General features: G+C 42.2%; 3 protein-coding genes across 7 annotated transcripts; 1 reads left to right on the top strand and 2 right to left on the bottom strand.

Moving 5' to 3' along the window:
* Nucleotides 1-16455: 16455 nt before the first annotated feature.
* SRSF3 (serine and arginine rich splicing factor 3) lies at nt 16456-23597 on the bottom strand. Its single transcript, XM_081139514.1, has 6 exons — nt 23264-23597; nt 21515-21722; nt 19957-20091; nt 17769-17807; nt 17440-17526; nt 16456-17288 (listed from the first exon to the last, which is right to left on the bottom strand). Exons 2-6 carry the CDS (start codon nt 21718-21720, stop codon nt 17261-17263), a joined length of 495 nt encoding a protein of 164 aa, XP_080995640.1. The 5' UTR covers nt 21721-21722; nt 23264-23597; the 3' UTR covers nt 16456-17260.
* A 33040-nt stretch (nt 23598-56637) lies between these two features.
* On the top strand, nt 56638-98148 carry STK38 (serine/threonine kinase 38). 4 transcript variants are annotated; one of them, XM_081139518.1, is made up of 15 exons: nt 56638-56881; nt 61083-61192; nt 61754-61886; nt 71632-71683; nt 72566-72688; nt 74481-74564; nt 78783-78906; nt 81057-81211; nt 85739-85841; nt 86635-86696; nt 92667-92784; nt 93998-94121; nt 94298-94393; nt 95576-95670; nt 96165-98148. In XM_081139518.1, exons 2-15 carry the CDS (start codon nt 61156-61158, stop codon nt 96293-96295), a joined length of 1437 nt encoding a protein of 478 aa, XP_080995644.1. In that variant the 5' UTR covers nt 56638-56881; nt 61083-61155; the 3' UTR covers nt 96296-98148. The 4 variants fall into 4 exon arrangements, with proteins under 4 accessions (XP_080995644.1, XP_080995643.1, XP_080995645.1 ...); XM_081139517.1 differs by having other exon boundaries at nt 56681-56881; nt 61751-61886; XM_081139519.1 differs by lacking the exon at nt 61083-61192 and having other exon boundaries at nt 56796-56881.
* Nucleotides 98149-101438: 3290 nt separating this feature from the next.
* Nucleotides 101439-128331, bottom strand: KCTD20 (potassium channel tetramerization domain containing 20). Of its 2 annotated transcripts, XM_081140114.1 has the most exons (9): nt 128167-128331; nt 117821-117874; nt 115369-115571; nt 112411-112684; nt 109570-109672; nt 109099-109219; nt 107829-108026; nt 106301-106411; nt 101439-104747 (listed from the first exon to the last, which is right to left on the bottom strand). In XM_081140114.1, exons 3-9 carry the CDS (start codon nt 115526-115528, stop codon nt 104455-104457), a joined length of 1260 nt encoding a protein of 419 aa, XP_080996240.1. In that variant the 5' UTR covers nt 115529-115571; nt 117821-117874; nt 128167-128331; the 3' UTR covers nt 101439-104454. The 2 variants fall into 2 exon arrangements, with proteins under 2 accessions (XP_080996240.1, XP_080996241.1); XM_081140115.1 differs by lacking the exon at nt 117821-117874 and having other exon boundaries at nt 128167-128322.
* Nucleotides 128332-144179: the final 15848 nt, after the last annotated feature.

The raw sequence follows: 144179 nt of genomic DNA, 5'->3' as shown, positions 1-144179 counted from the left end.
TACCTGCCCCTGGACCCCAGCCCGCCCCAGAGCGGGTATGTGCATGAAGCTGGAGTTGTGTTTTGGGGCTCAGAGCAGAGCTAGTGGGAGGGAGAGGGTAGGGCTAAAGGGAACAGGGGAGGAGAAGGGCCTGGCCCCTGGTGGTGGGCCAAACAGTGGCTGGGGGTCCAGGCCCTTCTGGAATTCCAGGAGGCAGGGCCCATTTCCTGGGGCAGAACCAGCCAGGAGACGGCTTGGCAAAGCCCTGTGGCCAAGACGGGGTGTGTGCAGGTGTGGGGAAGGGCACTCTGAGAGGCTTTCCTGGCAGCAGCCGGGTGGTGGCAACCCCAAAATAAAGCTGGCTGCTCTTGCCTAAGCCAGAGTGAGAGCCTACGTCCATTCAGGAAACGTGGGTGAAAACTAGAAGGTTAAATCGGGATCTGGCTCCTGCTTCTGGGAGTCTGGAGCAGGCAGGCAGAGACACCACCAGCGGCGCCGGACCCGCAGGCTGGCCACCAACCGGCTGGCGCTGGGATTGCTGGTGCAGGGCTGGGAGGAAGGGTCAGGGGCTGTGGGTCACCTGAACCCCGAGTTTGGAGATTGGCTGACGGAGTTTGGGGAGAAGTACCGAGGCGGAACCTTGTACAAATCATCGCATCTCTGGCAGAGCCTGGCAGAGCCTGGGAAGCCCTTCTAGGTCCTCATTGTAGTCTCAGGGCTCGACACACCAGAAAGGCCCCTCATCCTTCATGACAATAAAAAGAATAGTCCACAGTCCACTCATGGTCAGTCCTCGCTGATGGGAGGAAACACTTTCTGCCCATTAATTTCTGTTCGTTAATTCCAGACATGGCATGGCCTGAGGGCTGCGCCAAGCCCTAGCTACCGACTCTGCCTTCACTTCTCTCTGCCGCCGGTGTGAGGCCAGGGGCTGCACTGGCCCCTGAACCCCCAAGTCCCTCCAGCCACCAGCCCCCCAGTTGACTCCACACATGTCCCCAGATTGATTTTCCAAAAACACTGGATCCAGCATCCCCCTGCCTAGTGTCCCACCCTGCAAAGCAGCCCCCATTACCTGCATCCTGGCCTCTTACCCTTCCTCACTGAGGGGAAGGAAGTGTCAGGGCCAGAGCACAGGCCCTGGGCTTGAATTCTGCCTCCACCCCTCAGTGCCTGTGCTTCTTCATCCATGAACCAGACACAATGACCGTAACCACTTTATGGGGCTGTTTTGAGGATTAAATGAGTAAATACAGTACTTAGCACAGTGCTGGGCATGCAGTAAGTGCTCAGTAAATGTGAGCTATTACTAGTTATCTGGCTGTTATTGGTAGAATGTCCAGGGGACAGATTTTTGTTTTGTTCGCCAACTTCGTCCCGGTGACTTGAACAGTGTCCAGCACATAGTAGATGCTCAATGAACGAGTGCTGAATTTATTTACTGTTGTGCCAAGCTGAAACATACCATATACACCCTTACCTCCACGCCTCCGCCCATGTGGCTCCCGCCTCTCGAAGGGCCTTATCCCACCCCTGGTACTTCCCAACTACTTCAAACTTCCAGTCCAGCCACCCGCCCTGAGAGGCCCTCCTTGGGCTCAGAACCTGCACAAAACAAGCACACGGGAAAGCCTCAGTGGTTTGTGGCTGGGATTTTTTACTCTTTGGCTCCAAAACAAGAGTTTCCTCATTGGCTTGGCACCGAGCGCTCACTGTCTCCTCAGGTAGCCCTTGAGAAGTGGAGCACCCTACCTACTCTGTATGTCCTTTCTCTTGCAGCTCTGACATTCAGAGAGGGCTTCCCAGGTGAAGCCACCTGAATACCTAGACATAACCAAACATGCAGTCTCCAAACCACAGTTTCTGGGCTTCCTCATCAGTGAGTTGAGACTTGGCATCTGTTTGCCCAAGAAACACGAGCCCGGCAACTCCACATCAACAGGCTGCTTTCTGCCCTGGACAGGGCCTCAGCTGCCTCTGACTTGGCTGTTTATGTGCTAAAAAAAGAAATTCCATGGTGACCAGTTGATTCAAGCCAGCTCCCAATGCGAGGCGGTACTTTCAAAGTAATCCCTGATGACACCAAGTGTTCTCCACCCAGCCCTTAATGAAAAGAAAAAAGAACGCCTGAGTCAGGACTCTGCATCTGGAGGGTGTTGGCGGGACAGCGCTCCCTGGGGAGCAGGCTCCCCTCCCCAGAGACAGCCCTGCACTTACTGAGGAGGCCCATTCATTTCTCCATCGGGAAGGGCCTCTCTGGAAGGATACGCGGGCGGAGAGGCTGGTCTGGACCAGACTGTACACGGCCTCCTCAAATAGCATGATTTCGTGCTTCCTCCACAAGCAGCAGGCGTGCATCTCACACACGAGGCCTTCTTCTAAGTGCATCACGTGTGTACACAGCCGTCTTTTAATCCTCGCGCACAGCCAGGAACGCTGGCCCAATTTTCTATTTTACACGTAGAGAAAGAGAGGCCCAGGGAGGTTAGCCGACCCGCCTGCACCACTCGAAAACGGCCAGGCTGGCTGGGACCTGGCTGCGCTGGGCCAGACCCCCCTGAGTCTGGGGCTAAGTGGAACCAGGGCAGGCCCTCGCCTCTAATGCTGCCACGCTTCCTGCCTCCCAGTCCCTACTAATCTGTGTGAACTTTGCCCTCTCCCCAGTTCGCCCAGGAGAAGGGCTCACTGATAAAGAGGACATCGCCCAGGTTTATAGTTTCCTCCTAGCCTCTCTGGCGACACCTGAGCCTGCCGCGTCCCCCCTCCCCCTCACCCCACTCGTAGTCACACTTCACACTCATGTACACAGTCAGCCTCACACACAATGACACATTCACATATGCATCACATACAGAAGCATGCACGTACGTGCGCACGCACACACACAGTCACCCACCTCTGGCGGTTAGCGGGTGAGGACTGACAGGTTTGCAGACTCACTTTCTAGAAAGTCACGCCTGCCTCTTCTTGCTGCCCTTCCCCAGCCACGGGTTAGTTTCGTGTTTAATAAATGAGCGAATCTTGAAAGGCCAGGGTACCCCCTTCCCATGCAGAAAGCGGGCCTAAACCTGCTCTGCTCGGGGCTGTCAGCACTCTTCCCCACACTGCCACCTCGTGACCGAGCCCAGAACTGCAGGCTGTGCCCAGGGATAAGCACTTGCAGGGAGGTTCCAGTGGCCAGGTGGGTGGTTAGGGGAGGTCACGTCCAACTGTCCCCATCCACAGATGGTCCAGCTGAGTACGTGAAGATGCCCTCTTCCTTCCCCCATCCTCACAGGCACACTCTTTTGGCCTGGGACATGGGTGAGTGTGCCACTTGGGCCAACTTGTGGCAGGACCCTCTTGGAAAGCCAGCCTACAATCATCACACAATCCCGGGATTATTGGCCTGTATCCGTGTCTTCTTGACATCCTTAGAATCATTTTATTAGTGGACCTGGCTAAACCTTGGTGAGGAAGGTTCCACAGCAGGTGACTGACCTCCGACACTAACCCAGGAGCTGCTCTTCACTCCTTCTCTCCAGCCTGTGGCCTCCCGCCTGGAGCTTATGTTCACAGAGGCAGGCGTGACTGACACACATGACCTCACTCACCCCACCCAGGGGCAGTCTTCCAGGCCTCTGCCTTTGGTGAGGCAGCCGGGATGTGTCCCCACCTTTCCTCCTTGAGACCACAGCCAATGTGGTTCAGGCAGAGTGATTTCATCCAGGGTCTTGTTTTCACTCAGGTTTATTTTTGGCTCCCAGTGCGGTGGGATGAATTAACCCCACTCCCAGGTGACGCTGTCATCATTGGCCCTTACCTCGTGGGTCACTCTACTCCCCTGCCCCATAGGCGGCCACTCCAGCATATCCTTTTATTTGGGTTCTAAAGTGCAGGTTCTGGCTCCTCAGGAGCGTATTGCCACATTGCATTAACCATTTTTGTAACAACGTCATTTAACGGGTTTGGGGGTCAGGGTAATGGGTACACGTTAGAGAGTGAGAGGTCTTGAATTCGATGACACTCTGCACTAATGATTGTGGAAGTGACAGGACTTTTTCCCAGAGTTGTTTCCTGGAACATATAACCTCAGGACTGGACCACAGATGCCCCAGCTGGCATGGCTGTTCGAAGGCCTGGGTCCTCGCCTCACCTCTGCCAGAACTGCTAAGACCTCCACAGGTCTTTGACCCTCTGACCCCTGAGGTCCTCATCTATTGGACAGCAGGTTACACTAAGGCTTTTCTAAGGTCCCTCCCTACCTTCAATAGTCTGACACTCAGACAGCTGTTGTCTAGGACTCCCCAGCTCTAGAATTCATTCATCCAATGGATTTTTTTTTTAAATGTTTTATTGATTTCAGAGAGAAGGGAGAGGGAGAGAAACATCAGTAATGAGAATCATCAATTGGCTGCCCCTGCATGCCCCCCACCGGGCACAACCTGGGCAGGTGCCCTCCCCTCTGGGGATCGAACCGTGACCTCCAGGTTCATGGGTTGATGCTCAACCACTGAACCACACCAGTCATACTGAACACCTACTCCCAAGCCAGATGGTCTAGGTTCCAGTCCCAGCTTCCCCACTTGATATGTGACATTGGGCAAGTTACTTAACCTTTCTGTGCCTGTTTCCTAAAATGGAGACAGTAATAGCACCTACTCCCCAAGGGCTGCTGTGAAGGTAAAGTTAATATAGGTAAACAGTGCCTAGTACCTAGCAAGTGTTCAGTAAAGGTTTGTTTTTCATTTAAAGCCTATACCAGCCCTATGAAGTAGTATAATTAGTTCCATTTTTCAGGTGACAAGACCAAGGTTCAAGGAACAAAGTACCTTGCCCAGGCTTGCACAGTGGCATTGCCAGGAGCCAAATCCAAGTCTCCGGACTGAATGCGGTGCTCTTCCCAGCAGAGGCAGCCACAGGACCTCGCCCCACAGTGTGCAATCTGGAGATGCTGTGCAAAACCACTGGACTAGTGTGAATCCCAATACCAGACCCGATAAGAAACAACATACCACACAGAGCTGTGCTGGGGGAGCGTGGGCCCGAGGATCAGGTCTTGGGGCCAGTCCTGCCTGTGGCTTTCCTCACTCTGGGTTATTTTCCTTCTTTAAGTTCCCACACCTGCACAATGGGGTAGTAACTCTTAGCAGGGTCGTGCGAGGATTAAACTCTAAGAGCCCATTCCACTCTTATCCAAACACTAACACTTGCCTGACCCCTGAAGAACAAAAAGCCTGTTGGCCTGATGCTGCCTCTGAGGAACCGTCACTGCTGTATGCATTGAAACATTTCCTTCCCTCCAGGAAAATGACTGCCTGGACCTGCCATCCTTACAAAGCAGCAACCTTAGTCTCCTGGAGATGGAAAGGACCTCTGCAGGCCATCTGGTCCCAGTGTGGCAAACTTGTCTCGGCTGGAAGGGCACTGCAGTCCATTTGCTCCAGGGTGCAGGCCACCATGTGAGGTGCATGCCACCTGCAGCCCCACTGCCCCGCTCCTACAGATGGGCAAATGTACTAAGTGAAATGATCCCTCCTCTCCCCTCACCTGATTCTCGGGACTGCTGCGTTGGCACCTGGAGCCGGGCTTGTGCACCACATGGACCAGCACAGGGCATGGCCAACATCACGTGATTACGTACAATCATCGCACAAGTTGGGTTTATGAACTAATGTCTCTCATTTGGCACTCTTTAAAATTATTCTAATAGATTTCAGGAAATAATTTGCCCACAATCCACTTAACCTCCACCTCAATGAATAATTTTAACCATTAAAATAGTGTTTATTTCTTACTTTAGCCATTAAAACAGTACTTTTGTTTCTCTTAGAAAACAATGGAAATATTTGCTGGGGACCCTAAGACAGCAGCTAGAAAACAGGAAAGCAGGGTGAAGAGCACCCTTTAAAGTGAGGGAAAAGCTCAGAGGGCGGCACTTATGTACAACAGCAGCCTAAGGGCAGTGCCAGCTCAGTACCCCAAGGAATGCAAAACCCAGGGCCTAAAAACTCCACCTCATTTGGTTGTTTGTTCACAACCTGCCCACGCCCAGGACTCTAGGGCTGGGTAGGCCACAAAGTAGGAGTTTGTCTTTGGTGGGGAATGGTAAGTACCTAAAGTTGTCACGAAGGAAATATGGCAGGGTGGGCACAGGCTCCGTGCACACACGGGAGTTCAGCGACAGGTGTCTGAGACCCACCCGTGGGCACCTCAATGCAGGGTACCTCTAAGGCCCCTCCTGTCCTGACATGGGTGCTGGGCTTGCACTGAGGTTGTGGGTTTCAAACCTAGCTGAACCTTCCTACTATCTTCCTGACCTTGGGGGAGGCACTTCCTCTTCCTGAAATTCAGTCTCCTCCTTTGCAAAGTGGGGCCACATCACCTCTCAAACACCTGTGACAGCCCAGCCGGGGGTGGCTCAGCAGTTGAGCATTGTCCTAGGATCCAGGAGATCGCGGTTCAATTCCCAGTCAGGGCACAGTCCCAGATTGCAGGCTCGATCCCCAGTTGGGGGAGTGCAGGATGCAGCCTATAAATGACTCTCTCATTGGTATTTCTCTCTCTCCCCCTCTCCTTTCCTCTCTCTGAAATCAATATAGATATATGTAAAAAAGCAAAACAAACACACCTGCTACACACAAATGAAGACACTTCCCACCCCCAGCACAAAGGAGACAGCACAGAAAAAAAAGCTACTTAAGAAGCTGGAAGCTACTGGGTCACCTAATGTAAAGGAAAACACTGAGCCAGGCACACTTGTTGATGCTTTACACGTCCAACAAGCCTGGGAGGGAGGCAGTGTGGCTCCTACTTCTTGGCTGCACACACTGAGTTCCCAGAGAAGTCAGAGGCTTCCCTACCAAGAGGCGGGGGTGCCGTGGCAGGAGGCCTGGGGCTGTACAGACACAGGGCTGTGTTACCGAGGTCAACCCTCCAGCTCTGGGGAAAGCTGAACCTTCTCCCTCCCCTGCAAGGTGACCACAGAGTCCTGAGAAAAACCTTCCCATCACAGTCATACGCCAGGAACCAACTTCTGGGAGTCCTGCTCTGGATCAAGGTCAGATAAATTTATTATTAAATAATAGCCCCGCATCTAGCCAAAGCATTCAGTCTATGAACTTACTTTAAAAACATTTCTGTATAAAAATATTGCATGCAACGGTCATCTTCTCTTCAGTAGCAATATAATGTATCCTCTAAACAAAAATGCTAATTATACTGTGATAAGAAACATCTTCTAGCAATGATTTAATTTTTTTTATTGTCACACTGGCAGGGAGCATAACTGACTTTAGGGATGGAGATACTAGACATCCGTCACACAATGATTTAATATTTCTTCTGAAAAAGGAGAAAAGAGGAAGTTAAATTTCTAAACATGCTGCCATTTGTCAGCAGATTGCTTCTTTCAAAAGGCAAATGCAATAAATGATAGCCCACGTTCTCCCAGCTCCAGAGCTGCCACCACCTGTGGTTGAGTCTTTGCCCCAGTAACACAGCATCCCACCTACGCTGCCCCGCTCCGATACTGAAACCAGGGGGGCAATGCTCTGAGCAGCCCGGAGGAGTGGGGCAGACCAGTCCCACTGCAGCCTGGAAAACACACCTTAAAACAGCCGGCACCATTCTCATGCTCACAGAGTCTGCCTGTTGCTTAAGAGTCTCAATCTGGCCACAGCGAGGGACGTGATAGAAGAGATCAGGGGAGCGCCTTTGGCTGGCACAGGCACAAACACTGGGTGAGTCAGACTTGCACCGACTCCTGGAGCCAGTCCTGTTTGCCCTCGGTCTGGGGCTTTATCTGCCAGGGAGATTGGCAAGCGGCCAGGGCCCTCTCAGGTGAAGGGTTGAGCAGCCAGGCTGCAGCAGGCTGCAACCAGATGTCACAAAGACTGGGTCGGAAGTCAGGAGGCCGGACACAAAGATGGCCCCAGCTGGGCTCCAGGAGTCTGGGTGCCCCGCTTCCCACCCTTCGCCGCAGGCTCTCTAATCTGCAGAGCAAAGGTCTGGGCGGCATAAGGAATTTGCACACCAGGCTGCAGGAGTCTCCCAGGCATTTGTGTCCAGAATATATACGTCGGTCTAGCAATTTTTAAAACATCTTATTAAACATAAAACCTATTCAACCATATGCCTATTTTAACATGCTGAAATAAATTTGTGCTTCTGAATTGTTTGGAGGAAGGCCTATCATGTCACTTCTGGGATTGCAAAGTGAGGTTTTTAAAAATGCTACCATTTGCATTTACTTCTTTGTACAACCAAAATACAGGAGAAATTAGGTTCTGAGGTGATTCTAAGACTGTGGTCATCAAAACATTTTTCCTGGTCTTGGCTGGTATGGCTCAGTTGGCTGGGCATCATCCTGTGCATCAAAAGGTAGCTGGTTCAGTTCCTGGTAAGGGCACATGCCCAGGTTTTGGGCTTGATCCTGGGTAGGGAGCATGCAAGAGACACTTGCACATCGATGGTTCTCTCCCTTCCTCTCTAAAAATCAATTTTAAAAATCTCTTTAAAAAAATTTTTCCTGTCTTTATAAACAATTACCTATTAGAACTTTTTATAGCAGTTATCATTTAAAACTGTTTGATATATTTTATATTTATTATGTGCAAGATTTCATTCCAAAAAAATTAGTTTTCAGGTTTGAAAATCACCATCCTTGAACTCCAAATTCTCCTATAGCTTGGAATGTCTATTCATCTGCGATTCTAAACCCAGAACAAATTCATAGGGTCTTAAACCTGACAGTCCACATAAAGCCTTGAAATTTCTTGCCTTTGCTTTTATGCACATGGCTCATTTCTTTACATAGCCAGCTTTCTATCCAAATCCCATTCTTCAACACTTAGCTCAAGTACAACCTCTTCTACAAAAAACCCTTCACATGGCCCTTGGACCTAAACCTGTTTCTTCATCTGCATGTGCTGAGGTTTAAGTGAGCCGATGGTTTACATATGTAAAATGTTTAGCAAAGTTCTGGCACGAGTTCAAGAAATGCGAATTATTGTCACTCTTGTCTTTACCACTGTCTTGATTGTTGTCAGAATGGGAAAGAATTCAGAATCAGTGGAGACTCAATTCTGAACAGAGGTGTGACTTCAGGCAAAGAATTTGAGAATTTGGCCTGATAGTCTTGATGGGGCAGTACTGCCTCCTAGTGGGTGGCTGGGAAACTGACTTAAGTTTTTATTTTAAATGGTCATCACCCTGGCCAGGGAGCATAACTGACTAGGGTCGGAGGAGCTACTAGAGTCTGTCACACAAGAATGGCCCATGCCCAAAGGACTGAACCTACTCTAGGTATATTTAAAGCACTTGCATAAGGCCATCCCAGACAGAATGATTAAACAGAATAAAGACACTGCCTAGAAACCACCAAACAATCCATCACTGGTTTTTCCTAATCCAGTTATTCCCTCCTATCAAAGGATGTATACTTAATACAGTATTTAAGCTCCAGGAACTGTTTTGAGCACACTTCTTGTATTAATTCAATCAAACATTCACAATCCATGGGAAAGGCACTTCATTTTCTCCCTTTTGACATATTTTTTTTTGTAAGGGAGACATCGATTTGACATCTATTTTTTCACTTATGAACTCATTGGTTGTTTTTTGTGCGTGCCCTGGCCAGAGATTGAACCCGGGATCTTTGTGTATTGGGACAGCACTCTAACAAACTGAACTACCTGGCGAGGGACTTGACACAGTTTGAGGGGTTTTTTAATCCTCAATAGAGAATATTTTTTCCATTGCTTTCCAGAGTAGACAGGAACATAGATGTGAGACACATCAACTGGTTGCCTCCCAGGCAGGGCCAGGATCGAGCCTGCAACTGAGGTACGTGCCCTTGGCTGGGACCCTTCAATCCACAGGCTGACACTAACCATTGAGCCACCTAAGCTGGGGTGGCCTTGACATAGTTTTGAGGCCTAGCTTTCTTGTGAGAATATTGTACTTCATTTCTCCAACTCAGCAGTCTGCTCTTTCTCTTGGTGTTATCTCTCCTTCAATTAAGCTTCTTTCCCCCTCTCTCATCATAGTCAAGTAAGTCTGGTCTATCATTCCAGGCTCTCATTTTTGTGTCTACATGTGCCTTCACTTAATTTTTTTGTAGGGCAAGTATGAAATGGCTTCAAGTGGATTCAAGCATCTGACTTATGTCTTCTAGCAGTCATACCTAGCACATACAGAAATATATACTATTTTAGAAACAGCTTATTTTTATATTATACTGGTTAAGGCTTCATCTTGATTTTGTTTTTAAATGAACACAGAAAAAGGGTTTCACTTCCAAAGTCTAGGATCATTCACTACAAAATTGTTTTACAAAAAGGGGGCCCAATAAATTGACAAACAAGATAGGACCAGAGACGTGGAAGCATGAGACAGATCTGAGGGAAGGTGGGAAGGCGGGAAGGAGAGCAGGGGTTGACCTTATAGGCATATATTCACAACCCATGGACACAGACAATAGATGGGAAGAACTGGGAAGGGGTGGGAGATGGGGAGAGGGGAATAAAGGGGAGAAAATGGAGGACATCTGTAAGACTTTCAACAAATTTTAAGAAAGGGGGGAGGCTGAGTCTGAAAGGGTTGAGGACCACTCTGAGCTTTTTGGAAAAATGGGAGATAACCCCAACACCAGAGTTGATACTTAGAAAAAGTACAATACATGTGCTCAGCATATGGTAATTCAATTTTTTTTTTTATTCTCACCCAAGGGTATGTTTTCCATTGATCCTTAGAGCGAAAGGGACAGGGAGAGACATCCATTGGTTGTCTAGTTTTTGTGTGTCTACATGTGCCTTCACTTAATTTTCCTGTAGGGCAAGTATTAAATGGCTTCAAGTGGGCTCAAGTATCTGACATATCTTCTAGCAGTCATACCTAACACATATAGAAATACATACTATTTTATAAACAGCATATTTTTATATTACATATTTAGGGCTTCATCTTGACTTTTTTTAAAAAATGAGCACCAGGGCTGGGGATCAAACTTGCAAGCCAGGTACCTGCCCTTGACTGGGAATCGAACCCACGACCCTTCAGTGCTCAGGCTGAGCCACAACAGCCAGAGCTGGTAATTCCAATTTTAATTCCTTTCCTATCTGGGTTTTTTCTCCCACACCTTGCTCAAGGGGTATCCCCAACACCAGCATTGTGAATGTGCTGCGTGGAACAAAGGAAAGCAGCATTTTTTGGTGACTACAATCTCACCCAACTGCTATGCACCACCAAGGTAGGTGCCCAAGGAATGCTGAGAGTTTTCAGTCCCACAACCAGGACTGACTCGTCCAGAAAGATTGAGCAAGAACAAGGATGAGCAGAAGATATGGCCTGGCCAGTGGGCAGGGCCACAGATGTTCCTTGTTCCATATACGGGGATGCCTGGGAGACTGGAGCAGGGAAAGAGGGCATAATAAATCAATAGGACCGCTGTGAGACAAAAACAGACCTGAATCCTGAACTGCTCTTTAGAATCACCTGGGGAACTTTGAAAGCATAAGAGACCAAGTTCCCACCTCAAACTAAATCGGAGCCTCTAAGGATGGGGCCCAGGTACTAGGTTTGCAAGTTTCCGGAAAAATTCCAAGGTGTAAAACAATCAGAAACACACTCATCAGCAATGCTCCGTGAGGTATGTTGTTATCCCAACTTGACAAATTATTTGTAGCCCTGGCTGGGAAGCTCAGGTTAGGGCATTGCCCTGATACACCAAGGCTGCGGGTTCTATCTCTCATCAGGGCACATACAGGAAGCAACCAATGAGTGCACAAATAGAACAAATCAATGTTTCTCTAAAATCAATTTTATTTTAACTCTTTTACAAAAAAACTTTGTAAAAATTTTGGCATAGCCAAAAGATGAAAATTCAGATCCAGGCAGGCCTAATTTGAAAACCCACTTTCATCACCGTTTTAACCTTTCATCCCCTTTCCTATCTGCCTATCCCTGGATTTCAGAAGCCCCTTTCTTTAAATCTGCCCCACTCCTTTAACTACAAATGTCCCTCCTGACCTTGGATCCCTCAAATCAATGTCCCCTCAAACTGTAAAATGGACTCAAAAGTATAAGGACCAGGGTGAGGTTCGGAAACACAAGACAGCATAGGGGGCACTCCTGCCTGCCCAGCACCAAAAGGGGTCCATCTTGCCGTTTCCTTGAGCTTCACTGCACACCAGTTCCTGTGCGCCTGCCACAGCTATTTACTGAGCCCCGTGCCATCTACGCTTACCTTCTCTTGGTATTATTAACAGGAGGTAGTTGTTTCCTACTGTTATCCCCATTTCACAGACTAGAAAACTGAAGCCCCAGCCCTGGCGGGTGGCTCAGTTGGTTGGAGCATCTTCCTGTACACCAGGTTTCGGGTTCCATTCCAGTTCAGGGCAAATACCTACACGGAAGATCCAGATTCAATCCCCCAGCGGGGCACGTATGGGAGGCAACTGATTGGGCAAATCCACCTTCTCATCTCGAAACAAAGGACTGCCACCATGGACTCAAGGCCTGTTCCAGTTCATCTCCACCTGGTCCTACAACCCAGGTTACACTGTCCCAGCTCAATGATTCCTGGGCTGCGACCTTGGACAACCTGTCTAGCCTTCCCTATACTTCAAGCAAGCAGGATGATCCCATCACTTTTCTTTTCCTTCCTGTCAACTGCTGTCAAGTTCAAAAAGTTGCCCCTGTTCAGGAACCAATCTTGGATGGTGCACATACACCTTTACCTTAAAAACCTTCTTTCCCTACACCTCTATTAAGAACCAATCAAACTCCTTTGAGAAAAGGCACGGAGCATTCTTCCAAGCCAATAGACTGCAAGCAGTGGTGGACAGCTTTAAGCACAAAGTCCACTGTTAAAACCTAAGTGATAAAATGGGCCCTCCTTAACCTGGACCAGTCCGTTACCCCCAGCAACTAAGACATACTTCACAACAGACCTGGGCAAACTGATTTTGAAGCCAGAGAAGGTGCTATCATCAATCTCTGCAACAGTCTTGTCTAGCCATGGAATTCTTCTGTGGTGTTCCCAAGGAAAAGGAAAATATTAAATGTGTACTTTATAAAGTTAAAAAAGTTAATTTAAAAGCCTCTAACATTTGATGTTCACCAGTCCTAAAGTACCAGTATTGTTCTCACATTCCTAAAAGGAACACTGGGGTCAAGACCAGGAGACTGGAGTAACCACACCTAGTCATAGCTTGAAGCACAAGATTAAAAAGTTAGTATGGACAGACAGAACCAGTGCCAATCCATCTACATTAGCACAGCTTTGTCCTTGACAGTGACATTTAGTCACATTAAACCGAGCATCACTTAGCATCAAGACAAAGCTAGTAAGGCCTTTGCCAAGAAATGTCTTAACTCAGCGGTGCTTAACTGTGGTACCTGCCCAGATGATGGCATATAGCATAGATTTAGAGTATACACAATGCAGATGTGCATGCTTCAGATGCCCAAAAAGCAAAAGGCTAAAGGACACATGGTTAGCATTTCCCAGCTGTAACCAAACACTAATAAAAAGGATGCTAACTCACCCCAAGTGAAATGTGAACAAAATATATAATAAAACAAAGGTGTCTGTTCACAAGTAAAAAGGACTTGAAAGCCTTCTGGAAGGCTTAATTTTGCTCTAAAAATAAAGTGAACTATTCTTTTCTCGGGACTTTTCCAAATGACAAGGAAGCAAAGTATCAATGTTTCCAGATTTTCACTTCAAGACTAAGTACATACATATATATATACTAACTCACAGTAAAGGCATTAAATGGCCAGATTCTAAGACCTTAGAGTAAGACAATCATACACAGTACTTTGATGTTCGTCAGACTGAGGAAAAACTAAAGATAACAAAAATGTTCTACACACATATTTCATGTTAGTCTGGGAAACCTTTTTAGCTATGTGTCCCAGATAATTAAAGAGAAAAAACTGGGATACTAGGTGATGTTTAAATAGTGTATTATGAATTTCTGCAATTAGGGCAAAGTTGCATGAAAAAACTTAAGCAGCTATACTAAATTTATCAAAAGAAATTTTCACTCTTTTCAGAAACTCATGCGTGCTGTAGTTGAATACTTTTGAGGTATCCAATGAATCTTTAATAGGATGGAAAGAATTTGTGAACTACAGAATAGTTATTTAATACTTACTATTAGACTGCTTTGATAAAAATATACTCCAACCCATTTTTTCTTTAGCCACTTTAATTATAAAAATCTTTCATGTGCTCCCAACCCCAAAATGGAAAACCAAAAGGCAACAGTCCAGTACAAATATACGCAACTGGACAATATCACCAACTAGATCTGGCAACTAAATCAGGTTCAAAATTCTGAAAAATAAAAAGCACATTAAGACAAAGCACTAAACCAGCATTATATAACCAGGGATTTTATCACCTGCTAAAACTCTTCCAAACAACACAGTGCTAAACCACTGTGGAAAACTGAGCCACTGAGCCTGTAATCAGGCTGTGTACATTTTGAAAAATTTCTATTATCAATACTACTACTGATTTAAGAAACACAGAAGACATTCTAATATGAACCATGACTCTACAATAAAAAGCAACCAGGACTTCCCAAGCAAATATGGGTGTATCTAACTGCTTTGGTGGAGACACCATCTACTGATCACATGGTCTTTTAAAGGAACTGTAAAAAGTATATAAATAATAGATAAATGCTATAATAAAACTCTTTGTCTTCATTTTTCTGCTTAAGACATGGAGTTCAGAAGTAATCCACAATAAGTTGAGAGCCAGATTGTTACATATTCCTGAAAGCATAAAAATCAACTATACTCCTGAGGTTCCCTTAAATTATCACCATTAGTGACCTCTAGTGAACACCTGTAGTAACTATACCACAGGTCAGTTTTACTGACTGCTTTCATTATCATTTGACTCAAGATGCATAATCAACTGGCTAATGGGACTTGTAATTAAATTACAAGTCAAGGTAACTCCGAGATTGACTTTATCTCAGCTTCTGCAACAGCAACATTATATGCATAATTTATTAACCTTTTTACAGAAACCCTTCTAACTTAAGACTGGAAGTTGTATACTGCCCCAAAAGCCCACATAAATGTCTGTAAGAGCAGTGCAACCACTGACACTGTATTACTTCCATGGCTTTTTAGCTAACTTGTTTTGTTCCTAACAGGAACAGTATTTAGGCTGTGAGGAAATGCCAAAAAGGCCCAAAGCCAGAGCTTCCAGCAGAACAGGTAATCTTTTGTTGTTGTTTTTTAAATTTATCTTTATTGTTGAAAGTATTACAAATGTCCCCTTATCCCCCTCCCCCATTGATTCCCCTCCCGCCAGGCCTTCACCACACTACTGTGTCCATGGGTTATGCATATAAATTCTTAGGTTAATCTCTCCCCACCCCATCCTCCCATCCCTGCCTTCCCCGAGATTTGTCAGTCTCAACAGGTAATTTTTAAGTGTCTTTAGCAAGACTCTTACTGAATCTCATTGATACAAATTCTCCCTGTGACATGCCCAATGACTCTCCTCCCTGCTGACATTAGCATGAAAGGTTATGGACCAAGGGAAATAATCTGTTTAGGACCTACATCTTGTAAGATATCCTTATAGAGCCCTTGCCAGTGTGGCTCATTGGTTGGGCATCGTCCTGCCTGTTTAATTCTGGATTGGGCAAATGTCCGGTTTGTGGGCTCCATCCCTGGTAGGTGGCGTACAGGAGGCAGGCGATCGGTGTTTCTCTCTCTCCCCCTTCCTCTCTCTAAAAATCAATTAAAAGATCTTTAAAAATATATATCCTTATAGATTCAACTCAAAGCAATGACTTCATAGGATAATCCAAAATACCACATTTAAGGAAACTAAGCCACAAGACTGTTACATTATGGTTTAATCTAATTGCACAAAATTTTGAAATTACAGTTCCTCTGGATTTCTAAGAGGAAGGTTATGCATGCCTCCATATTCAAGTCTGCACTATTACATTTGAACCATGTAGTGAATTTTACATTATAATGGATCAATTTAGAATTCCCATGCAACACCTCAAATTATATAAAATGGAAGCAATTTTTAAAGCTTTGTGGAAAGGTCTCATGCTAATGTTAAAAGCCTTTTTATGGGCAACTTTGGGCTTTAATGTACTAGGATGCTAACCTTTAAAATGTTTGTCACTGAGTATCATGGACTTTGAACTGGCTTCTACTCCTAAAAATAAATGTTAAGAACTAACAGTCACTGAGGTGACAACCAAAAATTCCCTTCACTTCAAAAGCCTCAATTTTGTTTCTTGTAAGATTTGTGTAACCAACTGCTTTCCATAGGACAAGAACTATGGTAATAGTGGGTTTGACTATTACAGTTATGCTATTTTATTAATTCAAAAGCACTTTACAAGAAAATATAAGTATGGCTTCCAATAGGAATGTTATACCTGAACTTGATACCAAGCTCACATATTTTAGTTTTGCAAGGAAAAACAGGCTTTCAGGTTAAACAACAATTTGTAACCAAAACTTTAATCCCAAGGATTCTCACAAAACATATTACAAATGACAGCATGAAAAAAATGTTTGCACAGTAACTCAAAAGTTCAGCTCTACAATGTACCCTTAAACTGGCAGGACACTGGTATCTTGAATAGTCTCAAATTTCCAAGTGAAGAATGTTACAAAGAGCTATGTATTCATATACAGCAATCACATAAGAAATTTATGACCTAAAGCAAAGAAAGGTAAACTAACTTTCTTGAAACTTCTTGGATTCTACACTAACTGGACAACCTCTGCCCAGTAATAAAGACTAGTTGAATTTTTTTTTTAAAACCTCAAATCTAGTTTAAGGGTGCAGCTTTAATTTTTACCTGCTGGCTTATGTTCACAGCAGCTTTTGAAAACTGCTTTTTCAACTACAGCTGCATATTCTATTCCAGCTATGGAAAGTCTTTAGTTCAATTTTTGCCAGTTGTTTCCATAATATTCAACATCACACTTTAGCTGGGCAGAAGTTAAGAGGTTTATTATCAGTCTGCAAGACTGAAGTTCAAAGCAAATTCAATTTTGCTTAAGGGAACATTGTAAAGTAACAATTCTTGGTATTACAGGACTCATATGATCCATTTCAAACCATAGAGAATCACATCTTTATGTGTCACTGTTCCAAGACAAATGTGAACAGCTAAAACATCTTAAAAATGCACCAAGCTTATGAAGTCTCAAACAAAACTTGAATTTTCTGTACATACTCCTGTCAAATGAAGTTATTTCCTGTACACCACTCCTCTTGCAACCTGGTCTTCTATTTCCTTTCATTTGACCTAGATCGGCTGAAAAAAGAAGAAAAACAAGTTCCATCTGTAACTTGGTGACAATGACAAAATAACAAGATTTGTATTGTAGAAAGTTATAAAAATCCTATCAAAATGGCTTAAGGAGACTTATTTCTGTTTTTAGTGCATTCATCATTAAAGATCTTACCTACGAGATCTAGAGAAGGATCGGGACGGCTTATGATTTCTCTCCCGAGACAGTGATCTCTCTCTTCTCCTATCTCTAGAAAGGGACCTAAAATCAGAGGGAAAAGAAAAATAGGACCACTCATGATTACACACATATATTCCCAAATAGTCTTTGAAAACTAAGAGCTGGTTCATTCTTACAACTTAATACTGGTTCTATGTAACACTTCATTCATTACTAATGCCAACCAAGGTCTATTAACCATTAACCAAGTCATTTGGAAAACAGCTTTCGAATAGCAACCAACACTGCCATTTTTGAGAAATGTGGCCAGAAGAGTCATTTACCTGCTCCGGCTGCGGGAGAAGCTTCTCCGTCTTGGAGATCTAAAAGCAGAAACAGGAAAGTTAGGCTAACTGTCAATTATTATTTATGGCGTGAGGCATTTCCCAACTTTTCAATCTCACTGTTGGGCCCAGTGAATGTGCCGAAGAACTGGCACCCATCGTCAAAAAAAAAAAAAAAGAAAAGAAAAAAAAGGCACAGAAGGATTAAGGAACCAAAAGCTCAAGTGAAAAGCAGGTATTCCAACCATGGACTCACTTTAACAAAGAATGCTTCACAGCAGATCTGTCCAATGCAAAACTTCATGTCAAACTAACTTCACTACCCAAACACCACACCAAAATGTAGTCCCAACAAGTAGTTCCAAAAACAGTACCATAAACCAGTATTTGGAACCCATGCAAACCTAGAAGTCCATGACAAGACTTAGGTACCAGGTGGATAGTGTAATTTTGTGAAAACGCGCTAGGTGTAAATATTGACGCCATAAGTGCTACATTAGAACTGCAATTGTGATCCGTCACATTTAAGAGTGTGTTTTAGACTTATCAAAATTACCTTAGCTTGGCCCGCTTTCACCCCCAAAATTTTAAAATTTTGAAAACTGTTAGTAAAACCATTTAAAGGTGATAGGAGTCAACAAATTTTTGCTAGAAAGGAAAGCTGAATCTGTTAGTTATTAAAATTTTTAGTTTGGCATCTCACACATGCAAATAAGTTTCACTTGAAGGTCTAGTTACATTATGAGTTCCCTATCACCCTTAAAAGTTTTATTCAAGCAATATATATGTACATTACCATTCAATTATGCACAGCCAGCCTTTGATCCAGAAAAAGAATTACTTTAAGCCGCTTACTCCTTATTTTAACCAGCAGTAAACTGTATAAGCAGGAAAAACTTACTAGTTTTGGGTTTCAACAAGCTAGAAATGGTGAGGTGAGGCTGCCGGACTGACGGCCAGGAAGAATTTGCTGAAAAGGTTTTGCCAGATGTTGCGTTGGATTTAGTTGGTTGGCGAAGGGGGTGTTGTGGATTTTTCCTGCTTTTTTGTTAGCCGAAGGCTGCTGCTGTAGTTGTTGTGAAGACATTTGGTAAATAAACAGCTGAGCTGATTGGCCAGGAATGTGTGGGCGGTCGAGGTGGCTGCTGCCGATTTGGTTAAGGTTGGAGAGAAGGCTGAGAGAAAACAGCATGCTCGGGAACCAAAGGGCGGTGCAACCTGACGACTGGCCATGCCTGGGTCATGTGAAACGACACCAGCCAAGCTGAATGGGGCGCGCTGGTCACATGACGCTGAAAGGGCTAGTTGACTGGCTAATGCAGACTCAGAGGGTGGTGAGAAGAGACATGATGGTGACTCTGTAACGGGGTTCATTTTTATTAATAGATGGACCAAAAAGCACAAAAAAAAAATGAAAAACAAGCCATCAGTACAACCATCTATTAGCTAACAAATACTCTTTATTATGATGGGCAACAGTGTGTTGTTTTTCAAAATAGCAAAAGGGGCAAGATTTTGAACTCCTATCTCCTAGGACTTCACTCACCTGTAAGAGGTAAATTCAGTCCTACAGAAACTATTTTGGAGATTTGAGGAGATGTGGAGTTAGCATCCAGACAACACTGCCTGGTCCAAGAATGATGCCATTTTCAATTATAAAAAAACTGATTTCTCTCCTACTTGGGTTTGAAGAATAGATGACTGGGATTACTTTTTTAGCCCCCTTTATTGGTCAGTGACTTAAGTTAGTTTCAGAAAGATTTCTATTTTACCAGTTTAACATTAAAACAGCTGCCTGATTGATAAATATTACAATCGTGCTACTAGTAGAAAACACATTTTTCTTTGTGAAGAGCTAGAGTTGAATGTAATGTTTGTCATTATGGAGTCAAGAAATGGAAAAAGGCCTAAATTGAAGTATAAGGGAAGACTTGGAAAGATGCAACTAGAAGATGAACTAGAAGATAGATCCAAGATAGAAGTTACTGACTACCAACATGAACCTAAAGACAAAAGCCAACACTCAGCACAACTCACATACCCCAAACTACACCCAGCAAATGTTTCATAAAAACCTCCGATTCTTCACAGTAAGTTTAAAACCCACCAACAAACTTGGAGAGAAATACCTGTTCCTATTAGCTACTCCATTATACCAATACCTCTAAACACGCTATCTCTCAAGTACCTGCGACGAGGTGGAGGACTCCTCCTCCGATAATCATCTCGAGGGCGACGACCCCAAGAGGGAGGTGGGCCACGATTTCTACTTCTCTTTTCACCATTCGAAAGTTCCACTCTTACCCGGCAGCCACATAGTGTTCTAGGAAAGAAAAGTCATTATTAAATTTTAAGCAACCAAAATGACTTTCTAAGAGATGTGTATTAAAGCAAAAAGCACTTGTAGTTAGCTTCTTAGCAAACACATTTAATGCCTGCAGAAATCTTAAAACCAAAAACAAGTTTTAGTTTTTTCCCCCTAAAATATATCTTTATTGATTTCAGAGATAAGGGAGATGGGGGGATATCAATAATGAGAGTCATTGATCGGCTGCCTCCTGCACGCCCCAGACTGGGCTAGAGCCCACAACCCAGGAATGTGCCCTGACAGGGAATCGAACCTCCATCTCCTGGATGCTAGGTCGATGCTCAACTGCTGAGCCACACCCGGCCACGCCCTGTATTTTTTTCTTAAAGGAAACCAACTTCCTTACATTTTATTGCTTTTAGAGTCAGTCTAACAATTGGGATCAATGTTAATTTGTTAACAATTTTAAGTGTGAAAAACCCTAGAATCCTCCTCAAAGAACTAGTTCTTCTGTACATCCTGTTTTGACTTCTTACTTTGTGGTCCCAGCACTTGTTTACTCATCTTACACCATATTTGCTGGTGTCTCCACTCCACCCGTCCATATAAACAACAATAAATAGGACAGAAGACTTTTGGCCATTTTATTTTACATCACCCCTCCCCATCAATTATCACACAATAGTTGACCAAAAAAATTGCAACCACCATTAAGTTTAGATAAGCCACAGTGATTGGGAGGAGGTGGGGCCCGGGGAATGTTTCTGCAACCTGCTTGGATAAAAAAAAGCTTTTTTTTTACAGCCAATCCTCAGACCATTTAATTTTTTCCTTAGTTTCATGAAATTCAATGGTTTCAAATGCCAAATAGAATGGGGGAGGGCAACAACCTGTTCACTAATAATATTAGACTTGAGTATTATCAGCCACCTAATAGGACACTTATTACTAAGGGAAATTGCTATACAATCGATACTTCTTAAAAGAGGCACTTCAAAGACATAAAAGATAATGGTGCAAGAACCCCCCCCCCACAGGTAACCAGCATCCAAGTACAATTATCAATTCACAGCAACTCTTACTTAAAAAAATATGATTCCACAACTGTTTTAGAAACAATTCAAAAGTGACAACACAGTTGACACTGGAGAATTTAGACTAAAATATTTTCACTTTTTTTTGGATAGTTATCCTCCCACTAAGAATTGGCCATTAAGCCTAATTATTTTCTTCAGTGGCCAACCAAGTAAAAAGAAACTTCCCGAATCTCCACTCAAACTGGTCCTTTTTTGATTGCAAAAAAGGTTTATGTAAATTTCCAATAACATCAATTTCAGATAACCAAGAAGCCACTCAGAACCACGTATTCTAGAGATTTTAAGTATTAGAAATTCAAGCAACATTATCTGCTGTTAGTATAAATCAATGATTAAATTACCTCCCATCTAGCTCTCGGACAGCATCGGCTGCATCTCGGGGATCTTCAAACTCAACGAAAGCAAAGCCGGGAGGGTTTCTAGCAACCCACACACTTCGGAGTGGTCCATAATAGCCAAAAGCTCGTTCCAATTCAGTCTTGTTACCGTTGTTTCCAAGATTACCTACATAAACCTTACAGTCCAATGGACAGGAATCACGATGCATTTCTGTTAAAAAAATATATACATTGAAGATTTAACCAAGTAATCTACACAGTGAAAAACAGATCCTTAGGAAAGACTGCCAAAATACTAAAAACCAAACAAGTAAAATCACCATCCCCCAAACACCCATTTCTACCTAATTGTTACTGATAACTGTGAGGAAGGCAGCATAAATTGTGTTAAAAAAACAAACCTCCTTGCAAAATAATAAATACTGAAGGAGCATCCACTACAGCATAGGCACTGAGTTAGGGGCTTTACCTATTATTTCAATTACTCTTGAAAATAAAGCACTTAGACAAGGAAGGTAACCTGGCTCAGAAGCAAAGCCTGAGGCTCAAAAACCAAATGAAACAATGCAGAAGATATAAGGTTAAAGCTAAACACTAGAAAAGTGATAAAAATGTGCCTTTTAAGCCAAAACTTAACCAGCTTCATTTCTCACAAGTGCTACCTTTTTTAAACGTACCTCGTATCAGCACAATTCTTAACACAAAGCTATTAACCCACATGTCTATCAACAGACAAATAAGCTAAATGCATTATCCACACAATGAATTATTATTCAGGAAAAGAAGTATTGATAAATGCTACAAACGTTGATGAAAACATGCTAAGTTACAGAAGGCAGACACATAAGTGCAGGTATTACGATTCCATCTATTATGAAATGTCCAAAACAGGTAAATCCAGAGACAGACTAGTGGTTACATTTGTTATGCAGAAATAAATTGCACTTTAAGGACTTGTATTTAACTCCTTAAAGTCGCCTAGGCAACGATCCCAATCACCTTGCAGGCCAGTTTCAAATGCTTGAAAGAGCGGCCTCTTCAATAACGCAGTTCAAGGGCCATCCACATAACACCACTTTCTTCTCCCTTTCAGCTTATTTAATTAAAAAGTCCCGACACATCCTATTTGCGTGACCCCACCCTGTGCCCAGGAGTTAAGAGCAAACCACTGCTGATTTTTTAAAAACTTCATGTGACCAGTTTCAGGCCTACGGATTAGCGGGACGCAGCTACAGTAACAATACTGCCCACGGATCGGTTAAGGAGAAAAAAGAGAAAAAAAAAAAAGGTTGGTTCAAGGTGTAAAAAGTGAAGTTAAAATGACACGAAAATAAGTGTGAATATAAAAATCACTTAATGTGGATCGGAAAGTCCAGTCTTGACTAGTGACTTGAGAAAAAAAACCTGGAAGCTTCTGAAGAAAACGTGGGGCGGAAAAAAAAAAAAAGGCGCCATAAATTGAAAGGCCGCGCGGCCTGGAGTAAAATACGGTTACCGGCTCCCCCTCTGCCTCAATTCTCGGGTAATCCCACACCCCGGTTCATCCTCTAGCAAAGGTTTATAAACACCTTCACTTCACTGCCAGGACAGGGCCTAGGGTGGGCCTGAGGCCCCCGCCACCGCCCGTGCTGAACGTCACAAAATGGCGGCGGCGTCCCTTTGTCTCAATCTGGCGCCGCCATTGGGCCTGGCCCCACCTCAGCATTTTTAAGTTTCATTTCCCACTTCACTCCCTCGGTCCTGGTCTCTTACCGAGATCTTGAGTTAGAACTGCAGCGGCTTAAGTCCACACACCCTCGGACGGTGCTTCAGCTCCCCTCCGTCCGGCTCCCACAAGTCCTCTCACCTCCCCGGCGTCCACGAAATGGCGGACCACCGCCTTCTCCTTGCCCTTATTTATACGGCATGGCGGAATCACATGATTGGACGAGCTGGTCCAATGAGAGGCCGCGAATGCCGTGACGTGGCAGCTACAAAAGTAGGGAGACCCGCGGTTGCTGGGAGCGCGCTTCGGCCCCGAGGCTGTGCCCACGGGCGGCCGCGCTCTCGTGGCCCCAGCCCCTGCGCTCCCCCGGGTTTTCTCCCCCCGTTTCGTATCGCCGGGTTATTTTCAGTGTCTCCCTCGCTCACCTCCAAATTGGCTGACGCTGTGAACACTCCTGCGGCCACGCCCAAAAGCTGGCAGAGCCGTTGGCTCCTTACAAGATTTAACTAGCAGATGAATTCGTTACTTGATCCCCGCCAGCGGGCTGGCTGGAACTGAGACCATCGCGTTTACAAATGTGCTTCGAAGTCGCTCCCAAGGTCGCTGAGCTGTTTGTGACCCAGCTGCCACCAGATTGTGCCCGCCCAGCCCTACACTTAGGGCAAAGCCCCATCCTGGAAGGTGGGCCGGGGCCTGGCCGGTTTCCCGCCTCTCACCCGAGCCGCAGGGTCTGGCGGCGACGGGCGGCCGCGTCCTCAGCCTGGGCCCTGCCGAAGTTTAAGAGAAACGCCCAAGGCAAAGGAGACCGGGCCGGCCATCTGGAAACCTTACCCTTTAGCGAATAACAATAAAAGGAAGTTCCTGAAGAAGACTGAATTAAATTCTAAGCCCCAAACAAACGCCGGGAAGGGCCCCTCTGCTCTTCCTCCGGGGAAAGGGGGTGGGGGTGGGGCCCGTGGGCCGCTCGCACCTTCCTGTTTGCCACCCACCCCCGAGGAAGAGGGGGCGCCGGGTCGTGAACTGTTGGGAGAGAAATACCCAAGCTCTCCCTCTCCGGGGTTCAGTGAGCTCAGCTAGGCAGTTTGCGGGGTGCCCTCAAACTTTCTCCCCGACCTTCCCGCAGTGGAGTCTGGCCTAGTATTGCTAAGATGCAGTTAAATATGCTCTCGGGAAAAAAAGAAAGAAAAAGAAAAAAATAACCTGGATTTTCTCATTAACTGAAAGATATGCTAATTATTTTCTTGGCTCAGCTCTTCCTGATGTTTTCGTGTGAAGCCTTGTCTTTTCTTGTGGCTGGAAAAGGTTTTTTCACAGTGGGGAGGGGGGACAAGCGGAGATTTCATCAACCGGAGCCGGAGTTTTCTCCCTTGTCAGTGGGAATGGAGAGTTCATCAACCCGAGCCGGAGTTTTCTCCCTTGTCAGTGGGAATGGAGAGTTCATCAACCCGAGCCGGAGTTTTCTCCCTTGTCAGTGGGAATGGAGAGTTCATCAACCCGAGCCGGAGTTTTCTCCCTTGTCTGTGGGAACGGCGCCCTGCGGGGGAGCAGGGGACGGGAACTCAGTGGTTGGCCGCCCTGTGCAGGCCTTGCCCGGAGCGTTTACCAGGTGAGGAGGGGCTCCAGCCAACCCCACTCTCGCTTCTTTTCTTTCATTCTCTCAATGTTTCTCTCTTCTGGCTCACTTGTTTGCCTTCACTTGCTCCTCTCCTCTGGGGAAGCTTTTCTCTTTATAATTTTTTCTTCTGCCAAAGCAAAGTAAGAGGGTCCTGGATTTGGACCACAGCCCCACTGCTTCGTCCTGCTAAAGTGTCTGGAAAAGAACCCCTTAACCCATCTCAGGATTAGTTTCCTCTGGGTAAAATGGGATAATAGCAGCCTGGCCCTGGCCCCTGTGGCTCATTTGGTTAGAGCATCATCCAGGTGCACCAAGAGGCGGTGTTACCAGGGCGATGCCGAGAAGACCTCAGTTCTTGTCTTATTGAGGGAAATATCTCAATCAAGAGACAAAATGTAGAAAAGAAAGCAAGAATTTATTGACTGCAGCCAAAATATACTTAAGACAGTGAAACAAGGAAGGGCATAGGAGAAGCAACAGGAAGCCTAGGCTGGGCTGCTTTGGCTCACGGGGAAAGGGGGCCTTGGAGACAGGTGTCCCGTGTCCTTGTCGTTGTGTGCCCCCCCCTTTGCAAGTCTAGTGGGGTCCCCTCAAAGGGAGAAGGGGCAAGGAGATGGTGCTGGCATGCTGGGGGGGGGGGGGGGGATGTTCATTTTCAGGAGTTTTAAAGGCTGGGCCTTTAGGGGAGGTCCTAGGGACAGATCAATAGAACAGTCATCAGTTTTATGCTAATACACCAAAATGAGGTTTATTCTTAATTTATCTGTCCTTGGGTGTGGTTGGCAAATGGCACTAATTGGATTTCTGTTATCTGTCTCCAAGGATAGAGTAATTTAAGCTAGCTACCTTCTGGCTGGGGAGGAGAAATGCAAACCATTTACTCTCAAGTGTCCTCGGTTTAGGGAAGATAGGATTTACTAGGCGGCTGCAAACTGCTGTTTAACAATCAGTCTTAGTTTCCCAATTCCACTTGTCCTGGAACTTTTGTAGATTTTACTATGCTCTAACAGTGCTGGGTTGATTCCAGGTCAGGGCACATACCCAGGTTGTGATTTGGGTCCCTGGTTGGGTGTGTGTGGGAGGCAACCGATAGATGTTTCTCTCTCACATCATTGTTCCTCTCTCCCTTCCACTTTGAATAAACATAAAATTTTAAAAAATCAATGGAAAAAAGTCGTCCGGTGAGGATTAACAAAACAAAGACACACAAAAAAAAGCTCTTTTTTAAAAATCATTATCTTTATTGTTGAGAAAACACTGACTCCTTTTAAATGTTCCTTTCACGTCTCAGTATGCTCCTCCTTCCCACCGTTTTTCCTGTTTTTGTCTGTGTAATGCTCGTCTAGCGTGCACCTTTCGATGGAGCGCTCTTAATTACTGGATTCGTGAGTACATTTTCAACCTTCTCTGGCTATCCACACACACTTTCCATCTTCTGGTAACTGCAGCCAAATGAATTATCCATTTAAATTCTGGAATATTTTAATGTTCCTTTGATTTTATTTGACCAGCAACCTCTCTTGTGTAGACCCTAGAGCCATATGATGCTTCAAGAGGACCTACCAGAATTTCTTAGTGGGGACAGGGAATGGAGATCATATATTGCAGTGAACATCTCTTGATTTTCTTTCGGGAACTACCAGTTCTTAGCCCCCACTCCCACCACCAGTAAAAAAGATGTGGAATTCTATCAGAACAGTTCCTAGTCCCAGCATTGCTGCTAGGCCAGCCCGAGAGAGGTGTGCTCATTTCCTCTGCCTGGTGGGGTCCTGAGCCAGGGCGGCTGTCCTCTTTCCAGAAGGGAGGAAGCAGCCTGCAATAAACCCAACCTAAAAGCAGGGAGAGCTGAGAGATGGTAATAAGGAGCCCTGAACCCACGTCCACTTTTGGAATCCCAGTTATTTGAACATGCAAGTTCTCTACCTCTTCCCCCAACTTGCCTAGGCCATGCTGAGTTGATTTTTTCTCCCTGTTGCTTGCATGCAGAAAGATTCCAAATATAGAAATTACTCTAACACACTTCTCACTACACATGAGAACCATGGCACTAAGTAATCTTCCAATTCTAAAAAATTCACCCATTACCAATAAACTGTTTTTAATTTAAGGGGGAAAAGTTACTGATGGCCAGGCATAATACCTGTGTATAAGAATTAATACTTTATAAACACTGTGGTTGACTTCAAGGAAAATCTAATAAGAACATAGACCATACCAATAGTTCACTAGCTGCTTGGTTCAATGTCCTGGCAGGAAGCAGATAGCACAGACAATAGTTATTTACAGAGGTATGGGCAAGGTTAAGGAAACCCACAGGGGAAGGCAGGGCTCCCAGAGGCAGCTTAGGCCCAATGGGGCAAGAATGAGCAGGGTACCAGAACCAGGCAAGTGTTGTAGGTATGAAGAGAGGCCACTATGGCCTTGATTAGAGGAACTGCAGCAGCCCAGTTGTGGGGGTTTGGTTTTTTTCTTGGACGGTAGCAGGGTCAGAGGTGGAAGAACTGGACTACATTCTCTTCCCATAATCCCATCTTTTTTTCCCTCCAAATATGTTTTTATTGATTTCAGAGAGAGGAAGGGAGAGGGAGAGAAAAAAATAGAAACATCAAGGCGTGGGGGATCGAGCCCAAAATGGGGGCATGTGCCCTGACTGGGGAATTAAACCAGTGACCTCTTGGTGCATGGGATGATGCTCATCCAACAGAGCCACACCAGCCAGGGCAGGCAGTCCCATCTTTTATTGGTACCTTCTATAGTCCAAAGCCATCTGGCAACCTGAGGGCAAGAGAGCTGGCTGATGCAACCCTTGAAGTCAGCCTCCCAGGCACAGAGCAGAGACGACAGGTGGTGGTGGGGAGGGCTTTTCTAGTGTCATGCTGTTTAATACAGCAGCCATTAGGCACATGTGGCTATTTAAGTCTGAACTGAGATGTGCTGTAAATGTAACATACTGGATTTCAAACAGCATTTAAAAAAAAAAAAAGTAAAATATCTCATTATAAATTTTTATATTGACTGCATGTTGAGATAATATTTTGATGTATTGGGTTAAAACTATATTATTAAAATTAACTTCATCTATTTCTTTTTTTTTTTTTAATCCTCACCCAAGGATATTTTTTCCATTGCTTTTCAGAGAGAGTGGAAGAGAGAGACAGAGAAAAACATTGATGTGAGAGAGACACATCGATTGGTTACCTCCCACATGTGCCCTGACCTGAGCTGGGGATCAAGCCTGCAAATGAGGTATGTGCCCTTGGCTGGAATTGAACCCTGGACTCTTCAGTGTGCCCGCCGACGCTATAACCACTGAGCCAAACCAGCTAGGGCTCATCTATTTCTTTATACTTTTTTAACTGTGGCTATTAGAACACTTAAAATTATATGTATGGCTCACATTATAGTTCTATTGGGCAATGTTGATCTACCAGGACAAAAGGAAAATAAACACACACAATTACAACAAATAATAATTTAAAAACTCACTTTAGCCCTGGCTGGTGTGGCTCCAAAGGGTCTCGGGTTCAATTCCCGGTCAGGGCACATGCCCAGGTTTCAGGTTCAATGCCAGGTCCGGGCGTGTGCAGGAGGCAACCAATCAATCAATGTTTCTTGATATTTCTCTCTCCCTCTTTTTCCCTCCCTACCTCCCTTCCTCTAAGATCAATAAAAAATTTTAAAAAAAAACACTCATTTTAACCCTAGAGTTTTGCTAATATATTGAATCTAAAAAAAAACAAAATAAAAACAGACTCACAGAAACAGGGATGGTTAACAGAAGGGAGGGGTTGTGGGGGGATGGGTGAAAAGGTGAAGGGAAATATAGTCAATAATATTGTGGTAAGTTTGCATGGTGACAGATGATTACTAGAATTTGTGGGGCGATCACATCGTAAGGTATAAAAATGTTGAATCACTATATTGTATACTTGAAACTAATATAACTAATATAATATTGTATACAAGCTATACTTAAATAAACTTTAAAATATCAGCACAACTTTAAAAAATAAATTCTGCAAATCAACAAACGACATGTGCTGGTGAGGGTGTGGAGAAAGGGGAACCCTAGTACACTGCTGGTGGGAATGCAGACTGGTGCAGCCACTATGGAAAACAGTATGGAGGTTCCTAATAAAACTTAAAATGGAGCTGCCTTTTGACCCAGTGATTCCACTCCTAGGACTGTATCCTAAGAATCCTGAAACATTCATCAGAAAGAATATATGCACCCCGATGTTCATAGCAGCACAGTTTACAATAGCTAAGATCTGGAAACAGCCCCAGTGCCCATCAGTAGATGAGTGGATAGAAAAGCTGTGGGACATTTACACCATGGAATACTATGCAGCTATAAAGAAGAAGAATCTCGTACCCTTTGGGACAGTATGGATGGTTCTGGAGAATATTATGCTAAGTGAAATAAGCCAGGCAGCAAAAGAAAAATATCACATGATCTCGCTTATACGTGGAATCTAAAGAACTTAATAAACTGACGAGCAGAATAGATTCAATGACATGGAAGCATAGATGAGACTGACGAATGTCAGAGGGAAGGGGGAGAGGGGGTGGAGGGGGAGAGAGTAACCAAAGAATTTATATGCATATATGCACAGCCCAAGGACACGGACAATGGTGGGGAGGGGGAAGGAATGGGGGGGAAAGGGTCATTGGGGAGAAAAAGGGACATCTTTAATACTTTAAACAAAAATAAAAATAAAAAATAAATAAGTTCTGAGCAGAAAATAAATAAATAAAGGCTCATTTTAGTTTCATATCCTGGAAAATTATGTGAAAATAGTGTTTCTGCAAATTATACAGTTGTAAGCTTTAAAAAAATATTTTTGATACTTTGAGATATCACCCTTCTTTGTATTTTTATATGATTCCCTGAAACAGTGTTTTGGATCATATTACATAGTTAACAAGCATTCATTCATTCAAGAAGTATTTGTAGGTACCTTTGATGTTCCAAACACTGAGATGGACTTGGAGGAAAAAGTAATAAGCCAAAACAGAACCTCAGGCTGCTAGTATGGGCCTAAGTTCCAAAATAGAAGGAAATTAGAGAAAGAATCACACAGGTAGTTGTGAGATTATTTATGTGGAAATGGTCTGGAGAGGGAAAGGGTACCTTTCATAGGAGAGCTTGACCTGATTATATAAACCAAAGAAGGCTTCCCAGAGGAAGTGATGATTGAGCAAAAGCAGGAGATGATGGGCAAAGTTTGTGAGAGGAGTGAGGGAATGTTCCTGGAAGAAGGTACTGAAGGTATAAAGTTCCTGTAGTAAGTTAAATTAGTTAAAAAAAAAAAAAAAGTCAGTGTGGCTGAGCACAAAAGGGAGAGATTTAAAATTTTATTAGTAATATGTAAAATGTTCATTTTATACATGTATTTATTCATATATCAGCAACTACTTATCAAGTGCCTACTAAGTGCTTTCAAAAAAGCAAAGATGAGTCAGTCACAGTCACTTAGTCAATAAACATTTGTTGAGTATTTATTATGTTTCTCTCTGAAAGGCTCAGAGAACTGCTATAATGGTATGATAGGAGTTTGTATACCCAGGAGACATTCTCCCTCCTCCTCTAGGAGATTCCCGGTGACACTTGGACTTTTAACTTTCTGAGGGGGCAGGGGCTCCTTTGTTTGGAAAGGCATAATGATTGATTCTGGTGTTTTGATTACTATTAAATTTATCAAAGTTTCAAATTCTTAAATCCAGTTCCTTTCAATAATTAAGCTAACCCTCCAATCACTGTTATTTTATTTTCTGAAAATCTAATGTTTTTTAATAACATCAATAATTCCCCTTGTCCTTAATAAAGCTTTAATTGAATCAGAAGTTACACAAAATTTCCCTAAATAATTAACCTTATTTACACACTTAACAGATCTAATTCTTTTAAATATACCAAGTAACATTTGTACATTTAACTTTCTGAAACATTTCAAAGGTCTATCATAGCCTACTTAAAATTCTAACAAGCAAGATGTCCCATGTTCATGGATTGGAAGACTTAATATTGTTGAGATGACAGTACTACCCAAAGCAATCTACAGATTCAGTGCAATCCCTATCAAAATTCTTTTTTCTTCTTCCAGAAGTGGAAAAGCCATTACTCAGATTCATATAGATTTGCAAGGGGCCCCAAGTGGCTAAAAATAGTATTGAAAAATAAGAACAAATTTGGAGGACTTACACTTCCCAATTTTAAAACTTACTACAACCCGACCAGCGTGGCTTAGCGGTTAAGCATCGATCTATGATCTAGGAGATTGAGGTTCAATTCTTGGTCAGCACATGCCTGGGTTGTGGGCTCGATCCCCAGTAGGGGGCGTGCAGGAGGCAGCTGATCAATGAATCTCATCATTGATGTTTCTCTCTCTCTCCCTGTCCCTTCCTCTCTCTGAAATCAATAAAGATACATTTAAAAGAAAAAAAAACTTAATACAAAGCTATATAATCAATACATTGTGGTACTAGCATAAGAAGAGACATAATTCAATGGAATGGAATTGAAAGTACAGAAATAAACCCATACATCTATATAACTAAACCCATAGCCAACTGATTTTTGACAAGGGCCAAGACTATTCAATGTGGAAAGTATAATCTCTTCAACAAATAGGGCTGGTACAACTGGATTTCCACATGCAAAAAAATGAAGTTGGACCCTTACCTCATACCATAAACAAAAATTAAATGCAGCCCAGCCCGGCGTGGCTCAGCAGTTGAGCGTCGACCTAGGATCCAGGCGATCGGGGTTCGATTCCCGGTCAGGGCACATGCCCAGGTTGTGGGCTTGATCAATGACTCTCTCATCATTGATGTTTCTATCTCTCTCTCTCCCTCTCCTTTCCTCTCTTTGAAATCAATAAAGATATATTTAAAAAAAAAAAATTAAATGCAAAAGAATCAATGACGTAAGTATTAGATCTAAAACCTTAAACTCTTATGAGAAAACATAGGGGTCAATCTTCGCGCCCTTGGATTTGGTGATGGATTCCTAGATATGACAAGCACAGGCAACAAAAGCACAAGCACCAAAAGAAAAAACAGTTAAAGTGAACTTCAAAATTAAAAATGTTTGTTCATTATTAAGAAACTGAAAAGACAACTATTGTGTAATAATTAGTCTGGTCTTTGTCCCAGGTTCCTGGCATTGAGCTTCTAAAACCCTTGGAATTTCCTGAGCAACCACATGATTAGAAGGTTGGGACTTTGAACCAGCTCTGCCTCTGGGGAGAGGAAGGGGGGTTGGAGATTGAGTTCAATCATGTAGCCAATGATTTTATTAGTCAAGCCTATGTAATGAAACTCCCATTAAAAACTGTGGACTGAAGTTCAGTGGCGCTTCCTGGTTGGTGAACACATGGATGTACTGGAAGGGTGATGCACCTGGTTCTGTGAGGAGAGGGCACAGAAGCTCTGTGTTGGAGACCCTTCCAGCCCTTGCCCTGTGCATTTTTCTCTCTGGCTGTTCCTGATCTGTATTCTTTGTAATAAAAATGCAACAGCAACTATAGTGGTTTCTTGAGTTTTGTGAGTCATTCTCGTGAATTATCAAACCTAAGTGGGAACCCCTATATTTGTAGCCACATGCTCAGAAGTTCAGGTGGCCTACAGACCCCAGAAACTGAGGCTGGTGTCTGAAGTGGAGGCAGTCTTATGGGAACTATGCCCTTAAAACTATAGTGTATGATGCTAACTCTGGGTGGGAATGTCAGAGTTGAATTGCACCAGTTTGTGTTGCAAAAGTTGGAGTTGAAATAGAACAACATCTACAGAATGGGAGAAAATATTAGCAAATCACATATCTGATAAGGGTCTGGTTTTCAGAACTAGTATAAAACACTCTTACAACTCAACAACACAGAGTGCTGACTAAATATTTGATGACATTAAAGAATTATGATTAATTTTTAAATTATAATAAAATTATGTTATGATTTTTTTTAAATCCCTATCCCTTAGAAATACACATGGAAATGCTTATACATGAAATGATATGATGTTCTGAATTTGCTTCCAAATAATACAAGGATGGGGAAATTGGATTACGAATAAAACAAGATTGACTGTGAGCTGAGAATTGTTGAAGCTGGGTAATGGGTACACAGGGTTCATTATGCTCTCCTGTCTATTTTTGTTATATGTTTAAAATTTTTCATAATTAAAAAGTCAAGAAAAGGTGTGTGTGTGGGAGAAGCCACAAGAGAAGAGCAGGAAGAAAAGGAGAAAAAGAATAATTATGTTGCTGATGTCATAATAACAGAGTATTTTATAGATTACTGGACATTTACATTCAGTAATTCAGAAGAGACAGGTTAGCTCCTAGCTTCTTCCCTGACCCCTTTCCTGCCAGCCACAGATCCCCGCCTGCCTGGAGAGGTAGGCTCGGCTGACACTAGAAGACAGTAAATGTTCATTGAAAATGAGCATGAAAGCTCTCATTCCCAGCCCTGCCCACACTTGTCCAGAGGCTCTGTAGCCACCCTTTCCACATTGGTCTTAGAGCAGAGGGAGACTGAGTGTGTGGGGACTGCTGGCCACTGTACCTGCTCTCTTTCCAGTCTACCCGAGCAGGTCTTGATTGCTGTTGAATGCTTGCCACATATTAAAGAATTAAATATGCCCAGGTAAAGCTTACCCTCCAGACAACAACCTATAGCTTGTTTCATGAGTTTTTGTTGTCTGTTTTTGTTTTTAACTTTAAGGGGCAGGGCCAGCAAATGAGCACTGTTCACATGGGTCACAGTTTATGACGCTAGTCAGATTATTTCCTCTCATTCACCATGTTGTGTCCTGGGAAAGGTCAGTCCTCTCAAAGTGTATCACAGAATCGGAAAGGTTGGGAAACACTGAATCAGCAAAGAGGAATTATATACATAAGGAAAACTGGCATGGCTGCTGGCACTTTTGTGGGTTTTAAGAGGATTCACAACTATTCTTAACTCTTCACCGCCCCCCCAAAACCCCACATAGGTAACAGAGAAATGCAGAAATGCTCAGTTCTGCAAATAAGTATTATATGCATTTTATATATGTGTGTATATATATATATATATATATATATATATATATGAGAGTAAGAAAGGCTATATATATCAAAACGATAGCATTTACCTCTAGGTGGTGAGATGGTTGAGGGTTATTTTTAGCTATTTGTTTCTCTGTGTGGTGTAATTTTCTTTAATTATATTTTAATAAAAATTAATAAAAATTCTTTTTACTGAAGAGCCAAAATACCTAAAATATAATTTGGCTTTAAACTTTCATTTAAAATTGTCCCTCAGTTTCCAATAATCCTTAGTTAGTTATCTAATTTCTTTCTAGTTTGGGGTGTCACACTGATACCATTGTAATTAGCTAGTTATTAATAATAGGAAAGGAGCAAAGGGGGAGGCCAGACATTATAGGCATGTAATTTGGGCAGCTTCACCAGGAAGCTGCAACTTGAAGCTGCAACTTTGCACTCTCCAGGGAACCACCAGCCTATTCCCTGCAAAACACTGGGGGAAGGGATTCAACAAAGGGAGAAAGTGCAAAAATTTGGGAATCCATAATCTCCTAAATAAAGCAGCTCCCTCTCTCTGACTCTTGGCTCTCTTGCCATTCACCCATATGGTCCACAGCCATGCAGACCCCACATACAATGAACTGATGAGCTGAGGTGGGGAAACACAAGCTAAGCAAGCCTGATGTTGGACTGGACCCGGCTTCACCATGGGAAGGAAACTCTGGACACTGGCTCTGATTTGAGCTCTACTGAAGCCCCAGCTTCTTCTATGACTGGACTAATAGAAATGGGACTTTGGAAACCCAGGAGTGTAATTCCACGGAAATAAAGCTTTCTACTATATTTTATGCTCCTGTGGAGGCCTCTGGAAATTCTTATTCCAGTGGTACCCCAAGAACCCCACTTCTATGGGCAACCCGGACAAAGCCCTCTCCTATCCTGTAACAACATGGACCTTGAAGTTTGTCAGCTGAGAGCATTTGAGTAATTCTATTTCCCTGACACTACGCCCCACAAATACCTTTCTCCACAGGCATCAATCACCCCCACCCCCAACACACACAATAATTTTCACCCTGTGGTTTCCTCTGGAATGTACCTGATTTATAAAATATAATTGTAGCACTTGAAACAAGTGGAAACTGGGATACAGAGAGGTTAAGTAACTTGCTCAAGGTCACTCTTGTAAGGGGTGGAGATGGAATTCAAACCCCAAGTTGCTCTGAACCCTGGTGATATTGAGGAATGGAAAGCCACAATGCTCGGAAATTGTGGCCATTTGGAAAGACTGTGTCTAGCATCTCTGGGGTGGGTGTTTGTTTTTCCAGCTTCCCACATTCCTCCAGGAACCCCAAGGAACAACATGTTATGTGAACAGATGTCCTTCGCGCCCAGCCCTCTGAGCAGTTCAGGCTCTTGAGCCTCATTTTCTGACTTCAGCTCTACCCACTGCCCCCCTCAGTGGCCCTGAACGTTAAAGCCTTTCTCAGCGGTTTACCTTATTTGGTTCCCAGAGCCACAAAGAGGTCTGGAAAACGATCCAGGCCAGAATAAAAAGATGGTTTGTGCTGTTAGGGGTTGAGAAATCCTTATTCCAGTGACTCAGGCTCACAATCTGAAAATCACAAGCACGGTTGCTTTTGAGGGCAGCAACCTTGGCCTCAGGAGCGACTGCCAGAAGCAAGTGAAGTGGGCAGAGTGGAGGTGTCAGGATGTCACAGTGCTGAGTGTGTGCTTAACTCTGTGTTTTGAAATGATCTGTCTTCATTCAGCTCCCCCCACGGCTGTCTTTTTCCCCTTCTTTCCAGAGTTTCTAGAGGTTACACATCAATCCACAAACTTTCAGGTAGCTGGTGCCAGAGCTCTCAAAATTTGGCAAATGTTTAGATGCAGCTCTTACAATCTTTTAAAGCCAATTCAGAGTCTCTCTTCCCCCTCCTCCCCCTCCCTCTGCTTCTCCCCTCCCCCTCCTCCCCTCCCCCTCCTCCCCTCCCTCTCCCGCTCCTCCCCTCCCCCTCCCTCCCTGCTTCTCCCCCTCCTGCTCCTCCCCTCTCCTCCCCTCCCCCTCCCTGCTTCTCCCCCTCCTGCTTCTCCCCCTCCCCCTCCTCCCCCTCCTCTCCCCTCCCTCTCCCCTTCTCCCCTCCCCCTTCCCTTCCCCTCCCCTCCCCCCTCCCCTCCCCTCTCCCCTCCTCCCCTCCCCTCCCCTCCCCTACCCCCTCTCCCCCTCTGTCCTTTCATCCTGACACTCTCCCAGGTGGATGTCCTTATTATCTCCACTTTATGAAGAAACGGAGCCTCAGAGGTTAAGCGCCTGGCCCGAGGCCCCAGAGCTCAGAGGTGTCAGAGCCAGTTCGGCCGCAGTCAGGACGCTGGCCGTGGGCCGCACTGCTGCGGGGTCCTCGCCACCCGCCCCGTCGCATTTCAGCCCGAGGGGCCCTCCCCCTGGCGTTTCTGTTCCCTCCCCTCGGGCTCCTCCTTCTCAGCGCCCCTCCTCCCGCTCCTCCCGCTCGCCGACGCCCCCCCCCCCCCCCCCCCCCCCCCCCCCCCCCCCGTCCTCCTGGCGCCTCTCTGTCCCCGAGGGGCCTAAGCCTCCGCGTTATCTTCCACGGGTGCTTTTTCCTTCCCGCCTGAGCCGCGCATCCAAATACAGGTGCTTCTCTCTTACGCCCCCAGAGCGCTTCAGGCCCCTGGTCACCACCCTGGGCCCCTCGGCGCCTCTGCTCCCAGGCCGCTCTCCACTGACCGGGGGCTGCTGGCCTTCACACGGGGCCTGCCCGCCTCCCTGTCACTCAGCCTTTCCTTTCCCCAAACAAGCGACATACCTCCACATACCGTCCCCTTTGCCTGAATGCCCTCGCCTGGGTTTTGCAAACTCTTGATCCCAACAGTAAGAAATACATGTGACATCACAAACCAGTGCCCACAAGTCCATGACCCAAGGGTAGGCGGTGTCCAGGCCACCTCAACAGTGGTTGTGGACGCCGCATTCATGTTCAGGTTAGAATACGGACACCCGGTCCCACCAGTTAGAATTCTTTTTTTTTTTCTTTTTTAAACAAAGCTGTCCCTTTCTTTTGAAAAATATATCTTTATTGATTTCAGAGAGAGGAAGGGAGAGGGAGAGAGAGAGAGAAACATCAATGATGAGAGAGTCATTGATCGAGCCCACAACCTGGGCATGTGCCCTGACCCGGAATCGAACCCGGATCGCCTGGATCCTAGGTCGATGCTCAACCGCTGAGCCACTCCCGGTTGGACCCCACCAGTTAGAATTCTAATCCAGTTTGTGTCCACACCCAGAACAGCTATTCAAAATATTTAACCATGGTTCAGCCTGGACCCCAGCTAATCAAAACAGCCGTGGGAGGGTGCGAGAGAAGACACTGGGCGATGGGGGGAAGACGGGCACTGGGTGGGGGTGCGCTTTCTCAGAGCACCGGCTCTTTACCAGCGAACACAGAAGTATTTGCATATTTAACAACCGCTCCCCCTGTTCTAAAGCCTTCCAGCTGAACATCAGCCCTGTCTACCTCTTCGCTTGTGTCCCTTACCCTTACCTACTCCACCATCTAAACTTGCTTGCAGATTTCCTGGCTTTTCTGCCACTTGCTACTTCCTGCCCCATCCTTGTTTGGAAAAGAGCCCTAATTAACTCTAATCCCTTGAAGGAAAAGCAGTGTGCTCGGACGGAAGTCAGAAAAGGGGGCTTTCATGGCAAAGGAGAGCATTCCAGAACTGGGCCACAGCTGTCAGCTCCTGCCTCCTACCAGCGGGTGCTGGGCGGGCAGCCCACATCCTGTGAGACACTGGTCATGACCTTGCTGCAGACCAGGGCGTCACTGGCCGGGAGGTGGAATGCTTCTCAACAGACCCTGACCACGGTACTAGGAAGCAGGTGCCCTGTCCAGGCATATCCGGGCGAGTCTTAAAAGTACCTTGGCAACTGAATGCACTTATTTAGAAGCAAACTCTTATCAGGTTTCCAGATTGTTAGCTGAGATTAAGACCTTGAACAACTTTCTCAAGCCTCGCTGTCACATATTTAGTATTGCAAAATGGGAAAACAAGAATGACCTGCTTGAATCAAAAAGGTGTGTGAGGATTAAAATGACCCCTCCCTTTTTATTGGCGCTAAAGGGAAAGAATTTTTATTTAATTCTCACCCGAGGATGTGTGTGTGTGTGTGTGTGTGTTTAAAATATATCTTTATTGATTTCAGAGAGAGAAAAGGAGGAGGAGAGAGATAAACATCAATGATGAGAGTCATTGATCGGCTGCCTCCTGCACGCCCCCGACTGGGGATCGAGCCCGCAACCCGGGCATGTGCCCTGACCGGGAATCGAACCCCGATCTCCTGGATCCTAGGCTGATGCTCAACCGCTGAGCCACGCCCGGCCGGGCTGTGTGATTTTTAATTATTGATTTTTAGAGAGAGAGCAAGGCGGAAGAGAGAGAAACATCCATTTGTTGTTCCACTTACTTATGCATTCATTGGTTGATTCTTGTATGTGCCCTGACCGGGGATCAGGTCTGCAACCCCGACATATTGGTGCGATGCTCCAACCAACTGAGCTACCCAGCAGAGCCAAGAATTAAACATTTAATCTCCTTTCTAATGGGAACTACATTTAGGGTAACTATATAATCTCCGTTGATAAGAAAGAGAGAAAGCTCTATTTTACTTAAAATGCCAGCTAATCAATGTAAAAGTAATGTTAGAAATATAAAAGCATTTGCAAGCTCCAATGAAATTGATTCAAGCAAGGATTGTCAACTGGTGTTAAAATCATTAGGTAATCCACCTGTTAGAACGGCTGATATGAAAAAGCCCGACCATACCAAATGTTGGTGGAGATATGGAGGAACTAGAACTCTCATACAATGCTGGTGGGAATGTAAAATGTACAAGCACTTTGGAAAACAGTTTGGCAATTTCTTAAAAAGTTAAACCTATACCAACCATATGACTCAGCCATTTCACTTCTAGGTATTTACCCAAGAGAAATGAAAGCATATGTCCATACAAAGACTTATACATGAATGTTCGTTTATAGCAGCTTTCTTTGTCATGGCTCAGAAAGGCTCTCTGAGGAGATCAAGGGTGTGATTCATAGAACCCCTCAACCACCTCAAAAAAATAATAATAACCCTGGCAGGGTAGCTCAGTTAGTTAGAACATCATCCGGGTACGCCAAGGTCAGGGGTTCAGTCCCCGGTCAGGGCACATACAAGAATCAACAAATGAATGTCTAAATAAGTGGAACAACAAATTGATATTTCTCTCTCTCTCAAAATCAATAAATAAAAATTTTAAGAAACAGAGATGAGATTATCTCGAAAAGATATGTGGGGGAGCCTCTTGTCTACTGAAGACCCAAAGGCCCTTGAGAATTTTATAGCAGCAGAAACACTGACAGTGACAAAGAGAAGACAAAACAAAAGTCTGTTGGACCACAGCCCACCCCAAATTCTACAGACTTCAGGAAACAGGCTGATAAAACTCCTCAGCTGTAAACAATACTCCTTTCATGAAAAAGGAAAGATGACTTGGAGGATGGAGCCTTGAACCCAGAGGGCAGAGCTGAGAGCCTTAGAGGATTATTTCCAGCCCTGGGAACCTAATGGAGTTTACCTGACTGAGTTTTGAAATGTTGGGGGGCCAGTGATTCCTTTTTATCTTCTTTTTCCTTTTTTGAATGGGAATGTCTATAACTCTTGTTATCCTATGCCAGATCCACAATTGCCTTTTTGGGAACAGGATCTTACTTTCTGTTTTCACAGGTTCACAGATGGGAATTTTACCCCAGGATGCCTTGTATCCAGATTCTCACCCATTTCTAATTTAGATGATTTTAGTCATGAGAGTTAGATGAGATTTTGGACTTTGAGTTAATGCTCTAATGGATTGAGACTTTTGGGAATCTCAGAACAGGGCAAATATATTTTGTGTATGAGATGGACAAAAATCTTTCCAGATCACAGAATAGATTGTGGTAGACAGAATAGTGGTTCCCCCAAAGATGTCCACATCCTAATTCCTGGAACCCATGAACCTATGTCTGTTACGTGGCAAAATGGAATTAAGGTAGCAGATGGAATTAAGGTTGGTAATCAGATGATCGTAAAATGGAGACATTATCCTCAGTTATATGGGTGGGGCCAATGTAATCACAGGGATCCTTAAAAGTGAAAGAGAGTCATACGACTATGAAGAATGGCCAGAGCCCTGGCCAGGTAGTCCAGTTGGTTTGAGGGTCATCCTGATATGCCAAAGTTGCAGGTTCAATCTCCGGTCAGGGCACATACAGGAATCAACCAATGAATGCATAAATAAGTGTAGCAGCAAATCGATGTCTCCCTCTCTTCCTCTCTCTCTCTCTCTCTCTCTCTCTCTCTCTCTCGCTCTCTCAAACCAATTAAAAAAAAGAAATGGAAAGTGGAACATTCTACAGGACAGCTGGCCTGTTCTCTCTGAAAGTCAGTGTCATGAGAAAAGTATGAGAAGACATTCAGGGCCAAAACAAGCAGCTCATTGAGCAGCCCTGCACCAGCATTAGTTTCAACAAATCTGCTATAAGGCACATTTTTGGGGAAATTTGAATATGGTCTGGATGTTAGATAAAATGAAAGTTTACAAGAATAAAAAGGAAGAGATTGTTGACTAAAAAAGGGTTAGAAAATAATATGAAGGATATGATGTGATTTGAATTAAAAAGTATGTGTATAGAAAAAGACCCAGATTGATATTCACTAAAATATTAAGTGGTAACCTCTGGTAATGGGGCAATGATATTTCCTTTTTGCCTTCTTGGATTTTGTAACTTTCTACTCTGTATATGCATGATTTTATAATAATAAAATATTATTATTTAAAATATATATATATTTTTATTGATTTCAGGGAGAGGGAAAGAGAAACATCAACGATGAGAGTCATTGATCAGCTGCCTCCTGCACGCCCCCTGCTGGGGATCGATCGAGAAACCTGGGCATGTGCTTGACCAGGAGTCAAGCAGTGATCTCCTGGCTCTTAGGTCCATGCTCAACTGCTGAGCCACGCCTGGCCAGGCTAAAGTATTACTTTTAAAAGCACATAAGGAGAGCCCTGGCCCCTGCGGCTCAGCTATTTGGAGGGTCATCCCATGCACTGGAAGCTCTTAAGCTTGATTCCTGGTCAGGGCACATACCTGGATTGCAGGTTTGGTCCCCAGTTGGGGCGCATACGAGAGGCAACCAATCAATGTTCCTCTCTCACATCGATGTTTCTCTCTCTCTCTCCCTCCTTCCTCTCTCTAAAATCAATAAACATCCTTGTGTGCGGATTTTTTTTCAAAAGCATATAAAAATAATGAGACAACAGAGATGCAAATAAAGCATTTGGATGACGTTAAGTATACCTGCGGCTTCTCCACAGGGTCTAGCGCTGAAGTAATCACTAACAAGGGGCCTGGCGCACTTCCAGTTCCTTTGCCTGTATTCCTTCAGTTTTAAAACTTTTGGATAGTGACTCATGGTAAGAAGTACACTTTACAGAGCTATGCAGTACATGCATTCATCTATACTCTCATCCTGTGCACAATGGAAACAAAGCTTTCCAAAACAATGACCTACCTTCACCGTGATACCTTTCGTTAGATCGTGTTTCAATTCTATTTCATTAAAAAAAAATTCTGGTTAACCCATTCAATTGGTTTCATGACTCACTAATGGATATTGTCCTGCAGTTTGAAAAACCCTTTTAACTCATTTAGTACATGCACACACAGACACACACAAACTCCTATGAAGTAGGAACTTTTTTAAAAGATTACTTATTTGAGAGAGAGAGGGGAACATTGATTTGTTGTTCCACTTATTTATGCATTCATTGGTTGCTTCTTGTATGTGCCCTGACCAGGGATGGAACCTGCAACCTTGGCCTATTCAGACAACACTCTAACCACCTGAGCTATTTGACCAGGGCCAGAACTGTTATTGTACTAATTTTTCAGAGGAGGAAATTCTTGCACAGAGAGGTTAAAGAACTTGCCTATTCACACACAGCTAAGGATTCCAGCCAGGGAGACAGCTCCAAAGCCTGGCCTTTGAACCACTCTCCCAGGGCCTCTCTCATTTGCCCAGCCACGTGGTGGTGATAAATGAGTATCTGCTGATATATGTCTCTGAAGGGGTGACTCAAGTAGTATTTCTACAGAGAACCCTGTTAGAGTTACTGGAGTGTTCAAGGTTACAGCAGATTTAGGGGGCAGAAGTCGTATTTTCTGACTCCTGTATTTCATGGTGAACTTTCTGTGTGAAGAGCACAGACTTCAAAGTCAGACCATTCTGAGTTCAAATACTGGCTCCACACCAGGACAGATCTAGGTTTTGTGGGGACTGAAGCTCACGCAATTTTGAAAGCTCCCCCTAAGGAGAGGAATAAAGCTATGGGTGCAGAATTAGGTATAGGGCCTTGGAAGGGGCTCATGTAAGAGAGGGCCTCTGCCTTGGGCTTATTAGCTTCCTGCTTAATTAGCCTTTGTCTGCCCTTCATTAGCACTTTATTTCTGACGCTCAGTTTTCTACTCTCTGAAATAAGGCTAACAATTCCTGTTTCTCATGGATGCCAGAAGCTCAATCAAAAGAACCTAGTTGAAGGGCCTGGTACAATGTTCATTGAGTAGGTAGTCAATGATTGTTAATAATTATTATGATTGCCTGGCTGGTGTGGCTTAGTGATTGAGTGTCCACCCATGAACCTGGAGGTCAGGGTTCGATTCTGGTCAGGGCACCCGCCCAGGTGGCAGACTTGATCACCAGTAGGGGACGTGCAGGAGGCAACTGATCAGTGATTCTTGTCATTGATGTTTCTCTCTCTCTCTCCCTCTCCCTTCCTCTCTAATAAAAACACATTGAAAATAATAATTCTTAGTATTATAATGATTTAAAAACAGAATACTTCAATTAGAAGCCAGTTTTTAAACAGGGTTTTGAAATAAAAACGATATGGAGAAAGATAATTTTGTCAGTTAATTTAAGCCTCAGCTCTACAACTCAGATCTCCCTGTAGTCCAATTATTTTGGTTTTTCCAAGGCTCTCTCTCCAAAGAGAAGTCTAAGTAAGAATAAGAAAGCAGAGCATCCAAAAACAAGGGCAGATGGAGAGAGTATCCTGGGACAGAGTCATCTGCAGGGTCCCCAAAGACCAGATTTCCACTGAGTGAATGTCAACAAGAAGAAAAGATATTTAACCATTTTAAGTCTTTCTCAACCAGCCAAAGGAAGGTGGATCTCAAGGAGCACTCTGGTGTTGAGAGAGAAGGTAACTGGACAACACCAGCCGGGTAGTGTCAGGTTCTTGTCACCTGCAGGCAGACAATTTGTGCTTGATCTGCGGTGTCATGAGGGATTATCAGGAAGCAGGAGGACTCTGGAGTCGGTTTCCTGCCCCCTGAAGAACCAGTAGTGTTTGCAGAAAAGCATGAGGTCACTGCCTACCACTTGTATCTTACATTTTCCTCCCAGGGTTTGAGATTCTAAAAAAGAAAGGTATATGAATGCAGAGTTCCCTGAAAATATAAAGAAATCTTTCTCAAAACTGAGTCTTCTCTTGGTTATCTGTGGGCTTGTTGTTTGGGGTGATGGTGTTGTTTTATTTAGATAACAAACAATAATTGGGGATATGTGGGAAGAGAAAAGTCAAAAGATGGTAGGAGGTAATTGGATTAATTAGGTAACTAAGGGGAGTTGTGTGGGTGATTGTTAACTTGCTTGCTAGCTACATTTAGGCACAAGTACATGCTTTATTTTTCTTAATATTTACAAATGACTGAACAATCACAGGATCTTCACATTTCCCCCTAGAAATTCCTCTGTGTAATGCCAAAGATGAAACAGCCCTTTTTTTCTTTCTCTCTGGCAAATGGTTTTTTTCCTTCTGCTATACCTATTTATCTACCAAGGACATCAGGCGGTCCCGGGTTCATCTACTGCCTCCAAATCCATTCTTCCTAGATTCTCTACCCACAGTACTGTGTCAGGAGACTATGGAATAATAACTGAGGGCTTTTGTCCCCAGGATTTTCTTTTCTCCACGGTCTTTCCTCCGTTTCGTGTACTAAACCTTTGTTGTCTCAACTCCGGGGAGGATGGGCCCAGCTGAGAGAGAAAGGAGTCTCTTCCTGGCTTGGAGCCAGGACACTGTTGGAAACAGAAAGGACTCAGGTGCAAGGCCACTCCACCCCCAGATGAGATCAGGGCCCTGGGCCAAGGAGAAGGACCCTGTGTATTCCAGGCCCTGTGCTGTGCTGGGAGTTAGGACCCGGATGAGAGGGGTGCCCTGATAACTGTTTTGGTGTCTTCGGTGGTTGTTAAGTGAAATTTCATACAAACAGGCTGTGTTTGTGCCCATTACCAGGCCACCCTCAGGGACTGCTGCTTTAATTATTTCCAATAATCACTTTGGACAAAGTCTGGAAAAAAATAAGTAAAAATTCACAATGTGAGGACAATGAAGGGAAGCCTTCAGATCCCCTTAACCTGGCACCCAGGACTGCGAGCTCTCAGCACATTCCAGCTGGGCCAGCCTAACAGACGGTATTCGGGAGCAGAGAGCCACCCTCCCCCGTATCCTGGCAGCACAAAAGTCTCTGGAAATTAGACACAGCTCAGGAGGAGAGCTGGGGTGTAGAATGACCAGAACACATCTAATTACAGTCTGCGATAATTGCCACTCAGACAAAGCACAGGAAGCCTCGCAGACTGGTCCTGGGGGGGCAGGCAAGAGCGCCCTGCGCGAGACCCGAAGTGCAAGTTGGAGATAACTAGGTGTTTGTGAAGGGAGAAAGAAAATACAGTCCCTGGACTGGCAATTCCCCACGAGCCACCCAGAGCCGTTTATGAAATGTTGTCCTGGGGAAAACGGCAAGGGAAGGAGGGGAAGGGCCTGGTTCATAGCGGCGAATACTGCAGAGAGCTCAGCAATGGGACGACCTGGGACCAAAGAGCAGGGAAGACACTGGTGTTGACTTTGTCAAGAAGAGCTCCCCGGGGTGCGGGAAGAAAGCTCACTCGCGGGAGGCCCGGGCGCACCCTGAAGACAGAAGCAGACGACTCGTTCGGGGACCTTGTCTGCGAAGGGAGTGGCAGAGGGCCCAGCAGGACGTGGGGTCCAAGGAAGAGGCTTGGACCTCGGGGAGCCTTTGATTGTGCACGAATGATTGGAAGCAGCAGGTGGAGAGAGCGCTTAGGAAAGGGGGTGGAGAGCAAAGGGTCCCCCAGAAACTAGGAAGTGACACAGGCCAAAGCCCCGACACGCAATTGGCCTAAATAGGAGAAAAGCCTGAGAACGGAGATGCCTTTAGAGGTGGTGGCGGAGGTTAGGGGCTCACGGCCTCTGTGGGGTGGGAGGTGAGAGATCTGCTGACTGGGGTGGGTGGGTGGGTGAGAAGGGTTAGTAAAATCAAAGAACCGAGGACGGTAGAAAAGGTGTGAAATGGCTTGGGTACAAATTCCAGATGTGCAAGAAGACCCTTAGATTTCAGTACTTTCCTTCCTTCCTTTCTTTTTCTTTCTGTCGTCCTTTGTACAAAATCACTTTATCCGAAGGACTGGTACAAATGGAAGAATTAAGTAGACGCTTTGGGACAACAGTACATTGATTCTGATTTTCAGCTCTCACTCCTCTAGGTGGCAGATGCTTCCTCTCGGTAGGTTCAAGAAGAGCTGCCGGGCAGGCAGCTGGATTCCTGCCTCTGGAGCTCCGGGGAGGGGCGCGGGCCGGGCTCATCACTTGGGGCTTCATAAGAATGCAGTTTGTCTCTGGAGTCCCAGAGGCACTGACATGGCTCAGGGGGAGCAATGGGGGCCAAGTACCAGATTTGGGAAAATTCCAACATTTACAGGCCCAGCAGAGGAAGGAGAATCAGGAAATAGAACTGAGAAGGTAGAAAGATAGCAGGAGTTCATGTCCCAGAACTAAGGGAAGTGAGCGTTTTAAGTAAAATCAGAGGTCAACTAGGATTAGGATTGTAATGTATCTATGGGTGTCATGTATTCTTTCTTTGGGTTGGGGCACAAAAACAGTGCAAGGTTATAATCATCATAATGATCATAATACCTGCTATTTATTGAGTACATAGTACCTGATTATATCATTCAGCCAACCTATCAGTCAATCACATATTAACACTAAGTGCCGAACTCTGTGCCAAGGACGGTGTTTCCTCTCACGGTGCTCAGCGGGGCTTCTGGCCTTTCTCACTGTCGCACGTGAAAAACAGGAGTGTTTGTACATCCCCTGGGGTGAATGGGTGACGAGACTCCGCAGGGCTGCTGGAGCCCCCTAGGCTACACCGAGGGCTGGGAGATCAAAATCTATTATCACCTGCCTCTGATCAAAGTTCTTTCTACGCCTACAGTGGTAGGACTGCACCGGAGTTTTATCGTTTTGAAGGCAGAGCTGGGGACCATCCAGGGTAAGAGCTGCTGATGGTCACCAGGGGATTAGAGCCTTGGAGAAGGAGACAGGTTTCAAAAGCTTGGTGCCAAAAAACCAACCAAACAAAAAAACACGCTACATTAGATTGTTCAGTTTTCAGTAATGAGGAGGGGGTGGGGGCTTGGGGGAGGAGAGAAAAAATCAGAGACAGAGAGAGAGAAATGCTTGTTCCAAAAATTAGGAAGATTAAGCTTTGAGGATCTTGGAGCAGCCTGAGGTCCAACCTTAGTATTTAGGAGGTGAAAACACTTGTTCGTTTGGCACACATGGGTCGGTAGGCGCTGCACACAAAGGGCAACACCCTGTGAGAGAATTGTTTCCACCATGGAGCGCAACTGAAAACAGGCCTCCCGGGATTAAATCGATTGCCACGGGATAGTGGAGCTCACTATTAAAAAGAACCCCTTGCCCGGACGGGTGCAGCTCAGCGGTTGAGCATCAACCTAGGATCCAGGGGATCAGGGTTCGATTCCCGGTCAGGGCACATGCCCGGGTTGCAGGCTCGGTCCCCAGTGGGAGGGGTGCAGGAGGCAGCCGATCAATGACTCTCTCATCACTGATGTTTCTCTCTCTCTCTCTTCCTCTCCCTTCGTCTCTCTGAAATCAATAAAGATATATTAAAAAAAGAAAGAAAAAGAACCCCTTTAAGATTAATTCATTTTAGTATATCCATTAACAGGAAAATTATACAACCCTTAAAAGAAGGGATGAGACAGTTCTATTTGTCCTGATAGGGAAGGATTTCCAAGATATCTTTTTCAGTGAAAAAAAAGTACAAGGTGCAGAACTGTTTGGAGTGCTATCTGGGAGTGCCATATGTGCATATGTTTGCATATTCAAAGACTAGGGCAGGATATACTTGAAACTGGTGACAAAGGCCCGAAGGCCCGCTGGAGGAGAGCTCGGTGGCCTGGGATCAAGGTGGAGCCTTTTCATTTTATGTCTTTTGAATGTTGTACCAAGTATGAGTATACAAACAGCCACTCCCTAATTTGCTTTGGAAACGTTGACATTTGTGTACCGGATTTTCTTAAAGCATGAAATACCAGAGTCTACAAACCACACCCTGAGTGCTCTCAATTTGAGATTACTGACTAAACCAGCCATGCAAGTGTGACTTTCCAAAAGGCCAAGCGCCGTCCTGTCAAGAGAGACAAAGTGAGAGGCAGGGGCTTGGTGTAATCGCCGTCTCTGAGGGGGTCAGAGAGAAGGGGCCCAGGAGAGAGTCGGTACAGGCCTCCTTATAAATGAGGACACTGAGGGCCTAAAACGGAAGAGACTGACTCACCTAATAAAGAGATCATGCCGTGTGTGTAAATAAGGGAGAAAAGCCTCTATATCCATATTTGTATAAGAAACTCTGCGAGGGTACACAAAACACTAATATGAATGGCGAACTAGGTGCAGAAGGAAGGTGAGAAATGAGAGACAGGTAGGAAGGATATTTTCACTTTGAACCTTTTATAATCCTTGGTTTATATATTTTTTAATCCTCACTTGAGGATATTTTTTTCCATTGATTTTTAGAGAGTGGAAGGGAGGGAGGGAGAAAGGGAGGGAGAGAAAAAGAGAGAGGGAGAGAGAGAGAGAGAGAGAAACATCAATGTGAGAGAGACACATCGATTGGTCGCCTCCCCCTCGAGCCCGACTGGGTCTGGGAATTGAACCCGTGTGCAGGCCGACGCTTTAACCACTGCTCACTGGCCGGGGCAATCCTTGCTCTATTAATGGAACAATACAAACCTATTTTAAAATTTTAAAAGAGAGGTGGATCATTTCATTGGCATGAATTACAATACAGATTTCAAGGAAGACATCATGAGGCTGTGTACCCAGAGATAACTGAAGAATCCGGTGTTGAAAGTACAGGTTAAATCCTGCTGCTTCAAATGCCAATGACCGAGTTATTTTATCATATTGAAATCTGCTTGAAATAACATGGGCAATCAGCTGGGCTTTTTAAATGATAGGCAGATTTGTCAAAATCATGCAGTAACAGCTCAGCGCTGGTCTGTGGATTCAGGTGTGTGGAGAGGCACCACAGGGCTGGAGAAAGATCGGTGGTCAAGGAGTCAGGGAGACCTGGTGCTAACCACGCTTTGCAATTTAATTCACTTGTGACTTTGGGCAACCTAATTCCTCCCCTTAGGCCACTTTCACACCTGTAAAATGGAAGGATTAGATGAAGTGATCTCTAGGTTCCGTTTTAGGTCTGATATTACTGGATTTTGAAAGTTATTAGCAATTTAGAACTAAAGGGGAATTCATGAGATCATTTTTCTTTTTAACCAAAGAACTTTTACTTGTTAGTTACCAATTTTTCCTTTTATTTTATTCTTTTTCCATCACCATTTATCCCCCCATACCCTCTTCCACCTCCACCTACCCCCCTGTGAGATCATTTTTCAAAGCCAGGAGATGGTAACTGGCTGTTGGATCTCCTTCTGCTTCTTTGACTTGAAGTTACACAAGAACTAGAAAGTGATTTTCTTGGCCCCTTTCTCCTACTACCTAGATTAGTGTTCCTCAGAGCTAGTTTAGGTAAATGTTAATCAATGCTCCTTGAAATACGTCTAATAAGTTTGGGAAATCCTATATAATTTATGTTCCTGATGGAGAGTAACAATGCTATTAAAGGTCCTGCAATAAAAAACTCACATAACTTTACTTAACTCAGCACTTTCCAAAATTATGAATATGGAACACTTTGGTGTGTCCTCTTACCTCTATTTGGAACAAGTGGGATTCACATGACTTCATTTTTAGGGAATTCATGAGGTCAGCTATCAGCTGGGGGTTAGGGACAGTTCTGGGGCCTCTGAAAATATGGGAAGATTTAGCACATTCCTAAGGGAGCCTGAGAGTCTTGTGATTCATACTGCTCCCCACCCCACCAGTTGAAAGAAAACCTTTTAACAGTGGGAGCCTCAGAAATTCTGTTTCACAGGAAGGGTCCCATCTAAGCACAGTGAAGTCAGTGGACATCTTATCCCTTTCACTTCTGGCTTTCGGATTTATTTTTGCTTTAAGAACTGTTTGTCACTTTTTTTAAAAAAATATATCTTTATTGATTTCAGAGAGAGGAAGGGAAAGGAAGAGAGAGAGAAACATCAATGATGAGAGTCATTGATCGGCTGCCTCCTGCACGCCCCCTGCTAGGGATTGAGCCTGCAACCCAGGCATGTGCCCTGACCCGGAATCAAACCGTGATCTCCTGGATCCTAGGCCGACCCTCAACCGCTGAGCTATGCCTGGCCAGGCGCTCTTTTTGTTCAGAAAATTATACTTCTCTTTCTCTCCTCGCTCCATAAGGTTTGTGTAATTTCCTCCCTCCTAACATTCTCATGCATGACTTGGGGTACTGGACCTGCCACGCTTCACATCCTCTATTAGTCTGAGATTTTTTTACCCACAATTCCCAGAGAAACATTGACTCATCTCACACACACACAATATCATTTGGAAAAAAATTATTTTAAAATCTGTATTTCTTAAGATTTCTCAATTATTTTGGCCCCATTATTAAGCATTCAGTTTAAAGAAAATAGAACTCTCTAAGCAGGCAAAATCGTGTGATCAGCCATCGTTGTACTATGTGTTGTCATATCTGTAAGTCTGAAACCGAGAAACAATATGAAAAAGTACTTTTACATTTAGTGCTTTCTTTTCTTTGAGGTTTTCAGGTTTGTAGCCTAATCATTAGGACAAAAATAACCAGATAGCTGTTGCAGGCCCAGCTAATTATATTAATGCTCCCCTGAAGGATGGAGCTGCCAATAAATTCTTCTCCTGGCCAGGCTTGCCGCTGGCAATTACCCCAGAGAATGTGCTGTCTGGGCTCCAAGCTCCCCCTCTTGCTCTCCCAGGACCCCAGGAAAGAAATGGAGGTGAGAAGGCTGCTGGATGGGGGGCAGGAAGTATCCACTGACTCTCCCATCCACTTTGTCAACCCAGTTTTCTGACAGGTTGTCTTAATTCTCCTGGGAAATATTTACTGAAAGCTCTGTTTGATATTTTAAGGGAGGTCCATGAAATTAAGTGGGAGGGGGACACCAAAGTGAAAAAACAAAGCAAAATAGGGGGGCCCTGGCCAGGCAGCTCAGCTGGTTAGTGCGTTGTCTCAAACATCAAGGTTGTGGGCTTAATCTCTGGTAGGGGCACATACAAGCAGCAACCAATGACTGCATGAATGGGGTGCAACAACAGACTGGTGTTTCCCTCTCTCCCTTTCGGTCTCTCTCTCTAAAAATCAGTAAAAAATAAAAATTAAAAGTGAACACGGAGAAGAAGGATTATTTAGGAAGATGAAGGGTGTGATGGTTAATTTTATTTGTCAGCTGGGTGAGGCTACGGTGCCCTGTTTGATCAAACACTAGTCTAGATGAGGCAGTGAAAGTATATTTTAGGTGTGATTAACATTTATAATCACTTGACTTTAAATTAAGCAGATTATCCTTTATTATGTGGGTGGGACTCATACAATCAGTTGAAGGCCTTGAGAGCAAAGGCTGAGCCCTGGCTGGTGTGACTCAGTGGTAGAGCGGAAGGGTAGCAGGTTCGATTCCCAGCCAAGGGCATGTACCTGGGTTGCACGTCCATCCCAGAGCTGGTGAGGGCACTTGCGGGAGGCAACCAATCGATGTGTCTCTTTCACAGCGATGTTTCTCTCTCTCTCTCCTGCCTCCCTCCCTTCCACTCTTTCTAAAAATCAGTGGAAAAAAAATATCCTCCAGTGAGGATTAATTAAAAGAAAATAAAAGAGCAAAGGCTGAGTTTTCCAAGGAAGAAGAAATTCTGTCTCAAGATGACAACACAGAAATCCTCCTTGAGTTCCCAGCCTGCTGGCCTACCCTGCGGATTTTGGACCCCTGACTGCCATGGCAACCTCTTGCCTGAGTTTCCAGCCTCCCAGCCTGCTTTACAGATTTTGGACTTGCCAGCCTCCACAATTGTGTGAGCCAGTTCCTTAAAACAAACCAATTTTGTGGGGGAGGAAAAACATACGCCAATTTCTCTCTCTCCTCTCCATATATATATTTCCTATTGGTTCTATTTCTCTGGAGAACCCTGACTAATACAGAAGGCTCCAGAAGGATGACCCTAGAGAAATAAATGGACCTGGTAGAAGTGAGTTTGACCATAATCTGAGAAAAGTTTTCCAGTTTTGGCAGAGAGCTTGCAGATAAATCAGTGATAGATACTTTAAACCAAAATCATGCAAGGGAAAAAAGTCAAAGGAATTGTTACCTCTGGAGCAAACAAGTAGTATAAGAAGATGATAATCTTTCTGCCCCACTTGGCTCAGTTGTAAACACTGAATATTGATTGAAGGATAATGGTGGTGGGAGAAATTATGTGGAAGTTGTGGTGTGAGTCAAATCCTCATCTCCACTGAGGAAATTAAAAAATATCTGAAACTGAAAATTTAAGAAATAGATAAATTTTTAGAAACAAGGAGGTAAACAGCAGAAGAAACAACTAAAAGCATTGAAAACAGCTGCTTCCGCTGAGTGAATCCGGTGGGATGGGTGGGGCAAGGACTGCTGTTTATCATTATGACTTGTGGATCGTTTGGTCTTTTTCAAGTCCATACATGTATTACTTTGATAACAAACAATAAATTAAAAGTTATGTGGGTCCATGCTCTGGCTGGTGTGGCTCAGTTGGTTGAAGGTTGTCTGGTGCACCCAAATGTTGCTGGTTGGATTCCTAGTCATGGCACATACCCAGGTTTTGGGCTCCATCCCTGGTGGGGTGTGTATGGGAGGCAACCGATTGATTTCTCTCCCTCTCTCTCTTTCCTCTCTCTCTCAAATAAATAAAAATATGTTTTTAAAAAAGTTATGTGGGTCCAATATGGAAAATTTGGAAAGTACAGAAAAGTATAAAGAAAATAATAACCACTTATAATTCTTCCACTCAGAGAAAGCAACTTTGTACATATTAGAGGAACAGGATTAATAAACAAATTTGTTGAGCTTAAATTGTCAGAGCTTAAGGATTGAAAATAGCACAACTTAGATATAAATGAACACATAAGAGTAAAATACTGTATGTCTAATATGGTAGGTATAATTATATATGATATGATCATATACAATATGATTCTATATGTGTTCATGTGTGTATTAGAAAGTAGTATGGAGGGATACCAACCAAAGTGTTACTTGGCAGTGACCAAGGGAGGCACAAGGGTGGGTGATGTCCTGGGATGTACAATGTGAAGTGCTCACTCGCAGGGTCGTGCAAGTGCAGGGGATGCACCACCCAAGCCTGAGTGCCTTGTTCAATGTCGTGCCCTAGACGCCTCAGTTGCCTCAGCAGAGCCTGGCTCTGGTAGGGACCGAGGGCTGCCGGATCAAGGACACTTTTCCCTTCTTGTTTTACACTTAGACATGCGTTCAAGTTCCTTGCTACTCCAAGTGTGGTACATGTGGACCAACAGCATTAGCACCACTTGGGAGCTTGTTTGATGTGCAGAATCTCAGCTCTGCCCAGGCCTTCTGAATCAGAATCTGTATTTTCACTGAATCCCAGGGAATCTGTGTGTACCTTAAAGTCTGAGAAGAACTGGGCTAGCCAGCACCCAGCATAGTTCCTATTTTCTTGTGGAAGAAACATTCAGAGACAACTGATGTCATTGCCCCACTCGGTGGGTACACGCACTGTCTGTCCTTTAGAGGACTGTGGTCTTTGCTGAGAGACTGAGCTTCAGCTGGTGAAGCAGTCGAAGGTCAGCCTGATGGAGAAGAGGTGGTTCCCTTGGGACAAAGAACAATTTGGGGAAATGTTTAAAGGGAAGGGAAAGGCTAGTGGGTCTGAAATTGGGAAAAGAGCAAGACAATGAAGTGCTAATATTCAAACCAAGGAACTCAAGTCCCATGGGGATGAAGAATAACTTGGTATACTATCAAAAAGGTTTTCTCCAAGATGTTTTAGTGAAATCTGTTATAAAACTGAGAAGCTTGGATTAGGTGAATTATATAATTATATGAGGGCAGAGATAAAATAGAAGGTGAAGTGAGCAAGACACTCAACTCTTCCTCTTCCTCTACTCATAAAAGGGTTAAAAATAGAATCTGGCCCTAGCCAGTTTGGCTCAGTGGTTGGTGTGTCGGGCCGTGGGCTGAAGGTCCCGTGTTTGATTGCGGCCAAGGGCATGTACCTTGGTTGCAGACTTGTCCCTGGCCCCAGTCAGGACAAGTGTGGGAGGCAACCAATTGGTGTGTCTCTCTCGTATCGATGTTTCTCTCTCTCTCTGAAAAGCAATGGAAAAAATATCCTCAGCTGAGGATTTAAAAAAAAAAAGAAAAAAAAAAAGAATCTGTCCAAGTGTGACCATGTAGGTTGGCAATATAGAAAATACAAAGGAATCGACTCTGTTCAGTGTTTCCATTAACCAGAAGTCAATTAATAAGCATCCTGCTATATGTTACTTTTCCACTTATATTAGCAAGTAAAATTGAAAGTGAACAGCAAAGTAATATATAGTGGCATGGCAAACATTATTGGCTGGATAACCCAATATTTATTTACAACTCCTTTCTTTCTGGCCTGTCTTCATTACAGAGCATCGAAAACCTGAGTACTTGCCTTCCTAGAAAAGGTGGCCATGTGACACAGTTCTGGTCAATGAGACCTCTGTAGAGGTCTTTAGAAACTGGAGAAGCCACCACTTTCTGGAGAATAGATTCAGAGTGATCTTCCCAGGACTTGGAGTAGGGTGAGGAGAGCAAGACATTCCCCTGGGTACGAGATTGATGAGGGTGGCAAACAGCTCAGTAATCAAGATATTTTATTGCAATATTTAAAAGAATAATTTTTCATGCAAAAAAAAAATCCGTGATGAACAAAATATCAACATTTAAAGTAAAGGTAGGATCTGACACCACCGGTACCAGAGTAGAGTGGGCAAATGATGCCGAGTCCTGCAAGTAGGTTCAGATCACCCTACCTTCCAACTCCAGTCTGGGGTGGGTTGGTGGCATCTAGGTTTTGTGCCTGCTTCCTGACAGCAAAGGAATCAAGGAGTGAGGACATCTGGAATTTTCAGTTTTAGTGAGAAGTGGGAAACACATGAAAGTGATTCGGGTAGCCAAAAAGAATGACAAATGTCCACTACACTTATTGGAGTCATGGTTAAATGTCATTGTTTGGGGTCCGTGCAGAGACGCAGCATTTTCTGGCTGGCCTGTTTTGAGGAAAACTTCAGTAGTTATTAGAGTTGAGGTACAGATAAATCAATATAGGAATGAATATAGAGAGGAGAGAACAAAATCCCTCTTCTGAAACTGGCAAGGCTCCAAGGAGAAGATAAGGTTTGAACTGGGCTTTAGAGGGAGGAAAGGGGAAAGCAGAAGGAACATTGCTTTTGCAGTCAGAAAATGGGGTTCACTACTTTGCTACTTGCTTACTAGTTGTGAGAATTCAGGAAAATCATTGTGGTTCTCTTAGTATTAGTTACTTTATCTGTAAAAACTCATCCTAAATTGGACAGAGGACAAATACTATATGATTTCACTTAGGTGTGGAATGTAAAAAACAAAACAAATGAACAAGCAAAACAAAACAGAAACAAACTCATACAGAGAACAAACTGATGTTGCCAGAGTGGAGGTAGGGTGGGGAATGGACAAAAAGGTGAAGGGGGTTAAGAAGTACAAACTGCCAGTTATAAATTAAGTCATGGGAGTGTAATGTACATCATAGGGAATATAGTCAATAATTTCATAACAACTGTGTACAATGACAGATGGTTACAAGACTTATTATAGTGATCATTTCGTAAGGTATATAAATGTCCAATGACTACATTGTACACCTGAAACTAATACATGTCAAGTATAATTTTAAAATAAAATTTAAAACTTGAATGTAAAAAAAGAAACCACCCTAAAAAAATTCACCTATGTAAACTGCCCAAGAGCTGTGAGGATCAACTGAAATAAAAATGAGTGAAAGCAGTTTGTAAACTGCAAAGCTGTATGCCAACATGTTGCACTGTTATTAAGTCGTTAAGGATGGCTAGAACTTTGACAAAAGGCATTGAGGGAGAAGGGCCTCTGGGCAGAGAGAATGAAAGGGGAGGTGGTTTCTGTATGAGGCTAGACAAAAGGAAACTGGGCTTTGAAGTTGAGAAAGATGAAAGCAGCCCTGGCCCCATAGCTCAGTTAGAGCATCATCCGGATACAGCAAAGTGATGTTTCTCTCTCTCTAAAATCAATAAAAATTAAAAAATAAAAAGATGAAAGCCGTCAAGGAAGGCCTATGTTTTTAAGACCATTAAAGAAACAAAGCCTGGGACCCCAAGCTTGAAGGATAAAACCAAGACCTATGGTCTTATGGTTAGGAGACACAGAGAGAGAGAGAGAGAATGGAAAATCACAAAACACCTGAGCGAATGACTTGCACACACGATGCTTTCGCTCTCCAGATGGCCTCTTAGAAGACCAGCAGGGACCATCTTTGTTTCCAGGAGCCTGACGCGGACTGGTTTAGGACACCGTGCTCCTTTCTCAAGGAATGAGAGCCCAAACCTCTTCACCCCAAAGGGTGGTACAGACTGAACGGCTGAGCGGCCTTGAAAAGCAGCCCTTCTGTGCTCCCTGGGTCGCCCTCCCGGTAGCCCGTGTCCCACCCCACAGAGCAGAGCCAGCCTGATCCCCGAACACGGCTCGTTAATCATTACTTCGAGGAAGAGTAGGTGGGGTCCACGGCTCCAGCAGACCTTGCCCTAACCCTGTCCCAAACCCCATCCCTAACCCTAAACGCTCTAAAATCACGGAGCGGGGGGCGGGTAGGGCAACTACACACAGGGTTTAAAAATTCAGTTACAGGTGGGCGCGGGCCTGCGCAGGAGCGAGGGCGGGCCCACACGGGTTAAATTCGCGTGAGGGCTGTAATCCAGTTCATTGTAGTGTGCCCATGTCAATTTCCTGGTTTTGATGGTGTAGTCTAGTTATGCAAGGTGTCGAGGGAAGCTGGGTGGGGGGCAGGTATTCGGGACCTCAAATTTTGCAACTTTTTGTGAGTCTAATTATTTCAAAATAAACAGTGAAAACTCGAAACTCAAAACACAAAGCACAAAGGGAGCCCCCCGCCCCCCCGGCCCGGCCAGCGGCCCGGCCCACCCGCGGCGGCCCTGCAGCTCACGCTTCTCCCTCGCCCCGGCGCCCGCCGCCTTTGACCGGGAGGGCGTAGGTGGGTGGGGCGGGGCCGCGCACGCGCGGTCCCGAAATCCCCGCCGCATCTCCGGGAAGTCACGCTTGCGCAGTCTCGGCCCCTGGCCGCTCCCCCAGCCGCTGTCCGCGCCGGCGGACCGACTGCCTTGGCCCCTCCGCGCTGCCGTCTTTTCCGGCGGTTGGGGCGCTTCCTGTTGTTCTCACCTGCAACCGCCCCTAGTCCCCTACTCAGAGCACCTCAACCGTCCCCTCCCCTCCTCGCGCCGGCTGGCTGCTGCCCTGGGGCTTCCGTCCGCACGTCGAGACCTCTGGCCCGGCCGGCGTCCGCGGCTCCGCCGCCCCCAGCTAGCCTCCCTCGGGGCTCTGGTGAGTGTCTCGCTGCCGCTGCCTTCGGTCCTTCCCAGGCTTTTCCCTCCACGGCCTCTTCCCCCGACCCTGGGACGCTCCCCTTCCCGCCTGCGCCCTCCTGCCAGCCCGGTCCTCTCCGTCCCTCGGCCGCGCTCTTCAGTCCTCTGACAGCCCCGCTCCTCCCGCCTCCGGAGGCTCCTGGTCGGTCCTCCCCCCGGCCCCCGGCCCCCGGCCCCCGGCCCCCCACCCCGTCCTTTCTTCCTTCGTGTGCACTTGGGGCGGGGAGCCAGGCTCTTTCCCAGTTGCCAGCTTTGTCTGCTCGCTGCCTTCGCGCAGCCTTCTTCGGGGTCGCGCTCGTTACCAGTTTTCACCTTTTTTAAAAAAATTTCTGGAGCCTGAGAACCCGACAGCTGCAGTGTGAGGCAGAGGTGTCGGCAGCCCACCTTAGGGTGCGGTACCTTTGAGTCTGCTCCCTTCCCCTTCCCACGGTCAGTCTTTGGGTACCGGGAGAGCCTTAAACTCACAGGAAAACTTAAGTGAGGACCCTGGAGAAGAGAGGAAAAAAGGAGAGTGGGTACAGACTTCGAGGAAAGTCTGTCAGGAAGTGTGCGGAACGGCTCGTAGAGAGACCCGATCTCCCAGTTGCACGTCGAAGCGATTAAAAGATGCGGAGAAACTTGTTCCTTTTTGCTATGCACTGAGAAGGCCGGGGTGAAGGAGACCCCGTGTCCGTGCTCCCTCTCCCTCCCGGGCCGCCTTGGCTCTGAATCGGAGGTGAGCGGGCGGTAGGTGCAGTTTCCCTGAACCCGGAGCCGCCGCCGCCGCCGCGATTCCCGGCCCCGCGCTGCCCCAAACGTTAGGTGTCAGCCTCGCCCTCAGGGGATGGGAACTGTCCTCCAGCTCTGCGTGGAAAGGCCATTTCCCATCGCACCTGTGTGTTCCGCGCGCCTGGTGATGGACATCAAAACAACTGTTTTCCTGGTGAACTTTTCGCACGGCGCTGGCGAAGCGCGCGGCGTTGCGCGCGAGCGGGGGGAAGGGTGTTAAAAGCGGCGCAAGGCCGGCTGCTGGCTTTCCGGCGGCTGCAGCCTGGTGAGAAAACCCGGGCGACTTTTAAGGAGAGGTCTTAGCTCCAGTGTTGAAGTGTCCAAATGAAAGATACTGGGCTGCCCGGTCACAAAGAAGGAAATAATCGGCGAGGGAAGGGGTGTTTATAGAGAGAGCCGTGCCATCCTGAAGCCGGTTAACCGGGTTGTAACTCTCTAGATTGAGTAAAAGAGTGGTTTTCATTTGATCTCTCCTTTTATGTTTGCAATGCCTGCCCCTGGTTTATGAGGGTCATGTTCTTATGTTAAATTTTGTCAGCTTTTGAGAATTTCTCACCTACCTTTTATTCGCTAATTCTGCAGGGTTGGAGAATGGAACAAATAGGCCAAGGGCCTCCAGGGATTTGTAGATCAAGGCATGAAGGCTTAGATTATCAAAAACATGAGGGAAAGCCATGTCTTATAAAAAGTATTTGGGCCCTGGCCGGGTAGCTCGGTTGGTTAGAGCGTCCTCCAAGGTTGTGGATTCGATGTCTAGTCAGGGCACATACAAGAAACAAGCAATGAATGCATAAATAAGTGAAACAACAAACCAGTGTTTCTCCCCCCCACCCCCCTAAAAATTAAAAAAAAAAACAAAAAAAATTTGGTTGACCCAGTGAACCTATAAATTGCTATAGGGCAAGAGGCAAGAGTAATTGTATGTTTCAATGAAAGGTTATTAGAATTAGGCTAACCCTTTTATGAGTGTAGGAAGAGCATGAGGAAGTGTTTTTTTTAATCCTCACCAGAGGATATTTTTCCCATTGATTTTTAGAGAGAGTGAAAGGGAGGGAGGGGGGAGACACACACATACACGGATGTGGGAGAGACACATCGTTTGGTTACCTCCTACAGGCCCCCGAAATGGGGCCTGCAATGGAACATGCAACCCAGGTACATGCCCTTGACCAGGAATTGAACCCAAGAACCTTCCGTGCTCAGGCCAACACTCTAGCCACGGAGCCACACCATCCAGGGCAGGAGGAAGTTTTGAAGAAAGGTCAAAGGGGAAGGCCAATGCAACCTTTGTCTTACGTTAGAGAATCTATGTGAAAGTAGAAAACCATTCTGCTAGAAAATATTTTTGGCCTTACTACATAAGCATCTTTGAGTGAACTTAATCTTTAATCTGTTGATCTTTTAAGAAGTTTAGTAAGTTATGCTAAGGACTTAAATGAGTCAAAATGTTTCCTCCCAGTTTTTATATACTCATCAGTGTAAATGTAATTTTGTCCTTTTAGTTTATTCACAACTGAAAAATCACTAACTTGCTCAACTTACATTTATTAACCACCTATATTGTATGGAAGGCACTGTTTGTCTCAGGCTTAAACTCTCTCTAGTTGTATTTTTAAGTTGAAATAATTTCAGTTATTAAAATACATAAGGCGTCTACAAAAGTTTACAGACAAGGGAGGAGTGGAGTACAAAGTGCTCACTTGCTTCAGACTTGTTTTTAAATCTGGTTTTAAAATTTCTTCACCAAACTTAGAGTGCATGTGGTTTTCATTGTGGGTGGAGGGGGGTACAGGCTGACAAATAAGGAACCACACCCAAAACCAAACAGAGGTTGTTTTTTTTTTTAACCCTTCACCCGAGGACATTGTCACTGATTTTTACAGAGAGGGGAAGAGAGAGAGAAAGAAAAACACAGATGTGAGAGAGAAGCATCAATAGGTTGCCTCTCACACGTGCCTCGAGTGATGTAGGGGATGGAACCTGCAACCTAGGTATGTACTCTGACTAGGAATCGAACCCGCAACCTTTCGGTGCATGGGACGATGTTCCTACAACTGAGCCACACCAGCCAGGACCAAACAGAGTTGTTTTTTTTTAAATTCTGATATAAACACTTGAGTTTGCTTTCGTATTAACAGAAACTTCCCATAAAAAAATAACATTTTATAATAAGGTAGAACTGAGTTCAGTGTCTTGAATTTGTGATTCCTGATCTGTTTGGCACACCATGAATCAGAATGTTTGACTCTGAAGTGGAGCCTTGATTTGGAATCTCTTTGGTCTGAAGGGATGATTCTTTGTTTTTTCCCCCCTGAGTATCATTGTATAAAACTGTTTAATGTTGTCTTTTTTCTTAGAAATAGCAAGTGTTTGCACATTCCTTAAAAGCATTAGTTTGATCTACAAAGCAAAAAAGCTCCTGAGTATTAAGCGGAGAACCTTCAGAAAACTTTTCATAAAATGCACTACCTTTGAAAGTGGACCTTAGCCCTCCTGATTTTTAGTCAGCTTTATTTTGGGATGAAAACAGACTTAGGAGCCAGGTTGTGTGTGAGGAAGACATGATAAGGATAAAGTATTGAACGTTGTTGCTGGTGCAGGAGCAAGTCAAGGTTGGTGTGTAGTCTGGTCAAGTGTGACAGTAGAGGGTAGCAGAAATTTATGGGGGGAAATGAGATTTAAATTTAGGAAAAAATGTTCTATCAGCTATTTAAACTTTGTTGGTATTGGCTTTTTCATATGTAGAACTAGGAGCTTAGGGTACATTGTTTTTTTTGGTATCTTCCATTACTAAAATTGTGATTCACTTTTTTTCTTTGTAATATTGTTTCCATCATAGGTCTTTGTTTTTAATTTGTAAATTGAAATAGTGAACATTTATCGGATAGATATCAGAGTACATATATACCTATAGATAAGCATTTTAGATTTTTTTATACTGTAGAAATTGTAAATTTAAAAGTTATTGGTAACTTAATGGTACTAGTACATGATCATTGAAGAAAAAGAAAATGTGGGAAGCATAAACAAGAATAAAATTATCTATCGTATTGAGATCATGGAAATATTATGTTTTGTAACCTATTATTTTCATTTGGATTGGAAACATTTCCCCTGACTTTAACCACATTTGAACATATTTTAATTGTCTGCACATTATTTCATTATAGGACTTCATCATTATTTAATCAGTTCTGTTGTTGGGTATTCAAGTTATTTCTAGTTTTCCTTTGTTTACAATGCTGCATCGAACCCTCTTGTGTACGAATCCTTATGGGTCTTTGATTTCTCCAAGGTAGATTCCTAGATGGCAAAGAACTGCACTGTGTCTATAGTATATGTGCTTTTTTTTTAGATCCTCACCTGGGGCTATTTTTTCTGTTGCTTTTCAGAGAGCGGGAGGGAGAGTGAGAGAGAAAGAGAGAAAGGTCAATGTGAGAGAGACATCGATTGGCTGCCTCCTGCATGCGCCCCGACCCCGGAGATCGAGCCCACAATCAAGGTACGTGCCCTTGGCTGGAATTGAACCCGGGACCCTTCATTCTGCAGGTCTGATGCTCTAACCACTGAGCAAACTGGCCAGGGCTATAGTGTATGTTCTTAATTTACACACATGGTATTGTGATCATACTTCCTTTTAAAAAATGCAACACTGTTTTAAAGATATATTCATGCCACTTTTAGGTACAGGTAAATTTGCTTCTGACTGCTACATAATATTTCTCTGTGTACACCCAAAGCATTTTATTTACTTCCTTACTGAATTGCCTCTAACTTCCCATAATAAAATGATGGTACAATGAACATCCTCTGTAATGTGCATCCTTGTGCATGTTACCTTAAGAGCCTGTGTGACAATTTCTCTAGGCCTTTTATCTAGGGATGGTATTTCTGGGTCATTGAGCATTAATATATATACTTATTTTCACCAAGTGTTCTGTTTGTCTGGCTTTTGTTATTTACTTGTTTGTACTCCAGAAAAGTTGTACCAAGGGGGTAGGAGAGCGAGTAATTGGTAGATTCTAACTCTGAGACTAAAACCTCTTTTCTTTGTTTCCAGCAGCCATGGCGATGACAGGCTCAACACCTTGCTCGTCCATGAGTAATCACACAAAAGAAAGGGTGACAATGACCAAAGTGACACTGGAGAATTTTTATAGCAACCTAATCGCTCAACATGAAGAACGAGAAATGAGGTAAATAATTTTAAGAAAGTTGTGTCATGGTTTTGGCATTTATGTCTGATACCATAAAGCACCTTCATATTATCATTGAAAGGAGACAAGAATAACAGTGGCCACATTATAGCCTGTCCCATTACAATAGAATGACAGTGTCATTGATTTCCTAAGCCCTTGCTATTATAACCCACTTATTCCTGATACTAAGTCAATAACACAAAATTCCATGGTAGGATAAAACGATTAATTGGGCCAAATCCTTGGACTTCATTCAGGCAGTGTGATGTAATGGAAAGAGCAGCTCTTATGCAGTCAGACTTGGGTTTAGAATCCTGCCTTTATCATTTAGTAGCTGTATGAGGCTGGAACAAGTTTCTTAGTCTTTCTGTGTATCAATTCCTCCATCTGGAAAATGAGGATAATACTACTTACCTTGCAGGATTGCTGTGGCGATTAGACATAACGTATGTGAGTACATACCATAGTGCTTCACACATAATCATCAGTTAATGGTGGTAGTAGCAGCTATTATTGATCTGGTATATACTATTCATGTAGTAACTCATAATTACAATTTATTCCCAGTATTTTATTGTGAAAATATTTAAAAGTGCAGATGAGTTGGATGAATTGTACAGTAGATACCCATAAATAATCTAGATTCTACAATTATCACTTGTTTTTTTATCACATATCCATGTATCTGTCCCTCTATCCATTCATTAATTTATCTTATTGTTTTGTTACACTTCAAGGTACGTTTCAGATGTCAGTATATTTTACTTCTGCATATTTTTTCTTGTATAACAAACTAGAGTTCAATATTTTAAGGGAGTAAAATTTGCATGCAATGAAATGTACAGTCTTAAGGGTTACCATTCAATGAGTTGTGACAAATACATACACCTGTATAACTTAAACCCTTATCAAGACATAAAACACTGCCATTATCCCAGAAAGTTCTTTCATTCCTGGAGATGCTCGTTCAACCCCAGGAAACCATTGTTGTGATTTTGTTTCTACCATTGATTGGTCTTGCCTATTCCATACAAATGGAACATACAAACAGATCCATATAGTAAGTACTCATTTCTTTCTTTCTTTTTTAAAAAATGTATCTTTAGTGATTTCTGAGAGAAAGGGAGAGGCAGAGAGAGATAGAAACATCAATGATGAGAAAGTCACTGATCAGCTGCCTCCTGCACGCCCCCTACTGGGGATCGAGCCCGCAACCCGTGCATGTGCCCTGACCGGGAATCGAACCTCGATCTCCTGGATCCTAGGTCATGCTCAACCACTGAGCCACACCTGGCCGGGCCATAAGTACTCATTTGAATAAGGCAACTTTCACTTATCCTAATGTTTTCAAGGTACATTCATGTTGCTGTTGTGTCAGTAGTTTGTTCCTTTATGTTACTGAGTACTGTTTTGTTTTTTGACTATACTTCAGTTCGTTTATACATTCTTTTGTTGATAAACATCTGGGCTTTTTTCCAGTTTTTTGCTATTTTGAGTAAGTTTCTATGAACAGTTGTTACAGATCTTTTTGTGAACATTTGTTTTCAGTTCTTGGGTAAATTTAGGAGTGGAATTGCTGAGTCATAAATGTACATAGGCATATGTTTAGTTTTATAAGAAATTTCTAGACCTTTTTCCACAATATTACCAACAGTGTATGAGAGTTGTAGTTGCTTTACATTTTTGCTAACATTTGGGTTGTCAGTCTTTTATCACTGTTGTTTTGCATTTCCCTGATGATCAAGGATGTTGAACATTATTTTTATGTGCTTTTGGCCATTGGTATATTTTACTTGTGAAGTATTTATTCAAATTTTTGACCGTAGAGTTGTAAGAGTTCTTTATATATCCTAGACATTGGCCCTTTGTCATATACAGGTTGTCCCAAAAGAGTGTATGTGCACTTTGACTGATGATAAAGTCAGTGTTTATTAACATACAGTTCATTTTCAAAATTTAAAAGAATCTACAGAAATGAATAATTTTTTTTGGTCAATGCCTGTTTTCACACTAATCATCGTTCTGGTCTGGGCACTGCTGATAAGTTGAAGCAATAGAATTGCAAACATCAAGAAACACTTTGTTCAGTATTTGTGCATCCTCAATTTGTCAGCTATTGCTGGTTTTGTACTGTAAACTTTATCGTTTATGTAGCTTCATAAAAAAGGTCTAGTGGCACTTTAGGATAAATTTTCTTTGTTCAAAGCTTAGTCTGTCTTCACTCATTATTTCAAATCAGTTAAACCTGAAAAGGAGTGAAAATTAAGTGAGTTATTAGCTGTTAAAGTGTGTATTTTTTGGGGGCACCCTATATATGTTTTGCAAATAGTTTCTCCTAGTCTGTGGTTTTCTTGTTCATTTTCTTAATGATGTCTTTAGATGAGCGGAAGTTTGCAATTGTGGCATTTTTAAATTTTTTCTTTATTGCATTCTGTGACCTCTAAGAAACTTTTGCCTATGTCGAAGTCATAAAGATACTATCCTGTGTTTTCTTTTGGAAGTTTTATGGATTTAGTTTTTACATTTAGTACTATGATCCATCTTGAATTAATAAGTGTGTGATATGAAATGAGGGTTGAGATTTATTTTTTCCTTATGGATATACAGTTATGTTAGCACCATTTGTGGCAAATATGATTTCCTCCCCCTTAAGATTGCTTTGACACTTGTTGAAAATTACAACCATTTAAGTGTGTATCTATTTCTGGGCTCTCTATTCTATTTCATTGCTCTGTTTATCCCTATGCCAGTATCACACTATCTTTATTACTGTAGCCTGTGGTAAGTTTCGAAGTCAGTAGTGTAAGTTCTCAACTTTGTTCTTCTTTGTTCTTTTTTTCAAGATCGTTTTGGATATTTTAGGTTCTTCATATTTCCCTATAAATTTTAGAACCAGTTTGTCAATTTCCAAAGAAAAGCTTGATGGAATTATGATTGTAATTATATTGAATCTGTAGATCAATTTGAGGGAGAAATTGACATTTTCATAAATTGAATCTTCTGATGCATGAATATGGTATATCTTTCCATTTTGTTAGGTCTTCTTTAATTTTTCTCAGCATGTTTTGTAGTTTTTAGTGTGGAGGACTTATGTGTCTTTTGTTCATCTATTCCTAGTATTTTGGGGGCGTTTTGGTGCTATTCTAAGTGGATATTTAAAGTGGATATTTCATTTTCTTGTTCTTTGCTCTAGTGTTGTAGAAAATGAATTTTGTATATTAGCCTTATATTCTGTGACTTGCTAATTTACTTATTTTAGTAGCTTATTTTTATAGATTCCTTAGGATTTTCTATATAAACAATCATATATTTAGTAGAGAGTTTTTCTTTCTTTCTTTCCAATCTATACAGCTTTCTTTTCTTGCCTTACTGCATTGGCTGGGATTTCAGACACAATGTTGAATATAAACAGTGGAAATAGACATCTTTAAAAAAAAAAAAGATTTTATTGATTTTAGAGAGAGAGGAAGGGAGAGAGAGAGGGGAAGAGAGAGAGAGGAACATCTATGTAAGAGAAACATGGATCGGTTGCTTCCCACACACCCTCCGACTTGGGATCAAACCTGCAAACTGGGCATGTGCCCTGACTGGGAACCAAACCAGCTACTCTTTGGTGCACAGGACATGACACTCAACCAACTGAGCCACACTGACCAGGGTGGAAGTGGACATCTTTGTTTTGTTCCCAATTTAAGGGGGAAAGCACTTACTATTTCACTGTTAGTTACATTGTTAGCTGTAGGTTTTTCAAAGATGCCCTTTATAGATTGGGGAAGTTTCCTTATGTTCCTATTTGGCTGAGAGGTTTTTTTTTTATCGTGAGTGGGTATTAAATTTCATAAACTGCTTTTTCTGCATCTTTGAAATGATTATATTGTTCTTTAGTCTTTTAATATGGTGAATTACATAGTAAGTTTTGAATATTAATCTAACCTTGCATTCCTGAGGTAAACACTCTTGGTCATAATATATTACTCTTTTTATATATTGCTGGATTCAACATATTAATATTTAATATTTTGATACGGAGTTTTGCAACCGTGTTCTTCATGAGGTGTAAATCATAATTTACATGGGATATATGACTTGACCTTAAATATGTAGATTTGTATGCAGAATAGCAAGATATTTTATAGCTGGTGGTATCTAGCTGCTATTCACTCAGACAAGTGCCTGCACCAGTGCCTGTTGTTAGGATCTGGAGAGTTCAAAGATAAATTTGCACAGTATACCTCTAGCCATGTGAAATCTATTGGAGATAGTTACTTTCAAATACAAAAGTCTCTTGAAATACAAAAGTCTCCTGGTGTTGTAGTTATGAATCTTGATTAAGTTACTTGTTTTATTTGATAATAGTTGGTTTCTAATCCTCCTGGCTCCGGCCTGTGGTTCATCATTGATGTGTATCACATGCCTCAGGAACAAGATGATGTACGGTTTTATTTACATTACTCTAATAAGGGTTAATTTGTGATTTACACTGATTTTACCCTAAAATGGGTTGAAATCAATGCTTTTTTATTTGTTTGTTTGTTTTCGATTCTTAAGATAGAAAGAACTTTCCAAACTTTTGTGGTTTTTCCTTTCTTAAAGAGTAATTAATCAAAAGACAGTAAGAAGAGAGTGTTAGACATTTAAGAGAGTTAGAATATTTGTTTTTGGTAGTTTTTGTTCTCAAGTCACCAGTATTTTTCTTTTTTAGTATTTTTCATTTTTTAAAAAGCAGCAGACACTGTGAGCTTTTTAGAATCAATATTTCCTTGTTAAGCTTTTTCATTTAGTGCCCTTTTTTTGGGATATGAGTTGATATTTGGTTTTGGGTTTGTTGATACAATTTGATAAGATGATTATAGGTTTTATTATTCCTAGAAAGTTAAAAAAATATAAAAGAAAAACAGTTATTGGCAGGACTTAGTATAGTAGTAAGTAAACTAAAATTAGAACTGTCAGAAATGGATTGTTAAGCTTTTTTAAAAAAATATATCTTTATTGATTTCAGAGAGAGGAAGGGAGAGGGAGAGAGAGAGAGAGAAACATCAATGATGAGAGAGTCATTGATCAAGCCCGCAACCGGGCATGTGTTCTGACGGGGAATTGAACCCTGATCACCTGGATCCTAGGTCGATGCTCAGTCGTTGAGCCATGCCTGGCTGGGGCTTAAGCTTTTTGTTTTGGGGGCAGCATCATAGACATCTGCTTTAAAAACCCAGAATTTTAGTAATATGAAACAATTGATAATAAAAAAAAAATTTTATTATGAGCATATGGCTAATCTATGATGGGTGGTTTGAAATAATAATAAGTATTGGGCTAGTAAATTTTGAGACCAGGTTGTAATACAGATTTTCATTTTGTTTGTATGTGCCTCATCTGAATGTCTTTAAAATCTCTAGTATTTCTACTACTTACATGCAGTTTTTGCCTGTTCCATTTATAGTAGAGCACTAGGTTACATTTGAAACAAAGGACTTACTGCAGTGGGAAATGAGACCAACTCCTAGAAGTAGAAGGAAGAATAAAAATAATTTGATATTGTTTCCTGTATAAAAGTAGAGTATGAGAACATTGGGTAGCTTTATAGAAACACTGCAGCAAGTTCTACAGATTGGTTGAAAAACAAATGTCTGAGTCTAGTCCCCATCACACAGTGCTGCAGAATACCTGTTTGATGGTCTCCTATTAATGCTATTGGTAAACTATAAGCTGAATCCACTCAGTAGGGCAAGTTCATCATACCATGTTTTGCCTTTGATAGTGGTCTGTGGTAAACTTCTCTAAGAACAGCAATTCTTTTATTTTCTCTCCTACGTGATATAGGTACCCAGTAGGCATTGATAATTATCTAGTTATTAATAAAAAAATTAATGGTTTGAAAAATTTATAACAATCTGAAATCAAAACTGAGGAAACTTCATTTTCTCTTACAAATATTCTGTAATGTTTCTTTTCTTCATAAATACTATTTTGATGAATTAATTAAAGCCACAAAAACTGTTGTAGAGTAGACTACATTTTAAATCTAAATTCAAACTGAGAAGTTTTCCACAGCTTTATTGCAAGTGTAATTAAATTGGTTTCAGTAGAATATTTGCCTGAGAGTCAAGTTGTCAGAATCAACTCCTTGAACACAATCAGATTCTTTCATTAGAGAACTCTCCAGAAAAGGCCTATCATACAGAATTATCCCTGGTAATGATTTACTGGGGCCAAGCCAACCAAGACCTTGAAGACTGTGAATCAAACTGTGCTGGGAGGGGAGCCTAAATTAGGTTTAGAAAAGGTGGCTAATTACAAGTAGTAGTCATGAATGGGTCTCTGATGACTTCTCACTTTTTAAAAAAAATTTAGCAACGTACAGTTTAAAATGTTGCTGTTTACAAAGCACTGTTCTTAGTGGAAGGAGCATTCAGATGCTGTCCCTGCCTTCAAAAGAACTTACATGGGTTCACTGGAAATTAAGTGGAGCTCATGTAAAGCCTGGTTGGGGTGAGGGTAGGTATGGCCTCTGAGTGTGGAAGTGGCCTGTCCTCTCACTTTTGTGTCTCCCAGGGTTATGGTTTGGAACATTGGAGTTGAGTGGAACAGTGGCTTCACCAAAGACTGAAGTGTTAGCTAGCCTGGCATTGCGACCAGAGACGAGCCTGCTTTTCTTTTGCATTATGAGCTCCCTCCCTCCCTCCCTCCCTCCCTCCCTCCCTCCCTCCCTCCCTCCCTCCCTCCCTCCCTCCCTCCCTCCCTCCATTCTATTTGAGAGAGAGAGAGAAAGACAAAGAGAAAGAAACATTAACTTGTTCCACTTATTTATGCATTCATTGGTTGATTTTTGTATGTACCCTGACCACTGATGGAACCCACAACCTTGGTGTATCAGGATGACGTTCTAACCAACTGAGCTACCCGGCCAGGGCCATTACGAGCACTTTTAAGTACACACATAGATAGAAAGACTAATATAGTGAACCCCCATATAGTCATTCCTCAGATTTAGTAATTATCAAGACTGCTAAATTTGTTTCATCTCTTACATTTTATTTTTTCTTGTTATTGTGTTTTACAGCAAATTTCAAACATCTGTCATTTCAATCCTGTGTACTTCAGTTTGCATCTTGAAAATATGGCCATTTTCTTTGTATAATCACAGTGCCACCATGAATCTAACAAAGTCCAGTAATTCCATGGTATCATCTCACAGAGGATGTATCTTGCAAGCCTCATTTCAGGCTATGCTTGCCATTTTTGGTGTCTTTAAGGTCTTTGTTGACTTGGCCACAGTAAATCATTACTAGGGATAATTCTGTACAATAGGCTTTTTCTGGAGAGTTCTCTAATGAAAGAATCTGATTGTGTTCAAGGAGTTGATTCTGACAACTTGACTTAGGCAAATATTCCACTGAAACCAGTTTAATTACACTTGCAATAAAGCTGTGGAAAACTTCTCAGTTTGAATTTAGATTTAAAATATAGTCAGAAGGCCCTGGCTAGGTAGCTCAGTTGGTTAGAGTGTCATCCTGACATGCTGGGGTTTCAGGTTCGATCCTCGGTCAGGGCAAATGCAAGAATCAACCAATGAATGCAAAAATAAGTGGAACAACAAATCTCTGTCTCCCTCCCTCCGTTCCCCTCTCTAAAAAAATCAATAAATTTTTTAAAAATTAAAACTAAACTGTAGTCAGAAGGAACTGTCTTTGTGACACACATTGTGTGATAGCGCTTTGTACTTCTAGCCCAGTCTGGTGTGGTCATTCAGAAAATATATAGTCGAGCCCAGCCGGGCATGGCTCAGCAGCTGAGCATCGACCTAGGATCTAGGAGATCGTGGTTCGATCTCCTTGTCAGGGCACATGCCTGGGTTGTGGGCTCAAGGCAGCAGATCAGTGAAGACTCTCTCATCATTGATGTTTCTCTCTTTCTCTCCCTCTCCCTTCCTCTCTCTGAAATCAATAAAGATATATTAAGAAAATAAAAAATAGTCGAAAGGTACGATGATATTGATACTCAAGGCACAAAAAGCTGAACGTGGTTGGGTTCTCATAGCTCTTGCTATTGATTGTTGGACTCTTACCCTTCCTCACTTTACCTGTTTAACCGCTGAAATGCAGTTACTTTACATTCCTGAAACTACCAATAGTGCAGCCTCCTCCCCAATATGGGAGCACACATAGTTGCATAACCCAGCATATTCTGGGAACTAGAAGAAATGTGGGCAGCCTGGCAGTCATGTAGATGCTTGCTTCTTTCCATCAGGGGCAGAGTAGATCTGTTTATTTCTCGAGTGTTTAGGCACAAATTCTTACTCATCATTTGATGCTGTGGATTTGTAATATGATTTCTAAAAACATATTCACTTAAACTAAATATTATTATTGTAGTACATATTCATTGACCAAAAGGAAACTATCTTTCCATGTTCCTCTCTCTGTGTTTCCGATCTTTGTTAGTAGCATCATTGTCCTCCCACACAAGATATTCTCTTTGCTTGACTCCTACTGCCAGTTGGTCATCTTTGCAATAGCTGTGTTCACTTCATTCTAGGTTTCCAGCCCTAGTTCTAGATCTTTACTGCACACCTGCATCCTTACAATAGCTTTTAATTCGCCTCAGTCTGTCAGTTGCTTTTCCTGCTGGTCCATTAGCTCATTACTGCTGGTTGCCACTCTAAAAAAGAGTCCTCACCACATCACTCCTTTGCGCACAGCCTCTGTAAGTTCTTAGTCATCTACAGGCTAAGAGCCAGGTACACAGAGAAGTGCTGTGTGCCTCAGCCACACTAGACCACATGCTGTTACTTCATGTACCCTGTGCTTTTGTTCTTCCCTGCCCTGCACACATTGCCTATCTTCTGGAATGCTGGTAAGTGGTGGAGGGGAGATTCCAGCTCATGTGCTTTCATTTATTATGCTGAATAAATAAAGGTTACAGGGAATTGGTTGTAAGGAAGCTTTAATTGTTTTCTTTGGTTTTATCAAATCAGTATGAGACTGTAGATCAACAATATTCTTGAATACAGTTTCTAACTTCAGTACTCCAAGGATTTAGAGTCCTTAATTTCCTTTTTCCTTTTCATTGAATTTATTGGAGTGACACTGGTTAACGAAATTATACAGGTTTCAGATGCACAATTCTACAACACGTCATCTGTACGCTGTATTGTGTGTTCACCACCCCAAGTCAAGTCTCTGTCCATCTTCCTTTATCCCTTCATACCCTCTTCCACCTCCCTCCACTCCCCCCTCCCCCAGCAATCCCTCCTCCCACCCTGCGCCCCCCCAGACCTTAAATTTTGTAGTGATGCCAATTACCTCCCTTGAATATCCAGATCCTGCCTTTTACCTTTGTTGTTTATTACTCTGGCAAGGAGGAGGCGGAAGATGTGAAAATAAAGGAAGTAGGTGTCAGTCAGGGAGAAGGAGAGAAACACCGACATGAGAGGTTATCAAATACCAGCTGTTTTGTGGTTTGTTAAGGAGGAAATACAGTTCTACCAGGGAGGGGGAAAAAAGGAGAACTTTTCATTTCCAAATAAGGTTCTTTGTTGCATTAACATCTTATACAATCTGTTTCAAAATGTAGAACTAACAGAGTGGGATTCTTTTCATTTGTCTTAGTAACTGTAGTTTGTTGCTTTAATGAGATCTTTTAAGATTTACTTGTTTCTGTCATTAAAAAAATAATTCTTACATTTGTATAGACTTTCCAGAAGGTTATCATTCAAATCTTATTTCACGTATTTATTTATTTTTAGACAGAAGAAGTTAGAAAAAGTGATGGAAGAAGAAGGCCTGAAGGATGAGGAGGTAATTGAAAGCAGAGGCACGGCATGTTCCGCAGTCGTTCGCCGCCGTGCGGGGGAAGGGCTCTGGCGCAGTAACCACAGCTTAGGGGCGGGTGTGCTTCTGGACTGAGGTGTTCCTGCAGAGGGAGAAGTTAATTATTAAGCACTCAGGAGAGAAAGACTCCTCTAGGTACAGTTATAACAAGTTAATTATGATTAATTTAGAATTGCACAAAAAGGAAGAGATGAAACCAAATAAAAACATTAAAAAGCAAATTACAGCATACTTACAGAATTCACAGAAAAGGCTCCATAGAAGTGGGACAAACTTCTGAATCGTTATCAAGGCAAAAGAGCTCTCAAGTCAGCCCTTTCCTTTAACGCCCACAGATGTGGTGGGAGGAAATGCAGTTAATAAGAAACTGCGAGGAACTGAAATGGCAGTGGAAGTGCTTTAAAAAATAGGAATAAAGTACAAATGCAGCAAAATGGTGAAAAATACCCCAGACTTGTAGGTATAATAGAAAACTAGAGCGCAAAATGAACTGCAGTGTGTAAAAAACCCAGAGGAAAATTTAAAAACACACACTTTTCTGTAACAAAGGTTAAAAGAAAATGTTGTTGATTTTCCCTCCTTCATTAGAAAGATTAGAAGAGTGGTTTGCTGGGTGGGTGGGTGAAGAGTTCTCAGAGGAAGCACCCATCTGTTCACTGTGTTTTGGTTATTGTATCTGAAGGCTGGGGAAGGGAGAAGGGAGCAGTAGTGGTGCTTTGATGGGTGATAAGATTATGCTTAGTCTGACGTGGCTCTGCTTTCCAGATGGGTCAAATCACAAATATGACTTCGTTGCAGAATTTCAGTTCTTCCCCCTCCCACTCCTCTCCCTCTTTATTTAAACATTAGAAACGACTCAGGAGATCAGCACATGCTCGGAAAGAAACAGAGTTTCTTCGTTTGAAGAGAACAAGACTTGGATTGGAAGATTTTGAGTCCTTAAAAGTAATAGGCAGAGGAGCATTTGGTGAGGTAAAAACCCCACAGCTAAGCTACCTGTCCAATACAGAAATACCACAGAAATTCAAAGCTGCTAATACACCATGAGCTCATGATTGTTGATATAATTGAACTGTGGGGTAGGTGGCTCAAGCATGCCAGCCCCACATCTTAACTGCTCTGTCTGCCCTTCTTTCTTCCCCTCTGCACTGTCCCAGCTCTAGGATTGTTCTCTGTGTTTCCAGATGATGTTGATGTTTTAAGTATTGATCTAGAGGGAGAGTTGAAAGGTAGAAGGAAATCAATATTTATTATTTACTGTGTTTTTCTTCTATAATCATGACAATAACTCATATTATAGATGACTCAGAGGGGATATATAATGCTGCCTGTCACAGCCATTGAACAGTGGTACCAGAAGTCTGCCCAGATTTCCTGCTCTTAAAGCTCTTGTTTCTCCCAGTGCTGTACCATTGCCTCTCCAGGGGTGAACAAACAGCGAATTGCCACTCTTTATTTCTTCCTGCCAGATTGGTACAGCTTTAAAAAGATGGCCGTAGGGAACAGGATTTGTAGAGATGAGTTATTTAGGTAGTTGTGGAGAGTAGAAAGAATTTGTTATTTTTGTTAATCCTCACCCAAGGATTTTTTTTCCATTGCTTTTTCAGAGTGGAGTGGAAGAGAGGGAGGGAGGGCAAGGGGGAGAGGGAGAGAGAAACAAACAGAAACATCCATGTGAGAGACACATTGATTGGTTCTCTCCTGCACACGCCCCGACTGGGGCAGGGAGCACCTGCAACCTAGGTACGCGCCCTTGACCAGGACTAATCAAACCTGAGACGCTTCAGTCCGCAGGCCAACACTAACCACTGAGCCAAACCAGCCAGGGTGAGCGTTGAAAGAATTCGTAGTTTTGTCCCAGCTAGTCTTGCAAATGCATCCTGCTTGGTCACAAGAGCAATCTGGTGGGAAGGGTTTGAATGAGCCCATGCAAGGTCATCCCCTAATGGAAAATATCCAAAGCAGGTGCCTGACTGATGCAATAGTTTCATTATCTTTGTGTAAAAGGCTTTGAAAACTCATACCTCAGGAAATGTAAGTGCATATTCAAAAGCACAGGTGGAAGATTAGATTGATCCCTCAGCCTTCAGAATCCCTGATGGCCCCTGAAGAGAGGGAAATGGGCAGTACCACCTTTCAATTGCTTTCTGTTCAGTGAGGAAGGGATGTGGGGCTTAATCAGGAAAACAAAGGTGCGGGGAGGGGAAAACATACGAATATCGGGAGAGGAAGGGGAGGATGTGCAGGGAATTGCCAAGAAGCTTTTTGGGGGGTTTGGAGATCATTCATATCCTTTTCATCTATTTATTCTAAAAATCATTGGAAAAAGAAGAGAAAGAAAAACTGCATAAAACCCCATTTCCCAAATTATGCATTTTAGGTTTTTTTCCTTCAAGACATTTTCCCTGCCCATGAGCTTTTGCTATTGCTCTAAACATTGTTGTAATCATGTACTTAGGTTTTCTGAGCTGACTGCATGACATGTGCCACGGGTTTAATGAGTCCTTAAATTCAAAAGCGAGTTCTAAGTTAGACTGATTTGTTCGACTAGGGAGCCTGAGTGGCTGTTTCCAGTTCTGATTCAGTGGGTGTAACACATCCATTTTGGAACATCAAAAGCGTTTTCCTCTGCTTTGTTCTTGCTAGTTGCTTATATTAAAATTGTAATACTTTTTTTCAGTTTAAATATTACTTCCTATAACACATGAAAGCATTAGCTTGGCATTGTGAACTTTTAACTTGGCATTTTTAAAATAACTTTTAGGTGCGGCTTGTTCAGAAGAAAGATACAGGGCATGTGTATGCAATGAAAATACTCCGTAAAGCAGATATGCTTGAAAAAGAGCAGGTAAAGCACAATTGTAGTTGGGATTTTAGTTGACTTACGAACTTTTTGTCTCCTAAAACTGTTCTTTTTGCTTAATTGAAATGTATATTCTTATTACAGTTCTCTTTAACTCTGTCATGTTTGAATGTACATATAGCATTATTTTTCTTTATCCAACAAAGAAGTAGTTACATATATTTTAAAAGTACAAATAATGTTTCTATGTTATGCACAATTTTTTTGAAGTTGAAAACCTATTAGAGAAGCATCTGGTGTTTGTGACTCCCAGTTGATCACAAGTTGTTTTTATCATGAGCTGTTTTTGAGGTAACACTGGATGTGGTGGCTTGTTCCTTACTGGTTGCTGAGAGATAGAAATTGTACATACACCTTGGAACTGAGGCTTAGGAATTAGAATTTGAAATTTGCAATCTACAGTGTGTCTTAATATACTTTACTCTGTACACTGAAACCAAAGTTGGGTCTTCTGAGTAGCTCATCATTACCTAAAAGAGAACAGTCTTCTTTTTGAAAGAATTTGAAAAAAATACGTAAATGGCAGAGCAGTGCACATTCTTCATTAATGATTGAGAACACTTTCTAAAACCTAAACCTACTTTGCAAATAGATTTATAAGATACATAAGTAGTTCATGCAAAATAAAATTTGAATATTGGGCAGTATATTAAAAATGAGAATGCAGGTGTTCTGTAAATCTAATTTAATTCAGCTGGTTTCTTAAGAACAGATTGTAGTGGGTGACGCCTGCAGATACCCTGTAAAAGATCTGATGCTACAGGAGGACAAGGAGAGCCCTGGATACAGAGCCCAAGAGCTGGCCCCACACCCAGCCCTTTCTGCCTCTTGAGAAGAGGTACAATCACTGAGGCTTCATTTAAATCCCAGCTTGACACTTGGAATTTATCTTTTCTTTTTAATTTGTATGTTACTCAGAGATTTTAGACTTCAGGAAGTCTGATGGAGAGTATCAAATACCCTGGCAGTAAGTCTTCAGACACTATAGTTTATGCTAACACAAACCTTATTAAAAATGCACAACAGCCCTACCTATGTATTATCTAAAAATTTATGTGTGGTTTGGGTGTGGGCACTGAGTTTCAGTTGATCCTGAAAAGGAAACTGTAAAGCTATATTGATTAGTCAGTATATTTTGTATTTCACAAATACATTTTATTTCTAAAAGACATTTCCTATAGGTTTAGTCAAGGCTAGAAACCTTTCTTTATCAAGTAATTAGCATTTAGAATAAAATTTTAAAGAAGTGTGCATCATAATTCAGTTATTAGTCCTTCCTGGCATGTGCCCATTCATCACGGCGACAGAGATAGTCCAGACACTGTGTAAACATTTTCTCAAATACTGTACCTTCTTCAGAACTAATTTCTAGAACGTTTCTACATGAAAGTAAAGTAAATGCCTGTTAGAATTAGGATTTGAGTCCACCTTGCCATTGGACTCAGTTGCCTGGGTTTGATCTCAGTATGGTCCAGTTCAAGTTTCTAGCCTAGGCTCTTCCTGGCAGAAGCGGGCAGCAGTTTGCTGGGCAGGAGTGGAAGCAGACCAGTGCAAAGACATCACTTTTGGGTACAACTGACAAAATTTAGGTTCAGAGCCTAACTTCTTGTTCAGAGGAAAAGTGTTATGTTTGTTTTCTGAGCAAAGAATTTAAAGCTACCCACTGAGGTTTCAGGTTGTTACTCTGTCCCACAGGGTGGAAATTTTTGCTACGTGGAAAATAAATTTTAAAGGATAAGAGACCAGCACTTAGCTAGTTTCTTCATGTTTCTCTTCCAGCACAAAAGGAAGACCCCCGATTGTGAAGCCAGGCTAGTGTTAGGATGGGACAAAAGACTGACTTGTGTCTCTGCTTTCCCAGTGCTCAGGATAGCACCTAGCATGAAATTCCCCATCCCATTAACTATTTATGGAACAGCGGAAGGGGGACCCCTACTGTGAGTTGCACCTCTGACTCTTTTGTCCCTTACCCTATATACACCTAACTCCACTCCTAGATCTTGAGGTTCCTAGCTGCTGTTTCAGCCCCAGAAGAGAAGGGCAAGGTGAGCTCACAGTGACTGTGGCTTTCCCCTTGACAAACAGGGAATGTGACCGTCACCATTCTGTCCTTCAGGGTGAGTGACAAGTGGTAATAGTAGTCCCTCACCTTCTCTCTGGTTCCCTGCAGTGGGGAGCGGCCATAACAGGATCTAGGGGAAGCAGAGGCAGGTGAGGGCTGCCTGGTACAGTCTTTGTGTCATAATGACTGGGTCAGAGTCACGGCTGCAGTTCAGCAAGTGGCATTAGTGTTTCCCAAAAGCCTTGCTCTGCTATTAAAGCTGAGTAAAGGCAATAGCTTTACTGGGCTTTGTCGTGATTCATAGCACTGTTCCTATCGCCCTATGTTCCATTTTCCCCACTCTCATGCTATAAGTAGAGATGTAAAAATGTAAGTTTTCTGCTATTTAAAAATTTCTCAAAGAACAATTTTAGTAGCAACCGAAAACTCAAGTAGTAAGTAAACTCAGATCCCTTCAGGCTCCTGGGAGTTAGCATGGAAGAGTGAGGCAGTGAGGTACAAGATGGGAGAGGGCGGGTTTGTGTTTGCATAAAGTGCCTGGCTTTGCTAAAGACACTTCAATAAAACAAACAAGCATATAGAATGTTGTGTCACATAAAACAATACCCGTGGGCTGAGTTTGCTAACAGAAGGGCCACTTTGTGTCCCTTGGTACATCTTTACCTCTGAACATACTGTGGCAAATGTTCAGACCAAAACCTCTCTTCAAGGATTGGACTGGGTTTAATAAATTCAGTTTATTCAACCCAACTCTGCATCTTGTGACACTTAGAGGAGAGAGGCGGGATTTGATATGCAGCACTGTTTTGATTACTATTATATATTAAAATTAGATAAATTTCATAATAAAACATCATTTTAATGAATTCTACCAGTTCTCCCAAACCTTTGGCAAACTTGGTCTCCTTAGCTAGATATTTCAGTAAGAGTAGAAAACTGAAAATGTCATAAATTTAAACCTAAAACTTTTCTTAGGTGTTCTTATATTTCAGTTCAGTAAGAACTGATTGAGCATATACTCTGTGCACAGCAGTGACCTAAATGCCGTGGTGTCATAATATTCTAGAATTGTCAACAAGGGCACCGTCATTGCAGATACCTTTGCACACCCGAGCCGGGACTTGTTTAGAGAGTCATCTTGAGACTCACTTTTATCATAAAAGATTACACTAGTCTTCCCCTTATCTGCAGTTTCGCTTTCTGTGGTTTCAGTTACCTGTGCTCTGAAAATATTAAATGAAAAATTCCAGGAATAAACAGTTCATACGTTTTAAATTGAGCACTTTCCTGAGCAGTGTGATGAAATCTTGCACCATCCTGCTCCATCTGCCTGGGATATGAATCACCCCTTTGCCCAGTTTATCTAGGCTATATACACTACCCACCTGTTAGCCACTTAGTAGCCATTTCAGTTATCAGATTGATTGACCTGGTATCTCAGTGCTTGTGTTCAAGTTACCCTTCTTTTACTTAATAATGGCCCCAAAGCATAAGACTAGTGATGCTGGCCATTTGGGTATGCCAAAGAGAAGCGTAAAGTACTTCCTTTAAGTGAAAAGGTGAGCCCAGCACAATAAGATATTTCGAGAGAGACCGCATTCACATAACTATTATCACAGTATGTTGCTAGAATTGTCCTGTTTTATTATTAGTTATTGTTGTTAAACTCTTACTGTGCCTAATTTATAAATTAAATTTTATAAGTATGTATATGTAGGAGAAAGCATAGTATTTATAGGGTTCCATGCTATCCTTGGTTTTAGGCATCCACTGGAGGTCTTGTAAAGACCCCCAGTGTCCCTCTCTGGTAAGGAGGGACTACTGTATTAGAACAAAAAGATGCAAAATAATGGTGATTTTAACTAATCAGAGGATTGATTTTTAGCACTGTTAAAGTTGCCGTTTGCATTACCGCCATTCATTTTGCCATTTTTAAGCCTTTCATCACTTAAGTTTTCATTTTGGAATACCTTCAAGTCAAATGTTGTCAATTTTGAGTTAGTAGGTTTGCCTAAGCATAAATCAGATCTTTTGCATCAACACAATTTAATACTCAAAATAGTCTTTGAATTGTTTAAACAAATATACAGTCTAATAAAGCAGAGCAAGTCTTGTCATTAATCAAATGCGTATACCTCCAGGTTGGCCACATTCGTGCGGAGCGTGACATTCTAGTGGAGGCAGACAGTTTGTGGGTTGTGAAAATGTTCTATAGTTTTCAGGATAAGCTAAACCTCTACCTAATCATGGAGTTCCTGCCTGGAGGTAATTACTTGATGATGAAAGGTCATTTTTCCTTTTTGTTCTGTGGTTTCTTTCTCATCTCAATTAACCCTCCTTTCTAATCCGTGCTCACAAAGTTACTTTCTATATCTTTTTTAGGTCTGTAAAGGAAATCAGTAACCTGTCTTGTGCTGGGTGCCTTTCTACAATTCTTAGTGCCATAAAAGTAACCTTCTTATTCATTCTCATAATTTCAGATGGACATTTCTTGATTTTCTTTTTCTTTCTAAACATATAGGAATAAACTCTGCCTGCTCTCCTGTAAATGGGAATCATGTATAATCAGTTACCCAAATGACAAAATTGAAACTATAACATTCTTTGCTTCAACTCTTTAGTTTCCTTTTCTATAACTTATATTAAGGAGTGAATTTCTCATTACCTATAGTAGTAGCCAGAATCAATTTCTCGTTTCTGAGATTTTAAGTTTTACATAACTCAGCATGTGCATCTCCTAAGACAGCTCCAAAACAAAGCAGAACAGTACATACCATCTCTTCTGGGAAACAGTCTGTTCCTAGTGAGCAGATGAACTGTGAACAAACTCTGATGGGAAAAAAAGAAAATTTTGGTTTTTGGTTCTATAGCAAAGAAATATAATTGTGGCATAATATTTTGAACTTGTGACAACCTTTAGTGTAGATCTAGGGTCATCAATACTTTTTATATTAACAATTGATGAAGGTTAGAAATTGATGAAGGATAGCATGAGGAGCTTTATTATTTAGATGCCAATTCTTAAATAGTCACCAGCCCCTGGACATGTGTCTCCTCAAGCCTTACCTGCACCGTCTTCCATAGCTTCTTATGGCTCCTGGACCCTGCCCTTTGCACTTGGTGGAGCTGGCCTGCAGAGCCATAGACCATCTGGCCTGAGCTCTCTGATCATCTGGGCGAACTCGCACAGGTGAGGCCATTGGCTGCTCTCCTGGGCCACGGTGTAAGGCCACATGGTTACCTTAGACCTGGCCTGAGTGCGCTGTCCCTGTGTCACTAGTGTCTCTCTAGATTGAATGTGTGGCTGCCAGGAGTGAGTAGGGATTCATATTTTTCAAGTCTTGGGTCAAAATAGCATTTTAATAAAAGGTTTGACCTTTTTTTTTTTTTTTTTTTTTTTTGTCTGGGCGTAAAATATCTACTTTTCTCTAAGAATATAAAAATTCCCCAAAATTATAAATGAAATTAAATTTAAAAAGCAGCATGATGCTCTGTTAAAATCAGTTTCTCTTTTTCCTATTTTCTAACTTAAACGGCTTTATATGAGATCTAAACTGAACCTCTCCTGTTTCTCTTAGCTTTAAACTACTTACATGTCTTTGCTTTGCTTTGCTTTTGTCTAACCGTTGAGTTAGGATCAGAATCTTTGTTTTGCCATTTTATGTTGCTGGTATTAAGCAGAAAGAATTAAATTTTGACTTTGCAGAAAACAAGGAGGTTACCTTTAGTTGCTAACCTATTGATACTATGTTGTAAAAATTGCATAAAGCATATTAGTGTATATTTAAATCCTCACAGTAAGACACTGGAGGAGAAACCCCACTGGTCTGGGGAGGTGCTCAGTGTGCACTTTGGGAGGCAACCATCACACCTGCTCTGTGGAGCACTTTCGGTTTGTTTCTAGTTTTGCCAACTAGCACTTGCTGCCTTTGTGAGTAGAAATTGGAGAGCTTGTCGCAGCCTCCCCAGTGTTTATATTGTTGTTTGGCATTTCAGTCTCTCTCTATAACAATGTCAATACAACCTATGTGGAAATGCCATTTGGTTCTAAGTATAGAAAAGTTTGCAGATATTTGTGCAAAGTAGCTTTTATTCCCAGTTCAAAAAATTTATCATAAGCAAATTTACCTTTTTTTTTAGCATGAGAGAAATTTTCTTTTTCTCTCAAAGTAAAGTAGAAATCATAGCTCTGTGGTAAGCATCAGTTAGCTTAGGTGAAAGTGCTTTGCTCTCCGCTGCTGTGAGTTTTACCTTTTAAGTGTTAGAAACTACTTGCTACTTCTCATAGCGGTAGTGTGGGTCAGTCTCTGCAACACAGCAGAGGCCTTATGTTGGCAGATAGTAGGGAGACATACCTGAAAACTGGCTTACTCATGTGTTGTGTGTGTGGTGGTTTTGTATCTTCTTATTTACAGGGGACATGATGACACTACTGATGAAAAAAGACACCTTGACAGAGGAGGAGACTCAGTTTTATATAGCAGAGACAGTGTTAGCCATAGACTCCATTCACCAACTTGGATTCATCCACAGAGACATCAAACCAGACAACCTTCTCCTGGACAGCAAGGTACCAGGCAGGGTGGAGGCTGGGGAGGGCAGCAGCGCGGCCTGTGTGTATTGACCCGTCTGAGCGCCTCCGCGCTAACGCGGGCACTGCCTGTGGTCATCACAGGAAGGAGGCTGCGGAGCTGTGAGCACCTTGTGCATTTTTCTCTCTCTTTTTTTTGACAGGTAAGTTTGCCATTACCTCCTTTCTCTGAAAGGCTTATGATTCTATGATTTTTTAAAAAAATGTATTGATTGATTAGAGAGAAATATTGATTTGTTGTCCCACTTATTTGTCCGTTCATTGGTTGATTGTTGTATTTGCCCTGAAGATCAAACCTACAACCTTGGTGTATTGGGACGATGCTCTAACCAACTGAGATACCTGGCCAGGGCATGATTCTATAATTTGATTGAATGCTCATCTTAAAAATAAAGGACATTTTGAAAATGATTAAGAGTAAAATTGATTTAGAAGGTTATTTTATAGTAAAGCCAGATAGTCATCTTTTCTCAGCATAGACTTATACCGATGCATCACTTACTGAGAACCCCTCTGTTGGGAGCCTCATTAGTTGAGGAACCCAGCCAAGAACCAGGAAGTGAGGGACGACAGCAACAACCACAACACTGCACCACAAAATTTAGGTTCCAGATCTTATGCCCTCTGCTTAAAGAAGAGTCCTGTAATGGCCTTTCTATATTTATCATTAGACAGCAAATAAGCTTAGTTGCTTGGTTCTTAAGCTCACAGCAAATCTTCAGAGAATCCCCTGTGCTGCTTGGTTGCTGGATACTCCTTGGAAGTCTCTCCACTTTCTGACCTCACTTACCTATAAAGTGAATATATTGATCCAGAGACACTCCAAAGTTCCTTCCGGCTCTAAAATCGCAGAATGTTCTGTTTGGTTACACAGAATTGTTTTTAAGTAGAAAAATGAATTTAATTCCTAGAGTATTTTTCTTTCCTGCTTTTTTTTTTTTTTTAATTTCAGAGAGAGGGAGGGAGAGGGAGAGAGAGAGAAACATCAATGATGAGAATCAGTGATCGGCTGCCTCCTGCACGCCCCCTACTGGGGATCAAGCCCACAACCTGGGCATGTGCATCGAACCCTGATCTCCTGGATCCTAGGTCGATGCTCAACTGCTGAGCTACGCTGGCCAGGCTTTATTTTATTTTTTAATGTTTGTTTTTAATGACTTGAGAGAGAGGGGGAAGGAGAGGGGAGAGAGAGAGAGAAACATCCATCTGTTGCCTCCCATACACACCCTGACAGGGGACCAAGCCTGCAACCTGGGCATGTGCCCTGACTGAGAATCCAGCTGGGGAGTTTCGGTGCATGGGAGGACACTCAACCAACTGAGCCACACTGGCCGGGCTCTTGCTGTCTTTTAATAATTTTCTTGCTATCGTTGAAAAACCTTTGTCTTTAAAAACCCTTATCTTTCTGTTTCAAGAGGGCAGGAAGTTTGTCAGATAATTTCTTCTGGTTAGTAGCTTTTTTCTTCATTATAAGAATAATGCCACATACACAGTAGAAAATTTGAACAACACAGTTACAAAGAAGAAAAATACCATAATCTCATCATTTTGGTATAGTAGCTTCAATACTTTTTCTGTTTCTGTCAATAATTTACATACAGTTAGCATCCTCAAAGTAAATAGCTTGGTATTCTTGGTATTTAAAATGTTAATGTGTATGAGAATACTTTTCTAGGTCATTAAGTCGAGATGTATTTTTAATAAGGCACTGGCCCTACTTTGTTGGTCTTGGGTTCACATGCCCTGGTTCTGTACCCCAGGTGCCTTAGTGCTGGCTTAGTTGTACCCCATAGTCTATGTTCAGGTTTAGCAAACATTGAAGGCCAAGAACTTGGAAACTCAATCTAGCTGATGAGGAGTGGGGGACCCTGCCAGGGGCATATTTGCTCTCTATAATATGCTAGGCCAGATTTGTAGAATGAATGTTCTCACAAGTGAGCTCATTTGTGTGTTCCGCCATATAGTTTGTTGAAGTGAAAATGTGGAAGTTTTGAGTTTCTGCTCTGTACTCAGAATAGCTACAGAATTCCCTGAAAATCTAGGTTTGAATAGCATTTGCTCCAGGCACTGTTCTTTAAGACACACTCATTAGAGGTATCCAGGTAAAACATGTAATTATGAGAACTACAAATTAAACCCTGTTCCTTGACTTGTAGAACAAGTTATTTGCAAATCTGAAAAAGAAGATATCAGGTTAATAGGCTCAAAGCTATCTTTGTTAGGCAGTTTCCCTTGTTTTGCCACACACACACACACACACACACAGCCAAACCTAATGGGGTTTCGTTAAAAACAAAACAAAATAAAACCTGACCCATCTGAGCAGGGCTTCTGTAGCCCTGTCCTCTAAGAAGTTGTATGTTAGGGCCTGAAGGAAAGGGGTATCATGGAATGACCACACATGTTGAAGTTGTTGGGGATCAAACGTTGGCCATACCCCTTCTAAATGTGTGACTGAGCAGTGTAGATCCCTGAGCATCAGGATTCCCTCCCCTATATTTGGTTTTACCTCTTCTACTTAAGATTTTTTTTTTTTTTTAGGTTTTAGGTAAAAGTTTATTAAAGTAAGACAATACAAATATTCTTTTTAAGAGTAACACAATGAGTAGCATACATTTTGCTGGATATGTGTACATTTCTAGCAATGAAATTGTACATACAGACAAAGGAAAACTATAAGAACTAAAATAATTTAGGAAGTTGTGACTTTTTATAGGACATTAAAATAGATCTTTTTCCTCAACTATGTCCCAGTGAGATTTTATTTTACTTTATTATTATATTTAATTTATCTTTATTGTTGAAAGTATTACAAATGTCCCCCTTTTCCCCATTGATCCCCACCACCCTGTACCCCTCCCCCCAGGCCTTTACCCACTAATTATCTATGTCCATGGCTCTGCATATATACATATAAATTCTTATGTTAATCTCTCCCCACTCACCCACCCACCCCCACTTTCCCTCTGAGATTTGTCAGTCTGTTCTGTGCTTCTATGTTTCTGGGTCTATTTTGTTCATTATATTCCACATATGAGTAAGATCATGTGACATTTGTCTTTCTCTGACTGGCTTATTTCGCTTAGCATAATAATCTTTAGGTCCCACCACACTGTCTCAAAGGGTAAGAGATCCTTTGTTTTTACAGCTGCATAGTATTCCATTGTATAAATGTCCAAGAAGATGCTTAATATCATTTCAAATCTTCTTGAACTTGTAGAGACTTGTTTTATGTCTACTTAAAATTTAACCACCCTAAGAACACCTACCTGTTTCTTAGGGCTAGTTGTGTGCCAGGCACCAAAGTTAGGAGCCTTGTATGCATTAATTCTCACCTTCCTGCCAGGCAGGTGTCATTATTCCCATTTTCCAGATGAGATCAAGGGGTTGCAGAGGTTAGCTAATCCTGGTCTCGGGAGGAAGAGCTTGTTGATTCCTGGTTTTGGTTTTGCCATTTAGCCAGCAAGCCATTTAATGTCTCTGAGTCTGTGAAGTGTGGTTTCAGAGTTACAAATGAAATAATACAATTTCTATTTTTTTAAAGAATGGTTTATTGATTTTTAGAGAGAGGAAGGGAGAGAGAGAAACATTGATGTGGGAATGACACATAGATCGGATGCCTCCTGTACCCCCCCCACCAGTGATAGAGCCTGCAACCCAGGCATGTGCCCTTGCCACCAGCATCCTCTTGGTGGATGACGCCCATCCCACTGAGCCACACTGGCCAGGCAAGACAACGCATTTAAAGCATAGTATCTGGCTCACAGGAGGTGTGTTTTCCTTGAAGGGTATTATAGATTCAGAGACTTATGACTAATATGCAGTCTGGCAACATTTATCAAGAACAATGTAATAAAGTTTATTGCCTTTGTCTTTGGAATAGTTTGCTCCTTGGAATTTGTCCTAGTGAAATAATTCAAGAGAAGAAGAAACTATATAAACAAATGTCTGTTCATTATTTAACAACCATTGATTAAAGACCATCCTCTGTACCAGGCATGGTTGGGGGGGGGGGCAGAGGCCCTCTGTGTCATAGGGGTGCTTGTAATGCACATTGCAGTGAGAGTGAAGAATTGGGGATGAAGTGAACACCCAGTATGAGGGGGATGCTAGGTAAGCAGCGATGTACTAAGTCATTTGAATATCTGTAAACATTAAAAATGCTAATTTTTAAGACTGTGTATATAGAAGCTATATATAGAGAAGAATACTTGAGTTAAAGAAGTGAAATTAGATGCTATGGAAAGTTCAGCTGTGTTTAAAAGTTCATATTTTGAAACAAAGATAATAGGCAAAAATGAAAATACTTTTATTTGTAAATAGAATTTGGGGTGATCTTTTAAAAACATATTTGTTGCTATAAATATCTTCCCTGTAATAAAAGAAAAAAAAGACAGCATACTTTGGCTGTGGAGCTGTCATGGATACTGCAAGGAGTCGGAGACGATACTGTTGTGTTCCACATCTATGAACGTTCTTCCATTACCTGTTTCTTCTTCCCCATAGGGCCATGTGAAACTTTCTGACTTTGGCCTATGCACAGGCCTGAAAAAAGCACATAGGACAGAATTTTATAGGAATTTGAACCACAGCCTTCCCAGTGATTTCAGTAAGTGTTAACAGTGATGTTAGCCTTTTTTCCCTTAACTGGGCCTAGTAGAGCTGTTCCCCCTGGTAATCAGAATATGCAGGACAGATTAGGAGAGTCTCCCTTTGAGTCTTTAGAGACTTAAATGATTTGTACTTGTATAGTGAGGCAAGATAAGTGCCGCCAAATGTGCTAAGACAGATGTTGCAAAGAGCTTGCTTTGCATCTCTACTTAGAAGGCTCCTGGGGAGGAATTTGGGGCAGTAGAGGAAAAAGTCCTGGGAATAATTCCAGATTAGATTTATCCTAAGTGCTTCTTTCTGTCGTTGCAGAAAGAAATTTATCATTGTGTTACTTTAACTTGAGCACTGGTAATCAAACCATTGAAATTATGTAGTAAAATTACAGTTCATCTTAGAGAAGCTTATGTCAAATAATATATTATAAAACTCAGGAGTCTCTAGCAGTTACTGCTGTTGGAAATTTGATGGTAATTTTGAGAAATTGTAAATGTTTTAGGCCCACTTTGGGACCTTTGTTTCTGATGAGACTGAATTTCCAGTAATTCTGATTAAATTCCTTATAATTCTCATCAAGGCTTGCCTGTGTTCTCTGTGGCCACATGATCCACATGGAAGTGCTGCTTGATCTCATTGTGTGATTCTTTGAACAAGTGCTTTCTGGGAAATGTGTCATCCAGAGTTCTTGATGTGTTGGCAGACTTTAGGGTCTCGTGTGGTTTGAACCAGAGCCTAAAAAGTTAGTAAATATTCCTGTCTGAACTTTGATTAGAACTTGTTTTCTCTACTTTTAGCTTTCCAGAACATGAATTCCAAAAGGAAAGCAGAAACCTGGAAAAGAAATAGACGTCAGCTAGTAAGTAATATCTGTAGCTTCTTAAATGCTCTAAACCAAGTATGAATATGTTAAAAAATATGCACATAAATTTGCATTTTATAAGTGTTTGCAGCATATCTATCTCTTGCCTTTAAGATTACCTTAATGGAGCACTGTTATTATGTCGGTAGCACCAAAGTCGTCATTTGGAGGCAGATAATATTACATTGTTCTGGTTGTGACATTTTCAGTAGGTGACCTCATTCTGACCTTTTACCTTGGTGATGACCCCTTTCCTTCCTGTTCCACCTTTTCCCTATTTTTATGGTGGCACTGGCGTTATATTTAAGCTGCAGGTCTCTCAAAAGGAAACTCAGTACAGATACCTACCCAGGGCTTTAATACAGTGGTTCACAAACTTTTAAAATTTTCATTCACTTTAGCAAGTCAGCACTCCTCAAATTACCTGCCCTACCCTTTTGTACTTTGTGGTGACAAAAAGAACCAGGTGTTGAAAATTGGAGAGAAATTTAAGGGAAATGCTTCTTTCTTTATAAATATTTGAGGGAATATACATAAAATTATGCCCCACAAGCTTAAAAAATAACATTCTTGGATTTACCTTGATGGTAATTTAGGAGCTACTTAAATAATACAAAATCTCCAGTGAAAAATTGCCGTCTCGCAAACTTTTATTCTGATTCATTGGTTTACATTTGAAGTGCAGTGTTCATGTCCTACTGTCTCATTGGAAAATTAATAGAAATGTGTATCACTGCATACTTAGGCTTTGTTAGAAACCTGTAGCAAATGAAATTGATGACAGTAAAGCTAAACTAAAGCCTGGTCATTAGAAAGCAAGAGTAGCAGCAATGGAAAATTATGACTAACTTGGAATGGTGATCATGCACGTGTATTATCTAGACAAGGTGGCACTTCTGCTTATCAATGTATAAAATGCAATAGTAACTTGGCAGATTTGCCAAATGCTGTTTTTCAGTCAGACTTCTTAGTAAAATACTGAATTAGAGCTCTCTATAGTGTCTTTAATAACTTACTTAGTAGGTCACTAGTAAGTAGCTGTCAGCCACGTGAAAATGGAAGCCTGTAGAATTGTTTAAGAAAGAATCAAAGGAAGGCTTGCTTTTTTTTTTTTTTTTTAATTTATTTGAGGCCCATATGTGGGCCCAGACTATGCTTTGAGTATTATGATTTTTATGTTAAACCTGGGCCCTGGGAGAGGTAATAACTTAAACCAAGCACTTTTGGAGATGTAGAAACTGAAATTAATCTTCGATAATCTTTCTCTAATATTAATTTGGGGATAGTTAGTCTCATCATAGTCTCTTTTCCTTAAGAACTCTTCAAGTGTCTAAATTCTGTATGTGGTTGAAAAGCTGTTTACATAGAGGGTTAGGGAATGTCAGAACAAATTTGGTCAGGGGCTTCTATTATGTCTCTCCATAGAGCAGACCTTAACCTTGGCTGCACATCAGGATCACCTGGGAATTTCAGAATATACTGATGTCTGGGCCCCATCCCCAGAGATTCTGCTTCATGTGGTTTGGGGTGTGTGGTCTGGGTGATTCTGCTGTGCAGTGAAGTTTTGAGACCCTCCAAGGAAGAGACTGTTTCTTAACAATAGCTTCTACATTTTGGGGACATTGACATTTACCTGTTTTGGAAGCTAACAAAAGGTAAGGAATCTTCTTTGATTTTTTCTTTCTTTTTTTTTTAAAGCAAACCAAGATTTAACCTTTGGCACTGCACTGATATTTATTTTGGGGGTAATTAAGCTTAAATATCTTAAATTATACTTTGAGATAGGCTTTATGTTCTTTGACATGCACCAAAGGATCATGTCATAATTACTAGGAACCACTTACAGGTATAGAACGAAGGAGATTTCACAATTTCTGTATTTGGAGTTCAGTGTCCTTTAATAGTTTAAAATGTTTTTGGTGTTTTTTTAAAAATCTGAGTAAACTGAGGTTCTCATGCTGTGATTAATGTTCTTGCCTTTTTATTTTATCTGTGGTGGAAATGGAAATGTATTAAAATCACCCTCATATTATCAATTTTGATAACTTGAAGAAAATAAGACCACCTCTCAGTCTTCAAAAGGTCAATTAACCCTGTGCTTTTTGACCTTTCATAGGTGATCCCATTCAACTAGTACCAAGTGGAAGGTTAATATTAGTTAATGCTTACTGTAAATTTACTGCTCTAGGTTAAGCCTATCATATTGCTCACCAAGCCTATTACTTTTCAGTCTGTTGAGAATCAGTGAATAAAGTAGAGGCTTAAGGTTCACTCCTTTGCTGCTTAAATCATATTGTGATGTTTTAAATTGCTATGTAGTCTTGGGTAACCTTAGGCCTCAGTAACTGATCAGGAAGTGTAGGTATGAGTCAGCTTTAAGTTATTGAACCACAGAGGTAAGAGTTGAAGTACATCTAGGCATCCGATCTTTGTTCAATTTATTTATCCTTTTGTAGTGTAGAATTTAAAGAAGTGATTGAGTAGGAAATAAAATTGCTTTATTTCCCCCGAAATCCTCAATGAAATCGTAAGTTGCACCATGTCATGTGTCTGAAATGACAGCCAACAAAGCTCTGAGTGCAGCTCTCATCGACACTATAAATATCCAGGTAACAAAAGGGAAAAGATGGAGACAGATTTTAGGTGTTAAGAACTTGGCGTTGGAGGGCACCTTGGTATGGAAAGTAGACAAAAGTTTGAGAAGAGGGCCGTTCCTAGACTAGAAATACCTACCACCAGTTGGTTAAGAGGAGAGAGTGAGCTCCTAAGGCACTGGACTCTAGTCCCAGAGGGAGAACAGTTCCTTATGTCACAGGTTTGTGCCTACTGTTGGCTACGCTTTTAACTCCGGGATCCTTTTTAACATCTTAGTATCTTGCAGTAATTATTTTCCTGTGACAGTAGATCTCTGGTTTCATAATAAAAATGTCTGAACAAATAAGATTTACTTAATATTCAGTTTTGCTAGAATAAATCTAGTCTCTCTAAGTTGAAGGGTTTCTGTATATATTTTTTTAATATATCTTTATTAATTTCAGAGAGAGGAAGGGAGAGAGAGAGACAGAAACATCAGTGATAAGAGAAATTGATCTGCTGCCTCCTGCATGCCCCGCACTGGGGACCGAGCCTTTAGCCCGGGCATGTGCCCTGACCGGGAATTGAACTGCCATCTCCTGGATCATAGGTCGATGCTCAACCAGTGAGCCACACCAGCCTGGCTGTAGTTTCTTAATCTTTATAATTAGAATGAAAATATTTCTGCTCCTTGGGGTGGGCCCAATCCATGTTCCAGGCTTAAAGCTTTAAAACAAAACAAAACTGGCATTTATGTTACTTAATATACGTATTTAAAGAAAACTGTACAATTATGTATATGGAAAAAGTGGATTTCTGTCTTATAGTATATACAAAATAAATGTAGATGGAAAGTAAAACTGAAAATTTTAGAAGCAAATACCTATAATATCTTTATGGCCTCAGAGTTAAGAAGGATTTCTCAAATATGATACAAGTACAAATCATGAAGAAAAACATGTTTTATTTTACCACTTTAAAGAAAACAACTTTCTGTATATTGAAAGACATAAATGAGAAGATAAATCACATGGTCCAACTACTTTGGAATTGTCTTGCAGTTCATGTGCGTATCCTACAGCCCAGCAATTTCACTCCTAGTCATGGGCCTTGGAGAAACTCTTGCACCTGTAAACCAGGAGATGTGTCAAAGAATGTTTATTGCCTTTTCATAATAGCAAAAAACTGGAAATTACCTAGTGGCTCCTGTCCATCAACAGGAAAATAGTTATATTCTGGAATAGAATATTTTACAGCAGTGAAAATAATTGAACTACAGCTACATGTGACATCATGGATCACTTTTAGAAACAACATTGAGAGGAAAAAGCAAATAGCAGAAGACTGCATGTAGAATGATACTATTTTTACAAAGCTCAAAAACAAAACTAAAGATCTCATTTAGAGAGATGTGGCAAAATTACTTTATAAAAGCAGAGGAATGATGAACATAAAATTGAACAGGGGTTAGGAGAGGCGTGAGGATGGGGAGGGGTACATGTTTAAGTTTAATGATATTGGTAATATTTTGGTTCTTAGTTGAACTGAGGTACTCGTTTTATTACATTTTATAATTTAATAATTATACATTTTGGTATGCAACACATTGCATCATTTAAAAAACATAATAAAATGATAAGCCTCCAACTGGGAGAAGATATACTTGCAAGATGTAAAACTATAAAGGATTAATGTCCTGAATCAGGATTAATGCCCTGGATTTATAAAAAACATTCCTCTGAATCAATAAGAAAAACGATAATGCAACTAAAAAAAACTAATGAGCAAAGGATCTGAACTCCTAGGAATTCACAGAAAAAAGACCTGAATGGCTAATTAACATATGCATATGCACTCAGTCTTACTGGAAATAAGGGAAATGCAAATTAAACCAGTGAGATCTCATTTCATATTCATCAGATTGGTAAAAATTAAAAAGTTGGACAGAGCCAAGTGTTGGTGAGATACGGAGCATCAGGAGCTGATCCCACTGAGGGTGTTTAGTCAGAGCCGCTTTGAAGGACAGTTGGAAGATGGCTAATTAAGTAGAAGACCCAGTGATACTGTTTCTCTTACATTCTCTAGTGAAATTTTTGCACAAGTGTCCAGGAGTTGTTACAAGAATGTTTACTCAGGTGTTTTTTGTTATAGTGAAACGTTGGAAGCGTTATAAGTGTCCGTTTACAGGAGAATGGATTAAAAAAAACAGCCACCATGACATTTGTGTAATGGGAAAGTGTACAGCAGTTAAATGGTGAACTGGAGCTATGTGAATTAATCTCGTTTATAATTGGAGTAAAAAAAGCATGTTGTAGCCTTGTAAAATAATACAGTACAGTAGGAAACCCTTTATTAAAAGTTGAAATATACAAGAAGTATTATGTCACATATGAATACTCATACAAGCATAGCACAGCAACTTCAGGGTGGTTTTAACTTTGGTGGGGAGGAAGGGAGGGACTATCTGACTTTAATCATTTCTTTAGTTTCACTTTTTAAAAAAAGACAAATGATCTAAGACAAACATGGGAGACTAACCTCTCTTGAATATGGGTAATGGCTACATGTATACTGTCTGTGCTTTTTTTGGTATGTCTGCAGTATTACATAATAAATATTTTAAAAAGACAACACAGCTGTAATTTTTAATGTTAGAAGTTTTATGATATGGAAAGCACCGTGATTGGAGCCTTCCATGTTGTCAGCCCGCCAGTGCTGAGCACACTGAAGGCTTTGGCTGTACTTCCCAGTACTGCAGTCCTGGTGTATGAGAAGAGATTACTTGCATTTAGAAAACATTCCTCTGATAGTTAAGTTTGGTAAATAAACATTTATAAACCTTTAACCTATAGGATATAACTTTAGCTTTTAATGATAAAACTTCTCTTTATGATTTTCTCAAATCAAAGGATGTATATGGTGGAAAGAGGGATGGTTTGGAGCAAGAGAATTTCCAAACTGCGTTCTGCCGCTTAACTAGTTCTGAGGCCTTGGGCAAAGCCATTTTGGGCATCACATTTTTTTAATCTGCAAAGTTGGGTTAATAAAGTCTTCTTTGCTGAATTTTGTCAGGACCAAATAGTCTCATAAGCATGTAAGAAGTATACAACCTGGCGCTAACTGGATGCTCAGTAAATTATGGTACTAGTTGTCATGACAGGTACCTGTCACCTAGTGAACTATGGCTTTGGGTCTCTCTTCTCACTGACAGAGGTTAGTGTTCATTTCAGAAGTGCTCTGGCAAATCAGGTTTGTCATGAAGCAGCTAAGCCTTCCTGCGTGCTTCGTGGGTAGCTCTAGATGGTGCTGGTGGCCTTTGGTCTGTAGAACGGAACTCTGGGCACCCCATCGCCTGCCAGGCCTCCCTGACGTGACGTGTGGTACATGTTTCAGGCCTTCTCCACAGTAGGTACTCCTGACTACATTGCGCCTGAGGTGTTCATGCAGACCGGGTACAACAAGCTCTGTGATTGGTGGTCGCTTGGTGTGATCATGTATGAGATGCTCATCGGTAAGTTGCATGCTTTTTCTGTGTAGCCAGGGAAGAGTCCTACATTGATAATAAACTGTTTCAATTTGGGGTTGATCTAAGCTCTCCCCACTCCCCCATCTTTCAAAGTAATGTTTCCCAGGTAGAAGACTCTAGGCCAAAAGATGTATCCCACTGTATTCTCCGTCACACTGACGTCTGTGCTTGCGTGCTGACCACGCGCCATGCTTTTCTTCTGCGCTTTCACCCTCTCCATCTAGCAGCTCTCTTCGCCACCAGCGATTATTACACAGCCATGCATGCAGGGAGCTTCACCTGGGCATCGCCTCTTGCCCTCTTTATTTCCTATTTGCTGCCTCCTTCCCCTCTCCGGGTCTTCAAAGCACAGAACCCTCTGACCTCTCTCCCTCTTATTCAGATGGTATGTCTCATTTAAGGGGCATACCCTTAAATGGCGGGGTGGCCCTGTGCCCAAGAGCACCAGGAGAGTCCGTATACCTGGAGGGACGGAGTGCGTCTCTGTGGACGACAGGTGTGGCATCTGTCTGGCTGAGTTGTCTCTGGGCGCACTGGGTGGCTGCCTGTGGAGCAGATGTAATGTGTGGAGGGCAGGTAGCTGAGTGTTTATCCTCTTGCCTGTAGCTCTCAACATGCTTTTTCTTATTCTGCTTTTCTGCTTGTTTGGCACTTGACCCATATCAGGATGTTCCTGGAATGGGGTCGTCTTTAATCCTCCCCCGAGGACATTTTCACTGATTTTTAGAGTGAGGGGGAGGGGGAAGAGAGAGAAACATCGATTGGTTACCTCTTATTCATGCCCCACCCAGGGACCAAACCAGCAAACATTTGGTTCACAAGATGACACTCCAACCAGCTGAGCCACGTGGCCAGGGTGGAGCCCTTTCTTAATGACGCTGTTTCATTCTTTCATTTCTTCTTTGGACACGGTGGTTCCCACATCTGCACCTCTACTTATGTCCTTCTTTTTTCCCAGCTCCAGTTATTAGCTGGCTCCCTAGTGGTTCCAGAAGCACAGCTTTACTTTGGGTTTAGGAGTTTGGGGGAAGATAAAATACTGGTTTAGGTGCTTTCTGGGATGAGTGGAAATCCTGTCCATGTCATGGAGGGAAGGACATAACGAGGTCATTGAAGAGACATAGAATTTTATTAAGGAGACTAACCTCACACTCAGAATTCTGCAATGTAAAAGCTCCAAGTTCCTTTTTTGTTACAGGCTACCCACCTTTCTGTTCTGAGACTCCTCAGGAGACATACAAGAAGGTGATGAACTGGAAAGAAACCTTGACTTTTCCTCCAGAAGTTCCTATCTCTGAGAAAGCTAAGGATCTAATTTTGAGGTATTGGTCAGAGAACATCTCCCCTGCCCCCACCCAGGCTTTTTGACAAAGTGAATCCATTTTTTAAGCTTTCATTATTTTTTGGGTTTGTCCCCTGCTTCCTCCCATTTCTCTTTTTCAAAAGGGAAGGTTATTCCCTTTCTTTTTCCAAATTGAAAGGCCTCTGTCTTTTCCAGATTCTGCTGTGAATGGGAACATAGGATTGGAGCCCCTGGAGTTGAGGAAATCAAAAGTAATTCTTTTTTTGAAGGTGTTGACTGGGAACATATCAGGTATATCCATATAAAAGCTTTCAGGATTATTTCAGAAAGTCTGTAGTTTGCTTAATACTAATTTGGAAGCACCATTATTGGCAAACCAAGTAAGGGAATTTTAGAAATTCAGGGTTTTTTTCCTGATTTAAGTTTATAGTGAGGATTGGGAGTTGGAGCTTCCTGTTGGCCCTGAGCCATGGGATATGTTGAAGCCAGCAGTGAACTTTCCAAAGTGCAGTGAACTTTGGGTTCCGTGATGAAGGGAACACCTAAGAAGCATGTGGTCCTTGCTTTTACCTGGAACACACCAACCTGTCTAGTGTTGGGGACCACCAGCAGGACTGCCCCTGCCCAGAGGGTAGAGACTGTTACGGATGGAGACGGGAGAAGGATTGGGGTGGGAGATGGCGCAGAGGTGGGTGGAGAGGGACAGAAGGTGGGTTGGTTTGTAGAGGGCTGCCAGCCAGCCAGAGCCTGCACAGCCTGCCGGGGGTCCAGGCCGCTTATTCGGCAATTGTGGTAGCGAAACAGAAGGTGAAGGAGTTGTCATCTATTTCATGATTGTGTTCTGGTTTGTATCCTTGTGATTTTTTTAATGTTTTTATTGAGTTCAGAGAGAGGAAGGGAGAGGGAAAGAGAGAACCATCAATGATGAGAGAGTCATCATCGATCGGCTGCCTCCTTGCCTGCCGCCTGCTGGGGATCGAGCCCAGAACCTGGGCATGTGCCCTGCCCGGGAATCAAACTGTGACCTCCTGGTTCATAGGCGGAAGCTCATCCACTGAGCCACTGGGGCGAGCACATCCTTGTGGTTTTTTACCTTTGCCGCCTCTGTGCTGCATTTGTAGCCATCCTACTTGTTGGCACCTCTGTTAGATGCAGGGCTCTCTGAGTTCCAGCTTCCCTTTTTAGCAGACAGGGCAGGTGGTTGGGGAGTGCATAACTTTGGACTTCAGTTTCTCCTTATTGGTCTTCCAAGCTATGAATAATTGTTATACTTTTTCATTGTAATTTATTTTGTTTGGCTGTAGTCAGTTGGTATAGTTGGTCTGTGGTCAGAAGCTTTTCAGAGAAAATAAATGCTGCCTTCTCGGGGATAGTCTTTCCGTGTCAGACCAGGGGTCTCTGGAGAAGGCTTGGTTAGCTATGACCCATGTGATTACTAACCATGGTAATTTTTGGCATGTCTATTCTTGGCAGAGAGAGACCTGCTGCAATATCTATTGAAATCAAAAGCATTGACGATACCTCAAACTTCGATGAGTTTCCAGAATCTGATATTCTTAAGCCAACAGGTAATACCACTAGCTCTGCCTCCTGCTGCCTTACAAGTGTATTATTTCCCCCTAGTTTTGGGGTGATGTTTACAAATCAGGGTAGAGAACATGGAGAGGAACTTCAGTTCTTCGGGGTCTTCGTAAGTATTTTCCAGTGCTGACGCTGGGTAGCAGCGAGACCTTGTCACGTGGAAGGTGGATACAGCCTCCCGTGCTTAGCCTGCTCAGCAGGGTGGGTAAATCTTAAAGGTCTACTCTCTTGTTGCTGTTTATTACATTAAAGGTTAGGTAACCTGAAATGACAGAAATGGGAAAATAAAACTTTTAAAATATATGTGAAAAAAATGAGGTTCAAGGAATATCTATGCAAGCACATGTAGAAAATAGCACCGAGTGAAAAAGAGCTTTTCCCAGATAGAAAACCGGTATGTTCTTCAGAGTGTCATGTCTTCAGTGCCCAGTGGTCCATCAGTAAGACAGGGAATCAACTCTTACGTCTATTTCTTTCCCAGTGGCAACAAGTAATCACCCCGAGACTGACTTCAAGAACAAGGACTGGGTCTTCATCAATTACACATACAAGCGCTTTGAGGGCCTGACTGCACGGGGGGCAATACCTTCCTACATGAAGGCAGCAAAGTAGTGTCCTTGAAACGGATCCCTAAATGGAGCAGGGTTCTTTGTACAACATCATGGTGTTCCTCTCACACTCTTTTGAAAGAGCTTCCAAGAAGTTTATGGAACCCACCCGTACGTCACAGTCACCTTGCCTGAAATGTGATAGTGCGTGGCTTCTCATCCATAATGCATCTGAAAAGCTGTAGAACAGACAGCCATTTCAACCACATCGGCCACAAGCAGCTTCTTGGGAAGTGTCATGAGCCAATTTGATAGATTTTTTTTTTTAAAAAAAACAACTTGAGTTTTCCTAAGTTCATCAGAATGAAGGGGAACACAGCCATCGTCCAGCATTATTGAAATTGTAACGTATACTTATTGAGTATCAGCCAATTCCTGTGATTTTGTGATATGCTTTCTGCCAAGCCCACCAAGTATTTCTTTCTTCTTTACAGCTACAAGTTCCATAGTACTAAGGAAGCAAAGCAATAATGAAAGCCTCAGCAGCCAGCACGCTGGCTGAAGAAAGTGATTCACCATCCTCTGAGGGGTGGTGATGGTAGTTTCTCCCCATAGCTCGCCCCAGGCGAGTGGCTTTTCATAGCCTCCGTGGTGCACTTTATTTATGGTACTAGGATAAAGACCCTCAGCCCGGTGATTTGCATCCTCCCACCCACCTGAAGCACTCCTGCTGCTTTTCTGAGTGTTGATGGGGGAATACCTGCTTGACCCTTTGTTGCTCTTAGAAGCCATTGGGCATTGCCAAGGAGTCCGGATCATGTGGAAAACCCTCCCTTTCTCTTCACGGCTGTATCAGAAAATCCCTGAGTTGGATGTTGCTGTGGACCAGCAAAACCCACAAGTGCTGCCAACAAGAACTTGGTTTATTCCTGGGAACACAGGAGAGCCAGGCAGAGGCAGGAGGCCTGGAACCCTCTCGGCTGAGGTGCTGCTCCCGCTGGGTCTCTGGAACCTCCCTGGAAGTGGTGAAGGAGCCAGCCCAATGGAAAGTGCAGAGCCAGCCTGCAGATCTTTGTCAAGTTCACTCCTCAATCCTTGGTGCAACTGTGTTTTGTCTTTTCTCTTGGTATTTCTTCTGTCCCATCTTTAAGTACCATTTTGCCTTGGAATCATGATTACAGATATTTCCTTTGCAGATGCCTTCCTGGGGGATATTCTCCACCCTAAAGGGTGGCCTGCAGCTTGGGCTGAGCGGGGCCCTGCTGTGGCATTCTCTCATGAGACACCCTCTGAATTTTAGCACCAAGTGCCTTCTCTTTTACAGCTGCCACCACCTTTAGAGGAATTTTGCTGTGTCAGAAAATTGTGGAGGCTCCATATTAATGCATTATTACTTTTTAAAATTTTGATAACTCTGAAAGCATCATTTGCACCTGTGTGGTAACCTTACCTGTTGCAGAGCGTCATGGTCAAGCTACAGCTGGGGGACTGCTTCCTGCCAGTCCTGTTGTTAAGATCAGCTTTGAAAGGAAAGTGTGTCCTAGCTTAGCCATTCAGAAAAGAAAAATGGAATTCAAAGTTATAGTAGTAAGTGAAATTGCTTTGGATTTTAATGTCTTAGAGGAAGAAAAAAGAATATTAAGGAAGTATTAACTCTGGATGAAGGTAATGTGTCTGCCCCTTAATCTTTTATTCATGGTCTGTTAGAGAAAAGGAAGTAAATGAGATTCTTTTGTGTAACTTTGTAGTTTATATTACCAAATAGTTGGGGTGTTGATCCCCATGTGTTTTGCAAGAGTATGTGGTAAGCATGGGTAAGGAGTGGTGATAATGTGTGTGTTGGGGAGTGGCAGGGGATAATTTGTTTTCGGGGGAAATGTCCTCCTTTTAACTTTTGAATAAACTGTGAAAAAAGTAGTGCAATGTGTGATGTGTTCAAACTCCAGTACGGCTTCTAATTCAAAGAGACAGAGTACTAACTGCATCACTGTCTATAGGCCAGGTGCTTTCTGTCTCAGCGAAGCTGGGACCTGAGTCTTCTGAATTGCTCTCCATATAAAGGGACTGTTCTGTTGGCTCCATGTGTGTTCTTTCTACCTGGTTCTGTGTTACAGGGTAGTGGGCTCTCCCCTTGCAGTAAGGCCAAGGGAAGACCTTTCTGACAAAGTGCTCTCAACTGGCAGACTCTTTGTACAACTGTTTATAGCTCAGACCTGTGTGGGGGTTTTTTTCTGGTAGTCTGGGGTTGACCAGGAATCTCGAAAGCTCTCAGGATGGAACTTCTCAGCCCCCTGTTCCCCCCGTGTCCATCAGAGCAGGGTTCTGTCCCCAGATCTTGTGTACTTGAGTCCTGTTGGGTCCCACTTACCCCTTCTCTAGATTAGGGAAAGAAGCCTCAGAAAGAGGCGGGAAGGAAGGGGCAAAGACCAGGGTCGGGCCTGCAGGCAGAGGGAAGCTAAAGGCAGGCAGAACGTGTACTGTCTTTCCAAGACTTGTTGCAAACATGCTGGGGTTGGCTCAGTGTTGGTCCTGCTCACAGATAATTGTTTCCTACTCTCTTAGTGGGAGTTCGAGAGTAGTAGGACTTTGCACTGCATGCTAAAATGAAACTGGATGCTCATGTCCTTCTTGATTCAGAGGGCATCAGAATTTTCTTCAGTCTTTCTTTTTAGAATTACTTTCAAAAGTAACATACAGATGAATTCCTTTGGGATTAATATTCAGGGTCTGAATAGCAGATTGCTAATTTCAAAACTCATCCATGTGGCATAATAGGAATCCTCTATTTGTTATTACTAATACTTTTTCTCTGAATTGTTTCCTTGGAAAGCATATTTCCTGGTTCACCTGTCTCTCCTGGGCCTTTGTGTGTAACCTCATGGTGTTTTTAGAACTCAGAAGGATTCAGTGCATGGTATTTTCCTGTGCCAGGGAGCATACATTTTCCTGGAATTATTTATCAAAGCCAAAACTGACTTAAAACCAACCTACGCATGCTTTTTCGGGCATATTTTCAGAGAAAAACATCTTGCCCAAATAACATTTAAGCACCTGTAACATACGGAGCTCAATTCCAAGCACTTGGGGGACTCAAGGCAGTGAGTGCTCTGTGGTTCTGAACTGTAGCTCAATTTGAGGGGAGAATTCCCACTAGTGGCTTAACAGAATGCAGCATCAGTTGTAAAGTTAGTATTTTAGTGTCGATGTAATAATGCTCTAGACCAACCCAAAGTCGTTGGGAAGCTTCGAAGCTTCCCGGAGCTGTTTGGAAGCAGCGGTGATTTGGCGGAGGCGTGAGCGGCCCAGGAGCGGGGAGGTGCGGAGGTGGGGGGGTATGGTCCTGTGCTGAGGTAGAGGTGCGGCGCTGAGTAACCGCCTTATGAAGAACTGCGGTCTGCCCCTGGTGTTAATGTACTGATTATCCCAGGTATTCAGGTTTCTTGTCCCCTGGCCACTGGTGTCCTGCCATGCCCATCGGCTTGACTCCTTATCTTACTTGATCAACCTGCTGCCCTCACACTGGTGACTTTAAAAACTGCCCCACCCTTCCGACTTCCTTCTTGGTACTTCTGTCACCGCTTACATGCTGGTGCTCCTCAGAGCAATGACTTTTGCCCTCTTTTCACTCATGTGATCTCTCAGCCATCTGACCCATACTGTGGCCTCAACTACCATGTTTTTGTGCGTGGTCTTCAAAGTGACTGGCCTTCCTGGACCACTCCGCAGAACGCTAGGTCTCATGTAGCAAGTGCCTGCTAGAAATTGCCATTTGGACGCCGCCTCCAGGCTCAGGCTCAAGCTGTCCAAGGCTCCTCGTGCGTCCATAGCCTTTTTCCGGCTCAGTCTACTCAGCTGTCCAAGCCACAAGCTGCTTACGTGCCTCCCAACAGTACGCGTGTCCAGGCCCGGAGCATGGCCACCCATCCCACCAGTGCCTTCCTCATTTCTTGCTGAACCCATTGCAGTGGTCTCTGAAGTGACCTCTTTGCCCCATCCTTTCAAGTCTGTCACCCTCCCTGCTGCCAAAGAAATGCTTTCAAGTTTTCAGTCTGATCATGTCCTTCTCCTGTGTAAAACATTGTCCAAGGTGTCTTTCCTTACCTGCCTCATCTCTGCATCACCCCATCCACTTCCCCGGCGACAGGAAGCAATCAGGTCATCTTTGCTTATGGTTGGGGTGGCTCGGGACACCTCCTCCTCTGGCACTTCGGGAACCTAAACAACTAGTATTCATCCTGCACAATTTGGTTCATGGGTCACCTCTAGAATTCTCATGACCTCTACCCTTCACAGTAAAACTGCCTACTCCACCCTTTTGGGGTTCTCCACATGATGATGAAAGCCCCTTGATGGGAGGAACGGTGTCCTCGTCAGAGTGTCCCCGTGGCCGAGTGGTGCCTGGCACAGATACCCAACAGGCCATGTCTTCAGAGCGTGTTCTTAACCTGGGAGTTGCTAGGGAGGCACAGGCTTGCTTTAGCACCCCTTGAAGTATCACCAGTAGGCTCCCAGGCTAAGTGAGCTGAGGGGGCTCTGGACACCAGACCAGAGCAGGGCCAGTCAGATCCCGAAGGGTGAGGCCCTACAGCATGTCCAAGGGACCCGCCTGCACGCCGCGCTACGCTCTCACCTGCCTTTCATTGCTGCTGTGTTTCCTCACTTGCTATAAACCAAAACTGAGACATCCAAGTTTTGAGTTCTCTTTCAAACTTACATTTGACTTTGGGGTTCCTACTTAGTTGGATTTGAGGGTTCAAGGGGTCTCAAATGCAAGTTAACCAGGAACTAGAGAAGGGAGACCATTAGGGCCCTGGAACCTAGAGGTACAAAGAAACAGCAGGTGGGAAACACACAGGCTTGAGGCTAAAGGCAAGCCCCTGGCCGCCTGGAAAAGGAGACTGTTCTGGGCAGGCTGGTGCTGCTCCTTTCAGTCGCCCCCCACCCCCCTTTTTTTGGTTAATCCTCGCCCGAGGACATTTTTTCCATTGATTTTTAGAGAGAAGGGAAGAAGGGAGGGAGGAAGGGGGAGAGAAACATCGCTGCGAGAGAGACACATCAATTTGCTGCTTCCCACACGGGGCCGGGATCAAACCTACAACCCTTTGGTGGGAGGGCTGGTGCTCTACCCACTGAACCGCAGTGGCCAGGGCTCAGCCCCCTTTTAAATCTTGACTTATTTTATTTACTGCCAAAAGAACAACATGGACCCAAATGATAATGTTTTATTATAAAAAAAGCATCCCAAATAGAGGAATTCGTAAACACTGGTAGGTAAACATGTGCAACTTTAAATACAAAGTAAAGAGGCAAAACGAAAGGCATTTTGCCTTTTAGGGAAAATGTTCTGCAGCCATGGTCCCACCCAGAGCACGAATGTGGCTTCATCTCCCATGAAGGCATCAGGTTTGTTTTCTGAACACACTATGCCCATTTTAACAATTTCAAAATGATGGCAAGAAGTGGCGTCCAATAGATTACTGAAACCCCTTGACTATTTTCAGGCAATAAAAAAGGCTCCACATTACTCTCTGCATTAAAGCCCGTGTTCTGATTACTTACACAAGGACTGCTAGAACACTTTGCAAATACAGCCATCCTTCCTGGGCTTACTCAACAGTATTTTCATAGTCCTGTGTATATTAAATATCACTGTTCTGGATTTTAGTTTAAAATATTGGCTACTGCATATTGTACAGTAAATCCAGCTACTTTCTAGCTTCTTTACCTTTTGCTGTCATTCTTACCTCCACTTCGGAGAAATCATTAATATAACACCAGACGCATTTTAACCCGTCTCTCTGCCCACTACTCTCCAAGTCCTCAATGGCAAATGTTTCCTACTCATCTGTACGTGATATGATGCAGACAAACTTGGATGCTAAACCTCAAGGTCAGGTTCATCTTGGCTTGCTAAAATACCTCTGAGTAAGACAGTCCAGGTAAAACCATTTCCTTATGAAAATGTTTCTATATAAATCACCTGGCTTACTTATTTAGGCACTTAGAAAAAAACACCAAACCTGAGTCCCACCTTTTGTGCTAGAAACACCTCCTGCCCAGGTGGCCAGTAACTGGTTCTCAAGGGAATGACTGCAACCCAGCCCTGGGAACGGAGCAGCTATGACTGAGGAGAGCCACCAAATTACAGTGATGCTGAGCTCCAGGCCTGGAGGGTGTGGGATGCGGAAACCTCTCTCCAGCAGAAGGAGCCTGAGGGCCCAAGCTTCTTCCTCAGTCACCACCTTCTGGTGACACTGGTAGATTTACCTCCACAGATTTTCCATGGGGTTGGGGCCAAAAGCACATTAACCCAATTTGGGGAAAAAAGATCTAGTTCTTGAAAGTCAAAGGAAATTAATCATTCACACAGAAAAAAAGTGTTAAGTGCAGTACACATATCAGACTACACAACAGTCAATGCAAACCTCCTCTGTGGTGATGTGGAAGTCAACTGAAAAGTGAGTGTAAAGGAAGCACCATTAAACAACACTGGGCCGGTCAGCTACGAGTGGGCACCGATGTATACTGGTGAGGTCGCAGCCAAACCTGACCTCAGATATGAGCCAATAGTTTCACAGAAATGAAACTACCCACTGGCTACAAAATAACCCTAACCCTACACCTTAACCCTGGCCATCAGCCTTACAAATGGATGCCAATGGTAATCAGAACTCTGCAGGTGGGGACAGTCCACTTTAACCCCATTACTTTTTCAGAGTAAGGAACAGCACTGACTTCCACTGTGATGCTGACCACATGCAGAAAACACACTTAAGACACTTGATCAAGCCTGGAGAGCAGCTTTCAACACCCATCTGGCTTCACCTTTGCAGGACAGCTTGCCCTATAGTATCTTACGGAATGGAATTTAAGAAAATTAGTCATGCTCTTAAAGAACTTGAACTATGTGCCTCTTCGTAATCGGTGATGAGTGAATGCTCTGGGCAGGGACTGGAAGGCCAGCCTGTCCCACAAAATGGGAGGGAATACCATGACACATCCAGCTCTAGCCACGGGGACATCGGGAAGGCGGATCAGTGCTGGGAGAGTGATCTGGTTGTCACACGCTGTGCATTAACTCGTGGCTGACAGAGCAAACACAATTACTAGGTCTCATTTCCCTTCAACTCCTCCTTCCTTTGGGGATGACATTAGTGTGGTTTCTTACTCAGTATGAGCAGCTGATAGGCTATTTAAAAAATTAAAATATCCTGGTATCCAAAAAACATTCCCTAAGTGTCAGAAGAATAATCAGAGAAACCCTGTACGGGGACAAAGCCCGCGCAGGTGATGCTTCCCCACCCGGCCGTACCCCAAACGCGTCCTCGCGGGAGCTCTTACAAGTCTCCCTACTGAGAAAGTGAGCCCTCGTGAGAAACTTCTGCCCACATCTTGAAAGCTTTTAAGTCGTATCTAAGGGCTCCCGGCCGCACGCACAGCAACACGCTGCTCTTGGTGAAGACCTGTGGCTTCTCAGCAGACTGCAACCAGGACAAAGTGGCCCGAGCTGGGGAGGGGCTCTTCTCCTTGAGTTGTGAGTTTCCTTCTAAATGAATTATCTATTTAGGCTCAAACACCATGATGCTAAGGTTGCAGAAACATTACTATGCCACGTTCCTTCCTGTCGCGGAACCTGTGTGGCTTTGGACTGTTCACTGCATTAATGAAAACAAAACAAAACTGAATCTAAGGGCTAAGAATTTCCTTTTAGACATTTTGAATGAGAGTCCAGTTCTTCCCTGATGCAATCTGGACAGATGCCACCAGGAACGGCATCTTCATTAACCTCGAGTGAGTATGCCGTTAGTGCCTATTCGTAGAAGATAGTCTCCTTTTAAGTTTGGTCCCTTTGCTGCTAAGCAATGTGCCTGGTATGAAACAAAACACAGGAAAGCCAAGACACAGCATACAGGATGAGAACTGTTTTGCTGGATGAGGCAACAGGAGTCCTGACTTCCTTTTCTGCTTTTGCAGTTATGCAAAGGCTCAGTGAACAGCACCAGACCTAAAATTTCAAGTTACCAGCTGCTGCAAAGCTGGCAGCTTCATTACAGTGCGTGCTTTTTCATCCCCTGCCGGAGGTGCAGATATACCGAAAGGACGCACGTTAAATATGGAAAAAGGGAAAGGACGGGGGAGAAGCATGTCTCTTACTCATGGGGAGGACTGACTTTGGGCAGCCCAGACAGAGAAGCTTCACAGGGGGGTGGACCACAGCTGGCCCTAATCCTGAAAGTCGTTAGAAGCCATCTGAGAAAGTGGGGCATTTAGCCGGTCAAGTTCATCCACTTGGGGCGGGTGATGCATCAGTATCTCCTGGTCTTCCAAGACATCTTCTCCAGCAGCTACCAGATTAGTGAGGGATTTGCTCCGAACACACTGGAAATCCACATGGCGACTCTTTCCTTCTTCCTTTTCCCATGACATCTGGATAAAGGGGCGCTGCACATAATTATAGATTACTTCAGATCGGCCACCAGGTCTTCTCTTAATTTTTTCTTTACAGGTAGGGTAACCTGAAACAAAAAAACTGTTCTCATGACTTCAGCAAATGCTCACTGTGGCTTCCATACCTCATCACATCAATTTCCTCCCAAATCCAAAGACTATGCATGAGAATTACGGGGAAGCGACCAGCCTCTAACCACGTCCCCCCAGCCCCAATCACCTGCACGCTCTCTTCCTTCCTGCTCAGTTAGTTGGTCTTATCCCTAGAAGGGAAGTAACAAAAATCCTATCCCTTATAATGGAAGGGGGACAGAAGCCTCTTATTAATTTCAGAAGCCTTTAGTTACTGGCAACACTACTACAGAACAAAAATCCTGCTAGGGCATGGCCACTGTAGTCCTCTAGTTCTGCTTAGAGGGCACAATGTGTGAGAACTAGTTCAGGGAATGTGGAATGTTTAGCCTAAAGGAAAAACGGGTGCTGCCTGAAGCATCTGAAAGGCTGTCACATGGGATGGGGAAAATCTTCAGAGTAGCTTCAGAGTCCAGAGGGAGGCAGTTACCTATCAGATACGTGGAAGAATGTTCCGATGGTAGAACAACTGGATAGGCTGTGGGAAATGGAGGGACCCTATCACCCTGTCCCTGGGGTTTCCAAAGAGACAAGGGAAGCACTCAGTGGAAAGCGGTTCATTTGATCATCTCGAAAATCTCTTCCAACTTTAAATCCCAACCTAAGTTAGGCACAATAAAGGTCTGTGGGCAAGACTGAGACAGTAAGTGGCAACACACAAGAGTCATAGACCAATGGAGGGAGATCAGGACGGCTTCAGCACTCTTCAAGAATCTGTCTCCAGCCCCTGGCCGGTTTGGCTCAGTGGTTAGAGTGGAGGCCTGCAGACTGAAGGGTCTGGGGTTCGATTCTAGCCAAGGGTTCGTACCAGGGTTGCAGGCTCTGCCCCAGTAGGGTGGTGAGCAGGAGGCAACCAATCTGTAGATGTCTCTCTCTCTGTTGATATTTCTCTCTCCCCCTCCCTCCCTTCTACTCTCTCGGAAAATATTCTCCAGTAAGGATTAAAAAAAAAATCTGTCTCTAAGACCTTTTCATGGATACCACAGGCTGGGAGTCACTCATTGCTCATGATCATTTAAAGCAATTCTGTCAATACCTCCAGGTGTTTCTCAAAGGTAAGTAATGGAATAAACTTAAAAGTCTGAGTCTCCAAACTACAGCTTTCAGAAGGACCCTTCCAGATCCCAGAGAGATCCTCACCAAGACTGTTGGCAGAATGCCCCTCCCATGTGGTGAGCCCACGAGACCTGCTCCATTTACACCTCCCCAGAGGCCTTAGCCCTCACTGCTCTTTATCCTGAGGCAGGAAACTGAAATTTATTCCTGCAGCTGCTTTAAAGCATTTTCAATTGGAAATAAAATGAAAAGGAAATGTAAGGGCAAACAAAAACAAAAGTAAAGATCCTTGAAACTTGGCTAGAAATGTAGTTCTCACATTGTCCATTGTCTAGGTCCTCTGGAAGCTGAATTTTAAGGACACAAGCTGTGGCCATAGTTCCAACCTACTCCATAAGCTATGCAAGCTGAATACTGACTGGGATGTTTTTACCTTCGATTCCAATGCGAATGTTTTTCAGGCCCCGTTCCTTTAACACTGTTTTAGCAACATCCCGATTCTCAATATATTTGAAGAATCTGTAGAGCTTGGAGCTATAAAGAACTGTGGCGGAAAAAAGATCTGGGGTTAGTTATGGAGCAAGGACCTCCAGAAGAGGAAGGAGATGAGCTAACAGAATCAAACTAATTAAAGTTTCTTTTGGTCCTGATGCCAAAAAAATCCAGACAGATCACAGATTAAATGTTAAATAATAAATTAACCATAAGAAACCATACAAGACATTTTTATAATGCAAGGATACGAAAGGCCTTTTTGGGTAAGACATAAAACCTAGAAGCCATAAAAGTTGATATACTCAACTACATAAAAATACATCTCTACTTAGTCAAAACCACTATTAAAGCTAAAAAGACAATCGGAAAAAATATTTGCAACTCATATTACAAAGGGCTAACTTCCTTGATATAGAGAGTGGTCACAAGTAGAGAGCTTACACAAATCTCTAAGTAAAAGACTAATAATCCAATTTTGTAATGGGCAAAAATACAGTTGACATAAAATTAAAATGGCCCTTAAAAATTAAGATGTTCAGTCTCATTCATGAAATGAGAAGTGAAAATCAAAACTCAAACAGCAAATATGTTTAGTAAAACACTGTTTTGGTGAGGGTACAGAAAATAAACCTTCCTATGTTTTGTGAGTGTAAATTGGCTCAATCTTCATGGAGGATAATTTGCCAACATCTATCAAAATTATAAAAGCACAAAGCTCTGACAGAAATTGCATTTTTAGGAGTATTATTCTACAGAGATATGCATGTGTGAAAGACTGCTTAAAAGGATATTCACAGAGCACCTGAGATCTTGCTCTCTGGCATATGTCTTCAGTTTGACTCAAATAAACTCATAAAAATTCAAATAAGTAAAAGGATATTCATTGCAGCATCATTTATAATTTATAGCTTAAACATCCATCAACAGGGCTGGTTAAATCAGTTATGGCACAATCATGCAATGGAGTATTATACAGCTATTAAAAAAGATCACAGAGGCCGCCTTTAATATAAGAAATGGTATAGAATAGTCTGTATAATATGGTACCATTTGAAAGAAAGGAAAAACGTAAGTGCTTATGTATGTGCATTGAATACATCTGGGAGAAAGTGAGGAGGAAAACTGGATGAGGCAAGGGTGGGAATAAGACTTTTCAATGTACATCCTTTTGTACTTTTAAAAGTATGAACTATTACCAATTCAAAAGGATTTACAAATGAAGAATGACACCACCATTTAACGTGAGGCCTCAGAACTGACACAGTACCAGACGCCAGCAGTAGCACAGAAGGTGTAACGTTCACTGTGCTCCACGGCGTGGAAGTTAGCCCTGCATCACTACACTGAACTCATCCAAGCGAGTGTGCTCATCACTGGCTCAACAGTGACATTCACGTTGGTTCTAGGATCTAGCTGCTACTCTACGTTTCTTGCTAAAAACATCTACATCAGGAAGGTGCTCTTACTCTGGGAATATTCCTCCCCCATGGGTGGGGGGTGGTCTTCGTCCCAGTCCACAGAATCCTCGTCCGTCAGCACGACGATGTGGCACTCCCGCTCCCCTTTCTTGGCACAGCCCACCATGATGGGCAGGATCAGTTCTTCGAGGTAGTGATCAAACTGCTTGTGAGCGCCGTCATTAGACAGTTCATGCAGTAAAGCACCTGGGGAGAGAAAATGCAGGTGAACATCCTCTCTGCCCAAGTGCATGTTCCCAGAGTGAAAAAGCCTACTGGGTAGTAGCCGTTACCACTGAGAAGGTCTAGAGAAGTGACCATTCGAAAGCAGAGATTGTTTCCTGCTCCAAGGTGGTAACTAAGCTGATCTTGTTCGATATGCTTCACATTCTCCCACGCCCCCATTTGCTCATATTTAATAGTCCCTGAGCATTCTCATCAATGGAGGTTTTGTTGAACATACAGTGTCAAACCATAAACATTAATTCTACAGAGACAGAACCACATTTGGGGATGATTCTGTGTAGTACCTCTTCTGGAGATGCTCTGGACCCCAATTTCATGGAGTTAAGAGCACCACAGAAGAGGAATAATCTGGAGACACCAAGGGACCTGCTCTAAGTATATACTAGACTCAGTAGAGAAACCACAAGTCCAGAGAACTTCATGGATTCCGCAGGGAAATGTATCATGAGCTTCAAAGAACAAGTTAAAAATAATTTCAGGGAACCTAGTAGGTAATGATAAGAGCATGGAGTTTGTAGTCAATCAGTTCTAATCTCAGTTTTTAATGCTTAGAGCTTCGAACAAGCTAACTTCTGTCTCATTTGTTAAATGAGGTTATCACCCATCTTTTAGGGTTGTTATAAGACTTACGCCAAGGTCACAGCTATAAAGCACTTAGCAAACACTAAGTTAATGATAATGATAAAGATAATTGTAAGAACCCAGCCAGTTTATGCTGTTTGACCTTACTAGTGAGACTTCCCACATATCTGAGAATCAGTACCCTTATTTGTTAAAAGGTTGAGACACCAAGGTCCCAATAGGGGAAGGAATTAGCTTGGTGATTCATGGGCCAAGCAAGATTTAGAACCCACTACACGTTCTCTTTTGTTTACTGTACTTCCTCAAAATGCTCTGAACCAAGAGAGGGCATGGGATAGTATGTCTCTGCCTCTGCAAATGACCGTCAACCCACACTTGAAATTCTTTGTTTAGTAATAAAAAAATGCCAATCATTTCCAGGCAAACTAAGTTCAGTTGCTCCTGTACTTACTCAGATCTTGACAGCGGATAGTGTTGAAGTCAAAGTTAATGCAGAGATAATCACACGTATCTCTAAGGTCTGGGATAGAGATGCCATCAGGACAATTGATGATACCAGTTTTGTAATAATCCTGTAAATAGATTAGGAGGAAGAATGTAGGCAAAGAACAAGATGAAAAATTACCTCTTCAACACCCATTCATTGCCGGTTCTGTTCAACTGATGGGTTACTAGAACTGTCACCAAATTGGTTGGCTCATTAAATGGTAAAGTGGCTCCTGGCTGTCCTGACATGTTTAACCACAACTTGATACTTGACTGAGCTCATACAGGAAGATGACTTAAGTTACAGGAATAAAACATAAAGTGGGGAAGTCAGTAACTGGGAACTAGAGACTCTAAAGTCAGTACAGCCTGGTGGGGCTCCCAGGGCTCCGGCCAGCGGCCGTGGAAGGGGGTGTAACAAAGAGCTACCGCGCACCAGCACCGTTCGAAAGACAGTTGCGCTGATTCCTTCAGCAATCTCATACTCCCCCTTCTCGTTGGGCCGTGTGAAGTTGTACTCTCTTCCTGGTCCAAACATCCTGAAAGACACCAGGCAACAATGTGACCTTCTCCAGCAGGACTCTCTCCCCCCTCGTGTAAGTGAACAGAGCACCGGGACCCAGCCTCCAGGATGGACTCGAGTCTTAGGAAGTGCCCTTCAGACTGGAAAAGGCAGCAATTACTTTCAGCGCTGGAGTGCGAGGGGGCATGACAAGTCCTCCAGGTCCACCCAGGGTGAGCGTCTGTGACAGCAGAGGCAGCAAAGCAGCGTGTGCAGAGCTGGCCCGCAGACAGTGTCTGCAGCATGTGAGGGCTGCCTCTCCTGCCCTCCCCACTGTGCAGGATCTGCCTGTACATCGCCGGGCAGCTCAGGGAGACAGTGTCATGCTCCCGGCCTTTCCTATTCCTTCCTCTCCTCTTCCAACAGTCAGCTACCCGGAATGCCAATTCTGAATATTCCTGAGTTCTGCCTTTCAACATCTAATCTGATAGGTGAATCTGTACAGTAGGTACAGATATGCTTTTCCCTTCCCCGCTTCGTTTTAATGGTGGAGCTCAGGGAAAATGCCCTTTCTCAATCTAAGGAGTAACTAACTAGGGGAATCTCAGGTCAATGAGAAAAGGAGGGTGGGCATTAGGCGTATCAGCAGTTTGATGTATTTCAGAGGCAGGCCTGCTCTGGGCATGAACTCGGAGGTCATGAGCACGCGAGGAGGCAGCCTTGCTTTTCTTATTTATCTTTTCCCCTCCTTCTTCCTCCTCTCAGTTCCCCTCCCGTAAAACTGGCCCCGTGACTTCTAGGACTCCTGCTGCTCTGTGGAATGGGAAGCCAGCACGAAGGTCAGGGCAGACAGCTGCCATCTACAGCCAGCCTGATCTGAGCTGTCAGTGGGGACTCACTGCCATTTCCTTCCTTAACCTGCTGGGAAGCCCTGCTGTTCAACTGCTCCAAACTGTTCGCCTCCACTCTGCATTGGCTGCTTTTCAAAGGTCTGAAGAAGACTCCGTATCACATGCTTTCCAAATCACTAGACCGTACATAAGAAATCCATTCTTATAAACTTGTCTTCAATGAATGCTGACATTTTCCTGGAACATTCTGGGTGAAGTCTAGCTGAGACAGCTATGAATCAAAACAGTGAACATGCCATAAATATGATCCCCCTACCAACAGCAGGACCTAAACTCAGAGATGGTTCTCCAGTAGCGGTATGGATTTGCATTAGTCCAATCTCGATCTCTCAGCTTGTCCCCTGTGACTAGCAGGCCACATTTGTAAGCTCACTGGCTGGGATTACGAACACTGTATGTAGCCACAGGACAACAAACTCTTAGAACTCACGATCTAAGCCAACTCTAAGCCAGCTGATGAACCATTTAGATAAAGAAATCAGACTCTCTTTTTCTTGGGACAACACATTCCTAGATTCCAAGAACCAGTTACCCAGGAATCTATTACCCAGAAAATGCTTGCCTTCTTTTTATCACCACTTTCAGAGGAAACCTACCTCAGCCAGCCTGCCCTGAGGAACACGGGAGGGGGGGCGCATTAGTGGTGATACCAAGACTGGGGACAGGGAGTCAAGTCTGATAAAATATAGGGTCAATTTAGAAGATGTTTTAATGTACTAGTTTAATCTTAATTCAGATGTTTGAGAAATATATAGGTTTGGTTTTGGTTAAAAATAGCTCATCATAAATTTTTATGTATATGTTCACATAAACACATATTTGAAAAGCTGGATCCCATTTAGCCTAAAATTCAGGAAAATTAAAGTAGTCACTCTGATTTCTAATACGGTTCAAATTAGTTCAATGTCCTGAGTGAAGTTAGATCTTTAAATAACATCTACTTCTAATAAAAATCCTCAAAAGCCAAATGTGTGTATATACACATACATTATTATTATTTTACTCTTATCCCATTTGCTGTTCCTTATGTTAGGGTCTACGATTGGCCAGAAAGAGGATCTCCTAACTTCCAGCTCAGGCTCCAAGGGTACTTGTGGACAGTGCTCCTTCTGAGCAGGCTCTTTCCATTTCCTAAATTCTAACCCTAAAAAGCTGGGGCAGGAGGTGGTGAGAGGAGGATAGGACTACAGTCTGAATGAAACATGAAGCATAAAGAGAACAATCATGAAACAACAGAACAGCCAGATATAAGGATTCGGTTTCAGAAACCAAATGGTGATGGAGGCATTAGAAAACGACAGTACATCATCTATTTCCAAGCACAACTGGCAATGGGTGGCAGGCAAAATCATGCTTTTCAGTGAAATGACTTTGCTGTTGTGTCCTATGAAACATTTGTCTAATTCTATTTTTTATTAAAAGACAAAAGACCAAAAAAGAAAAAAAGAACACGATTTACAGCTTTCACTTTATCCTAGTATCTTTGATTTGTGGAACTCAGAAAACATTGCTTTTGTGAGACTATGAAAACTGTGAATAAAAGAAATTAAGTATGTGACTTCTGTTTTAGAGTGATTTTACAGAGGAACAGGGAATGAGATTTAGCAGATTACTTCTCATAGTTCTGGCTGCACTCCCTTTTTTTGTTTACTATACTGGATTTGTAAATAAAATAAATACCCAGCCCCCTAAATCACCAACACATAGACATTTTGTACCAGCTTGCCCTCCGTCTCACCAGAGCAGGGAGATAGACAAATCAGCAATGCAATGCTTTTTATTCTCATATCTAAAGGAAGGTAAACAGCAGGTATTCTAGTCATAGGGAGCAGAGTGCATTTGGAAGGAAATTACCATCAATTACCTTCCCAACATGGTATCCGGGTGAGCAGTGAAAATTTGCGGATTCACCACAAAACGAGTGCCATCTACAAGAAGTGTCACTTTCTCTGGCGCCTGGGAGTGAAGGTTACTACCAAAGCCCACAGTGCTGTTTCCAAATCGTTCTGGAGCAATAAAGGGTTCATGGTTCCGTTTATTCCCACTTTGAAAGCAAGAGCCTTTGCCGTCTTCGGGAAGTGGCATTATGTGAGGGAACTGGAGACTTGCTGGCTGAGAGGCATAGTCAAGCGAAAGGTCTAAAAGATCATACAAACAAACCAAAATAACTCGACTGCAAAAGCCTTGGGGGAAAAATAAACCCCAACTTCTTTAAAAACAATAAAAAACAAACAAAATCCCACAGATTTTTAGGGGTAAACAGGCAAAAACTCTTGACTACAGCAAGTAAAGAAAAAAAATACAACTGGAGACTTACACTGGATCCCCCGAGTTTTTTCCGGAGCGTGCGCGTGCGTGCGTGTAGGAGTGAATAAAGGTGGTAATACCCACATTTTAAAATAAAATTAAAAACTTTAAAAGTAAACTTCTACATGGTTTAAAAAACTAGCAACCTTCTGCCACAGCCCATGACCGCCCACCTTGTTCCACAGAGGCAATAACTCTTTACTTCTGTTTTCACTTCTCTAAAAAATACTCTAATATTTCCTGTGTTTTATTTAAGGAACCTGCTACCTGTGTGCCAAAACTATTTTCCACATTCTTTAAAAATGTTTCCAAATTTTATTTTCCAGAAAGATGAAAGATTTTAATTGTTTAAATGCATCATTTTTCCTAGAAAAATCACAGAAAAATGCATTTTCACTATGCAAAGGAGCACCCTAACATCACCAACACCACTTCTGAACAGGCAGGTCTTGCTATCAGCAGCAAAATTCCAGTGCAAATGGCCTTGGATTAGGATTCATGCTTGGAAGCTCAGTTTTTGCATCACCAAAAAGCTATTTTCTTTAAGTAATTCACTTTTCTAAACCTGGCCCATCATCTGTAAAATAAGAATGCTCATTCCACCTACCTCACAGGATTGACTGTCCACTGAAAGGAAGTCTGAGAGAGCACTTAAAAATGTGCAATGCCACATCATGTAAGAGGCTTAAAATGGACTGAAAGCTGGATGTACACAGGAGACAAGTGGAAGCAAGTATCTACAAAAGGGTTCCTAGAGGATGTGCTTAAATAGGCAGTTCTAATGTATGCCCTAGCCAGTTTGGCTCAGTGGTTAGAGCACTGGCCTGCAGAAGGGTCCTGGGTTCGATTCCAGCCAAGGGTACATATCTTGGTTGCAGGCTCGATCCTCAGTCCCCGTTGGGGGCTCATGCAGGAGGCAACTAAGTGATGTGTCTCTCTCACACTGATGTTTTTCTCCCCGCCCCCCCCCCCCCCGAAAAGCAATGGAAAAAATACCCTCAGGTGAGGATGAAAACAAACACACAAAAAAACTCAGAAGCATAGAGTTAATACAACATGTATATGCCATTACTTAGATTTGGCAAGCTCAGTTAACATTTTCTATATTTTCTTCAAACCTTTTTTGGAAATACAGTATTATACATACAACTGAATGTCTCACTCCCACCCTTCCTATATTTTAAATTGTATACAGTATTTCATGAACATGATTACTGCCCATGACCTCTGGGAAATTAGTCTGATTTTAGTTAGATAACCAAATAAAACTGTTAGAGTACACTCAATAGCTCCCCCCCCCCGACATACACCTGTTTCTAGAGAAAAGAAAACCAAAATCTAGACCAAAAATCAATTTAGGGTTCACATCTTACAGCTTCTGCAGGACTTAAATTTTCAATGTGGCCCTGATTTTGCATACCAAGAGCTAAGTTCCCACACAATCCACAGGCAGGCTTGTAGCAAGAAACACCTTAATCACCAGACAGGCTTTCACACTGGCAGTGAGGTTCTTAAAAATGAAAGTAGGATCTACATCACTAATTCAGTTCTCTAGAAAGCTTGATGTGCCCCCAGCAATGAGGCAATTAAATTAGATCAATTACTGAAGGATGCCTCAGGTTCCATCCTTAAATGGGTAAGAAGGAAAAGAGCCTCATTGCACAAATTCTCCCTAATGGTGCAGCACTCTGCTTATGTATATATATAACAGTAGCACAGTCTTATCTGAAAGACCCAGGTTCAAAATCCAGTCCCCCACATCCTGGCAGTGTGAACCCGAGCAAGTTACCTAGGCTTCTGAAGCCCACATTTCCTCATTTTTAAAAGGACTGATCTCAGCAGGGATCGGCAAACTTTCTGTAAAGGGCCAAAAAGTAAATACTTGGGGCTTTGTGGGTCAGTCTCTGCCACTGTAGCAGGAAAGCAGCCATAGACAACATGTAACAAATGGGCATGATAGCTGTATTTCAAAATTTTATTGACAAAAATAGGCAGCAGTCCAGATTTGACCATAGCCTGTCACCCTTGATTTAAACCGATGTAAAATTCCTGGCACAGTGAGTGCCCAGTAAGTAGGAATTGCTATTATTGTTGCTATTGTGCTTATTAAAAGTTAAAAAGAGACTGCACCTCCATTAACTCAATAATATTCTAGCCTTGTGAGGTAAGAAGAATATTATATTCCTGTTTTCTAGACTAAGAAAGCTGGGCTCACAAAGCCCAAGGATCATACCCACGGTTACAGCCGACAGGCAGCAGAGCTGGAATCTGAGCCCATCTTCTGCCTGCAAACCCATGACTATCTTTCTTACACCATTACTGCCAAGCTGGATGTGCGAGGCTGATTAAATACGCGGGGGTTTTCTGTGATGGTTAGCTTTACAGAACTGTGATATATAAGCTAAACCGATTAACTGGGTATCTTAATAGGTTAAGAACATTTCTATCCTCTGGCACAGTGGATGCTCAGGTGTCAGAAAGCCCTCCCAGTCAAGGCAAGGGTTAACCACCATACCATCATTCCTGGGACCGAGGGAATAAGAAAGGTTTTGAAGACCCGGAGAAGTCAGGCTATTTGTTTCTTTTTCTTGGGCGGCAGCTGAGATTTCATCCATCAGGCAGCTGGCCTCTTGCCGCAATAATCTGTCGCTGTCACTGCCACGGTGAACATTCATCCTTGGACTCTATGGTGAACTGTCTGCTTGATCAGAAAAAACCCTGCAAGACAGGAATATGCATGATTTAGAACTCTCTCAAAACAGGTTTCCAAGGACTCCCACGGCATGAAAGCCGAACTGGAGAACTGACTGACAGCTCTCACTCTTGTTCTGGGAAATTGTATCTTAAACATCTCTGCGATTTTACATTGAGAGGAACTAGCTGATTCAAATGGTCTGTTGATAAACCCGCTACCAGGGAATAACGTTAAACTTTACCCACAAACAGACATTGAGTGCACTGACTTTAGCCACATCCACGACCAATTAAATGGTGGTGTTTACCCTACAGAGACACAGGAGGAGGAGAGGCCAATTGATCACTTAAAGAAAATTTGCCATATATTTTTAAAAATCAAGACACACACACTCCTGCCACAACAAAGCACTAGGAAATGCAAACCAATCACAATGATAATGCTAGTATAAGAGGCTAAAAGTCACCTGCACTAATAAACAGTTCTTCCACTTTCTGTAGCACATGCTCAACCTCCAACACCCACCTCAAAATTACACGGAGATGTCACTGGCCATAAGGCTAACTCTCCCCGCAGCAGTGCGCTATCATCATGAATGACACCTAGGGAGTGAATGCCTCCTTGCAAGGTACTTGCTATTGGGCAGAATAGAGAGATTAGACAGGAGGCTTCATTCCTTTCCTCCAGGTAGTCATGCCCAGCAGCCCTTCTCCTTGGGGGCTTCCCAACTACTGAAAACATCCTGAAGTTCACCCTACTTAGTACTTTCACAGTTTATACTGTACTGATTTCCACTTGGTGTTTTGGTGGAAGAATCACCTTACATCACTGGCAACTTTAATGCATATGGATTGCAGGCTAACACCAATTTAGAAAGTAGTTAGGTCACTAAGGGCAGTAACATGTTTTAATACTCTGAATTTCCCTGACATGCAAGCATGTAGAGGTGCCAATAAATATTTGTAATGTGAATTAAATTATTCCCTTCATAACCTGTATTAATACACTTTTGAGCATAAAGTTGATTGATCAGTTAAGTCCCTGTTTTAACTTGGATGAAATAATAAAAATGACCACTTTGGAAAGATGAGTCAATACATGTTCCTGAAAACAAATTATTTTAAAGAAGAGATATTTTCAGTTGATGGAACATTTTATTTTCAGACAATGGCTCTTATAACATTAGGGAAATTGAGGCAATAGATGAATGTTTTGACAGAAAACTTGGTATGTGGGTATAGCTTTTTCAGGATTACCCTTTCTTAAAGAAAAAAACATATCTACACACAAAAAATGCAGCCACTTAAAATTTATCCCAAAGACGGGTAAAGTCAAACGTTCTGGAACCACCCCTGCCCTCACATTCGTTTCGGAAAATCAGGTCTACAGAAGGGTAAAGAATAGCCGTGCAACTGGAAAGTGCATTCTTACCAGCATTAGAAAGACCAAAAGAGGGCCTGCTTCTTAAAGCTTAACTGGTTTGAACTACAATGTTTCTCTCAACCTACAGTTGCTGCTGCTCAACTCTTCACTAACTGCTCAGGAACCAAGTTCAAACTTCTCTTCGCTGCTCTCCAAAAGATCTCTTGGACCAAAATATAAGAAACTTGAATAAGCCTCTCTCTTGAAAATGTGCACAGTCTAGACTGCTTGTATACGTTACTTCATCAATTCCTTATGTCTGAAAAATAGTTTTATTATAATGGACTAGAATGAAAACGCTTTCTTCCTATTCAAAGCTCGAAACTCAGTTTAACTTGTACACAGTCAATTAATAAAGATATACTTGGAATTAGCAGGGTAGATATCTCCAGTGAGGGGTAAAAAGTAACTTGTTGAGAGTTAACCAGCATTTTATTTGTATTTAGTTCAATAATACATGAATATTTCCTTTCTTAAAAAGGACCTCTGACCATCGTCTCCAATTCCAGTCACTTCTCCAAGTGGCTATCACTACCTGCTTGGTATGAACCCTTTTAGACTTTATAAAAATGCATTTATATTACACAGATATACTGTTAAAAGCATATTGCTTTTAAAAAACAAACTATATTCTATATGCATTCCTATTCTGTAATATTTCTCTAAGTTAATGTTCTTGAGATCCATCCATTTTGGAAGATCAAGATCTATGAACCTAAAAAGTAAACAGTGTGACAGCAAATTCTTCAATATACACCAGAGCAGCCAGTTTAAACTGAATAGTAAGGGTCTACTCCCCTTCCAGGATGGATGTTTCATTCAACTTTGAATGTATATATTCATTGCCTACCATGGTTCAATTCTGTAACCATCCCCCAAATGAATCTTGGTCCTCAGAACATATCTAAAAGAAAAAGAAAAAAAGAAAAGAAAGAAAAGAAATAAGCAAAGTACTTCAGCAATATAGTTCTCTACTGCTACAAAACTATTTTTGGCCAACAGTCCTAAAAGTCACAGTAATGTACAATTAACAAGAAGCAAAGGATCATGACATCCCTGGACACCTAACAGCCACTGGAGAGACGGCTTCAGAAAACAACTAGGAGTTAGGAATATATTAATGAAACTCAGACTGTATAGCTGGGCAGCAAGCCAGCTCAAGCTTCACCTCCCCATCTCAGGTAACAGTACTTTATACACTCTGAAGAGCTACACAAATATACTTTTTATTATTTATTTCACAGGCCTCCTATGAAGGCCCACATTTTGTTAAGTCTTGATTTTGTTGACCTGGAACAGCAAAACATTTAGCATCATAATCTTCCCATCTTGGAAAATTTATATACAATCTTTGGTAGTGGAATTATCTCCGCATATTTCTTGCACCTAAAAAAAGGACATACTGGTTTCTCTCTAGAACACTGTCATCTCGAGTATTAATCCAAAATAATCTCTAGATAACAAGTGTATTTTTTTTCTACTTGCAATTTCCTCTCATTATTTCTGAAGAAAATAAGATAATTAAACAGGTCACTTCCATTAAGTTCAGTATCTTGCCACTATTCAGATTTTAAAAATCCAGATGGAATGGGGTTGGGGACAAAGTCACCACAGATGCATTTTATTATTATTTATTATTATTTTTTAATCCTCACCCGAGGATATTTTTTCATTGCTTTTCGGGGGGGGGGGGGGGTGTTGAGAGAGAAACATTGATGTGAGAGAGACACATCGACTGACTGCCTCCCGCACTCGCCCTGACCGGAGCCGGGGATCGAGCCTGCAACCAAGGCACATGCCCTTGGCCAGAATTGAACCCAGGATCCTTCAGTCCGCAGGCCGATGCTCTAACCACTGAGCCAAACTGGCCAGGGCAACATGGATGCATTTTAAAAGCATTATGCTTCCAGACTGTTAACAGTTCAGGGTATGCTCTTTTACTGCAAGGCTATGTCTCCTCTCTATCAGAGCTGGGAGGTGAAGATGTCGTAGAACGCCATAGAATAAATAATCTACCCTTCATCTATAATTCATAATTAAATTCAGAAAGTAATTATATCTTTGCCAAACCTTCATTTCAGGCACAAATCCTAGTCCTTTCTGCTACTCTAATTGCCTATTACCGACTTTGGTCTAGTCCCATTGTGCATAATAATGAGCCCTGCTAATGTTTGCTATTAGAGGCCAACGGATTGTTTTGCTTCACATATGCTGCCTGATGACACCCAGGATTTCTGGTTAAAAGGATTCATGAAGGCAGAGGGAGAGACAACAGAGGTGATAGAATACAATCGAAAATGTCTACATGACCCCCTTCTAGGATATTACTGACTGATTGCTAAGAGGCTGCCATCTCCAAAATGTATTCTGGGTGGGTGTGTTTATGTATTTATCTTTCTCTCTCTCCATATATATATACACACACACACACACATATGTGTGTGTGTGTGTGTGTGTAAAATATGTATTTTAAACCAACTCCGCTGACACTTCCCTGTCATGTTTCTATTCACTCCCTTTGCATGTGCAGCCCTGATGTCCCAACTCATAAGAAATTCTGTCTTCTGACTAAGGCTTTCTGGTTTTCCTTTTTCCAGATTATTTCTAAAAAAACTGTGTAAGACCACCCCAGTATTAAAGCCCACATAAACTTTATTCTTAACATTTCTAAATCTTGGAGTTTTCCTACCTTACGGCCCCAAACCTGTAATAATTTTGCTGTTTGAATCTGTAAAGAGAGAGACCCTTGTAAGTAAGTTACTTCCACTGGGCCCTCCCTTCCTGCGTACTTGCCGTGGCCCTCAAAGAACTCTGGCAGACCAGGGAAACATAACTACTTCTTAGAGATTCCTTGCTGCATTTCTCCCCAAGTATGATCTTCCATTACAGCTCTATCTTTTGTAACTGTGGCCTTGGGCAGGTTCCTAAGTCTCTTTGAGTCTCAACTTGCTCACTTATAAGAGAGGATAATAACCATTAACCACATAGGCTGATACAAGGATTAAATGAGGTAATACATGTGCAGTGCTTAGTATGATGCCTGGCACACAGCACTCAATAAATGTTGATTATTGTTATGACTCCTGATCCACAGTCTATGAAGATCTTTTACACACCTAATCGTATTTGATACTAAGACAACCCCAGGAGAGGTATTTTCATTATTCTCACTTTATTGCTGGAAAAAAATTAATTCAGGCTTTAGAGACGTTAGCAACTTCCCCCAAATCACACTCTAGCTAAGAAGCAAAGATAGATTCCAAATTTGGATCCTTGGATTGCCATATTGTTTCCAAACAATCACAGTTTCCTCCAAACCATCTTGCCTTTCACCCATTACTGACTGTAGGAGTTATTCCTTCTATTATTTGTCAGAGATGAGAGAGAAAACCAGTCATTTCCAGGGTCATTGATGCTGTAGTTCTTATCAAGCAGGAGTTACTGTAGTGATACAAGAACCCTCTGATAGATGTTTTTCCCCATAAATAAATATAGCATTATTAGTGTTTTACTGCTTATAAAAGTGGTATGTGCTCACTGAAAAAAATTCAGTCAATATAGAAAGATATAAATACTTTAAAAATCAGTAAAGCTGTGGTGAAATCTTTTCACACATATCTTTGGGTATCTACCCTATTATATCCTTGGAATAAACTGGAAGTAAAACTGCTAGGAAAAAGGTAAATACTTTTTAAGTTTTGATATATACTACCAGCCTATCCTTTATAAATATACCAATTTGCACTCCTTCCAGCAACAGAAAGTGTCCGCTCTCCAGAACTCTTGCTAGCAGTGTTTCAGCCTTCCTTATTTTTGCTAATCTGATAAGTGAAATATGATCTCATTTAAAAAACCATTCATTTCCAGCAATACTTCCAAAATTTCACCTTTGAGAGCCTTAAAAGTTTTGGGTGGGGAGGGAGAAGAACCCATGCCGGGTGGGTACTAGGTAGTAACAGTGGTTTATTCCCATCAAGTTCATCAGGCTTGACTAGAATCACTGGGTGTTTCCCATGACTTGCTTACATCTCCGGGGAAGTATGGGAGATGACAAGATAAGATGACAGGACCACCCACTAGGCTGAAGCAAAGCAGGTTCTGGCTTTGTTATTAACTAGCCATGTCACCAAGAAAATGTCCTTTAAGCTTCAGTGTTTTAAGCATAAAAATGGGATGATACCTACCACTACCAAGTCAGACAATCCTTTCTCAAAAAGGACGTATGGAAAGCCCTCAAAGAGCACAAAGCGCTGTATAAAGACATGAGATGAATGTGGGTGTGTGACTCTCCCCTGAACTACTCCTTAGCATTCACCTGACTCTAAGTTCATCATGCTCCTCTTCCGCTTTTGAGTATATTTTTTATGTTCTATTGTATGGTTTTCCTGATTTCAGCTACCTTTCCCTTTTTAATTCCGTGAAATTACACACTGCATTGCCTTTGGGGTTCTTTGAATTTTGCCGCAGTTGCCTAACTTTCCATTTGCACCTGACCTTCTGTGTCTTTCCTGTCTTCCCTCAGGAAAGTGCCATATTCTTTCTCTTCTCCTGCCAAGCTGTCTTTTCTTTAGCTTTTTTACTGCTGTCAAATTTTAAAAAACAAAGACAAATGATAATCCTGCACTTGGGTGGTACATGTTCATTGTTCCCAGCAGAAAATACTGAAAGGACAAAAATCACCCCTTTGTTCTTCCAGACTTTCCTAAATATAAACACATAAATATATTTCTTTTACTTTTACAATTTGAAATTCTCCTGTAAATACTATTTTGTATTCTCAGCATACAATGAACATGCTGAGAATACTGTATGTCAATAATCATAGTCTTACATCATTTTCAATGGTACATAATATTCCATTATATGGTTGTATCAAATTTTACTCATATCATTTCACAGCTACTTTTTAAAAATTTAACCTTTAACCCATATAGAGTTTATTTTGGCATTTAGCATGAAGTATAGATCTAACAAGATTCAAATGGGTAACCAACTAACTGCTTTAACAATATAGTCTGAAGAGTCCATTTTTCCTCCCACTGATTGAAATGTCAATTTTCTCAAATACTACCATATAATATATGCTTGGTCTGATTTTTAAACTCTGTTCCACTGATTCATCTATTTCTGTGTCAATGTCAACTGTAATTTAACATCTTCGTATCATTTTTCTATGTCACTTATCTAGACGTTCTAAAATATTTTTAAGTTGTCAACAGGGAAATTTTTTCTTCTAATCTTTAAAATGATGTCTTACTCATTTATACTTTTCCTCTGCAATGAGTAACACCAGCTTAATCAGTTTTAGAATTCTTGTGGTAAGTTTCATAGAATGTTAAATTTAATGGAGATGGCAACTGCACACACTCAGACTCCCTGTACCAGTTTATGACCCAGAATACAGGCAATCTATTCCCAGAGCACTTGATGGTAAATACGGGAGGTTCTGTTTGCCCTCTTACTATATATATGGAAGTAAAATTTTGCTTTACTTAAAAATATTACTGTCATAACTCATTCCAATGAAATTTTAATAAAAATGTGTGTGGGTAACTGAAACTATTAACACTAGAGCAATTTTGATGTTTACTGTTAAAAGACAGTATTTAATCAAATTTTTAATTCAGAAAGTAAAATGTAAATTTACTTCAGCTATTTTAATACACTTACATACATTATATACTTTAAAGATAGATTATATTTCTAAGTTAATATTGCTGCTACCCAGCAGACTTTTTTCTGTGTAGAAAAAGAACTCATGGTACTGCATTTTTTGAATTCTGGTCAAGGTTATTACCACACATGCCTTCCTTACATGCTCTCCCTGTGAGCCTAAGCAACTGCAATGATTAATCCCTAGTAAAGATCAATCCCCTTCCCCTAACTCCTTTCTCTTTTGTTTCTTTTTCTTTTCCAAGAACTGATGCTAAAAAATGTTTTTCCATTTGTGTTACTACTTCCTCACAGTCTCAAATGAAAGGAAGCTATATTTAACCGTAGCTACCTGCCTCCCATATTTACCAGCAAGTGCTCTGGGAACAGATCGTCTGAGTTGTTCTTAATTCCACCACTTTCTAGCTGTGTGAATCTGGGCACATGATTAACTTCTCTGGGCCTCAATTTTCTCACCTGTAAATTAAGAATAATAATAGTACCTATTTGGGAGAACTGTTTTAGAAATTACAAATATTCCAAATAAAGCAGTCTCTGTCATATGGTAAACACTGAAAAAGTGTTAGCTGTTATTACTATTTATATATTCAAAACTAGTTTCAAGCTTACAAAAATAATATTTGAAAACTATTTTTTAAAATCTCTTCTTGATTCTCCTTTCTTGCACTAATACCTAGCCACTACATCATCCCTCACCTCAATTCCAACACCAACAGCCCTCTATTTATATCTCTGGGTATTTTCACGGAGAATAAGTACTGGATTCTGAACACATCAACTGGCAGAGGTAATAAAACAATGATGATACCACTATTAATTCTTAATTCCAAACATTTACAAATAACAAACATGTTATTTCTGTAAACCAAACCTGTAGTTTTAGAACTAAAAAGTACACAGCTTTCACCCTAGCTGGTGTGGCTGGGTGGTTAGAGTTTTGGCCCTTGGACTGAAGGGTCCCGGGTTTGACTCCGGCCAAGGGCACGTATCTCGGCTGCAGGCTCGATCCCTTGCTCTGGTCCAGGCGAGTGTGGGAGGCGACCAATCGCTGTGTCTCTCTCACATCGATGTTTCTCTCTCTCTCTCCCCCCCCCTCCCACTCCCTCTGAAAAGCAATGGAAAAAACATCCTCAGGTGAGGATTAAACAGAACAAAAAAACCCCACCCAGCTCTCTAAAGAATCTCTTGCAGGACTGAGCACTTTTATCAGCTAGGTTTCTTTTTAATCTCTCAAAAGTATAGAGAAGTTTTTGGTAATCTCTTCAGATTAACAGCAAATCAGTGTGTGTATATATCTATACCTAATCTATCTATCTATCTATCTAGTCAGAATACATCTACCAAACATCTACTGTGTAAAGGCTCTAGCTCTGTGTACAGCATGGAGGGACACAAAGGATGGAGCAACACTTTCCAGGGTTAGTCCCAAGCTTCCATGCTGGTTAGGTGGGGATATATGAAAAATAGAAATTTTTTTTAATCCTCACCAAAGATATGTTTGATTTTCTTAGAAACAGAGAGAGTAAAGGGGGCTGAGGGAGAGAAACATCAATGTGAGAGAGAAACACTGAGTGGTTGGTTGTCTCCCATATGCTCCCTGACTGGCAATCGAACCCACAACCTTTGGGTGTATGGGACGACGCTCCAACCGAGCCACCCAGCCAGGGTGAAAAAGATAAGCAAATTTAAGTAATAATACAGAATAGGTGGTTTAAACCAGTGGTTCCAGATTCCCAGGCCTATCCTCTAGAGTCTGTCTCCGCTGGTTTACAGTGGGGCTGGGAATTTATTTTCACTCACCTCTATAATTTTAATAACAGTCTTTTACATTTGTATAGCATACAATTCAAATTGCATTCATATTTGTTACTTCATCTGATCCTTACAACCTTCTCTATAAAACAAATAGGAATATACTAACAGAGACAACAAACCAAATCCTCTGGCCGGGGTCACACATCTTTCCACTATACCTCAGTGCTTTCAAACTTGGGAGTAAGGCTCCCCCTGTTTTAGTAAGAATAGAGATAGTTTACTTTATATCTATAACTTACCATAAAGCCTTAAAATTTCAACAGTGGAATGGACAATCTGGATCTAAAGAAAACAGTATCTTTAAATAAATTATAATATTTTAAAAAACAATGGATGGCCAGCATTTCCTGAGAACTTTCAATGTCTCAGGCACGGTTGTAAGCACTTCATGTAAGTTACATGAATTAACCCAATCCTAACAACCCTCTGAGGTAGGTACTACTACAATCACTATTTCAGAGACAGAAACTGAGGAGTACTTTATCCAAGCTAGTAAATGAAGGAGCCACGGTTTGAACCCAGGAAAGACTAGCTCCAAAGCCCACATTTTTGACCACTACCCAATTAAGTACAGCTGACCTTGAACAATTCAGGTTAGGGGTGTAGACCAACCACACTGTCCAAAATCTGCCTAAGTCTTTTGCATACTTGGATTCCCAAATGTGGAGTTTACCCTTGGATAACACAGACTATGAGGGTAAACTGAACTGCAGTCATTTAAAAAAATTTCTATATACACAAAACTGTGCAGTTCAAGCCTGTGTTGTTCAACTGCATAATGAGGGCACTACTGAGCATAAATCTTACTGGCTTTGGAGTCAGCCAGATTTAAGTCTGAACGCTGACCACTTACTAGGTTTACAACTTTGGGCAAGCTTAAGCTTTTTGTATCTTAGATTCCTCAGGTATAAAATGGAGATAATAAAATGAGACAATGGACATAAAAAGCATTTAGTACAGCATCTGTTATATAATAATGTCTATGAACTGTAAGTCCCTACTACAGTATTTCTAATTCTGCTTTTCATGAATATACAAGAACCACCCAACAATGTCTAACTTGGGGACTCCAAGCAAAAATATGAAAAGGTTCTCCTTTCATCCATAGGTCCTACTATTCCAGAAATGCATATATTATTCCAATAATCTCATTTCCCATGGGAACGCCAGAATATACTGAATCATATTCGTAGTTACATCAGTTTTATATTCTGTCTCCTACAGAGATACCTAATAACTTTGGCAAGGAAACAGTATAGTTATGTGACAACTTCAAAAGATTCTGGACATTGCTCAAACATCTAACATAATAAAAATTCACCAATGTACTTATCTAAACCTTTACTGAATCTTTAAAAACATAACATCTCTTGGGATTACAAGATAACTACCTATTTGCTCTTATTTGTCCTTTTACTGCTTATTTCAAGCTTCAGAGTTCCTTATTTTAGTACTCCCGTTCTTCATGATTTATGACTCCATTTTTCCCCAAATAATACTGCTTTTGTAGTCATGTGAAAGTCTCTCCATTTTCTTCATCTCCTTATAACTTAATTTCTCTGGACCTTTTCCATTTCTGAAGCATTTTTCTCGAGATGACTTAATGGGAAGAACACTGGACTAGGAGCCAGGAGTCTTCATTCTGCCATCTATCTCCTCAGATTCTTTATCTGAAAGACTAGAGGATTGCACTAGATAAATTTGTAATAGGTCTCCTTATATCACTAAGCCTCATATTTCCATGACTCTGAGTATTCCAACTAGAAATCATTCATTTTCCAACAACTTCCCTAAACTTTCTACTCCAGTTAGCCAAGGAGGGGCAGGCATGTTCAGATATGGGCACAGAGGAAGACGTGATAATCAGGAAGCCTAGTTCTATAGAAGGCAAGACGTGATGTTTTGTGAACCAGTAGAAGAAGATGGATTAGTAAGAGAAATCAGACACCAAAAAGACACCAAAGACAGAAGGTCAGAAATACATAGCCTAACTTCATCCCTACACATCTATTTGAAGTGGGACTAAGAACCAGAAAAAGCTTTTGGCAGCAGAGGAGGTGAGCCTCCTGGGAGCAATGTAACTCTGCACCCTCTTTGCAATGTTGTTGCCAACATGGCCTCCTACAGTGCTTTACACAAAATAGGCATTACTAAGGATTTGATGGCTGAACTGAAAGCCATCGTAAGTGCTACTGGTAGTGCTACATATCAAGAAATCTGAGAGTTCAAGGCCATGGGAATTACATGGCACTGGCTGCCCTGGTTCTAAGGGAAGGAGACTGGGCTAGTTGAGGGGGGAAATTGGGTATAATAGCGCGGATGGTGTGATAATACTGAAAGTAGCCCCCAGAAGGAAAAAGGATTCATAGGCGCTGGTTATCTCTAAACCACCAAGGCAATATTAGAAATATGTATGAAAGTCATTTCCTACCCTGGTGTCAGAGTCCAAGAAAACACTATCTTTTCTTAAGTTTCCTTCTGGAGTCAGGGAGCTTCTTGGCTTATGACTGGTTAGGGGCAGGGGAGAGTACATCGACAAAGGGATAAGGGAGCTGGGCAGTTGTAAGAACTCTCAGGCCAGCCCTATGGAGGTGTTTCTCAAAGTGTGGTCCCTGGGTCACCAGTACCAGGCCAACAGAGAGGGCGTGCTTGCTTAAAATGCACACTCAGGGACCCATCCCTGGTCTCTAGAATCAGATTTCTAGGAAGTGGTACTGGCATTTTTTAGGAGCAAGCTTACGTTTGAGAAGTACTGCGCCAGAATGTGAGGGGGGGGGGCAGCGTTGGGGGGAGGCAGTTGAGAGTGAAGCTCTTTGACTGGATTCATCATATGCCACTAAAGTTACTTTGTTTTGGGAACCATTAAAAAACTCAATTTCTCAGGTAACAGCCGCGGCTAGTTAGCAGGTAGCAGCGAGCAGAGGCGCAATGAAAGGCCTGGAAAGTGCATTTTCACCAACTGGTTAAACAGCTCCTCCCCAGCCTTGTTTATCCTGTTAGTTTGCTGGCTGGTTTGTTTACAAATAAATCGGTTCAACCCTGGAATTTTCAGAAAGAATCACAAACTACAAAACAGAAGAGGGTTTGTGTTTTTTTTTTTGATAGCGCAGAGCGAGGCTTGTAAGCCTGAAGACACTGCCTGCTATAAAAAGCAAGGTTTTATTTAGAAAAAAATGACCGGGCAAGGCTCTCGCTGCTCTTCTGCAGACAGAGCCACGGACGAAAGCTGGTTATTTGCGGGCGGCAGCGAAGGAAGACGGGCAGGGGCGGGACGAGCGGGCAAAAGGCACCCTGCCCGCGTTTAGCAGGAAGGCGACCAACTACGTAATTCTCAATGAGTTCCATTAACTGCCGGAAAAAAAAAAAAATCACGTCTGCAAATGTTTTATCAATAAACACTCCGAAGTTCTCGTCGTTTCCGGCGGGATAAAAACACCAAAGGCCTGCGGGAAGCAGACAAGTTCTACTTCAGCTGTGCCCACGACAGTGTTTACGATTTCCACACAGGTGACCCCTTCCCGGGCGGTCAGACCTCACCCCTCGGCACGAAAACGGGGCCCGGAGCCCGGCTGCCGACATTTTTCCGGGGGACAATTTTAGTCCCGTAGGCGGGGGTCGGAGCCGGCGGACTTCCGCCGAGCGGCGTCGCGAGGAGACGCCCCGCCGGACACAAAGGCAAATGTCGGGGCCGTGCCCGCCGCCACTTACCTGCCGCGCTCCGGCGCCGGGGCCCGAATCCGCCCGGGAGGCGCGCTCCGCGCCGCGAGAAGCCGCCGCGGGACCGGTGCCGCAGCGCCGCGCCCCCCGCCCTGGCCCGCGCGGCCACGCGGCTGAATCACCCGGCGCTTCACGTTAAGAGTCCCCTCGGCGCGCGGGGCACGCCGGGAAGGCCGGGCTCCCCGCGCCCCCGGTGGCCTCTTTCCTTCCCGACACGCCCCGCGGGCCGGAAGGAGGCCGAGCTCGCGCTCGCACGGCCGGGGTGATTCGGTGTCTGAGCCGCGGACAGCTTCTTTCAATTATTAAAGGTATAAACCGGGAAAGCCGGTGGTTATCTGAGTGGTAAAATAAACTCGCGCGGCCCGGGACAGCTCCCGTTCGTAAGAAATGGTGGAGCCCGGGTGTGTCCGCACAGCTGAGGGAAGGAGGTGGTGGAGCCGAGGCCTGTTGAAAGGCGCTTCGCTCGGAAGCCCCCGTCTTGGGTACGTACCTGACCCAAAGCGGGAAAAACACGTTTTCCTCAAACGTCCCGACACTACATGCTATAGCGAACAAAGCTGAATTACAGGTTTTAAACCAACTGGAGGCAAATGATTGGAAAACTGGTTGGGTTACGAGAAAAATACTTCAACATTCAAAAACATCTAGGTGTGACCCTGCAAAACTGACGCTGGAAAGCATAAAAGGAAAGAAGTAGCACCGATCCTTACCGTCATGGTTTCTAATGGCTTTTGTTCCTTTTAAAGTTATCATGCTAATTAATAAAATGTTATACTGCAAACTATTTTTAAAATGTTGAAAACCATCTAAGTTAATAATAACGATTTCTTAAATTCTGAGTCAACTTTTTTGTTACAAAAGCCTCTAAAAGCTAATTTGGGGCTAAGATGAGGGCGAGAGTTGAAATATTAATGAGAAAATAGTTTGCTCTCCTTCCGGCAGGTTGCAAATGGTTGCGGGACACCGGTACCACATGGCAAAATAGCATTCTCAGGGCCAACGACATTAATTTTTTAAAACTATAAACTTTTTCATTATAATTCGATCTTAGAGGTCTAGAGGTCATTCCCCATTTCTACTCTCACTTCACTTTAAATGACTGTAAAGTCCAGTACCATGTTTGAATCAGGATGGGCTAGGTTATGATGCTGCACTAGTCACCTGAAGGGCAGGTGACTCTACAGGGCAGCTTCCCTCCAAGTGGTGACTCAGCAGCCCTGGCTGCTTCCACCTCTGGCTCTGTCAACTCAGCATTAGATTGGCTTAAGAGCTAGACTGGAGAAAGAGTCGAACTGGAGAATCCTACCAAGGCTCTTCTTTGCCTCCTGGGGCCCTGAGCCTTTCACTTCTGCTGACATTTCGTTGGCCTGAATTAGTCACAGGGCTCAACCCAACTGACTAAGAAGGCTGGGAGGTATCACTTCCCGTGTGCCTGGGGAGAAGGAATGTCAAAAGATGGTTTGGTGAACACATGGCACTGCGTCTGCCACAGTGTTCAATAGTAAAAATAAATATAAACAATTTGAGTGTTGTAGGATCCAAACTTATAACCAAACTAACATGGAGGATTATTCAAACTAATGCCTTTATTTCCATTTCTGTAAAGTACAGTGTTGTGCCCTTCAAGTCAAAAGAAAGAAAGGAAAAAAAACACACCACCTTTCTAATGTTCCTGCAAGAATTCTTAAACCAAATTCTTCCTTTCTGGAAAGGTTTCTCTCTGCAGATTTGTAATATACAAAAATCTGGCCCAAAGGGTGAAGAATCGGGTGAATTACTGTGTCTTTTAATTAATAGTTAAGACTAAATGGTTCTACATTTGTCTATAATTTTATATAATGAATGAACAGCATACCAGACCTGATACTTTTTTCTTTTTTGAGTCGACATCAAGGAGATGGAGTATGACATGTATATTCATAGAAAGCACAGGTGTATGCTGATTTTTATAATTTTATCTCTAAAACCTGAATCTCTCAGATGTATTTATACCTGAAACTGAAACCCTTCCTAATGTCAAATTGGCAGACCTGGAATTTTCAGTCGTCTTAATGGTCAATTCACCTCAACTGTTATTTAAGCCTCCTTAAATATAACATCTATTAACAGTAATTATTACAAAGCACTTTTCCCAATATTTTACATCACTTAAATTTCTCAGTGACTTTGGGAGATAGATTTGATTACTCAGATTTACAAATGAGGAAAGCAAGACAAAATATCTAAGGTCATTAAACTGCTAAGTGGTGCTGAAGAGCTGAAAACTCATACTATCTGACCCCAAAGTTCTTTCTGGACATCCGCTGAGGTGTGGTGGCACTTCCACCTAACTTCATCCAGGTGAACTCCTGAGCACTTCCCGGAGGCTCCTTAAATGACTTCAGCTGTTAACGCCAAACAACTAATTTAAGGTTGACTCTATCTTAGAATGAAAATATTTTTAAAGCAATAGCTATGATCAATGATCATATAAGAAACTACTTTTTTTACATACTACAGCATATGTACAGTGGTAAATATAAAATCAAATAAAAAAATCCCAAGATTTCGAACTCTCAAAGTAATTATGTTTGCAATTTTTTAACTAAATGTTTGGTTTAGTTGTATGATCTCTAGATCACTGCAGACATATCAAATGAGACTATTTGAAAGAATAATCACTTTCATTTGAAGTCCAAATTGTACTCAGATATAGATGGAAATAATTATTTAATTTCTGACTTTCTAGAGGGAACCCGGGCCACACCCCTGCATACTGACCCAAAACAGATTCACAAGAATCCTTTTTACTTCACTCCCATCAGTTCACCTTTGTTAACAATTTCTTCATTAAAGTCACGAGGGCTTATGACCAGCAGGAAGCAGACTGGACTTTGAATATATGATCAACCAGAGAATCAAGAATTTTAAGTTTCTTAGTGGCTGGAATTTACTACTAAATCTTCATTAATATACATCCGCTTTACATACAACTTCAGTGTGCCTCTTAGTCTCATTTACAGGGAATGTCTCATATGCAAATTCAACGAACAAGTAGCCACAGTCCAAAGGTATAGGACCCCAAGAGAGCTACATAGATGATGACGGCAGGATCTCTCCTCTAAGGAACTTTAAAAAGTTAAGTTTGGTTCTTTGGGTAACCAAATAAGAGATAAAGGGAAGTGAATCTACATGAAAGTATTCCACTACGTAAAAAAGAAATGATAGAATATCCCAATTTTGCAACCTCCTGTGAATCAGTAGATGTAGGTATTATGCATGAACATTTTCAAAGATCATAGAGGGAAATAGATATTATGTGCCTCTTGAGGGAAAACCACACCACCACCTAAAATACTGCTGATGGAATCGGACCTGTATCTGATCTAGACTTGTGATCCTGCGCCAGTTTGTAGGAAACAGGGAACAGAGGAACATGTTGAACTGCGCCATGATCATGCAATTTGCAAAGTCCTGTCTGTGGAAGACTCTACAGGTGAAAAGGCCTTTGCTCTTCAGAAGATAAATTGTACAGTTAAAAAACACCTTAAAAGATCTATTAAAAAAGTTTAAAGTGTGTATATGTGTGGGGAGGTGGGAGACTATACTGTCAAGGGGGTGAACACTTGGGTGGTAAAGCCATTAAAGAAAAAGGGAAATGAAAGGGGCTACAGTACTATAAAAGTTAGATGATGGTTACTTATTAGGTGGTTGTGGTAGGGAAGCAGTTGTGATTGAGAAGGGACAGGTGGAAGGGGCTTCTAAGGGCAGGTAGTGAAGTTCTGTTTCTTGACCTGGTGGTGATTACAGGGTCTTTGCTTTAAAAAGTTCATTAAGGCAAACATTTCCTTTGGATTCTCTTGTGTTTTATTTTATGATAGAAAGATTTTAAAAGAAGAAAAAGTTTGGAGGGTGAGGCCAGTTCTACCTAAGAGCTGAAATATATTTTCTCCACACAGAGCTATTTGCAAATATATCCATTTGGTTTCCTGGGACAATATTAAGGTTAAATTACTTTAAAAAGAAAAATAAATGCTTTAAAAAAAAAATCCTTTGAAAGATAGTCCACCTTGCAGTACAATTTTGGGATTTCATTTAGATATTCAGTCTTTTTTTTTTTTTTTTAGGAGGTAATGGACAAGTCGGTAGTAGAGTATATTTTGAGTGTCAGAGGAAAGGTAAAATGGAATGATGAAAGAGAATGAGATGAGAACAGTTTCTTAAAGCTTAATGATTAAATTTCAGTAGTGATCAGGAGTAATCTATAAACATTTCCCATTAAGATTTTGATGAGGGCATGAGCTCCCTCACTTTCCCACACCTATAAGCCAGGACAATGTCTCAGGACTGTATGACTTTTTAAAAGTACATAGAATGCTCAGCTTGAAATTCAAGAATCAAATAAACCTCTGTAAATAGAAGTCCTGTGGGGGTCAGAATGGGGGAATCAGAAAATGTGGAAGTATGTTACCCTGGGCTTCCGCAGCAGCTGGGTGTAAACTGATAATATGTTTATCTCTCATTCCTCCTGTTACCAGTTTACAAACAGACTCTGACCTTCCCAACCCAGGCCCCAGCTCTGCAGGCTCACATTGCCTGTTTGTGAACACACAAGTATCATTCTTGAACCCAATACTGAGAATGCTGGGAAGTTTTTTTTAACCTTATATGAGCTTTAAATAAACTGCACTTGAAAAAGAAAACAAATAGACAAGCCCCAAAATATATATTCTTCAAACTACGATTCCAACCAGTGGACTTTGGACATGTGACGAAATAGACTCAGTCACCCACCAAGCTGCCACAGAAAACCATGAGATTCTTTTACCTTGCTCAAATCACACCTCCTCCTTCCCTGAGCTTTCAATAACTAAGAAAAGGCAAATCTACTTATCAAAGCATGTGTCCTGGCCCCTTACCTCCACTCTTTGAGGTATTTTTTAATAAAAAACAAATAATAGGAACTAGGCAGATTCGGAAAGGTTTCTCCTGATTAACCAAGTCTTCTTGCTCATTTGGAGTTGTGATGCCTACTTGGAAATAAGTCATTGTCTGTGAATGTACAAGGTACATGACAAGGAAGTATGAAAACATAAAGTAGTATCGGGATCATAAGGCAATATGATGCAGTGAAAAAAACTGGAAAAGGAGCCAAGTGACCTCGGTGTGAGGCCATTTCACCACTTACTGAGGGAGCAAGTCACATGGAAGCTTGGGTTTCTTAATCTGTAAGATAATAACTGACCTGTCTTTGCTATGAGGTTGTTATGAGGAAGAAAGCATAGTCAAAATTATGTAAAAGTGTTTTATAACTCCAAAACACTAGAGAAATTTAAGGAACCACTAATATTAATGTTATGTACACACTCCTTCCAAACCAATATTATCTTTAAAAGGAATGCCCAAAGACTTTCTATGAGATAAAATTGCCCTTCTTAATGTCAATTGTAAGTTGTATATTAAAATATACTGGCTTCCTTAACATTAATTAGGCAGTTTGAATGAATATAAAAACATGTTACAGTGACAAAACATTTTCAATGCTTCTTCTTATCCATAATCCCGGGTAACAGCAGAGTTACTATTTTAAAGAGAATTTGACATCTTAAGGGGACATTTGGTTCTCTATTAAATGTGTTTGTTTTAGTGAATTTTTAAAACGGTACAGTAAGTAAATGCCCTAATAGATTGTTATTCTTAAAAGGTTGCCCCCCCCCCGCATGCACACACACACACACACACACACACACACACACACACACACACACACACAGACACTCCTAGGCTGGATCTGGAAGGACTGCTGATTCAGTCCTTCCATAGCTGCTTTTTGATTTTTTTTTTTAAATGTCTTTATTGATTTCAGAGAGAGGGAGGAAGAGGGGGAGAGAGGGAGAAACATCAATGATGAGTCATCGATCTGCTGCCTCCTGCACGCCCTCTACTGAGGATCAAGCCCTAAACTCAGGCATGTGCCCTGACCGGGGATCGAACCATGATCTCCTAGTTCATGGGTCAACGCTCAACCACTGAGTACGCCGGCCAGGCTGCTCTTTGATTTTTAATCATATGATAGCAACATCTGAACAAGGTTGAAGAGAGCAACTTCAGAAAGTTCCTCTTCTTGCTCTGAATCTCTGTAGCATTTAACATTTAACTTTAGCTGGTAATTTGGGTTGTTCTCTCTTGCTTTTTATTATAAATGGAGGTAGACCCCTAAGATGCTGAAAATTAGTAGATGTTCCGCCTTGGGGTAGAATTCATATACTTAGAAACTGACTTTGAGAAGAAATCAGGTGAGAGAAGGCTGAACAGGGATTAAGGAGATCTCACACTGTACCAGCCTGGTCACCTTTGGGTCAGTCATTAATTACCTCTCTGTCTCATTTCTTTTTATCTAAAAATTAGGAAGTTTGGACCATATGATAGCTATCATTTGTATGGTAGTGTTGAAAGAGAAACTGAGGCATATTAAACATTTTAAGAGTTTATTTGAGCAAAAAGTCAATTTGAGTAGGAATTCTGAGGAGCTGTACAGAATGAAAGACTTATATAGGCAGAGGGAAGGGGAAGAGGGAAGTTATGTGGGCAAAAAAGCCAGTTGGTTATTGCAAAGTTACTTTTTCCTATAGGGGGTGGCAGGGGTCTCTATCTGTCAGATTACCTAACTAGTGCTCATCAGGTGATTCCTGATTGACTGGCTTACGATTCTATGTCTGGGAGAGTCCAAACTGTAAAGTCTCAGTTTGCTGATGTGGGCCTAAGCATAAGCAACTTCATTTTGGGCCTCTTGTCTTGTTTTTAACAGTAGGCAGGTACTAGTTCTAATTCTCCTAGTAGCCTGGTAAGACAGGCCTCCTTAGTCCCATATTACAGATATAGAAATCTGTTCAAAGAGGTAAGGTTATTTCAGGTCACATTCGGTGAACTCCATGGAACCACTTCAGCTTTGCAATTCTAGGATTCCATAGAGAGAAAATCCACCCTTTGGGCTTATGTTTTCCCTTTAGAGATTATGTTTAGGATTCATTTATAAAATGTCAAATGTGGAAAGAGTCCAGGATCATTAGTGCCAGGTTTTTCACTTGTTAAAGACCTTGCTGGTGGGCTATTTCGAGCCAAAACTGGCCTGTGTGGCTGGCTACTTTTCTGTCGTGACCAGTCAGCAAGGTATTTAAAATTACTTAAATTAATGGAAGTGCAGATATGAGTTAACACATGACCGGTCAGCAACATTCAGACATGGAAATGTGTATGTATATTTGTAACCGGTTAGCAAGATGTTTTAATAAGAAGGACTCCAAGGTCCAAAGAGGATCAGTGACCAGCCCACAGTTGTGATAGATTTTCTCTTTCAGTTTTGCCCATAATGCTCATTGTAACCAGATTCTACCTGGATGGAAGCATATATAGGAAGATGGGTCAGGGAGTGGTATTTGGCCTGGGCTCCAAAAGCTTCCTAAAGGTGACCTTGGTTCTGTGTGCAAATATTATCCATCCAAATGCGTAGAATTGCCAAAACTTGAAGGTCACTGGAGGACATTCCTTTTCTTTGCAAAGGTATAAAATAAGGGTGGTGAAACTTTCCCACCCAGAACCACTGAACCACTGAAAAGTCAAAGAAGAGCCACACATAATTAAAAAGTCACTTAATTTAGCTCTTAATGTGGTATTAAAATAGTTCTTTAAGCACAAATATAGGTATATTTTTACGTTTTAAAATTATTTAAACACTAAAAACAGGATAAATTTCTGTAAACAATAAACTTTCAATACACATAATGCACAAGTATTTATTATGGCTGGCTAAGGTGGAGAAATCCCATGGGAGGAGAAGGGGACAGGAGAGAAGAAGGAAAGGGGGAGGCAATGCCAAATTAAGGAAAAACAAGGGAGAGAAACATAGGAAGGAAAAAGTTAGAGTTGGGGGGAAGGAAAAGAAAAGAGAATCCCAAGGAAGAGGAACTTCAAGTGGACGAGACAAGTTGGAAACGGGTCTTAGAAGGGAGAGAAAGACTGAGAACAAAGAAGAACTGCAGTGGGAGCCTGGAGAGGTGAGAAGGGAGTTAGTTTCTTTTTTCACCCAACTCCCTTGAACATTGATTGCCTGCCCACTGTGTGCAGGGCACTCTGATAAATTCGTGTCCTGGGAGAAAAAAATAAGCTGCAAGAAGCTTTAATGATGTCATTTCTTTAGTTACCAATTTTTTTTATGAGAATGAAAAGTAATTTATGCTCATTGAGAAACTTTGGAAAAATAGTGGAATAAAGAATCTCTAATTCTCTTTCTCCGGGTGAAAGAGGGGAGATAAAAAGGATCTCTAATTCTAGCCCATTGACATTTGACTGCAGCTTCTGGTGCTGTTTAAAGGGCTGCAGCTACCCAGGGAAACCTCTTCTCCAGGAGATGGCAGAGGTGTAAAGGGGCAAAGAGAAACCCACCGAGCTCCTCAGGCCTCAGCGTGGAGCTCACACGCTGTGACCTCTGCCCCAGTGTCCTGAGCCCTCGCAGAGATGTGGAGGCAGGGCAAAGAAATGGCCAATAATCACATCCCTAGTTTTACATCATATAAAAAGTATAACTGTCTAAGTATAACATAAATTTAAATTTGTACTTTGACCTCATCTGGGACAATACAATACAAGGACCTTAGAACACTTTGAAAGTCACTTTTTAAAAGAAATATGTTGTCACATCTCCTCTTCTATCCTGGAATGACATGTATGGTTAATAGGAACTACATACAAATTTGGTTTAAAAATCTGTATAATGCCCTTCTCATAGAGGCGCCTGAAAAGAAAGGTAATTTATAAGGGCAGTTACCATAAAATGATATGTATTTCAGTGTGTTAAAGCTCAGGCATAAAACAAGCGAAGACTCAAGTAGCAGTTTGCTCGCACCTGTACATAGAATCACTGTGAGTGTGACAGCCACAAATACAGTATGGTAAGGTATGTTAAATTAGCAACTCAGTTACCTTATGTGGTGTTGCAGTCATCTGTTTTTCTGATGTAATAAACAAATCCTGGTAAAGTTTAGAAAAACAAATATAACAGAAGTATAAGTTTCTCTTGATATCTCAATTTACACTGGATGAATTCCTAGAATATCCAGTGTATATAAAACCCATGCAAAAAATTGTTTGTGTTTATATATGTGAAACAGACTTAAGTTCTAAACTCAGATAATTATACATGGATTTAAAAAAAAATTATTGACTATTTGAAAGATATATAGAGAGAAACATCAACTTGTTGTTCCACTTAATTCATACATTCATTGATTGCTTCTTGTATGTGCCTTGACCAGAGATCAAACCTGGAACCTTGGCCAGGGTGGACTTTTTTTTTCCTTTTTTTAACACCTACATGAATATCTAGAGGAGCAGTACTAAGTTATATAGGATGTAGGACAATTTGGGGTGGTGGTGGTGCAGAATCATGACAGGTACAGAACCTTCACATAGGAGTAGGTCTAAGGTATCTGGTTCTATCTATTAAATCTGAATATAGCCCCCTATTAAAATAACTATACAAATGCACTGAAACATTTTCAACAAAACCCTGTGTTGTTCAACAACACTGAGGCACTGTCACCACCTTCAGGGAAGTCCACTTATATATCCTGTACCATAAAGTTTTTGCTCACTATTATAATCTAGCACCTAGCACAGTGCTGGGCACATAGTAGGCATTTAACAAACATCTCTTTAATGAATGAACACAAGGGTGTTCTTTTTACTTATGCAGCATCTTTCATCTTCTCTATGATAATGACTCACATTTAAAGTTCCAGCCCTGATCTCTTTTCTGAGCTCCCACTCTGTTTTGGCAAATGCTCACTTAACATCTCCACTGGAATGGTTTTCAGACACCTCAAGTGCTAAATATATCCAACTCATCGTTTCCTGCTACTGCACCGCTCTCCCAAATAAAACCCACTATCAAACAAGGCAAAATATGCTGGTATTCTCTGGTTCAGTTAATGCCACCATAATCTACTTATTTGCTCATCAAAAACCTGGGCATTACCCATAAACATTCTCTCCCGCTCACCCCCTTTTCTAATTCATCAATTCTAGTTCTTCAATCTTCTCAAATTTATACACCTGTCTCCATCTCCAGTGTTACCACGCTAGCGGATCGCTAAATTACTATAATGGTTTCTTGCCTGCTTCCAAACCATCCTCCATCCAGTAACCAAAGTGATCTTTTTCAACAGCATGAAAAATCGCATAGAAACCATAAAAAAGGACCATTGCTTTTGAGAGAAAGTGGAAGGGGGAGAGACAGACATCGATGTGAGAGAGACTTATCAATTGGTTGCCTCCTGCACGACCTGGGCAGGAATGGAACCTGCAACTGAGGTACATGCTCTTGGCTGGAATCGAACCCAGGACCCTTCAGTCCACAGGCCGACACACTAACCACTGAGCAAACCAGCTAGAGCGTGAGTGAGCTTTTAAAACAGGAATCTGATCATATCACTCCCGTTTAAATCCCTTAAATGGTTTTCCACATTTTTTAGGATAAAATCTAGAACCCTCAGCAGGGCATATAAGACCCTGTACGACTTGGTCCCTGCCCATGTATCTTTTCTTACTTTGTGCTTACCCACTACTCAATCACACTGGCTTTCTTTTCCTTTTTTTCTTTTTTTTTTTTAAAATAATTTTTATTTATTAAACTAATCCAAACATATAATTTAGAAACTAATCATTGCTAAATAGTTTATGACAAAAACTTTTTCCCCCAGGATCCCTGCCTTCATCTCTGTTGGTTTACTCCTTTCTTTTGGTAGAGTTCCCCCTACTCCAGTAGTTTCCCAAGAAAGGATGCATGGGAGCAGAATTTTTTCAGAAGTTGCAGGAAAATGGGGCTTATTCTAGTCTCACTTGTTAATTTCAATAGCTGCGTAGTCCTAGATTAGAAAACATTTTCTCTCAAGATTTTGAAGGGTCTGTTGTCTTCCAACATCAGTAGTGCTGTTGAGTCTGTCTTAATTCATTTTCTTTCAGTCTGGAAAATTTTAGGATCTACTATTTATCATTGATGTTTGAAATTTCAAGATGTGTGTGTGTGTGTGTGTGTGTGTGTGTGTGTGTGTGTGTGAACACCTTGGCATAGTTCTTTTCATTTGTCATTCTGGGAACTCAGTGGGCCTTTTCATTCTAGAGACACGGTTTTGACTTTAGGAAGTTATTTAACAATTCTCTAAAGCCCTAGCATTTTTTCCCCTTTCTTCCCCCCCCCCCCCGGGCTTGCTATTATTCAGGCATTCTATCTTCTAAGTCGTCTAGCTTTTCTTTTTTTAATTATTGATTTTCAGAGAAAGGGAGGTGGGGGAGAGAGAGAGAAACATCAATGTGAGAGCAAAACATCGATTGCCTGCCTCTTGCATGCTCCCCACTGGGGATCAAGCCTGAAACCCCAGCATATGCCCTGACCAGGAATTGAACCATCAACCTTTCGGTGCACAGGATGACACTCAACCAAGCTACACTGGATCCTCTAGTCTTATCTTTTTCTTCTATTGTCCATATGTTTGTTTTCTACAAATGAGTTTTTGAAAACATCTTTAAGGGTGGTTTTCAACCACATAAAAGTTCTATTCAGAAGTTAATCTCCCTAAGCTGTTAAAAGAATAGAGAGAAAATTATAACATTTCTGCTGATACCTTTTATTTTAGTTAAAAGCAAATTTTAGCCTTGGTTGGGTGGCTCAATTGGTTGGAGCATCCTCTGGTACACCAAAAGGTTGCGGGTCCAATTCCCAGTAGGGCACATACATGGGTTTTGGGTTTGATCCCTGGTCGGGCTGCATACAGGAGATAGCTGGTCAATGTTCCTCTCTCACATCAATGTTTCTCTCTCCCTCCCTCCCTTCCTCTCTCTCTTAAAAAAACAAAACAAAACACACACACACACACACAAACATATCCTCAGGTGAGGATTTAAAAAAAAAAAAGAAGCAAATTTTAGCAGTGAATTAAAAAGGTACCTTTGCCACGTAACTAAATACAAATCTTTTCAAACTGCATGCTTTCAAAACTTTTTACTTCCTTTTTACATACCTTCATTGTCCAACTGACAAACCTTTTCAAGTATGTATTTTATAGTAAACTTATAAATAAACTTATAAATACTAGTGATTATTAATTCTCTTATATGTCAAGTTCTCTTGGGTTTTACTTGGTCTTTATACACCCAAACCACTTCACCAAAACTAAGGAAGATTTCAGTTATATCATTTATTAATTTCTCCATCTGATTAGAGCCTGTAATAGCTACCTCACTTGATTAGATTCAACCAATTTATTTACTGATTCATTCTATTTTGAATTCTTTTCAAAATAAGCCACAATTCTTTATTTATTTTACTATTATTATTTTTTATTGATTCCAGAGAGGAAGGAAGGGGGGGAGGGAGGGAGGGAGAGAGAGAGGGAGAGAGAAACATTGATGCTAAAGAGATACATTGGCCAGTTGCCTCCTGACTGGAGATTGAGCCTAGGTATGTGCCCTGACCAGGAATCAAAGTTATTTGTAATATCCAACTGCTCTTTCTCGCTGTTAGACGGTTCCTTCTTTTAGCATCCTGTTCTTGTTTCATGAATACAGTATTTCTCTGATGATACTCTAGTTTTTTTGAAGTATTTTTATGCTCCCTGCATTGTCTCTGTTTCCCGTGATTCCTCCCCTCCAGCCCATTCTTACATGTTGGACTTCTAAAATTTTTTCATGTTGCAAGTTTTCTGTTGGTGTCTGGTGATTTTTGTTCATTCGTATTTTGAGTGATGTCCTAAAAGCTGATAGGAAGCTCTGAGTGTGTGTTTGAATATTGTCAGTTGAAGGGTGTTCGCTGTAGGCTTTCCTATGGGGACCCCTAAATGTCAGTATCCGTGGCTCTTTTTTCCGGCATGGTTCACTTTTCCCTGGGAACTGGGCTGCGGAGTTCTGTATCTGAGCAGCAGAAGAGGCCTGGGTGTCTTGTTTTCCATTTCAGATTTAATTTCTCTCTTTTCAGTAAGATGTCTCACTCCCACCCTGATCTATGCCTGGTGTTTCCACATCTAGAACTTTGGTTTACTTTCTCTGACATTTCCTCTTTCTTCTACCTGGAGGTCGAAGTAGTAGCCTGATTATATCAGGTGGGGGTGGGGAGGGGAGATCTGGCCACTTAATAAACAGATTTTCAAACAAATCTCCCTACTCAACACTACACTCCTGCATCTCTACCGCTCTAGCTTCCCTCTGCACTGCAGCTGCTTCTGATTCCCGAGTCTCTCCAAGGTTCCTCAGCGGGACCAGCCTCGCTTCTCCTTGGCTTCTCCTCCGAGCACTTAGGCTTGACCTTCCTTGGGTCTGCTAAGTACTTTACCATCCTCCATCCATTTTCTATTTTCATGCATTGTGGTTTGGAGTGACTCCTAGTTCAATAAAGATGAAATTTGCATTTCTGGTTTTTCTTTTCTTCCTTGTTATTTTTGAGAGAAGATCTCAACTATTTTGAATGAGAAGATCTTCATTGTTTTTATTTTTGTTCTTCAAATGCCTAGAATTCCATACTGCCTTTGAGCTTTTGCACTCGGTGTTTCAGCTCTCCAAGATACTTTTTCACTTCCTCAACTTCCCTCCTGGCCAATTCCAAGTCATCTTAAGGTCTCAGCTTAACATCATTCCTACATGAGTCCTTCCTGACCACCTAGACTAGGTTAGGTCCACTCCCCGTGATATATTCTCATAATATCTGCCACCACACTCTAATCAAGTCTATATGACCATTTCCCCCGCTAGACTGTCACCTCCACGAGGGAAGGGACCATTTCTCTCTTGTTGACTGCTATATCCCCAGTGTCTAGTGCAATGCCTGGCATTCAGCAAGGGATTAATATATATTTTTCATTGTTGATCAATATATATTGCTCACTATGAAGATCTGTAGCTTAATATATAGTTGCCACCACCAAATAGTTATTTAGAATTCAACAATTATAATTATTATTGTCTAGTCATTATTATGAAAACATTACTATAATATGGATTCTTGTCTGCCTCCAAATTTATTTTACAACAAACACATTTAAGATTATAACATGCCAAATATAATTTAATATGTGCTCTTATTAATGTAGTGTATACATTTTCTATTGCTGCTGTAACAAATTACAACAAACAGGGGCCTAAAACAACACACATTTATTATCTTACAGTTCTGGAGGTCAGAAATCTAAAATGGGTTGGCAGGGTTGCATTCCTGTTTCCTCGCCTTTTCTAGCTTCTAGAGGTTGCCTGCATTCCTTGGCTCATAGAGCCTTTCTCACATCACTCTTGTCCTTTACTTCCATTGTGACACATCCCTCTCTGAGTCTGACCCTCTTGCCTGTCCCTCTTATAAGGACCCATATGATTAGGCTGGGCCCAGATAATCCAGGATAACTTCTGCTTCTACAGCCTTAATTTAAGCACATCTGCAAAGTCCATTTTGCCACATCAGGTGGATAATCACAGGTCCTGGGGATTAGGATGTGAACATCTTTGGAGGGCCATTATTCAGCCTACCACACATAGGCAGTGACATGTGGACCTGTCGATGAATTAATTGCTGAAAGAAATGATAAAAACTTCAAATATTTTAAACTTTATATCAGAACAACTTGCAAACAAATAGATAAAAGTAACCTTATTAAGTGGAAAATGTCATCTATATGTTGGAATAATAAGACAAGATAACTAACATAAACCAATGATTGTTAAATAGACCACATATATCAGCTCAATGGTTGCCTAGGCTTCCATGTGCAAATCCATTATCAGGCTTTCATGAACCCTGTGATTTCCTGGTGTTTTCAAGTAGACACACCATTTCCTAAAGGCAATTATCCAATAATACTAACAACCACATACAGAAGTATTTTTACTACAAATATTTAAAAATAAATTTTAGGTGAAAACTATAATTAGCATTGATTAACTTTTTCAATAAATACCTCTTAATATCCTACAGAATAGTTAGGGAAAATTATTATAAAAACCTATTTGGGGAAAATCAGGTCTGACATTCTTGATCATTTATTTCAAAAGACTATGATTAGATATTTTCTATTCTCAGTTGCCTAGCAATGCCATGTCAATAGTACAAAATGACAGTTTCACAATGGGCTGATGGGAAAGCTGTCAGCTGGCTCTTTCAGATAAGAACCTCACCCAGTAACTGCACCTTGACTATCAACTTTGCCCATTTAGTAATTTAATACCTTTATTCGGCTGACCTGGCTCTGATGCATTAGCTGGAGCGCGTCCCCTTTTCCCAATGGAAAGTTGACTTGAGAAATCAAATTAAGGTCAGAAAGTTGCCTGATGAGTATAGTTAAAATGTCAGGCTGTCCAAGGCACCAAAAATGCCGAGGAACTCACAACCCTTCATCCCACAGCTCACTCTCCCCTAACCTGGCCCAAATTGCAATACTCGAAATATTGATTACTACACTGAAAAATGTGGTGCATTTGAAAAATGATGGGTCAGAATTCTATCTGATGACTTCCCTTGCCTTGGTTCGTATAGCTGACAGCTGCTTAATGCCTTTCTCTCAAATTTCTTTTCAATTCTTGCTCCTTCCTCCAAAGGTGAATGACAGCTTTACTGTATATACTGTCTAATACAGTAGTAAGTAGCCACATGTAGCTACTGAGCATCCCAAATGTGGCTAGTCCAAATTGAGATGCAGTGTAAGTGTAAAATATGTTCCAGATTTTGAAGACTTACTTTAATGAGAATACAAGATAATTCATTAATATTTATATTGATTACCTGTTGAAATGATAATTTTTGGATTTATTTTGGGATATTTTTGGGTAAAAAAAACTATATTAGTAAAGTGAACTTTACCTTTCTTTTACTTTTTTAATGTAGCTACTAGAAAACTTAAAATTACACATGTGATTCACATATTTTTATTGGATAGCACTGATCTAAGGCTCCAGAAGGCCTCCCGTTACCTTCTTTAGTTGTTCTTTATGGTCTG

This window comes from Miniopterus schreibersii (genome assembly GCF_964146895.1).
Source record: "Miniopterus schreibersii genome assembly, chromosome: 6".
Classification (NCBI taxonomy): Eukaryota; Metazoa; Chordata; class Mammalia; order Chiroptera; family Miniopteridae; genus Miniopterus; species Miniopterus schreibersii.
The sequence above is the reverse complement of the archived record's forward strand: the minus strand, read 5'-3'. Positions and strand labels throughout refer to the sequence as shown.

Bases quoted from the DNA above. Each gene is read 5' to 3' on its own strand.
- SRSF3 (XM_081139514.1), bottom strand. From the start codon at position 21,720: ATGCATCGTGATTCCTGTCCATTGGACTGTAAGGTTTATGTAGGTAAT. The intron at 20,092-21,514 runs GTAATTTAATCA...TTTCTTTCCTAG, and splicing joins GTCCGAGAGCTAGATGGGAG to AACACTATGTGGCTGCCGGG. The intron at 17,527-17,768 runs GTAAATGACTCT...CTCTGATTTTAG, and splicing joins TTCTCCCGCAGCCGGAGCAG to GTCCCTTTCTAGAGATAGGA.
- STK38 (XM_081139517.1), top strand. From the start codon at position 61,156: ATGCGCCCCGACCCCGGAGATCGAGCCCACAATCAAG. The intron at 78,907-81,056 runs GTAATTACTTGA...TCTTATTTACAG, and splicing joins CATGGAGTTCCTGCCTGGAG to GGGACATGATGACACTACTG. The intron at 81,212-85,738 runs GTACCAGGCAGG...TCTTCCCCATAG, and splicing joins ACCTTCTCCTGGACAGCAAG to GGCCATGTGAAACTTTCTGA.
- KCTD20 (XM_081140114.1), bottom strand. From the start codon at position 115,528: ATGAATGTTCACCGTGGCAGTGACAGCGACAGATTATTGCGGCAAGAG. The intron at 112,685-115,368 runs GTATGGTGGTTA...ATGATCTTTTAG, and splicing joins CCTCGGTCCCAGGAATGATG to ACCTTTCGCTTGACTATGCC. The intron at 109,220-109,569 runs GTGCGCGGTAGC...ATCTATTTACAG, and splicing joins CTGTCTTTCGAACGGTGCTG to GATTATTACAAAACTGGTAT.